Source organism: Sprattus sprattus (assembly GCF_963457725.1).
Source record: "Sprattus sprattus genome assembly, chromosome: 1".
NCBI classification, from domain to species: domain Eukaryota; kingdom Metazoa; phylum Chordata; class Actinopteri; order Clupeiformes; family Clupeidae; genus Sprattus; species Sprattus sprattus.
The window spans coordinates 50487624-50631802 of NC_137920.1; the positions used below are offsets into that span (position 1 = coordinate 50487624).

Sequence of the window (144179 nt, forward strand, 5' to 3'; positions counted from 1 at the left end):
GCTAGCAGGCTAGCTAGCGTTTGCTAACATAGAAATGTAGCAGCCAAATGGGGGTTTATGGCCAGCTTAAGCCTCATCAGTTAGGCTGATGATAGCTACATTTAGATTTCGGTTAAACCCCTACTTTACCAATCCCATGTATGACACATCTCAGTTTTATTAAGGCAAAAATAACAACTGGTAAATATAAGGTGGCAGACGGGCTCTGGTAGCATTCACAGTAACTAACAAGGAGCTGGAAACGTAACTCTGGATACCATGGTTACCATTAGCTGTTCATGTTAGCTGTGCTGTCAAACATACAGGCTATCTGTTGGCATGATGCAATACTAGATGAATGGGCAAGTGCAAAGGCACGGCGTGTTATTATTTAGTAGCAACTAAAGAGCACTCTAGAATATTTTTGTAGCAGCATTGTTACACATCATCACCTTTAAAGATCTTTATTTGCAGGCTTACTCTTGCGTTTTAAGGCATTATGTTGCAATGGTTATCATTATAATGTTAAAGTTTGCAACTGTTTATTATTTACTAATATATATATATTTTTGTGTGTGTGTACAGTATACTGTATACTGTATGCACCATAGCGTACCATTACCATTATGGTAGGCATGCAGTGACTGATATACTTTAAAATAAACCTTTATTATTTAAAGCCCATACATGATGATGTCTGGCACACTTATTTATTTGTTTAAGAAAAACGTGTGTGTGTGTGTGTGTGTGTGTGGGGGGGGGGGGGGGGGGGCGCCAAAATTGTTGCTGCATACCCCCCTGACACTGGGCAGTTGCACCCCTGGTACTTATGTAAGTAATGAATGGACCAGAGACCAAGGGATAACGTTGACCATTTACTAGGTATAACTTCAAGTCTGAACACTCACGCATGTGCACTCATTACATAGCAAAACCTGCTCATTACAGTCATGTTTAATGAAGAGGAAGAGGGAGAGAGGCAGGCAGGCAGAGAATGTAAAGGTAGTTTTACTGTTCTACAAGATAGACAAGTTCACTAGTTTTGTTTAATTTAAAATAATAATAATCGTTATTATTGAAATGTGAGGTAGTTCCTAAGTTGAGCTAGTCTGGTGAGGTATGTTGTGGTATAATATTAGTGTAATGGTATACTTATGCTTCAATTTTGTCAGAAAACAGTACAGAATAAGTACAGGGAACTGCAGCAAGCAGCTCAGGGTAGCAGCTCCCTTTTATCTTGGATCAGGCCATCAACTAGTAAAGCAAATGAGGGAGAAAATATCCTTTTGTGTTTTTTATATATTTATTTATTTATGTATTATTATTTAAATTTTTTTAAAATCATTTTGGCGATGGGTGCCCTTTTTTTTGGTCTGAGCACCTGCCCCCCAAAATGTCTGTGCACGCCACTGCGTAAGACCATGCTGAAAGATAAATAAAGGAGTCTTATTCCCCTCCTTGTGATGCAATATTGAAAATGGCGATTTCTACTAAGTATCTTTAGTGACTATTATTATTGTTGCCAATACAAAGTTGTTTCTCTGAATTCGTTTTTACAGGCAAGACAATTACAATCCAGTGCTGCAACTGTGATCAGAAAAATAAATGGATAGCATTTCAGTGTGTATAGTCTACTTTATTGATTGGTCTGAATTTTTGTAATTGACTAGAGAGACATTGTCCGATACAAACATCGAGTTTCAACAAAAGACACACACTGGTTTTCAAGTCTCACTTTTCAACTAATGGAAAAGCAACCACTGCAAGGTATTGCACAAGTGGCAGGGTTTAATTTATGTGATAATCATTTCAGAAGTTTGAGTAGTATCACCACCTGTTATTTGTTGCTACAGTACACACCTGCTGTCCCTATGGGGCAGGATGAATAACATTGCGGTTTCAAAGTGGATAATAAAATGCATGCTTAAAAGACATGACCAGGGATGAGCTTAAGGGTGGAATTTTTTTTTCTTTGTTTGTTTTCCAAATCTGTAGCAAAAAAAGTTGATAACAGACCAAGCTGTCTGTAGCAGAGCAAATACAAAGCAAGCAAGCAAGCACATGGTGGACCCTCACTACACATCAGGCACAGTTTCCTCACAGCAGTCGTCTTTGTTTCTCACAGACGCATAAGGATTGTTTAAGAGGTGGCGAATGAAGTAATTATTTTCCCCATCAAGTTCAGGAACAGAAAATAATATATTCCTGCATATAATACTATTGGCTGATTTCTGGCACACCAAAAATGTTTGCTGGGGCCCTTCAGTCTATTACTAGTGAAGATCAGTATTTGTCCACACTGTTGAAGGGGCTTGTCTGAATCAGCTCTCAATGACTGTCCACACTTCTGAGTAGGGAAGGCTAGCTAGATAAAAAGGATGAGCTGTTCCTGAACAAGATATGTGAAAGAAATACAAACCGAAATCATAATAATTACAGAGTTCTCAGTTGAGCCTATGCTGCTATGTATCTTACTAATCTTTAAGTGAACTGATAGCAAACATTCTTAATTGCATAACAAAGTAGGGGTGGGGGAAAAAAAAATCGATTATTCGATTTTTCTCGATTCTCTCTAAAACGATTCTCTCTCGATTCAGAAAATTTCATAATCGATTTTGTAATACAAAATAAAAAAACCTTTTTTTTTTTTTTTACACATCCATTTTATGTTGAAATGCAAGCTGCATCGATTATTGGATTGTTCATAGAAAGTCAAAATTGTGACAAGGAAAAGCTTTTTCTCTAATAAAAAATAGAGATGGTAATTCATCTGTTGATTTTCTTTAATTATCAAACACAAAGTAGGAAGTGTAGCAAAGACCCTGAGTAGCAAACTCGAATGTTTTAAAAGTCGAAATGGATTGATAAACGTTTTATCGGTTTAGAATTGATAATCGTTTTTTTTTACACATCCATTTTATGTTGAAATTCAATTATCGATTGATTATCGATTATCAATTAAAAACCGATAGAACGATTATCGATGCATTTCGACTATTGAATCATTTGAGTTTGCAACTCAGAGTCTAAAATCACTTCCTTCTTTGTGTTTGATAATTAAAGAAAATCAACAGATGAATTTCCTTCTCTATTTGCTTTATTAGAGGAAAAGTTTTTTCTTGTCACAATTTTGACTTTCTATGAGCAATGCAATAATCGATGCAGCTTGCATTTGAACATAAAATGGATGTGTAAAAAAAAAACGATTATGTTGAAATTCAATTATCGATTGATTATCGATTATCAATTCAAAACCGATAGAACGATTATCGATGCATTTCGACTATTGAATCATTTGAGTTTGCAACTCAGAGTCTAAAATCACTTCCTTCTTTGTGTTTGATAATTAAAGAAAATCAACAGATGAATTTCCTTCTCTATTTGCTTTATTAGAGGAAAAGTTTTTTCTTGTCACAATTTTGACTTTCTATGAGCAATGCAATAATCGATGCAGCTTGCATTTGAACATAAAATGGATGTGTAAAAAAAAAAAAAAAAATGTTTTTATTACAAAATCGATAATTGATTTAAAATCGAATCGTTGACCTCTGAATCGATTTCGAATCGTGAGGTGCCAAGAGATTCCCACCCCTATAACAAAGGGTAAACAATAACATATGATCAATTTAACCATGTGTGCATGATTTTAAGTATTGTTGGCAGCCTTGATTAATTCATACATATTGGTGGCTGTGGAACATTTGCGATCACTCTGGGAAAAATAAGAGCCATTTATTGCATCATTCACATTTATCATTCACACATCTTACTGAAAGTGTAAGGCTGTCATAGTGCACAAACATATTTAAAGCTACCTAATGGAAAGCCTGCCTATCTCATGAATTCATATTTTTGTGGTGATCCAACAGATTTTTAGCTAAGGTTAGTTACAGGCAGAGCCTCACTGAGACATAATGCTTGCCATCAAGACTGTTCAGTGACCCTAACTTGTACAAGGCTCTGAGGACATTTGCAAACATTATTATATGCTTCACTGTATGTATATTAAAAAAGAAAAAAACATCACCTTCTGCAGCTTTAAACTGTGACAGGTTATACACGTGGTAGTATCAAGCTAGTTAGAAATCTTTGATAAATTAAAAAATCATACTCATCGGGGGGTGGGTGGTTGTAGCAATAACCTAGTCAACTGCTGGATCATTCCTAATCCTCTATACATGATCGCAGTCAGAGTTGTACCCTGTGTATGAACCTTCATCATTCTGAAAACCTATTTTCAGACTGTCTGAAGAAATGAGAGCTTAACTTTTACCATGCCGGCTGGCTGCAACTGCAGAGGATGTCTAAAACCAGAGTTTAAGATTAAACATAATCCTCTTTGGAAAAAAAAAATGTCCCCACACAAGACGAAGAAACATCAGAATGTGGTTTTGATTTTTTAACTTCCCCTCAATAAGGCGAACAACAAACAATTATCCTTCACAAAACCAAATAAACAAATGATACACAGACCCAAGAGCGAGACAATAAGAGTTTTATTAACATAAACAACAAAAATCTGAATTAGCTTTCCTCTGGCCATGAAGAGACTGAAAAAAAAAAAAACAGAATGGTCTTTCAAGCCACTCGCATGAAAGAGCTGTACCATACTCAAAAGAAAATCAAATACGACCACATCAGCGACTGGAGAAGATAAACTGGAACTCAGGAAGTCCGAAGCGTGATGTTGACTGATGAAATCAAATGAAGGACCCCTTCAGGGGGTAGCTTGAATAACTTATAATAGGTAGTTTGCCTTTATGTCTGTCAAAGCTTACAAAGCAAAAAAGTGCAACAATGGTGCAGAGGTGCCATTAGTTTGGTTATTTCTGTCATTAATGGGACAGGCAATTTACAAAAATCGGTTTTTTGTTTGGAACAGCAGAGAGAGGGGAGCTGGGCAATATGAACTAAAAACTGAGAAAAGGAAGGAGAGGGAGAAAAATAAAAAACACTGACACATACCTCTGTCAACACAAGTCTAAGCTGCCTTCTTCCCCCCAGCCACGTGACGTGGTTAAGTTTCTCCACAACCAAAGAAAAAAAAAAGCTCCTAACATACTTGTCACCATGGCAACATCCAAGAGTCTGCGCCTCTTTTCCACTGGCTGTGTCACCAGGGGGCGCTGGTGCACCAAAAGTGCCACCCCAGCCATTCTCTGCATCATCTGCCTGAGAGTGAGGCCCTGAGCAAGGCGAGGTGGGGCGGGGCGGGGTTGACCCGCATTGGGGGGAGTGTGGGGAGGGGCCTATTCCCTCAGGGCCCCGAAGCGAGGCGATGTTTTTTTTTTTTCATCAGGGCGGGGGCGTGGTTGGTCTCGTGGCGGAGCTCAGTCGTCACTGTCCGACAGGGTCTCGTACTGCTCCTGCAGTAGCGGCTCGCGCTCCCAGACACGGCTGGGCGGTGCCACGGGGCCGGCTCCCCCCGACCCTGCTGACGAGGGTGGCGGCCCTGGTGGTGGAGGCTGCTGGGACTGCAGAGAGGGCGATGGGCAGGCCATGGAGCTGGGCGGCGTGCTGCTCAGCATGCGCATGGTCAGGGGGTTGTACGGGAACTGCATGGACCCTGCATGAGGGGGGGGGGGGGGGGGGGGGGTGGGGGAAGAAGACAAGACAAAGTGAGAAGGTGGAGTGAGGTGCTACTCCAAGCAGAGGCAACAGGAGGCACAGGTTTCTGCTCTCACCACTCATCAGGTGACCCTTCCTCTGGTCCAGCTCATCACTGAATAACAGAGCTGTTGACACTTCAACAGCCTAACGGTGCAAACCCATGACAGCGACACGATACGCTTCCATCGCTTTGAGTGGGTGTGATGTAGCGTGTGGAAATAGCATAACAGACTGGACTAGTGAGATAGTAAGCAGGCTAGCCAGTTAGTAGGCTATCTAGTCACTTTATATTCTTTATATTCTTCTTTATATCAAAACGGTCACTGTGTTCAAATAAGCCAAGGATTAAATATATAACATACACAACAAGCCCATACAAGGCCATCCAAGCCTTTCTTTTTAGCAAATTAAACTACCAAACGATGCCACAGTCCTGCAATTTTCAAACCGTCAGAGACAACACCAAACAATCCGATTGGCCGCTGCCGGGGAAAATCACTCCTCATTTGCATAGGATTCAACTTCTTCTAACTTTTAGCAGTCACGTCCCCCAAAACGGTGGTCTATGTCAAAATGGATTGGCTCCCGTTGAAATGCATGGGATTTAGAATATCGCATCGCTCGTAACAGTGTCATGGGTTTGCACCGTAAGACTAGAGCCACCAACCTCTAACCAGGAACAAAGTCACCAAGCAGGATTGCAAAACCGAAACAGATTATGATTTGTTTTCCTTTACATTACATTTACATTCCCTTACATGGTTTTAATGTTAAATACGCAACACTTTATGCAACTTTCATGCATTTATTTATCTGGTTTTGTCTATTAGTATTCTTACATTTAAACCAATGCGACTTAGAGTATTGTACAAATAGAGGCCTGCATATCTACTGAACTGAACTGAGGACAGTATATTCCTTCAGTGTGTGTGTGGAGGGTCTGACCTGTAGAAGAGGGCCTCTCCTCCCAGGCCCAGGTGGGCGCCTGCCAGTGGTAGTCTCCCTCAGAGTGGACGGAGGAAGCGGAGGATGGGCGCTCCCCAGGGAATGCCTGTCCAGGATTGGGAGACTTGGCCTTGCGGCTGTTGGGCTTTCCCTGCAGCTTTTGTTTCCCTGTTGGGACGCCCGGAGGAAGGCAGTGTTTCAGCAAATCACACGCCTTAACGAGTGCCATTACAGTCACACATGAAGCTGATTGAAACCTTACTGATTTGATGGCATGTGACACTGTGTGTGTATGTATATGTGTATGTATGTACAGTATGTGTGTGTGTGTGTGTCGATCAGTGTGTTTCCGTACCTGTGTTTGGGGAGGGGTTGGCCTCCTGCCGGACCTCGCTGACTGTTGCTATGCTGGTGGGGTTGTTGGTGCTGCCCGTGTGGGGACCCCCTGCCTGGGGCGACTCCTCTGGCCTGTCCTCCATGTTCCCCATCAGGGCTTTACGGATGATGTCCTCCAGGCCCAGATTACTGGCCGGGTCACTAAAGGAGTGGTTCCTGGGATTGACGGTACCTGAGGAAGCCACAAATGAACACAAACAGACAGACACAGACAGACACAGACAGACACAGACAGACAGACAGACAGACAGACAGACAGACAGACAGACAGACAGACAGACAGACAGACAGACAGACAGACGGACAGAGACACAGACAGACAGAGACACAGACAGACAGACAGAGACAGATTAGAAGACTGCGGCTGGAGGAAAAAAGGATGCATTATCTTTAAGGCCTGGGATGTGAGGGAACTTACTTGAGCTGGTTACTGCTGGCAAGTTAAAGATCTCTGTGCCTGGTTGTGCCGGGACTGGAATGAGAGGAATTTACAGACTCGTCAAAGAGTAATTGACAAAAAGCTTGAAAAGGAAGCTTTCCTGACTGTGGGAGTTAACAGACCGATAAATTCTAGGTACGGGTCAATAGATTTGAGAAAGTCGTGCTATAAAACAATGGTATTTGAATTTAAGTGTACTTCTTTGTACTTTTTTAGTGTTGACCCCACTATTAAGTATTATTGCATTTATTATTGAATTTTCATGTTTAAAAAAAACAAAAACAAAACCTTTTCATGTAACTTGAGTTTGGACTTGGAAAGTGAAAGACAAGACAGGATCCACATACCAACATCAGAATCACCGACACCTTTCTTACGAAAGATCTCCTGCTTCTTGGATTTCACCATGGGGGAAGTGTTCTCCAGCTTGGTGAAGAAGGCGGGCAGATAGCCGCTGCTGCCTGGCGAGCGTGTGTCCGTCCTGTAACCAGAGAAAGGCCACAGGATCAGGATCAGGGGAGGAGAGGTGACAGTGGGTCAAGCCGGGCCAGATCAAGGGGGAGGGGAGGGGAGCACCGCAACACCCTGGGCACATCGCCCATTTTCCACTCCACAGGGATGCCACATGGAGCGACACCACAGGCAGGATTAGGGGGGGGGGGGGGGGGGGGTCAGCATTCCCCTATGGGCATGCACAGCTCGTATGCCAGGCTACGGTATCTGTGTGTCTGTTACACACACACACACACACACACATCCACACAAACCCTCTCCCCTCTCAGTCTCCCTTACTCCCACAAAGAAACTCAATCTTAATTTATATTTTGCTGACAGATCCAGATAGGTCTCTCTCTCCATCTCCAACACACACACACACACGTACAAACATACATACACACACAATATAAAACACTAAGCAAACGGACAGACACACCAGGGTGTCTACAGGTATAAACAAATTAAATGTAAGACTTTTTAATACCACTTCTAAATGAAATTTAAGACCAAACTTACGATGGAAAAACAAATCAAAAGTTGAAAAATACAGTAATCTTTCCAAGTAAACACACTGATGTCTGATAATAACCGGTTTTGAGTTTAAGAACACCGGCTAAATGTGTGTAATGCGAAAAGATAACACAAAAATGTCATCAGTCCTCAATTTTCAGAGCAATAATAATATTATTTGCTCTGAGAGAGAATTATGACAATTATGACACCTTGATGGGCACAGGAGTTCTCTTGGCGGCAGATAGAGCACCAGTATTATGAACTGGTGCTTCCTACAGTAAGGCCATTTAGAGGTCCATTCACTATCAAAAGAGGTCTTGTAGGTGGCTGCTCCTGACCTTTTGTTCTAGCCATCTCCTTCACTGTTTCTTCGAAGTTAGGAGTCAAAGCTATAGTAAAAAGGCAGACTGTAGCCTAAAACTGTGTTGGCTACAAACACTCATTAAAAACTGTTGCTAATTATCTGGAAATATTCTCTAACTGCAGTCAAGTCATTCCATGATGCTTTATTTCCATTGGTTCCTGGATTAAATCTTACCCAGATACAAAAGATACATATTTTTTTGATTGGCTATTGTGCACCTTACGGCAGAAATCGAGGGGACTCGGGGAGACGTGCTTGATTCCTCCATGACCAGGTCATGTTTGCGCGCTACGGCACATTAAACAGCCTAGAGGTTTTTTTTTCAGCGTGAGAAATACGGTGTGTGGCGGGAGTGCGTGGCTAAAGACCGAAATGAGTGACTGTCACGCTCAATGCGTGACACTTGAGAGCCATGCTTATAAAATCAAGTAAATAAATTGAAAAACGCCAAAATCTATAAACGAACAGGCTGGAGCCCTGGCTACGATGATAAACCAATAAACAGGAGCCCTGGCTGTGGCGCAATCCGGGGGTACGAGATTCAGCCCTAAACAAAGCAAGAAGTTCCGATCATTTGAACGACAGCAAGAAAATAACATTTGCGAATAAAGTGCACAATGGAAACATAGGCAATTGTTCGTGTTTTACTACTCAAAGCATTCCAGGGATTGAGTTACAGTGGCAAGTTAGCGATCAAAGCAACAGGTAGACCACCTCCCAAAATCAGAGCAACTGCAGATTACAGCACAGCTGGCTAATAAGTGTTTTTTTGCCGTCTCACACTGTGATAAATATGTGACCTCCGTGTAAGGTAAATTAATACATTGCTAGCGGGCGTGGTGTAGTGTGTGGAAATAGCACTGACAGGACTAGAGAGCTAGTTAGCAAGCTAGCCAGCTAGTAGGCTATCTAGTCACTTGTATGTTTAGCTGCACGCAGTAGTCTACGCACTGACTTAACCATAGACAACGCAGCGCACCGGCTACCGGAAAAATAATGTTTGACCTGGCAGAACAGATTGCCTGCATTTTCGCACTGACATGGCACAAAAATATTTAAGACCAATGCAATCTGAATTTAAGACAATTTAATACTTCTTTTGATTAAAATTGATTTACGACTTTTTAAGACTTTTTAATGACCCGCGGCCACCCTGCACACATTCCAAATATAGATTTTGCTGACTGAAAGATCTAGGCAGGCCACAAACATGCCTACCTCTGCTCAGGCATGTCAGCCTCCCTCCTCTGGCTCTGCAGCACACCAGCAGGGGGCTCCGGCTTGTCCATGGCGGAGTAGCTCTGGGGTGGGGAGATGGGCTCATAGTTCTCCTGCGCTCGAACACCGCGCTCAGGAGATTTCCCCGGCCTGGAAAACAAAAGTTAAGACAACAAACCAAAACAATATGAATGAATAGAAATAGAATCAAACGTATTAATTAAGAAACATTTCTTTACATTTTTTTTTTTTTATTTAATACATAAATGGAACAGCATGTTTAGAGGCACATACAGCCGCGGAAAAAAATTAAGAGACCACTTCAAAATTATCAGTTTCTCTGGTTTTACTATTTATTGGTATGTGTTAAAGTAAAATGTACATTTTTGTTTTATTCTATAACCTACTGGCAACATTCCTACCAAATTTCAAATAAAAATATTGTCATTTAGATCATTTATTTGCAGAAAAATGACAATTGGTCAAAATAGCAAAAAAGATGCAGTGTCTTCAGATCTCGAATAATGCAAAGAAAACAAGCTCATATTCATTTTTAAACTACACAATACTAATGCTTTAACTTAGGAAGAGTTCAGAAATCAATATTTGATGGAATAACCTTGATTTAAAATCACAACTTTCATGTGTCTTGGCATACTCTCCACCAGTCTTTCACATTGCCGTTGGGTGACTTTATGCTACTCCTGGCGCAAGAATTCAAGCAGCTCGGCTTCTTTTCATGGCTTGTGACCATCCATCTTCCTCTTGATCACATTTCAGAGGTTTTTTATGGGATTCAGGTCTCGAAATTGGGCTGGCCATGACAGGGTCCTGATCTGGTGGCACTCCATCCACACCTTTACTGGCCTGGCTGGGTGGCATGGAGCATTGCCCTGCTGGAAAAAACACTTCTCAGAGTTGGGGAACATTGTCAGAGCAAAAGGAAGCAAGTTTTTCTTCCGGGACGACGTTGTACTTTGCCTGGCTGAGGTTTGTAAAAGACCATAAGGATTGAACCAAAGCGGACTGGAGGGTCTTCTAGTTCGTCTTCTCTGATGAGTCCAATTTTCAGCTTTGCCCAACACATGGTCGTCTGATGGTTAGACGGAGACCTGGAGAGGCCTACAAGCCACAGAGTCTTGCACCTACTGTGAAATTGGACTCATCAGAGAAGATGAACAAGACGACCCTCCAGTCCGCTTTGGTTCAATCCTTATGGTCTTTTACAAACCTTAGCCAGGCAAAATTCAACGTTGTCCCGGAAGAAAAACTTGCTTCCTTTTGCTCTGACAATGTTCCCCAACTCTGAGAAGTGTTTTTTCCAGCAGGGCAATGCTCCATGCCACACAGCCAGGCCAGTAAAGGTGTGGATGGAGTACCACCAGATCAGGACCCTGTCATGGCCAGCCAAATTTTGAGACCTGAATCCCATAAAAACCTCTGAAATGTGATCAAGAGGAAGATGGATGGTCACAAGCCATGAAAAGAAGCCGAGCTGCTTGAATTCTTGCGCCAGGAGTAGCATAAAGTCACCCAACGGCAATGTGAAAGACTGGTGGAGAGCATGTGAGCTCCTGTGTGTGTGTGGGTGTGATGCTCAGTGATCTACCTGGATCTGGGCTTCTCAGGGGCATTCTCTGGGGACATTCTGCTGAGAGTCCTCTGGTGGTGGGAGCTCAGGACTGGGTTCTCGGGGCTGTAGTTGCTGGGCCCCTTGGCCCGGCCGGACCCGGAACCAGAAACATGTGGGGCCGAGCTCTGGAATGTGGCTGACGCGGAGGAGGAGGAGGATGAAGAGGAGGGCATGGATGTAGGGGCTGGGTTAGGCTCCTGATTACGGGCAAAGTCCCGGGTTATGATATGCTGTATGGAAAGAAAAAATCCATCAAGCACACATTAATCAAATGGGAACTATATGTATTTATATATATTTATATATATAAAAAAGTCAACAGTTCAGTAAATGTTGTCCATGAAAACACTGCTTGCTAAAACACACATAAACAAGGTGGCCCTCCACTGGCATGACAGCCTTACACCCCCCCCCCCCTATTTAGCATCAGAATGTATCTGCTGTGACTAACAACACGTTAATGACGCCTGTCCGTCTAGCAATGCACCTCCTCACCGAGATGTGGTCTGCCAGGGTCATGACGCGGTGCGTCTGGGGGGTGGGCGGGTGCTGTGGAGCCGGAGGCCCTGGGTCCCGCTCCACCTGCTGACGGTAGCGGCTCATGTCATAGGCCCGCACGCTTCCTGCAAAGCACAGGAGAAGCTCGTTAGTGTGGGGGAGGTTCTATGCTGTGTCTGACCGATCAATTTTGTTCTGTTTACCTGACAGCATAACCTATGTTTGAGGGTAAACAATCAAGGGTTAACTTTGCTTCTGAGTTAAGGGAATCTGACAAGAAATTCCAGTTTTGTCCTTCACACAATTTGTACAGCTCATTCAAAACAAACAAGTTCTAATGTGTGTAAACTAAACCAAACACATTTCTTGCTTTAAGCTCATCCCACCCATTTTCACTGATAACATTTAAAATTTTTCTATTAGACTATGTCAATCGAAGTGGACACTGTTTCATACTGTTTCATACTTACCCATGGAAGAGTACATTAACATAAGTAATTTAATTAGACCTACATACAACAAAATGTCATGACATTTCTAAAACTTTCAATGAAATTACTGAATTTCATGAATTTTCAGGCCTGAAAATGGGATTTTTAAAATCCGATACTTTTCCAGGATTTCCATGAGCATGGGAACCCTGAAATCATCAGCATGTCTTTCAGGTCAAACTGTCCCCTCACCTGAGGGTGGCTGAGAGGCCTTCTCCTGGGGGAAGGAGCTCTCGGGCTTCTCCTGACTTTGGGCTGGGGAGCTGGCGGGGCTGATCACTTCGATGGCTCCTCCGGGGTGGGCCTCATACCGGCTGGACGACACTGAGTGAGGAGAACCAGAGCTTCAGGTAACCAAACTATCTCAACAATTCAGCAGGTCTGCTACCACAGAAAGATATTAGGCTATATACTTTATGTGGTGGGATAGGTTGCAAAATGTGTACCTCCATTGTAAGTTGGCTGACTAATGAATGTGGGGAACTCGGTACAGTACACAGATTCCATGCTGAAAATAGCAGGTAAACTTACAACTGCTGGAGGAGTCGGAACTTTGGGAGCTTCTTTCACGCGAGTCTTTGTCTGAGGCAATCTGGCGCGTGATGATGACATCGATGAAGTTGGCAGCGGTAATGGTGGTCTTCCCTCGAGTGCGGAGCTCTTCCTCGATGCGGGACTTGGTGGGCGCGTTCTTGTCCCTCCCCATTGCAGCCACACCCTCTGGGTAGCCGGAATGACCTTTGACCCCAGGCATGGCCATACTGCTGTAGGGAGACTGCATGGAGCGCTGCTCGGCCTCCTGCTGCTCGCTGAAGGCTGCGGCGGTGCGGCGGGCAGACGAGGAGGAGGAGGAGGAGCTCATGTCCTCGTCACGTGGGGCCTCGTGCTTGCTCTCCTTTGCCTTGGCCACGTCCATCTGAGGGGCGGAGGCGGCAGCGTCCACCAGGGCTGCCAGGGCGTCGGCGGCCGTGTTGTAGCGACCCTGGGATGCGGCTGCAGGCGATGACATGGGCCTAATGGGACACCAGAAGACGTTAGTAAAACCATCAGCCGCTGAAGAAGTAAAGGTCTACTACATTCAACCATTTCTTTTGATTTGATTTCTGTTAGTGAGGTAGCTCTCCACGTACATAATAGATCATCTGAATTGCATTTGTAGCTCAAACAGCAGTGTTTCCCCTGCTATGTAAGCTGAGTGACAAAAGTGGGGCACTCACATGAGGGGGGTGTTGTTCTTGCTGTTGGTGGCCTGAAAAATGCTGGGCCGCTGTTGGTTGGCTCCCTCTGGTGCCCTCACGGAGGGCGAGGGGGAGCGCATGTAACTGTTGCTACCAGGCCTGCCCGGGCGCTCAGGACCTGCACCATGAGAGAAAAACCCATTTAGTTACACAATGAATAGTTCTTTGAGGGCTTCCAGAGAAGAACCAGTAGTCTTCCTCAAGTAGCAGATTCAGATTTGTTCCAGTAGCCCACATAAGAGACATAAAATTCTCCCTGAGTGTTACCTCCACGCATGTAATCATTGGCTGCCACTGCCGCTGCACGCTCTCGTTCCCTCTGCTCCCTCTCGCGTTCTTTATCGCGCTCCTTCTCCCGCTGCTCACGGTCGCGGTCCCTCTCTCGCTCGACGCTGGCTGCAATAGCGGCAGGGTAGCAAAACAAATGTCCACACACACACACACACACACACACACACACACACACACACACACACACACACACACACACACACACACACACACACACACACACACACACACACACACACACACACACACACACACACACACACACACACACACACACACACACACAAAACAAAACAACAAGGTCAACAAATGATCTCCTTTAGGGAATGAATGGCCACAGCTCATCTGCAACGTTATTCCTTGCTTGTTTGTTTATGGGGGGAGGGGTTATTCTCTCTCTTGGTAAACTCTCTTGGATCAGCCCAAACAGTCCAGAGTAGTAGTAGTTAATCCTCAGGAACAAACATCCACGATGACTTCATTTAAAGGGTGACTCCCTGAGAAGTAATCCCCTAAGGTTAAGAAGTTGTCCTTGTGTTTGTAATATCAGCGTGGGTCTGACAGGGATACTGTCGTCAGGGGCTTTAGAGGGGGTGTGGGTGGTGAAACTGAATCACACCCCCTCTAAGCAGAGGGGGGGCCTTCATGTTTGCCCCCAAACCTTTCACACACTCACACACACAGCGCTGCACAACTGTGGTGCTTACACCACTGACTAGCTATTCTTTCCCTCTTGTGACCTGAAATAAACTGGATTTGATACCACTGTAGGGGGCAAAGCTGCTTATTGTGCTGCTAAACCAAATACATGACCTCTCATCACCTGTGTGTTAACATTTCTCAACAACAGTTCCTAGTGAATGTGTGTGTAGTGTGTGTGTGTGTGTGTGTGTGTGTGTGTTGAATCTGGTGCCATGACTTGAGTGAGTGAACATAGCAGACAAAGGGCATTCACCAGTGCTGAGCACTTTCCTACAAATAATAAAGTATTTATGAAAAGATATTTGCCAGGAGAACATGTGCACCTTCTCGCATGTTCTCGAGGTGGCATACGCATAATGTTTGTAATTTGCAGACTGGCGACACGAAGTGGAACTAATGATAGTGCACGTAGGTTGAATGGTACGTCCCTAAAAAACTCATTTTTGGCGACTCCACTATGATGACACTTACAAATGTTGTAGTGCAACTGCCTGGATGATTTATCCATTCTTTATTTAAAGGCACCCAGTGCAACTTTCGAGGTTTAAAAATAAACATTCAATTTCTAGTCTTTTTTACACGTAGTAAGTTTCAATAACTCCATACCATTACATATCGACATTCAAGGAGCAAAGATGAGACGTCGTCGTGTGGTGAGAACTGATAGAAAATCGATAACAACAACAATCGCCGCCATTTTCTTTATTTTTTGTAACCTACAATAAATACAGCAGGATTCCAGTCAATGGAAAAATGGCCTCTCCCCACCGGCGATTGTTGTTGTTTACGATTTTCTATCAGTTCTCAACACACAACGACGTCTCATCTTTGCTCCTTGAATGACGATATGTAATGGTATGGAGTTATTGAAACTTACTACGTGTAAAAAAGACTAGAAATTGAATGTTTATTTTTCATTGAATGTTTACATAAAGTTGCACTGGGTGCCTTTAAGCAGTATAGGGCACAAGTTGCAAAATGGAGAAGTGTGTGATTGATGTAAGAATGTATTGCTAACATATCCATGTATCTTTAACTTTTTCTGACACATTAGACTTAATTTAACTTTGATCACATACATGACCCACAAGGAAGCCTAGTCCCCTAATAAATCCTCAGGATGACCAGCAAGAGAAATTCAAGTTCATCCTTCTGTGTGCCTTCTGTCTGTGAGGTTTACCTGAAAGATGTAAATACTAATCCAATCAATTTAAGGTGTCTCTAAATCCAGTTAAAGATAACTGTGGGAGTGAATGTTAAGCCTGTTCATGTACACACGATTTTCCGCTGATCTGACACGCTTTAAGATTCATGAAGAGAACCGGCCGTATGTTATGCGTACGCTGTGTTTGATAACTTGGAAAATTAAAAACCTCTGTGCACAAATCGTGGGATTGTGCGTACACATGGATCCTGCAGCAAGTTGTACACAAAGATTGATACATTTGGCCCAAAGAGTCTTCAGTCTGCTCATGTCACCAGCGTGACATGAGCACCTCCCTATGGAACACTCCAGCACTCGGTCAAACTGCACGGCACAAGCGGTCTCCTTTAACTCGGGGACCTTAAGGAAGAAAACCCCCGGTGAGGTGCTCTTCAGTGGCTTGGTGGTGGTGATGGCCCATTAGAAAGAGGTGCTACCCAGCGATCCTGTCCGCAGGGCGGAGCTGGGTGTGAAGATTGGGAGTTGGGGTGATGGTGGGGGGGGGGGGGGGTGGGGGTTGGAGTGGGGGTATCCTCACCTGCAAGCATGGAGGCTTGGTTGAAAGCACTAGGAGAGAAAGGGGGATGAGCTCCGGAGAGGTAGGTGAGGCGGTCAGACAACAGGATAGGAGCTCGTGGCATCTGGGCTAGATCAATAATACCTTTTGCAGACAGAAGCAAAGGGCCACAGAGTGAACAAACCAGAGCGAACCCATGACTCAGAGCCATCCATACACATCTAAGAGCAGCTCTAGCTTCCAGCTGCATTAGCAGCAAGTAAGGCGCTGAATACTGCCGGCGGGTTAGGCTGTCAGCTAGTGATTCAATCTCATGTCTTTGGTTTCATTTCAAATTTGGACTAGTATTTGGATTAGTAGTTTATACTACACAGAGATGCAGTGTGGAATAGTGGATTGGTAGGCAACAGCAGCCAGGTGCCAGTGTGCAACCCTGGCTGAATCAGCAACTGCACCCATAGAAATCAAGCATTTCAGCTAAGAAAGCAGTGCTAGTATAACACTTATACAAGAGAAGACAATCTCCCACAATGTTTGAGCATTGTTTGAGCACAATTACAATTTAAATATGCTGTATGGAATAATTCCTTTGCAGCAGTAATCAGGTTATAATTAAAAAGGGAGGACAAATACAGGTAACAGCCCCAGCCTTTAATGTTTTATTTGTTGGTTTGAGTGTTTGGGCAGGCAATTTGCCAGGGTCATTTGCTTCTGTACGTCTGGAAAAGGTTGCCACTAGTTCACACGAGCACAAACTCTTCAAACTACAACTTACACAGACACATCTCTCAGTCCTTCCCACAACTGTCCATTCACATACACCCCCTACAATCCCCCATCACACACACACGTACACAAACACACAGACAGACACAGACACAAACCCCTTACCTCGTGGTCCAGGATGGTAAGGTATAGGAATCTGATGTTCCCGTGGTGACAGTACGCGGGCCACGTCAGCCCGAGGGATGACCTGCATCTGCTGCGAGGTGATGTAATCGTTGAGGATGGTCTGGCGCGTGTTCTCCATGGTGTACAGCTGGTACGTGTTGGGGTAGCCTGTCGGAGAAGGTTGCCGCGGAAATATGTATGCTGTTTTGGGGGTGGCAAGACAACAGAGATCCCAGAGGAAAAACATGAGCAGGAAGTTCACAGGCCCACGCTGAGCTCCAGCTGCCGCCAGCATGGACAAAGCCACGTAATGAGCTGCTATGCTCTTTGGTATATACATAGTACCAGTCAATACTGTACAGAAAATGAACTAATACTTAATATACACGATAATGAATAAATGCTTTATAGGTATCTCTGAGCCACCCCTAGGAGCCTTTTTATAGCAGGGTAGTAATGAAAGCAGACAGGGGAAAGACTCTACCTCTGGGGTCTCAAACTCAAATAACCCGGGGGCCGATGAGCGTCCAGTCTGGTCATTTGGGGGCCAGATTTTCCGGTAAATGTTGGGGTGGCCTATTTAAATGAATGTAACTTTTTTTTTTTCTTGGTCAATGTAACATTGCGGGCCGGAGAAAATGGCTTGGGGGGGGGGGGGGGGGGGGGGGGGGGGGGGGGCGGAATTGGCAGGCGGGCCTGAGTTTGAGACCCCTGCTCTATCTTCTTACAGCAGGGTAGTAATGAAAGCAGACAGGGGAAGACTCTACCTGGGTGGAAAACGAGGTTGGGATCCAGGTGGTGAGGCATGTGTGGAGGTCTGTACACTTCTCCAGGAATGACGGGACGGTGGTGCGGGTCGAAATGAGAGGCCATGGGGTCGGCGGATGGCACGGGAGACCTGGCTGGAACGCTCTCTCTGCCAGCCTGGGAGTTGACCAGCGCGCTCTTCCGCTCCTGAGACACCGGCTTCCCAGCTGAGAACACATCAGACAGAGGCTCTCATTGCAATCTGCAAAAGCCAGTACTGGTTCTCTCAAGCAGTCGACATAATCATTTAGACAGGCGGTAATGCATTTGGGGGTCTCCCAGTAAAGGCCCAAAAAGTAAGGAGTAAAATGTACTAGACCGCAGGAGGACATCAAAAGTTAAAAGAATACCAAGTGGATTCCATATAAGTTAGACATGTTTCGGTATAATCAAGACAACTTCAAAAAAGAAAAGAAAGATTATAAAGCCAGACGGTGACTACAATGATGGCATGTGCCAAACATACCCTCCGGTCCCCGCACCAGCAGTGGGGAGGCTCTCATCGAGCTGCTGCTGCTGCTGTAGTTGACAGGGGTCCTTCGGGCATTGGCGTCCTCGTACATCACTGGGCTGACCTGGGACCTGCCGCTGTCCTGGTGGGTGGAGCGCAGGACAGAGGTGGAGTTGACCACGGAGGTGTGGCGCACACGGTCGGAGGCCTTGCTCTCCTCGTACTTGGCCCTCTCCATGGCCTCCAACTGGGGCATGGCAGAGTGGGGCAGCTTGCCAGGGCTGGTGAGGAGCGACTTAACATTATGCTTGATGGCTGACTGCTGAGGGAGACAAAATGGGAGCCAGAGGGATAGAGAGTGAGCGCCAAGTACTGAATAAAAAGCTTCATTAACCCATTTAAGCCGGGAAAGCATTTCCGCTGTTCTACCATTAAAGCCGGGAGCGCTGTTGCGTCATTCTACCTTTAAGGCCGGGAAAGCGTTTGTGTCGTTTTCTCTGTATAAGGGTTTTTTTTGCCCAAAGTGTCGGCCTCTGGGCCAATGAAATGCATCAGAATAGACATGTGATAGTGCCTCAAATGTTTTGCCATTAGTAGTTTAAAAAAAAAATCGTTGGCTTTCTCGCTTTGCTAAGTAACGTCTCCTCCGCGACAGCCAGGATTATAGCTCAAAGTAAATTAGGCAAGGAGTGAGTTGTGAGTACTGGTAGTTACAGAATATGGTTATCTGTAGTTGTTAACGATTGTTACTTGCTTAAATGTAGGTTTACTCGAGGTAAATGAAAGGGAATATGGTATCATAGAGGGCTATATTAACACTAAGCTAGCTTGCTATGTTGTTAAAACTTTCTCCAGTGAGCGAGTGTGAACGAGCGAATTATATCGACAACTCTCTATTCTTTGCATTACTATATATTCTAGTATTTCAAAACAATAATCAGTCCCTATAAAATGTTGTTTATAATCAGTTAATGCTACTGAATCCTCGTTTGACTTTATTATAGTGAATGCTTTGGTTGCCTTCCATTTCAGCCCAGCATACAGTATTTATCAGTTGATAAATAAGATGTACTTGAAATTTGTTTTGTTTTTTATTTGAATTATTCCTGTTTTTTCCCTTTTAATGGAATATTTGACACTAAACTAGTTCATCTGTATCTCAGTGATAGTATCCAAATGAGCATAAAAATATCACTGGTATGTAAAAACTACATGGACAACAAAATAGTTATAATTGTTGATCAAAATCTTATTCCCTTCTGCTCATAATACAACAAGTAAACAACTCAGAGGTTGACACTGTCAGGTCCATTCTCCATCCATAGTGTCAAAATGAGCATTACATATCCCTGGTATGTAAAAACTACACGGACAACAAAATAGATGTTAATCGTATTCCCTTCTGCTCATAATAAAACAAGTAAACAACTCAAAAGTTAAAACTTTCCCTATAAGAATTATATTTTTATAATTATATAGTTATATACTTTATTTCACTTTGTTATATACTTTGTCATATAGCTTATTACATTTTTTCCTACTGTTTTGTGCTGATCCTGCACTTTTACATATTTTGTTTACTTTTGAGAAGGTGTAGGTAAATATTGTAAATATTTGTAAATACAAATTCAAATTCTCATGAAAGCCACAGGTGTAAGCTCTCAAATACTTTTTGAATTGTGTTCCTATCTGTTACAGGGGCTGAGAAATCAGTAATGTAGTAGGCGTTGACACAATTGCTGAATTTCTAGAAAAACTTCAGGTTTTGGGGGCTTTTCTGAAATCGCCTATAGGTTTTACAGGCATTTTTTCCAGGCGCTTTAGGCCTAAATGGGTTAACAAAAAGGCAATGTTACATTGCATTTATATTTACATGTAGTCATTTAGCAGACTAATTGATGTCAACACCAAGTCACAGACAACATTTATTGGCAGTACAGTTCTGTACTAAGTATAAATGGTTTTATAGTATGCTGCGTAACATGTTGATATTAGAGATGGGCGGATGGGCTTTTATTTCATCCGCAACTGCATCACAAAACGCATGATCCGTCCGCCAACCAATTTTTTTTGACCAATTTTCAAAACTGCATCCATCCGCCTGTTGTTTTTAGCTATAGGCGCTGCTGATGCAAGGCTGACGCGAGGCTAGAAAGTTCTTGCCTGTTCTTGAAAGGAGACTGATCCAATGCCGCAAAGATATTTAAAGGATAAAGTCCCTAGTATGATAGCCTATTGGCTATGTTGTTGTAACCTATCCCCAGAATATTATCAGTGAAGTGACCTCTGTCTCCGATCAATGCACAGGGAGAAAAATAAATAAATAGCCAAGCACATCGGCAAACCTGACCTTACCATAGGCTAGTAGGCCTATAATTTTTTATCATTGTAATAAAACGCAATTTGGTACACCATTTTAATATGGTAATATAACCTACTGGTTTTTTTTTTGCAAAATGAAAGAAAGCCTATCAAGGAAACGCCGTCACGAGCCTATTAATTCCGAAATTTCACCGCATTGTAGGCTATATAGTATACTGTAACAACCCCAACACTTGCCTGCTTGCCTTGCAAATCAAAGTTTTCTGTCTATTTTTCTTACCTTCTTTCTTAGCTGTTGATGTTACTGAGCTAGAAGTTTAACTTCTTCTGAACATCTCGCGCTGCCAATGCCCAATGTCACTTCTGAGTCAAATCACTCCATCATCTCTTTGAAATTCCTTATTCCACGAGTGGTAGGCTACAATGACAGGCTGTTTTAAATATAATTTATAGCCTAAAGAAACAAAATAACCCAGGCAGTTTCATCTACGACACGTTAAGGCTTCTTCCAATACTGACAGTTGATGCGACATTGGATGGATCGTCACTTAATTTAAACTTTTTTACTTCCTTTGCTTGCTTTGTATGCATACACGGAACTAGGCCAATTTACTGCCTGATGAAAATTGGATTATTTCAAAATGTGCTTGGATGTAGGTAACGACATTTAACAATGTGTATATATTTTGAATTTCGTTGGGTAAACCGCCACCCGCCCGAATTTAATTAAAATACTATTTTTTGTCACGTCGTCCGCCCGATCTGCGGTTTAACCGCGGAGTCCGCGGCTGTGACCGCCAACCGCGCCTCTCTAGTTGATATACATATAAGTTGCAGCAATAAACAGAATAGTGACAAACACTTCCAAACCGCTAGACCAAAAGCAAGCTTTCCCACTAGCATTATATGAAGTAGAACTTTGTGAACGTGATAATTGACTATTTCTTTAATCGCTCGGAACTCTAACCTGGCCGATGGGGCCCTCCAGTCCGGGGGTCTTCCTCTCTCTCTCCTGACCTCTCTCCAGATCTTGGCGGGGGATCTCGTGGATGGAGCGCCCCATCTCCTTGATTGTGTTCACACCACCCTCATAGGGCTTGCCCTTGGTGATGCCCCCCTCAAAGGAGCGAATAGGTGGGCTTTCAGTCTTGATCTGCTTGCCATACTTCATGCCCTCCTCGTAGGCTTCCACAGATGTCCTAGGAGTCCCTGCAAACATTAGAAGAAATGCTACGGACATTAACGGCATAAGGACATAAATGTCTGGAAACCGCAGCCAACGTCAATTCAAGGATCGCTCGAGATTTCTGCACTTAAATCAAGTTTTTTTTAATAGTGTCAAAAATACAATAAAAATAATAACAAATAAAACAAAAATAGTGTAAAAATCCCCATAAAAACCATGAAACAAAAATAGCTGTAAAAATCCCAGAGGATTCCACAGTTTGGATGTGTTTACTTACCCTGCATGATGGACCCTGTGACAACAGTCCGATCCTTAGAGTCGGGGTGAGAACCATCTCTGGGCAAGGCCCTGCTTATCAACCCTGGAAGAGATGAACAAGTGTTAATATCTATGCAGAGGTTACCCAGGTAACACATCCTTAGAAGGCCCACAAACTCCAGCCTTACCTTCATATGGTACAGCTTCCCTTGCAGGATGACCCCTGCTTCCCTCCATCATGTCGTAATTACGCTTCAGCTCATGCCCAGTCCTGGGGCTTCTTGTACCTTCTCTGGGATTCTTGACGGCTAGAGGTGATCAAATCCAAATCCATATTACGTTACGGTACGTTTCTGTGGAATGTGTGAATGCGGTAAAAAATACTCTCCACAGAAGTACATAGTGGATGGCCTGCTAGTGGGAATGATGTATAGGTAAAGCTCTCTTTACATGACTATATACCATCAAAATGAGCTTCGGGTTGTGATACAAACTCGTCACCTTAAAAAAATATATCTCAAAAATGGTAAAAACCTACATTAATGTTACTTTAATATGCACTGAAGTTCAACGTGTTTTGAGAAGTAAACCTGGAACTTCCTAAATATTCACACTGATTTTAACAGCACAGCTGTCAACTTCCAATACTGCACAAGTCGACTTTTTCAAATCAAATGCAGAAGTGAATGAACCCTGTAGCAACAGGGGCCGTTGATGTCCAATAGGCACTCACCGTCGTAAGAGTAGATGTGACTATGCTTGCCCTCATAGATGACGTGGCCCTTAGCCATGGCCTCTGCCCTGCTCTTGTCTGGGTTGCTCAGGTCCTCTGTAGCCAGTTTGGTGATGGTGCTCTTCAGAAGGTCGGCTGCTATACTGGACTGCGGCAGAGCTGGCGTGCCCTGGGGTGAAAGAGGGAAGGAGGGAAAGAGATATAAAGTGATTTTGAAGTCACAAGTATAAGTAATTTCTGACAACAAAAATATATATACAGCAGCTAGAGGTTTTTGTATAACAGGGTGCTGCTCTTACCTGTGTGATTGAACCTCCTTTGAAAGGTGAGCCCTCTGGTGGTTTGGCAGAAGAGCCCCTCACCATGCCCACTTCCTGGATGGCAGACATTGGACCACCTACAAGAACGCAGAGGCATTTTCATACACTGGGTTTTACTGACTTACTCTGCGTGCCCTGATTTATGCGGGAGTAAGTATGTGCGTCCAGAAAGGACTCCAGACACCGTTACACAAAACACGGGAGAGTAGTTGCCATTGTGCATGCACTAAGGCAGGGGTCCCCAACTTTTTTGCACCACGGACCGGTTTAATAGGCAATTATTTTCACGGACCGGCTTCAAAGTGTCATTTTACACCTCTTATTAGTCACGTCATCCATTCATATTGATGTGAATCAATCAATTGCACCCGTGAAGCAAGCGCGAGATGGATAAAATGAAGCCCGGTCTGCTCATACACAAAAGCTAACATTAACGTTATGAAGTTAACTTGCGGCCAACACCATTGTATTACGAACGTTAAGTGCATGAAAAATAAAACTCACCATAACTCTGAATCAACGCTTGGTCTCCATGTGCCGAAGCAGTTTTGAAGGCTTCATTGGCTCGTTTGCTAGCTTGTCGCCACATATTAAACAGAGTGGACTTGGTGCGTGAGAATAACCTGTTGCGATAAACCCGTATTTTAAGTATGACTCCTGGTATTGTCTGTTAAAATAAGCTTTCTTTTTTTGAGGTCGTAGGCTCCTCTTCTGGCTCCTTAGTTGGCCTTTTCACCTTAGCAAAGAAGCTCTCCAAAGATGTTTGTTTTATTACTCATTTTCGCTAGTTTGAGGGCTTATTTTTTGAGTGACGCATCACTTGAACGAGACAAGCGTCTTGACGTGACAAGAGGCACAGGCGAATGTGACGTCCGGGAAAATCCGGTTCGTTTTTCAAAATAAAACACCTTTCAGACGCTTATAATTAATACAGCGGAATTGATATAAATGAATTATTCTTTCTGTGTGGCCCGGTAACAAATGCCCCACGGACCGGTACCGGGCCGCGGCCCGGTGGTTGGGGACCACTGCACTAAGGGGGTTTAGGCTCTGGGCTCTGTTAAGCGCCTAGAGGCAATCAGTCGTGGACCCTATTCTCAGAAGCTCTGGACGCTACTTCCTGCTTGCTAGGCTTGCTACTGAGTCGTGCTGTCTAGCCCCGGAACGCTTATCTGCTTTGTACTGCTAAGTATCCCAGTGACTGCGCTCACTTTCACTACCTTTCACATTACATCGAATCTGGGAATTCTCTCTCTCCCCCCCCTATTTCCTGTCCCTCTCTGCTAACGCTTAGCTGGCCATGGCGTCTTGTTCGACCCCTGTCCGCTGCCCAACGTGTAATATGTTTAGCGACTCTCTAACAACTTTCAATGGCCACAATACTTGCACCAAGTGTAGGCTCCTGGCAAGCTTCAATGAGAGGATATCTCTACTTGAGTCGCGTCTCCTCAACATAGACTTTATTACTTCGTTAACCCAACCTAGCGAAATTCAGCATGCAGATCCAACATTAACCGACGCTACTCTGCCTTCTAGCTCGCTCGTGTTAACATCGCAACCTAAACCCCACGATAAATGGGTGACTGTAAAACGAGGAAGTAGTAGAAGACACTAAAAGCCCGTATCACACTCGTATCCCATCCTAACTTCAAACCGTTTCTCTCCCTTTAATACCACCGATACTGATGATAAAGTTCTCGTTATTGGTGACTCCACCCTGAGGCATATTCAACTCGCAACCCCGTTACAAACAGTGAACTGTATACCGTGAGCTAGAGCAAATGACATCGAATCCCACTTAAAACTAATCGCTGATCAGAGATTCTCTAAAATAATTATTCACACGTAAACGATGTCCGCCTACGGCAATCGGAAACCACCGAGCTAAATTTGATATCGTTATTCACTCCCGCAACACAAATGGCAGATTCTGTAGTGTGTTCTGGCCCTATGCCCATCAACCGCGGCGACGAAATGTACAGTGGACTATCGGCACTTAATAACTGGCTAGCAGTATGGTGCTCACACAATAACGTAGATTTTATAAATAACTGGCCAACTTTTTGGAGGAAGCCTGGGCTACTACAGAAGGATGGCATCCACCCCTCCAAAGAGGGTGCTAGCCTCCTTTCTCAAAACTTAAAACACCACCTAGCCCAAACGTACTACTGATAACCAATAACTAGAACTGGAAGGCAGACCTATTACCCCACACTAACTCCTGCTGCACCAGTACACTCTCTGCCCATATTAAACCACATACAAACGGTATCTATACCCAGAATACATAAGCCCAACGCAATTCACACTAGAAGAAGCATTAATCAGGAAAACCTAATAAAGATACAAACCTTATAAGCACAAAATGAAACTTGCACAATACTAAAACTGGGCCTTATTAACATTCAGTCCCTAACATCAAAAGGTGCACTTATAAATGAGCTGATAACAGACAACAACATCCAAATACTTTTCCTAACTGAAACCTGGCTAAAACCAGATGAATTCATAGCCTTAAATGAATCTACCCCTCCAAGCCATGTTAACTGCCACATCCCCCGCAGCACTGGACGTGGAGGTGGAGTTGCTACAATTTCCCTCGCTGATCTAGGGTTGGGCGATGTCTCCTTATTTGGCAGAAGACGATGTTTACATTGAAACATCGTGATGGACGATGATATCGCCTCGTCGGGGGGGTTATAATACTATTAATAACCAACATTGTGACAAGCTTTAGCTGTAAGGGGAAAAAAAGATGAATTCTGGTTGCGCTCTGTCAAAATGTTTTAGTACGACTTAGGTAAACTACAAAGCCGCGCCGTTTGCAGCATTACGGCTACCGTATTTTATATAAAACCTCGAACAGTACATTGTTTCTGACCACTGCTGTTCTATTTGCTGGTGACACAGTGTTGGAAGTTAGAACTCCGTCCAACATCGGAAATAACCCACTTCTACAGCCGTTGTCTATGGACTTCCGGCGCTGCACTGCGGCAACGAGTGCCAGTCAGTGCGTCTGATAATTTAGTTTGTTTTGTTAAAATGTGTGTTTATTTTCGTATTTTGTAACACAAACCACCTACATACGCTTTTGGATATTGTGGTCCTTGCTAAGACCGAAACAAACATCTAGCAAAATGCGTCTAGGACTAAAGGTGTTCTTGCTCATTATCTTGGCAATCCACCTGTTTCTGCCGGCGGCCATTCACTCATTGAATACTGGCCAAACACCCGAGAAGTCCGCTGTTACGGATGCGATTCTTCGCTACAGCCGAGACCAACTACTGCAATTGCGGGATTTACAGACCAACTTTCCAGTCACCCTGCCAGATGAGTGTACAAGGCGACCTGAAACAACGAGGAGGAAAAGAGGCCGACACGGTGGAGTACGCTGCAGGGTACGCGCAAGGGGGGAGAAAGCCTCCTCTGCCTACGATCATCTTGGCGAACACCCGCTCCCTGCTGAAACAACTGAAAGAGCTTCGAACGGCAGTCAGGTACCTCTCAGAATATCGAGAAAGTTGTTTGCTATGTTTTACGGAGACGTGGCTTAAAGAGACGATTGACAGTTTGTCAATGGAAATTCCAGGATTTTGCGACCCAATTAGACTCGACTGAGATGCGCAAGTAACCGGCAAGAAGCTCGGTGGTGGAGTGTGTGTTTATATTAACGAGGCATGGTGCAACAACTACACACTCAGAGACTCTCACTGTTCGGAGGACATTGAGCTGTTATCCCTGTCGCTCAGGCCATACTACTTGCCTAGGGAATTTGGACAAGTGTTTGTCACTGTTGTGTATATACTTCCACGCGCTAACATAAGGACTGCTGCAAATAGGATATACGACACAGTGGCCAAATTAGAAAACATTGCTCCTGACGCTCCAAAGTTAATTCTCGGAGATTTTAATGCGTGTTCCATCAAAAGTGTGTTGCCTAATTACTTTCAGTATGTCAAGTGCCCGACAAGGAGAGAGAAAACACTTGACCTGTGCTTTGGGAATATAAAAAACGCTTACAAAGGTACGGCCAATAGTTTTCCGCGTCAAAAAAAAGCGAATTCCGTGTCACGTTTTTGATGATTCCGTGTTTCCGCGTCAGAAAACAAAACCAGCCGTAAAATGCCTTTCTGCACGTTAACTGTATGAAAAACTCTGTTGATAGTGATGTTGCCTAGCAACGCTGTTTGCGTGCCTGCAGCTCTCTCAGTTAAGATAGTGAGAGTTCAGTTTGTCGCCAAGTAGTTGACCGTACTGTGCCTTATACATTTCCAATGCTTAAATCATCATTGTTCGACCTGTATGTGAGGCATTATGTGCATACCCAATGAAAGTTAGGGTTTTCATGAAGTTGCTACTGTGATAGATCGTGTATTAAATACCAAATTTTGGGCTACCTGCTAGTGTTAGCATGCATGCTAAGCGGGGATTTAGCTAACGTTCTGTTCTTATGTTGATACGCTGTAATAAAGATGGGTTCAATCCTGTTAAGATTTCGACTGGGTGAGATATGAACGAGATCCATGTTGCCGTAGTGTAATGTCCACTTTTATATGTATCTAGTAATATTAGTTGTGTAATTGTTATTGTGTAGCAATAACTCATGTTAAAGGGATAGTTCGGTTTTTAAGACATGAAGTTGTATGGCATCTACATCACCAGTGTAATGCAATCCACGCTGGATTGCCTGAGAGAAACGTCCATCACAGGAAAACGATGAAAACTGAGACAACATTTGATAAAATTGACATAAAGCATCGTTTTCCTGTGATGGACGTTTCTCTCAGGCAACTTTGGTGAATCAAACTTTCGCGAATCAACTTTCGCGAATCAAAGAGGTAGACTCTAGCTGTGAGATTGCATTATCGAGCGTATTGAAAATAGGGCCAAGTGATAATGAGGTGTGACTTTTTCCACTACAACGGTTTTGGGATGCAAATATATCACTCTTTTGAACACATAATGTTTTGGGAAGAGAAACGTTTTATTTTCCTGGGTCTAGAAACCTGCCGGACTACTTTCGGTTTGACCAAAACTGGACGAGAACTCTGCTCACAGGACGCTGTCGGAGGTAAGTCAGCGTGGATTGCATTACACTGGTGATGTAGATGCCATACAACTTCATGTCTTAAAAATCGAACTATCCCTTTAATGAGATGACCTAACTTTTGCAAAGGAATTGAATGTTTTTTATGCTAGATTTGAAACATCTGATTTCTTCTCAGAACGGGATGCCATCAGACAACGTCTAGAACACAATACCCCCCCAATCAGGGTAACTGCTGATGAGGTGCGTAGAATTTTTAACAAAATTGACCCCAAAAAATCAGCTGGCCCTGACCATGTAAGGGGAAGGATTCTGAAGGAGTGCAGTGAACAACTAAGCCCTATATTTGCTCAGGCTTTTCAAATGTCCCTGGACACACACTACATTCCCAAGGCCTGGAAATCCTCGCTTATAGTACCAGTTCCAAAGGTGTCAAAACCATGTGTTTTAAATGATTATCGTCCTGTTGCCCTTACGTCCATCATAATGAAGAGTCTAGAGAGGATTGTCCTGAAAAATGTTCTTGATGAAGTGCAGCACAGTACTGATCCCTTACAATTTGCCTTTAGGGCTATGAGGAGCACAGACGATGCTCTACTGTACATGCTCCACAACATTTATTGTCTAGGGTTCTTTTAATAGACTTTTCGTCGGCGTTCAACACAATCAGGCCCCACTTTATGATGGAGAGGCTACTGCACTTGGGTGTGAATGCAAATATAATTAGATGGGTTGAGTCCTTTCTGACGGAGAGGACACAGTGTGTTAGAGTAAACGAGGCTGTGTCCACCCCCATTTTAACAAACACGGGGGCTCCACAAGGGAGCGTAATTTCACCTGTATTGTTTACTCTCTATACAAATGCATGCCAAAGTAACACAGCCGATCATATTACAATTAAATTTGCTGATGATACAGCTATTGTAGGGTTAATACAGAACAAGGATGAAACACAATATAGAGACTGGGTGGACCAGTTTGCAGACTGGTGTAAGTCCAGCTGTCTTATTCTCAATGCAAGGAAGACAAAAGAGTTGATTATTGATTTCAGGACGGGGAGTCACATCCACCAGAGTATGGTCATAAATGGGGAGGGGATTGATGTTGTGGGGAGTTACAAATACCTGGAAACAATAATAGATGATAAATTAACATGGGGTTGTAATACAGATGCTATCTATAAAAAGGGGCTGCAATGGCTCTATTTTATGCGGAAGTTAAGGCAATTCAGAGTTGACAGAGACATGATGCGTATTTTTTACCACTCTTTTGTTGAGAGCATTTTATGTTTTTGTTCTGTGGCCTGGTACTTTTCACTGTCAGTAGCAAACAAAAATAAGCTTCACAAGATAATTAACATGGCCAGCAAGATTGCCTGCCAGCCATTAAATAGCTTGGCCATGACTGTTGAAGCAAGGGTAGTAAGAAAGGCACGTAGTATTTGTAATGATGTGTCACACCCTTTACATCAGGTGTACGAGTTGTTGCCTTCAGGCAGGAGGTTCAGGCTGTCTTCATTACAGACAAATAGAGCCCGTAAGTCTTTTATACACATCAGTACATCCCTGTTAAATAAGAATCCAAATGTAATGTAACTACACTCATCACCACACTTTTCCATTGTATTGTATTTTGAGGGGGTTGTGTATTGTAATACGAGAGGGTATTGTCCTGTCCTATGTCACGTTGTGTTCTGTCTGTATTTGTCTTTGTGTCTTTTTCTGTTTTTGTAACTATCAGATGCACTGTCAATGGCACAGAACAAGTTTCTGCAAAGACAAATCAATAATCTATCTATATGCACTTCCCCACCTTATATCGACCTACTAACTGAAGAAGTCATACAAGCGTTGCACTCAACCCTTGACGCTGTTGCACCACTAAAAAAGAGAATAAGAAAACTGAAAAAACTAGCCCCATGGTACACTGATCAGACTCGTGCACTTAAACAAACCACACGAAAACTAGAAAAAAAATGGTACTCCACCAAACTTGAGGTATTCCTCCTGACGTGGAAGGATAGTCTTCTAAGATATAAACGAGTACTCTCTGAGGCGAAATCAGCTCACTATTCTTCATTGATTGATAGTAATAAAAACAACCCAAAGTTCCTATTTAACACTATTTCTAGGCTAACAAAAAAACACAACACAATCGAACATTCGGTTCCCATAATCTTTAGTGGAAATGATTTCATGACCTTTTTCAATAATAAAATCCTCAAAATAAGAGAACAAATTCAAAGTTTCCTCCCCCTCTGTGACCCTACACCCCTTCCAAAATGCGCCATGGCAACACCCCTTCAACTGGGTGCTATCCTTGAATTCTTTGCACCCACCGACCTCCCTGAACTAAACTCCTTGATCCTCTCATCTAAATCATCGACGTGCCTACTAGACCCTATCCACACAAAATTACTTAAACATGCACTTCCCTTATTAAGTGAGACATTACTCAATGTAATGAATAATTCACTAATCTCAGGCTGCGTCCCACAATCTTTCAAAATAGCAGTGATAAAACCATCTCTGAAAAAACCTAACCTTGATCCCGATAATCTCGCTAACTATAGACCCATATCTAACCTCCCTTTCTTGTCAAAAATACTTGAAAAACTAGTTGCTAAGCAACTTCTTTTCTACAACAAAACTAAATTGAAGAAACCCTCCAATCCGGTTTTAGGGCCCACCACAGCACTGAAACGGCCTAAGTCAAAGTCTTAAATGACCTACTAATCGCATCTGATCATGGGTGCACCTCAATACTAGTTCTCCTAGACCTTAGTGCTGCTTTCGACACTATAGATCATTAGTTCCTGTTACAGTCAGTGTGGACACATGTGTCCAATTTCCGATTTCAGTCCGATTTAAATTGGAGATTGGACACATGTGTCTCCCCAAATCTAGATTCATTGTGTCCGACTTGAGTCCGACTGGACTCCGATGTAAACCCCTGGATACACGATTCGATTCCGCTGGGAATTGGACTGGGCGCGCATGTGTCTCTCGAATCTAGATTCAAATTGGACAACAACAACTTTTGCACGTGCTTGAGATCGTGCCCACACAGACATATACATGCATCATATATGTCTATGATATGATAATCGCTGCTAGACGCTCAGTTCTTGTGCTCCCTCTCATTCACGTTGAAATACTGAAACCGAAACTGAAACTTTGAAACTGGAACGCAACTGTTTGGGACAGAATGCGCTAATTCAGTGAACAAATATATTCATATTACTTTTCCACCAGTTGTTAGTCATGTAATCCATTCATATCGATGTGAATCAATCAATACTAATACAACTTTAACTGTGGTGTGTTTTTGTTTCATTTCACAACGTATTTACTGTATAATCAACGGTAGCAGATGTAAACATTCCGCATTTGATTTGAAATGACGCGGCCAAGATCTAGATTTGTCACTGCCATGTGCGTTGAGATAGAGCAGTTAACCCCCCATGGAGGCCCCATGGAGAGAATCGGATGGGATCGGAGTGCTGCCATCATGTGCCCGCACTGAGAGACTTGAACATCACATTGGCATCAAAGGCTGTGCCCTATCTTGGTTTAGATCTTACCTCTCTGATCGCCATCAATTTGTTCATGTCCATGAGAAGTCGTCAAATCACACCAGAGTAAGCTACGGTGTCCCACAAGGCTCTGTCCTTGGACCACTGCTTTTTTCCCTTTATATGCTACCCTTAGGTGCTGTCATAAGGAAACATGGCATTAACTTCCATTGCTATGCTGACGACACCCAACTCTACCTATCAATGAAACCTGATGAAATTATACATCTACCCAAGATAGAAGCTTGCTTCCATGATGTAAAATCTTGGATGACTAACAACTTTCTGCTCCTCAACTCTGATAAAACTGAGGTTATGCTTGTAGGCCCCGATCAACTGAGAACTACACTATCTACCCATCTACCACACTCTATGGCTTCCCAACACCCAACACTATCATCAAAAACCTTGGCGTAACTATCAACCAAGACCTCCTACTTGACACACACATAAAACAGATCTCAAAGACATCACTTTTTCATGTACGCAATATTGCCAAAATTAGAAAGGTCCTATCCCTCCAAGATGAAGAAAAACTAATCCATGCATTTATTACTTCCCGCCTCGATTACTGTAATGCTCTCCTGTCCGGATGCAGCATTCACACAATAAAGAGCCTTCAACTTATACAGAACGCTGCTGCTCGTACACTCATCAGAACAAAAAAATATGAACACATCTCACCAGTACTCGCCTCGATGCATTGGCTCCCCGTCAAAAGTAGAATCGATTTCAAAGTACTCCTGCTAACATATAAAGCCCTAAACGACCTGGCTCCAAACTACCTCAAGGAATTAGTCGTCCCCCATTGCCCTACAAGGCTGCTCTGTTCCCAGAGTGCAGGCCTCCTGGTAATTCCAAGATTATCAAAAACCACAATAGGAGGCAGAGCCTTTAGCTACCGAGCACCCCTCCTCTGGAATAACCTCCCTGCCTCCATCCAAGATGCAGACACCGTACCTATATTCAAATCAAAGCTTAAGACATTCCTCTTTAGTGCATCCTATAGCCAAAAGTAATTGCGTCAACAAACCCATCACCTGCTGCGCTAGCCAAAAGTGTATCCTGTTTGCTGAGTGGATGCATGTACGGCCCCGGCATAACAGCTTATACTTCAATGTAACGACCAATACAGCCAAAAGTAATTGCGTCAACAAACTCATCACCTGCTGCGCTAGCCAAAAGTGTATCCTGTTTGCTGAGTGGATGCATGTACGGCCCCGGCATAACAGCTTATACTTCAATGTAACCAACAATACAGCCAAGACATTCCTCTTTAGTGCATCCTATAGTCAAAAGTAATTGCGTCAACAAACCCATCACCTGCTGCGCTAGCCTAAAGTGTATCCTGTTTGCTGAGTGGATGCATGTACGGCCCCAGCATAACAGCTTATACTTCAATGTAACGAACAATACAGCCTCTCGGTTTGTCCACACCATCATCTCACCGTCTCAAACATTGCCGAGTGGATGCATGTACGGCCCCGGCATTAATAAATAAAACTTAAGAAGAACTATAGTATGCTTGTAAGCACACTAATAACAAATGCCAGCATTACTAAATATATTTCTCCCTTTCTCTCTCTCTCTCTCCTTCCATATCATATTGCTTTTGCTTATAATAACACTGATAAAATAGCCATATTGCCTACTGTTAAATCTACTACCCAAATGCATCTCCCTATCTGTTTCTGAAATTGATATCTACTAACATAAATGTTCTCTCTCCCCTATAGCATGTTCCTATCGCTGATGGAAGTGGAACTATCGCTCCTCACCCCCACCACTCCGCATCTACGCACATGGACAGCTGAACTCTACCCATTCACTTTCTTCCTTCTCTCCCTTTTCTTTCCCTACTAATCAAGACTATCCCCGCTATGGGACGCTGCCGTAGTCTCTCCACCTGGTCAACCTGGAGAAACCCTCGGCCAATCGCACGCACCGCCACTGCATTGCCGTACATTTACTCTACCCAATACCCTATGCTAGCATTTATATACAATATACATTATTGCCACTACTGAAATGTTTCTTTGTCCCTACATCCCTTACCCCTGTAACAGTAACCCTATTGGCACAGTAATCTGGTCTTGCCTGTATCATGTATTTACCACCAGATGTCTGTATAAATATGTGACCCGGCACGCGAAAAGGGGGAACAAGTCGGCCGAGACGATTTCGAGTAAAACACAATTGAAGTTTTTTTTTTCAAAATTAGTGATTTTTTTTCAAAATTAGTTTCAGATAACAGTATTGGTTACCTTAAAAGCATACATTTTGTCGTTGAAGTTGGTACAGTTTGGTTAAATTCAGCGTCGCTCTCGTCGCGCTTGGGGGGTGTTACCTAATTTCCATATGAACTGCTGAATCTTGTTATTTTTTTCCGACCAATCAGCTGTACATTACAAGCGATACACATGGCTACTTATACAGCATCATACGCCACTATTATCCGAAGTTAAAAACATGTAATCTACTTCGGGAGCATTTTACTCCCCTGCAATCTCTACGTTCAGAGACAAACGGAATGGTTAACAAACGGAATGAAATAGCTACACATTACACACGCTATGCTTTAATAAAACTCACGTTTTATGAGACACAAACAGAGGCTCACCATTGAAGATCTTTTTGCACACAGACGTTCGTTCTGAAAACTATCTACATCCACCCAGCGAGGTTTATCCATGTTGTTGTGGAGAGTTGCATCATCAGAGTTGCATCATATTTCATTAAAACGTCACACTTCTTACATTGGACATATCCACCAGCCTAATTACAATCTGCATTGTCTACTTAGCAGAAATATCTCCATACAGTAGATCTCCCTTCGTTTAGTATCATTTTAAACTTTCCAGATGACTGCCCCCGCTCGTCAAGTGAAACGTGTCCAGAAACAAGGCTCCTTTGTCTGGATAGCCATAGCTAGCATAACTACCATTCAAATCCAATGGTAATGCTACCTAGCTAGGTTTGCTAACTGTCGGTATCCATCGTTAACTCATTAATCGTTAACCAACATGTCACTGGCTTTAATTTGAGAATGGCATGCTAGTAGTACATTTAGTAGTACATTTAATATCAGTACACTTGATTCATTACTGCTGATGTGTTACTTATATGTTACTTATTAGCAGCTAGCTACCTAGCCACTATGTGTTCCAACGTGTTTTCAGTTAGTGTTAGCGGCAAGCTAGCTGGTTGAGTTGCGCTTCAGTTAAGACGCTGCGTAGGCTAACGTACTTCATTATCACATTCGATTATTTATTACAAACAAAAACAACATATTTCAGAAGTGACAGGTGTGTAGACAATGTATGAAGTCTTGTTTGACTCTCAGCAGGAACATTTCTTACAGTATTTTCCAATTAGTTTTGTACAGTCGCAAAATGGCAACAAAGTTGACGACGACCTATTATCCCGCATTGATTTAAAATGCCGTTGGAAATAAAGCTCAACAAGAAAAAGAATTTACACCGAACGTCGCAAAATCAAAATTCTACTATTTGTATCAGGCTGGTTTGTACACGCAGTATTACAACACTACCTTATACACTTCAATACGCTGTATATGTGCCATTTTTGCTACAAAGCTAATTTAAATACCCCTTTTGGGCAGGGACTTAAGTTTTCCGAAATCCGGGATCCTGGATGACACCGAAATCAATATTAAGTAACGTGTACCAGCGCTTGCGGGATAATAGGTCGGGCTACGATAAAATTATTGAGTCTTCAGTGACACCTAGGGGGAAGGGCTACAGATACCAGATGTCAGTGTGACATCTGTGAGGAGGGCTAATCCCAATGAGATGCAAATGAGCACAACTGTCTTCCCTTTGTCCCAGGTGAGGTGATTCAGACAATCTTAGAGGTGCCTTTTCTCAACAAAAGCTTTTCAGAGGTGTATACATTCAAATGATCACAACTTATAGAAATATTACCAGATTTACATGAGTGAGACATCATTGGATAGCTTTACACTTACACTTTCAGAATCTGTGAATAACTCAAAATGTCTCAAAACGACTTGTGGCTGGTTTAGCCATGCCTGGTCACATATTATGTCCAGTGACCAAATGTTGGCTGTGTATAACCCCTGTTGCTTCCTTTCCCCTTCTGCCACACAACCCTTCCCCTTCCCCCTTTCCCCCCGTCCCACCTTCCTGTCTCCACCCGGCCGACCTCAAGCAGATGGGTCCCCCCTTATGTGCCGTGGGGTTCTGCTTAGGGCTGGGCGATATGGGAAAAAGTTATATTTCGATTTTTTCCCCCAAAAATTTTCGATTTCGATTTTATATCACGATATGAACAAAATCACCCCAAATTTTTTTGAAAAACGTACATGCAAATACCCGCATTCTGGTGCATTTTACCATGTTTTTCTCTGAGATGTAAATCATGTTATCAGCATATCAAATTCACAATTGATATAGGTTTGGTGGCCTGATAATTATGTTGGCTACATTCAAACTGACCACCTCATTAAAGTATGACTGTTCAGGTCAGAAATGGCCAAATGTGTATTGAAACCCAAAGTCTTTAAGGATGGAAGCTGCCAGAAGTAAACGGTTCACGTAGGGGAAATAGTTTTCATACATGGCAAAGCTTGACAGCATGCCCAGCACACCAATGTTCATTTTATTTGTGGCATTGACATCATCTTTCGTGTGTGAGTCAAAGAGAGGTATACAAGTGAGTGACACATTAAAAAAAAAAAAATCTTCTTTGGTGAGTGTGTGTTTAGTCGCTGCTGTCGTTAGAAAAACTGCCATTAGCTAGCTAACGTTAACGCCAGATTAGCTCACGGTTGTTATGGCAATAACAATACGATTATAGCCAGATAATGTCCATTGGGTGGTCCTTAATTGTCCACTACAGGTAAAACTTGGGCAACTCTGACTTACTTTCCTCTTCTTCGAAAAAAAAATCCGTATGTCCATTTCTGTGGTCTGCTTCTAGAGGTGGTCGCTCCGATCAAATCAGAGAATGAATGAACACTAATGACAGTTGAATCTGCGTGCGTGATGAGGCTGCGTAGTACACCAGGAAAACGCGGAGTGGATTTATATTGCTGTGGGTATTCCCCACTGATAAAGTTGAACGGATTTAATTGTGAAGCAATGGAAAGAATAATGGACTAGTAGACCAGCAGTCACGCACGCACTATTTTGACTGCAAAAGTGGGGGGGGGGGTCGAAACGACTTGTTTTGAAAAGTGAGGGGGTCTTGTCCCCCCCCAATTACATTGTCGCGACGCCCATGGGCTACGTGCGGCGCTGTATTCGCGGGTCTGTGAAAACATTGATTTTTTTTTTTTTTTTTTGAAGTCGCCGTCTAATCGAACGTCTCATTTAAAACCGTAGAAAAAAATTACATCGCGATTAAAATCGAAATCGAAAAATCGCCCAGCCCTAGTTCTGCTTAAGGTTTCTTCCTGCCCAACAGGGAGTTTTTCCTTGCCCCTGTTGCCGTTGTGCATGCACTAAGGGGGTTTAGGCTCTGGGCTCTGTTAAGCGCCTAGAGGCAATTGTATTGTTATGGCGCTATACAAATCAAATTGAATTGAATTGTTATGGCGCTATAACAATAAAATTGAATATTGAATATGAATATAGTAGAGCTGTAGAGGTACCTCTAACCACTCCCTCGTACTGCGCTCTGGAGTGAAGACCCTCGGCTTGTGAACTCTGACCTCGTGGAGAACACTCTTCCTGCTTTATGTAGGACACTGCGGAGAAAAGAACAGAAAAAGAGTGTATATGAAAGACACCCAGAGATATCAATACTGCACTGGAATTAAGCACCCATAGAGGGGGAAAGAGAAGAAAGTTGAATGTTGAAAAAGGAATGACAAAACATAAAATCACTTGACATGTGTCCCATCAACAGCAGGGACTCTCTATTACCAGGCTTGGTGGGGTCCTGTTGTCTTGGTAGCCCCAAGGATATGCAACCCACGGAGCTCTTGGTTGCCTCGGGCCCGTAGACAGCGTGGCTGTGGGAGGGGAGGTATGTCACCGGCGTTCCCTGCAAGGGAGAGAGGGAGGAGATGTCACAATCCACTGACGAGTTCTAGTAGTAGTGATAATATGTCAAAAGGAGAGCAGTCACACCCTGACGATTAAACAGTCAACACAGCCCAGGTAGTACTGTGATTGCAGCACCATAAGAGGTTCCCTAAGTACACTTAGCCATTGAGATGGACCATTTCTGACTGTTCTTCAGCTCAGGCTGTTAGCTACCTACTGGCAGGGGAATAGAAATAAGCACATGCACCTACCTGGGATATGGAGCCCCCATGAATGAAAGCGGGTTTGTCCGTGGGCTTGGAGGTGGGAATGAGCGGAGGAGGAGACGGAATGTTGGGCGGTCTGTGCCGGGGGAACGCCATGCGGACCCCGTCTGTGAGGTTCTGGACCATCTGATTGGGTGATGGATGGAGAACTGGAGGAGGGGGCAGTGGTAGACTTTGTTTAGACATATTTCTTTTATTCCTTTCTTATCTGCCTTGCTCTCTACAACTCAGATGCCAACATGGAAATCCACTCATGCCCCTGCTCGGATGCACTCAGCAGGGCAACACACACACACCACTCATGCCCCTGCTCGGATGCACTCAGCAGGGCAACACACACACACACACACACACACACACACACTTCGCAATGTTTAGTTAAAATATGACTAGGGCTGTGCACAAAACGTTGAAATTACATTACATTGTTTCATTAAAGGCCATACACATAGTGATAGTGAGGTCTGTATGAATTTCTATCAATATGATTTGGCATCACATACTTGTATTAGGCAAACAGTCATTGTTTTCATTTTCTTTACTTCGTTGAAGTGCAGACACAAACTTAAGTATTCTAATGCTATACATACTCTGAAGTATTTTACTTAATGCAATATGATTTGTTGTTGTTCTCCCTATGGATGCTAGCCTTAACCTTGTCGGCCTGAGGATTTTCTCCTTCACTGCCAAGCAGTGACGCTCACAATAGCACACCGTAAGTCACTTATAATGTGCCACAAAAACAAACGTCAGTCAGCTGAATGGAGTAGATCACGACTACATACTTTGGGTCAGGACATGGCCAGGGAAGTGGAGGGAGGAGCAGAGAGAGATTGTTGTCAGTTAAATCTGGTCGAAAAATGAATTACTTTTTGACTGGACATGATGCATTCTATGTCAGTGGGGATATCCTGGCTCCTTTATTTTTTACTTTTCTTCCTCTACAGATGATGTATTACTTTAAATTTATCTTGTCATAAACAAAAGACAACTGAGTTTTGCTATTGTTGGATTTCGATAAGGGTCCCCGTTTCATGAAACAGAAAAACAGATATCTCTATATCTAGAAAAACAATGTGTTTTCACATTGGTCACGTTAGGAACAAAGACCCCCCCCCCCCCCCCCCCCCCCCCACATGCACACGCACGAACACCACCTTTCCTCTGACTGCACTTCAGTGTCATCCCTGTTCCAAAGTCACTTGTCCAAATATGTGTAATGGCTGATAAAATATTGACAGACGGCCTTCAGTGACAGACACACATATGGCCTGTTGTCTGGAACAACAGCGTTGTTGCATTAGACTTGGGGACTGGGTCAAGCCGAGCACACACGACGCCACCAGAAAGTGCAAAAAGCTGCTGCAGTTACGTCATTCACAACAGCCAGCCTGTGGTGCCAATGCCATAGCCACTAGCCGCACCACTGACCAATCGCAGGCCGAAACTCTTAATGCCAGTGACCTCCGTAGAGGAAGCAACTCTGTGACCTCTAATTAAAAGTACATGTAACATGCAAATCTGACTGCCAGTTCCTACTAGGGGACGTCAGTGCTTTCATGGGTCACTGGCACAGAGATAGGGAAGCTAACTCTTCCATGACGAAACCGTTATAAAACTGCTCTGCCTGCTTGAAATATTGATCATCTTGTGAAGATATGGGCTCACTTGTGAAGGAATTGACAATGTTACATTAACCATTAAGGGTGATATATGCTCCGTTTTAGACGCAACGCGTAAGCACGTAAGATACACAAGAGCCCCTTGCGCAGTAAAATACCCCCCCTTACGTGCTTAAGTGCGTCGCCCAAAATGTCTGACTATCCGACAAAGACACTCCGGCCTCACGCAGCTCGCAAAGACGGTGATTGTGAAAGGCTGTGGTTAGCCGGCCAGAGTCTCACGTTTCCGGTTTCATAGCATACTACAGGCTTTTTTAGACCCAGAATTTGTTTTAATCATGAATACCCTGCAGACCGTCTCACAAGCCTTTTCTTGTGGATTATGAACAAACATAACAGAAGAGGTCCGAAGACATGAACTCCTTTACAAACCCTTATAATGACGCTCAAATGACCGCGAATGTATGGAGAGAATATCCCATTCTCACCCGCGTTTGTTTGGAGAGAATGCTAATTCACCGAACAAATACTTTCATATTCATTTTCCACCACTTGTGAGCCATGGTGATATCATTCATTGAGTTCATATTGACGTGAATCAATCAATTGCACCCGCGAGTTTGATAGAATGAGTGCTGCGGCTGTCATTAAAGATGCGTCAATAAACGAACTTTTGCATCATGTGATCTGTCTTTTTCGCCACTGGTACGGAATTGCCAACCTTTGTATTTTGTGTAACACATGTATTCAAAACATCAAACCTTTCGCCCACTACACTTTCATGCTCCGGTAAGTTTTTTTCCTTTATCCTGCTGCAATAAATACGCTTACTTCACTCAAAATAAAAGCTACAGTTCTGGCGTTGCTTTGCTTTGCAACACGCACAATCCATAGGGAACCTAATGGAACCTTAAGGAACCGTAAATCAAAACTTGTCTAAAACAAGTTCCTTGGGTAAATTACGTGCTTACGGTTCTGCGTCTAAAAACGACCCTAAATCGGCCTTTAATGTGTATTGAGCTAGACACCAAAAGCTCTGAAAGTTGCCCACATCCAGAACAGTTAATTAAACCTCAATATTCAGGCTAGAAAGTTACAAATTGACCTATAAAAGAAGACTATTCTATACTGTGGTTTAAACTTGTTTCATTGCATACAGTGTATGTAATGCAAATACCATACCACACCACAAAGATGTGGTCGGTGGAATATCCAGTTGGTGTCTGTGTACGTGCCCTGCTTACCAGGTGGCACACTGTAGCGGGCAGAGTCTGGCTGTGGCGAGGCTCTGCTGGGCTCCCTGGGAGAGAGGCGGTAAGGAGTGCCTGGTCGAACCACACCTCCATGGGCATCCTGCTCCATGGACAACTTCACTTCGTAAGGCATGTAGGAGAATGGCTTGCCTGCGAATGAAACACACACAGACACATATATAAAGCTTACTTCAGAATAAGAAGCTATAGATATATATAAAAAACAATAAAGCATACATATAATACAAAAACATTTATTACAAATTGTGAGGGTTACATAGAGCAACCAATATTTATGCTATATGCAAACAGTGTGATTGGCTGCTTCCCTGTCTATACCACACCCACATAGTGCACATCAACAAAAGCTCTCCAGGGAAAGTTGAGAAGGTCACTTGAGTCATCGTTTCCTGACAAACTTTGCCAAGGGTGATACAAGCATTGGGTTCATGATCAAGAGCTGCCTCAAATGGACATCATTCAGTCTGACCTATTGCCTTCTTCAAGCCTGAATGAGTTCATCCCTTTAAAGAGCCACATCACTTCAAATGCTTGAGTCTATGAATGATGTTTCGCTCCGAGGAGGGTCATGTGCAGAACTCACAACACCCTTGAAGAGTCACAAACCACTGGGGAAACACCCACCTGAGCCTGAACCAGGCCTGCGCTCCAGGTCGGCCTGGTCCTGCCGCTGCTTCTCCTCCTGGTGGGCTGACTCGTGCACGGCCTTGATCTGGTGCTGGAACATGGTGTAGCCACTCATAACTCCACCAGGGCCGTACGCACCGGGGACCTGCGGGTCAGATCCATAACCCCACATCTGAATGGTTGTCAGAAGGCCACCATCAACAGAGTGATATGCATTCATAAATGGTGAACAAACACACTAAAAATACTAAGTATGGTATGAAAGGATTGAACACAGTACATGTAGAATGTCTGGATGTGACATTCCAGTCTAAGAATGCTTTTTGTCATCCCAACACAAGTCTGGCCCAGCACTGGACAATACTGACTGCACCTCAACAATGCCAAATAGCATGTTTGGCCCACCACCATAGAGGTCTTTCTCCAGTAACACCATGGTTTAAGACAATGGGACGAATCGCAAGATTAACACCCACAGTACAACGCTACATATACAAATTGTACGATCCCCGTTTAGGCAATGGTTTCTGTATCCCAAGCCCCTGCAGGCATGTTCGTTAGCCTTTGCATTACCACATACCACCAGCTCAGCCCATACCTAGGTTTTTAATTAAGTGAGATCGGACAAAATCAGCACACAAATAATACACCATTGCTGAGGATGATCACAAATGTTGAAAGGGTGACGGGAGAGGTTATAATCAGCGACTGCTGTGTCTGATTGGCAAAGGGTGGTGGTGGTGGTGCGGTCTAGACTCACTTGGTGGGGGTGGTGGTCTACATACGACATGCTCTGACCCCTGAGCCCGCCTCCCAGCCGCTCCGCATATCTGATTGAGCAGTGGGGGTTGTTGCTATGGGAACTGACCATGGATGGGATGGTGGCGGCGCGTAGCTGGAGCTGATGCATGTTCATGGGGGCCAGCTTGGCGGAGGACACCAGCACCGAGCCGGCAGGGTTGAGCATCGACGGCTTCTCGTACATCCTAGAGAAAGGAGGAAGAAGACAGATGGAATGAGGGAGACGGGCCCAGACACACTGCCAAAATAGCATCTGCTTGGATCTTGCAGTAGGTATTTAGTAAGTACTTAATTACTGAGTAACTCAGTTAGTATGTGTAGCCCAGCTAAATAATAGTCATGTGCACTGCACATGCGCAGGGAATCCTTTTCATTTAGGAGATCCGTTGAATCTAGCCACGCAAACGAGTAGGCACGAACTTGATAAAAGAAAAGTTAAACTAGAATTGAATTTAGTAAGATATTGATACATTTTCCTTTTTATTTGATAAGTAATTCTTTCTTCCCTGCTTTTTATGAGAAGAGAGTTAAGTTTGATTCGTTTTTGATGAAGGAAGAGCTTCGGTGAGTTTAAATATTTCATACTGCAGTTATTTCATACTGTACAGACAAGTTCAAACTCATTGAGCATATAAAAAACCAGTCGAAGCATTTATTTTACACTACAACCTTTTATTCCTCAAATGTATATAGTATTTTCATGTTTGGTATTTGTAAAGAGGTATAACTTGTTTGAAACCGTGCATTGAAATGGTATAGCTAACGTGGTTATGGTTAAATGTTAGCTATTCATGACATTTCGTTAGGTAAGATAAAACATTCAACAGATATTCGACAGATATTCAACAGTATTGTGTATTGTATGTGTTGTTATGCATTTAACATGATTGAAAATGGGTTTATTACCGAATTATATGTATATACTGTCCATAGGGGTAAGGTTGGCCATGCAGGCTAATTGCACGTTTTTGGTTTAATTTAACGGCTGCGTGGCAGCAGAAAAGATAACCACCTTTAAGGGCAGTTCGGTTTTCTACCTGTAGATTTAGATGATATAAGAGTAAAGCTTTACGTAGATTTGATATATGGAATACTAATTTGAATGTATTACACTGTTGTGTAGATTGGTTTTAAGTTTGGATTGAAGAAGACTCGGAAAAGATGGCGAGCTACCCAAGAGCTTCATATCACGCACATGCAGCATGTAACCTGTGGTAGCCTGGCCAGCTACCATATGGTTTCTTCAACGTCAGTTTGAACACGAACTTTGCAACATCGCGTGGACAGATAAGTTCAACCTTTCACACTGAAAAGGCGAATCCTTTTGCATACACACACACGGACTGTTGATTGTGACTGATAATACAGTTTTTCCATACTGAATTGATACTGTTTTTCCACTCTGATTTGTTAAATTGTATTTGATTGAGCATACTGAAGGGTTACACTGTTTTTTAAAGTGTATACTGAATTTTATATAGAGTGCATTTACTTTTATTGCTTTGTTTCAATTGAATGTACATTTTGGTGCATATTTACATGGTTTTGTTATTTTCTTTTCTTTAATATACATATACTACACATTTACACACACCCATTCATACACTGACTGCAACGTATTCACATCTTTTCAATTTTACATCAAGGAAACTGTACAAAATAAAGTGTTAACTATTTACAACTCTAGTTTTCTAGAATCTTCGTGAGTGTAGCTTCTTTTCACTAGTCCAGATAACACAGGTGCTACATATGCAATTCACCTTCTAAATCTAATCTCAGCAGACTGGTTATAGTAATGATAAACAGCTGAAAAGCATCATTCAGTTCACAGCAGTTCTAAAAAAAAGAACATGCACCATCAAATGCATCTGCACTGGTGTGACTTCAGCAAACTCAACAGTTTACCTGTGACTGAACCAGTCTACACTTGCCAACTAGGTTAATGAGCCTTGGCCTTCCCTGATCCCCCGGTGAGCACCCACCTGGGCTCTGTTTCCACGTCCTCATCGGCGCTGCATGTGGCGCTGGAGTCGTTGTCTGAGTGCTGTTGGTCGCGCTGCCCACCCGGCTCCCCATGCTTCTCCATCCTCTCCTTGGCTTCAGGCTCCACCTTCACCTGCACGTCACCGGCCCCGCCGCTCATCTCCATGTCCAGGGGCTCGGCCTTGGTGTGCACCTGGGCCTCGTAGCCTCCGCGGCCGCGCTCCTCCTGGGAGCCCGCATCCCCGGCAGCCTCCTCCGGACTCTTCTCCAGCTTCACCCGCAGCTCCTCCATCGGTGCATCCTGGCCCTTGCCGTCCGAGCCGGTGTCCTGCTCGGAGGAGGCGGCTGCCATGCCGGCAGAGTCCTCGTCCCGCTGGGACGCCATACCACCAGCTTTGGAGGGGTCCGCCTGGGATGGGGAGGGAGCGCTCTCCGTGTCAGAGCTGTTGTCTGGACCTGGCATGGGGAGGAGGAAGGACAGAGAGTGAGACATACAATAACACGGGAGAACATACACATGCCCAGTGGCAGTTAAGCCATGGCTGCCCTTCCCCTGAACTCTAGAGGAGTGTGTCAAGTGGAAGAGCAGTGGAGTTGAATCCAAAATCCAATACAGTTACAGACCCAAACCAAAGAACAAAGTTCAACAGTTCACCAGCAGGCCATGAACTTGGGCATCAATCCAGCTACTGACCAGTCAAGTGAGGGGGGGGGAAAGATTGAAGTACAAGCTATGGGACTGTCTGTGCTATGCCTGGAGAAGTGCTGAAGATTCCAAGTCACCACATTTGCAAAGGAACAAAATCCCCACCTAATAAGATCAATGGTATAAGGTTAAAAGTGCTGCTAGTAATGTAAGTGAATAAGACTCCACTATCTGCTCCATTTCTGTATGACCTTTCTACAGTATGACTGCTTTCACATCAGCACAAAGGAGTTTGGGATAATGCTCTCCTAAAGGACAGAAAAGGAGACGAAAAGTAAGAAAAGTAAAACAAACAAAAAGTGGACAAAACTGGAGAGTGACCTGGCCGCAGATGATCCACAACAAGCAATTCAAGAATAGTCACTGTGACCGCAAACTGGGCATTTACATTAAACACATCACCAGATTTACCGTATATCCCTCCTGACACAAACACAAACACACACACACACACACACACACACACACACACACACACACACACAGAAAAAGCCTGCCACCTGCCTTAGGTCATGTTGCAGAGTCAAGCCATCCTCAAAACAGAGTATCAGCGGTCTGCTAGGACTAGGGAAAAGCCTCTGCTCTCTGCCCCTCCTCCCTTGTGTCTGTCCCTCACTCACTTGCTCCCTACCTCTCCCTCCTTCCCTTCTTCCCACCCTCTCTTCCTCCCTCTTGTGTTCTGAAGAGCCAATTCTGCTATAAGAGGAAGAGCTAACCTCCCAGTTTACTTCGAGAGCTGGTAGCATTCAAAACACGCAGGGTCAGGGATGTTATAACAATGGAGCATATGTCAATATGAACCCAAATAAAAAGAAAAGAAGGGGGTGGGTGTCATTGTCCTTTTTTAGACATTTTCTCGGAGGCTTCTCCTACCTCTAGGACAGAATGGTTTCGTAGACATACTCCAGACCAGGACAGCCAGCCAACCATTAGCCTATTCACACACACACACACACACACACACACACACACACACACACACACACAGAGGGAGCTCTGGCAAGCCCCTATTTGAATATTTAAAACCAGATCCAAACAGCCAGCTTACGTCAGTCCATACAGGGGCATTTTAGGACTTGGGGAAGGAAAAAAATGAAATGTGATGGTGCTGTGTGTGTGTGTATGTGCATGTGCATGTGCATGTGTATGTGTGTGTGTGTGTGTGTGTGTGTGTGGGGGGAGGGGGGGGGGGGGAAGAGACACAAAGACAGATGAACAGATAGAATGGACTGGAGAAGCCAACTTAAAAAATGGCAAGAAAGAAAAATGGTCAAAGAGATGGGGAAGAGAGAGAGAGAGAGATGGGGAAGAGAGAGAGATAGAGAGATGGGGGAGAGAGAGAGATGGGGAAGAGAGAGCAAAAGAGAGAGAGAGAGATGTGGGAGAGACAGAGTGTGATGGGGAAGAGAGAGAGAGATGGGAAGAGAGAGCAAAAGAGAGAGAGAGAGAGAGATGGGGGAGAGAAAGAGAGAGATGGGGAAGGGACCCTTTGAGAGGTATAGGGGCAGAAGCAGTTGCCAGATCAAACGAGTGATGCAGCAGCACAGTGTTCCTTGCAGCACCATTTCTTGACTCTTCAAAGCTATGGAGTAAGGAAGCTGTCAGAATGTTCGTGTGTATAAAATAGATATACGTGCATATTTTTTGAAGTTGAGCAGAAAATACATATTTGTAAACTCTTACAAACACAAAATGCATCTTCACGATTACGATTTCTTCATTACGAATACGAATTCACGAATTACAAACACGAAATACAACTTCACGATTACGGTTTCACAAATTACAAACACGAAATGCAACTCCACAAGTTACGGTTCACAAACGTGACTAAACTGTCAAAAATACGTCACCACTTTCATACGTCACCACAGACATTATTATTGAGCAGAGGATACATCAATCCCACAGACTGCGCATGCGTTCAAGTTCCCGACCAAAAGAGAAACTGATAGTGGCTTAATAACGCGATCGTGACCGGGGTGATAAAAGAATGAAATTTGGCACACATTTAGCTTTTACCCTTCCAAATGATATTAGAAGGGGTGCCCAAGTGAAACTGCTTGTTTTTTTGTTTTAAGGAAATTTTAGTTTTGACCGATCCATCCCGAACGGGTATGCAGACAGGCTAATCCCCAACATGTAGGCCTATTATACAGTGCAGATAAAAATGATTCAGACTACAGCGTTTATATGTTCAACAATATGAAACTTATAAGGTGATTTTACATGACACCAAATTCATTTCGGATTATTCCAACGGCAGAATAATCGAAATTAATTTGGTGTCATTTTAAATCACCTTAGACTAAGTTTCATTCATTGCATTAAGGCAGGGACACACGCTTTTAATAACGTGCTTTCAAACACGATGATGCCGGTAACAAGCCAGCCTTCCCGGTTCCATCTATATAGGCCTAACAAAACGTAAATTCTTTCAGCAAATGAAGATGCATGAGTAATTATTCTCACGCATCTCAATGCATATTAGGCTCATTCATTGAAAATTGCAGATGAGGCACAGCTCGTCGCTGCCTCTCACTGTTTAAACAGGAAAATTAAAATGATTGTAATCGTGCAGAACATACATTAATAGCACAGATCAGTAGAAAAATGTTAATTGTGACTGGCCTTGCTAAGTTTGACTTGGCTATCCAGCAAGTTAACAACTCAAAACTAAGAATGTCGATGTAAGCAATGAATGTGTCTTCCTTTCTTAATCTCTTATGCTTTAATTTCAAGCTGTAAAAGAGCATTGCCCTCGTGGGAGTAAGATATGATTAAAATGCAGGTGGAAATCTTAGAAACAGTAACTAGCGTTCTCCGTAATAATCAATCACACCAATTCTCTCAACACGGAGCGGGAAGCGTTGCTATGGATTCTAAATTATTTATAGATACCAACTAAGGTCACAAGAGGGCGCTCTAACACAAGAAATTAAACACTTTACAAATATTTAACCTGTGGTCTACTGCCATTGATATTTATTTTAATTTTATCGTTATTTGTTTTTTACTTTCATGATGATAGATGGGGTGCTCTCACATAGAACCGTGAGCGGGGAGCCAAGCTGCTGCTTCACTGAATAGGCCTATATGCTTAATCAATACGTTATTTGAAGTCATGAAAGGTGTAGAGTAGCCTGTAAGCGAAATACACTGGAAACATAGATTATTTGAAAATAAGTCAGTTCACAATGTCGAAAAAAACATGCTGTGAAGGCTATTCATGTTGTTATTGTACCAGGACGTCGTTCCGCAATCTAGGATGAGCTCAGAGCAAAATTTATTGTCAGAGCAAAAGGAAGCAAGTTTTTCTTCCGGGACAACGTTGTACTTTGCCTGGCTGAGGTTTGTAAAAGACCATAAGGATTGAACTAAAGCGGACTGGAGGGTCTCCTAGTTTGTCTTCTCTGATGAGTCCAATTTCACAGTAGGTGCAAGACTCTGTGGCTTGTAGGCCTCTCCAGGTCTCCGTCTAACCATCAGACGACCATGTGTTTGGCAAAGCTGAAAATTGGACTCATCAGAGAAGACGAACTAGGAGACCCTCCAGTCCGCTTTGGTTCAATCCTTATGGTCTTTTACAAACCTCAGCCAGGCAAAGTACAACGTTGTCCCGGAAGAAAAACTTGCTTCCTTTTGCTCTGACCATGTTCCCCAACTCTGAGAAGTGTTTTTTCCAGCAGGGCAATGCTCCATGCCACACAGCCAGGCCAGTAAAGGTGTGGATGGAGTATCACCAGATCAGGGCCCTGTCATGGCCTGCCCAATTTCGAGACCTGAATCCCATAAAAAAACCTCTGAAATGTGATCAAGAGGAAGATGGATGGTCACAAGCCATGAAAAGAAGCCGAGCTGCTTAAATTCTTGCGCCAGGAGTAGCATAAAGTCACCCAATGGCAATGTGAAAGACTGGTGGAGAGCATGCCAAGACACATGAAAGTTGTGATTTTAAATCAAGGTTAATCCACCAAATATTGATTTCTGAACTCTTCCTAAGTTAAAGCATTAGTATTGTGTAGTTTAAAAATGAATATGAGCTTGTTTTCTTTGCATTATTCGAGATCTGAAGACACTGCATCTTTTTTGCTATTTTGACCAATTGTCATTTTTCTGCAAATAAATGATCTAAATGACAATATTTTTATTTGAAATTTGGTAGGAATGTTGCCAGTAGGTTATAGAATAAAACAAAAATGTACATTTTACTTTAACACATACCAATAAATAGTAAAACCAGAGAAACTGATAATTTTGAAGTGGTCTCTTAATTTTTTCCGCGGCTGTATATCTATTTTATACACACGAACATTCTGACAGCTTCCTTACTCCATACAAAGCCAGGGAGCACTTACATAAAAAAATGCCCCAGCAGTCAGAATTAGTCAAGATCTTTCATCCTGACCCAGCCCCCCCTCCCCTCCCCTCCCCTCATGACCGCAGCTGATCCCTTGTCGTACTCATTAAAAGTACAGACAGAAGCAGAAAAGAAGGTTTTTGACCTCCCTGGCTCCATTATGTGTTATTAAACAGAATAGGCTGAAAAGAGGTAAAAAGGGGCACACACAAAAATCAATGGGCAACACGCCGGCTAACACCCTTACAAATATTAACTGAAGCCAATTTTCTCAGATACATATTTTGCACTCTAATTAACAATCGCATTATTAAATAATGCATTTACTAATTTTTCTTCAAATCAAAGACCTTACATCACAAGCCTCTCGGGCTGTGGTGCATTTAAATCAATTGAACACGTGCAGCAAATTCAAACATCAACAACACTGAGCAGTTTAAATTCTGCTAAGAACTTGTCAAACAGCTTTCGTCCACTGTTGATACAAAAAACGGAGTCTAAAAATGAGAGCATCAGAAAGGCTTGCAGAAATGCTTTAGCCCACTACTGCATGCTAAATAACATCCCATTTACAGGCTGACATGATTCAGGCGTGAATGGCCCCTTTAGACAGTTCTTTCAGAAACGAGTCCTGTTGAAGCTTAAGGTGTTTTTAGACTACTCCGTACAACACGTTTTTGGGCACATAGGAACGCCTTCAGGTAAGTGAAACGCCTTCTCAGGTAGCTGAAACGCCCTCTCCGTGCTCTCCAGAGCCCTCGGACAGCTCTCCATGTCCCCGCAAAAATTTCTGTCGGTCCGTTCATGGCGACGGATACTCCTTGGCCTTGATTGGCCCACTACGACATAATTTCCATACGACATCAATTCCGGAAACTCACATTTCTGGAACTCGCGTTTCCTGTTTCATTACCTTTATATCCATATAGCCTATATGAACAACAGCCACTGTCAAAGGCGCAGATCCTTTCCTTGAAAACTGTTCCCTATATAGGCCTATCACAATACATGAGCCGGCCCAAGTCTGTTCATACTTCTGACACATTTACTTACGTATTTTATGAATAGCCAGCCTTCATTAAACTCCGGCATCAACATATACTACATGCACTCGCTCACACAAACAAGCACCGTTAAAAGTACAACCGCGCACAAGAGGGAGATAGCATATTGAAATTAAATTATTCACATTGCAAGAACAGAATGAAATAGCCTACACATTACACATGATAGGCATCTGCTGTGCCCAAATAAAACTCACATTGTATGCTACACCAGAAGAGGCACAACAAAAGGGTCTTACCATTGAAGATATTTTTTTTCTTGTAAACTTGAAGTCCACGTACAATGTTTGTTAATACAATATCTACAAGTCCAGCGAGGTTTAATCCATGTTGTTATGGAGAAAGCAGATGGCATCAATTCTATTTCATAAAAAGTTCACACTTCTTTCATTGGACATATCTATCATTGCACATTTATTGCAGAACTTGTCACTCCATTGTTTATAACCGACGGTTTCCACTGTATTTAAAATCCAGCATGCGTGTTGATTACTACATTTCAAACGGCAGAATAGTCTGTTCCGTTAAAGCAAAAATAAGGGCAGTAGGCTACATGTTTGCCTAATAGGTTATTCTCGAATTCCGATTGTCTTTGGGATATTTTAAAGCACCGGATTTTTCAATGTTGCGATCATTTTTCAAAATCTCCATTAAAAAACACTTGTTAGGCATGTCATCCATTCATATCGATGTGAATCAATCAATACTCATACAACCCTCGTAAACATTGCTACACATTTTATTTGCTTAAAACACACAAGTAGCCTATATCCTATACTGTCAAATCAGAAAGAAAACAGGTGTCACTCGGCTACTACCTAACCAAAAGGCTACCTTTCAAACACGGTGATAGAATGAAGGACAAATGAGTTGGGAATACTATCAAATATGATTAAATAATGGTATTGCACCGGTGAGGCAAGCGCGAATAAAGTTTGTGCGTTATCTGCGCTGCCCTCTCTATAGGGCTACTGATTACTTCCACATTTGAATGATGTAACTTATAAACACGTCGTTTTAATGCGCTCTGGCCGTCTTTAAAAGATGTGTCAAAAAACGAACGTCTCCATCAAGCAGACAGGTTGACTTCACTAGCCTACTTATTAAGATATTTCAAATATGGAATGTTCATTCCTTAATCCGCCAGCCGCAGTATCTCAATTTGCCAAGATGATGAATATGGATTATCCGTGTGCTCTGCCCTGCTATTGTTCTAACAATACAATATTCCTTTGTTTGAGTGTGGTTGTTTAGTGCGATGGGGGTATATTCTCGTTAGGCTACTGTATATAAAGGAAGGCATTGCAACGGGAAAATCTCCTGAATCTCTTCTCATTTGTGCTCCACCTGTCACGTCTCTGCGACCCACCATTTGGGCTTCCACCAAACTTCGAGACACACTGCCGTTGGGGGTAATTATTATTTTAGGAATTGATACACATGACAGTGCAGTTTAAGGATAGGTAGGGTAGTGGTAGCTGGTAGTGATGGATAAAGTTTTCTATAAAAAACAAGTGAAGTCTTTCATTCTCACTTTCCACCCTTAAACTATGGACTGAACTATGAATTAAAATGGTTAACTATGATCGTGAACTATTCATGTTTGCTCGTGAACTGTTCATGTTTACTTGTATGAACTTTTAACTATTTAAATTTCATGAAAGGTGTGGACTTGTACAACACTGTCAGTCGTTCAGATGTTGTGCCGATATCGTATCGTCTCGTCACATGATCATATAGAGATTACAAAAATTACCCAGAAATCATTGGAAATCTGAATATGACGAAAATACCAAAGAAAATAAGAACGTATTGATTTAATTGAATTGTTTTTTTAATCGTTTCTATAGTGTAAGTTAAGCATATCATTTTGTTGTAGATTGCTACTATTTCTCCCACAAAAAAATACCTACCATGATAAAGATAAGTTTGCCTTATCAGGTGTATATATAGCATTAGACACAGTTGCAGTATGGTGTATCTGCCGACACCTGTTGCATTTGAGTAGTGGCAGTTGGTGGGAGAGTAGAAATTGACAGTTGTGGAGGAGAGGTAAAACCAACTAACGATTTGCATCGCACAAAGACGTCATGGGGTAGCTTGTCTTTCGGCACTTAGACCGTTACTCCCCCTACTGTTCTGGAAGAGAATTGTTTTCAGCACCCACAGCCGTTGGAGTACTATAAAGGGACACAAATGCTAACTAGTACGTACTATCCGGCCGCCCGCCCACTGCCCGACTATCCGACACGACCGTTTTTAGTACTCTATAAGGGCCTTTAGATCAGGACTTGGGCCTCACACCTAGCTAATGGGGATGCACCACAAGTCCTCTATCTGATGTTGGAGATCCCAGAAGGTCGCACAAATCCTACAGTCTGTTGTATGCACAGGTCCCATCGCTTGAGGACAAGCAGACATCTGACAGTGTTCAGATGAAAGTTTGTCTAATTATGAATTTACATGTCTGTGCAAACCTGTTCTACGTGTAAGGCCATCTATCTGCATGAAGTCAGCAGCATGTTGGTGTACTGATGGGTAGATAACGTGATGGCATTTGGATATCTGACTGCATGGTCATCATGTGTGAGCATGTCCTTGGCCTCTCACCTTCACTGTCTTCAGGGTTGTCTTCATCCTCGTCATCATCTCCAGCGGAGACTGTGGAGGCCATGCTCTCGCTCTGAGACACGTCCCGATCCCCCCTGGGACGACGGTTTTTCTGCACACAACACAGCCAGGGCCACAGAGTCAGAACACCGAGAGAACAGGGGCAAAGCAGGCACAGGAATACAGTAAGGCTACCATACAAATTCATCGACCTGCCACATCCACACAAGTGGCCCAAGGGTCCAACTGTTTTCCCTTACCGGGTAAGGCAGAGTCGAACTGAGGCAGAAACAGAACTGGGTTATGAAGGAACAGCGAATGTAAAAGGTGCAAAATTCTGAATACTGAAATCTGAACTCCTGTGTACCTGGTATCTTCTCAGCTACCAACACCGATGTTGGCATTAGGCGACCAAAACATGGTCACCATATAATGAGCCTCAATGTCAAGATGGCTGCAGAGCAAGCCCACAGATGAACTCACACAACTGGTGCATGGCAGTGTTTACAAGTTGGCAAGCTAATGTCTCTGATGTAAGAACACGTAATGGAAATAGAGCTGAGGCTTTTCTCAGGTGATTTAGCCAGAGGAGAAGCTGTGGGCTGGCCTCAGTCCCAATCCCATAGCAGATAGATCTTAATGAAACCAACCATAACAGTAAGTATCTATCAAAGGTGGGAGATAATCATCATACGGTGAAGTATAGCGATATTTATTTATTATGATTTTTGCTTTATTTTGGTACAAAAGTCTACTCTGATAACATTACTTCTGAAGTCCACAAGATGGTACAAGACTTTGTTCTTCTCTTGTGTCAAAAGGAAATTTGAAAGGAAGTCAGTCTCAAGAACAAATGTATCATGCCAAAAACAGATGCAAAGACTCCTAGTATACGAAACATAATATAAGGGAGAAATAAATTGCAATGTATTGCAATTCCCACTCGTGGTGTCTACACACCACCTCAGTGTCCCTGTGCTTGTTTTACACTACTTGTAAAACAAGCACAGGGACACTGAGGTGGTTTGGCTACCTGTTTGTGCTGCTGGAGCAGGTCCTCCAGGTTGTGCCGTCTCTTGTAGTTGAAATAGAAGTTCTTGCACTGAGCCTCACTCTTGGTGCCCACCATTTTGGCAATAGCTGACCAGTTACGGCCGTGCTCAACCAAACCTGTAGGGGGAGACAGAGTGGGGGAGGGAGAGGGTAGGAAAAAGAGAGAATGGTTACTATACTGTTACGAAACTGGGAGAAAGGAAGGAAGAGCTCAACAGGGAACGCAAATAAATAAACAAATATAGAAATGAAACGAGGTGCGGGAGGAAAAAAAACATTCCTTGGCCATTACCAAGTTTTGCCACACAGCCAATTTCTTTGGAGCAACTGGAAAAATAATCCTCCAGTCTTCCAGACACATGACCTTAGACACCCAGCCCATCTCCTTCACCCCACAACCTCTCAGATCATAATCTCACAATCAGCTTGGACAGGGCTTAGCCTGCACAGAGGGAAACAGTGGCCCATTAGCCTGGCTCTGACATAAGGGTGTCTCGCCTCAAGAGTCCCGCTGACTGCAGATGCTCATTGCCTTCCACTCCATCACACTCCCCTGCACACTCGGGCAACAGTAAGGGGCACACTGGCTAGGCTAGTCTGTACTAACAGGTGTGGATGATTTTTCAGTGGCGGGTAATGAGGCTCTCTGTGATGATTACAATGGATATGGTTGAGTTGGTTTTGGGGATCACACAGGAGAAACTGTTGTTGTCTGCTGAAGTCTTCTATATAGCCTCTGATTGGCCCATTAAACTACCACAGGGGTTTCCTTAGCAGCAGTGAAGGAGGAGGGGGACTCTTACAGCAACAAGTGTAGCCCTGCTATTTTATAATGCAAACACAGCATATAGCAGAAACATAAAACTCTTACTCTTTATTGTTTTGGCGGTATAGAAATACAATTGAAGAAACATAAAACTCTTACACGTTTTCAGGATGCTACTTTAAAATGGCCCCTACTGTTGGGGGCAATCCCAAAGGCTGCTTCCTCAACAGTAAAAAATACACGTTTTTAAAATGGAGACTCTTGGCAATTTATCCTGTACTTACTCTCAGAGTTGTAGTATCTCAAAGTTAAAAGTATTAATTATCATGTAATCAGGTCTTCAATATACCATAACGGGTCCTCTGAAGCGTTAGATACTAGAAAATTACATTGATGATGAAATCTAAATCCCAAAAGAAAACCTTTTAAGCTTCTACTCCTAAGAAGAGGTGTTGTGTGTGTGTGTGTGTGTGTGTGTGAGAGAGAGAGTGTGTGTGTGTGTGAGTGAGCATGTGCACATACTTCAGGTCTGGGAATTAGCTGTGCAGCCATCACATGAGTGGGTCGCTGTGTCAGTATGTGAAAGTGCATGCACAAGAGTTCATGTCTGAGAGCCTGCATGCCATTCCACACCCTTCTGATGTAGCCCAGAGATGCCCAGTTGTTGCTTGTGACTCCAAGGTAGATGCCTCCACTTCAGTAACATTATGGCCGACATTCTTATGGCTTACGGCCAATTTAAAGCACTTACATCCTTCAACCAAAGCCAATTTTTGTCAAACAAAGACAAGTAGAAAAGGACATTATGTTGGGGGACAAAAAAACAATCATGACACCTGTAAACAACAGGACTGGGGAGGTGAACAGCAGCTTTGGTGTCCCATATGAAATCACCACAGCCACTCTACAGCCAGACATTGGGAAGGTATCTTCAGCAGCAAGGTCTTGTGGTTTCAGAGGAAACTTTGTGAAGTTGGGACAAGAGAACACCTCTAGGAACACCTTGCTAAAGTAACGGAAGTGGATATTGGCTAAATCTGCCACAGACATGCTAACGCCCACAGGATTTCCCCAACTCCAAGCCAAAAGCACAACTGGACTTTGAACCTTCTTTAACATCCTGACTCACACGGCCTCGGATTGGTTTAGAAATGTCAAACTCGGTTAACAGCCAAATCATTCCTGCATGACATTCGTGCCAAGTTCCCCTATGGTTGTCTGCAGACATACATCAGAATAAACATCTGGCCTCGCAAGAATAGCAGCAGCCAGAACAACCATAATAATCACGCTGACCATCCTGTGGGAGGACAGACTGGATTCAGCCCAGGAGCAGAAGCAGTGGAAACACTCAGGCCTGGCTGCTGGATGAAAGGAAGCACAGCAGAGGGCAGTCACCTATCTGACAAGTCTCCTTTCAAACACCTCTTCAGCATCTTTGCCAATGCTTTATCACTGGGGGGTGTCCTTTAATTTACGAAGAGAAATATTAGTGAAGGATGGATGCCTGCTGATGACCATTCGGCTAGCCGACAGCCACTGGCAAAAGGGAAGAAAGGATGGCTCATTAGGAAATGCTTCCCTACAATCCAGCTATATATAAAGTTGGGTTAACCCCCACTATATGTCTGTCAGAGCCATTGGTGTCCAAGATCAAAGAGCCAGGGGCAGGTTCCCAGAAATGCAGTGAATCGAAGTCCACAAGAGGGTGAAGACCTTCAGTTCTTATGTTATTAAACAAAGACTTCAAAAAAGAAAGGCAAACTCTTGCGTCCAGCAAGGTCCACAACTCCTGAGAAAATGTTGGTATGAATAATAGAGGTCACGTCTTTAAGGGAGACCTAACCGGTCATGGTCAGTTAGTTCAACTGTGGCCTTTGAGGTTCCCTTCCGGAAGGCACGAAGAGTATGTTAGTAGAGGGAAGAGAGGAGAGGAGAGGGGGAGGGAAGAGAGAGGGGGGGGGGGGTGAGTGGGAAGCTATAAAAGCATGCCAGCACAAGACCGATCGTGATCGACAGACAGACAGCAAGCGGGACGGAGTGAAACTAAAGAGGCCTACCTTTTTTGGCTATTTCCATCTCCTCCTCGGTCCAGCGAGACGTCTCCCCGCTCTCAACACCTCCTGCAGAATCACAGAGAGCAGGAGCAGGAGCAGTCAGTGTCAGTCAGAGACAGCCAGAAAGAGACTGCCTACACAAGAGACTGGGCTGCACTGCGCGTGCGCTCTCCTCCGCCTCACAAACCCTAATCTAATAATCTGTTTACATTCAGGGGCTGCTGGGACCTGCCTCTTTCCCTCTCTCTCTCTTTTCTCTCCCTTTCTCTCTCTCGCTCACTCATTCCCTCTCTCGTTTCGTTGCAGCACCAACCAGACGCCTGACCCCCCCCCCCCCCCCCTTTCCAACAAGGGGAGGGCCAGTCAGCTGATCTGGGCTGAGACACTGGAGAGCGCCTCCCTCTTTGGGAAAGGCCTTGAACAAACAGAGAAGCAGCAGACGCACGCACACGCTCACACACACAGATATACATACATACACATATATACCTGGAGACCTCTGCATGTTCTTGTGACATCCCTCAACTTGCCTGTTAGAGTTGCCTGTCCCCCTCTGCAGAGCAGCCAGAAGAGGGACTTCGGCTACTTTTCTCTCTCCCTTTGAATGAACTCCTTGAGTAAGCATCTGGACAAATATAGCTCCCTGTGAACCTTTGACATTTATGCCAATTTGTTCCCTGCAATGAGCTGATCCATCCACAATGTTTAGACGTCTTGTACAGAATGTCTTTGGCCAAGCAGAGTCTGCTTAACCCACTGAAATAAATATTACAGTGCTGGGCTGGCTCATCCGGGCTTGTTTGCTTTACCTGCTAACTAACCCCTGATCCCAGGGCACATGAGCCACTTAGCTCACGTAACAGGGCTGTGCACTGGCAGCAACGCTGCTATATGATACTGATCCTGGCACGGCACCGGGACCATGCAATGACACATACTGAGAAAAACTAGCGCTTAAAGACTGTTATACAAGAAATCAACCACTAAGAATTTTAACAATATTTTCGATGTATTTTTTTTATGTCACACTGACACAAAGGAGTTTTACAGCTTAAATGTTTCTATTTTCACTGGTAGAACACCACATGTATCTGTATATTTTCAAAAACACTGCACATTTGCATATTAGCACATCCTTCATGCCTTTTATTGGTGCATACATATAGATACAGATGTCTGTATAAATATGTATTATCTGCAATGATAAAACATGCTCACATCAACGATCTGAGCCTAGTCGAACACAATGGTCCTCATGTCTCAAATAATGACTTTTCTTCATGTAAAGCTGGCCGGCATCTGAGGTTTTAGGCAGAAGTTGCTCATGATGACTCCACATCCCTGTCCTCACTTAATATCAACTCCTCATTAAAAAGACCTGAGCAAACCCCTCACCCCAATCTTCAGCTCTTATTACACACAACCACACACACACACACACACACACACACACACACACACACACACACACACACACAAACAAACACACACAATCCTTGTCACTGGCTATGATCCAAATGGACAAGATGTGCCGATGGTCCCCTTCAAGTCCGGCCCCAGTTCCGAGAGGCATCTCAGTCCAGCAGGCTGCTACCAGATCGGACACTGACCGGGGAGGGTGGGGTGGGTGGCGGTGGCATGGGTTTAATCATATTAGTGGGGAAGCCTGACATGGCATGTGGACACCATGGCGAGTACAGGGCAGCGGGTGCAGTGGGGCAGGGTGGCACACTCATCAGACGTGCACAACAGGGACAGAAGAGAGTCAGACTGATTCCCTTGACAGAAAACTGGGTCCTCAAAAAATGTAACATGAAATATTATGAAACTAGACATGGAAAAACAAACTCCTCCATAGTACTCTTGTTTCTATGACAAAAAATTAAAACAGACGATTGCGTTTCTAGGAAGCTTAATTGGTCTTATTACCTCCACTGAGGAGGATATTTTTTTCAGTGTGGTTTGTTTGTCTGTTTGTCAGCCAGATTAAGCAAAAAACTACCAGGCCCATTTTCATGAAGCTTCATAGAGGGCTGTAGCATGGGCCAAAGAAAAGCCCATTCAATTTGGGAGTGGATGCACAAATAATTGTTTGCTTTTGTTAACATTGTGAGATAGGGTATTTGGCCTTGGCAGAGTTCTGTGCTCTCCTAGCGCCCTTCTAATTAAATAAGTTAATACATTGGGTCATGTCTCTGGTTAACAATTCAGTCTTTTCCACACAAAAACAACAAGCCAAGATGTAAGAGTAAACAAAAAAAAACATTTAAAAAAAATCTAATTCACACTTTAATTCGTCTGAAAAGCAGTTTTTAGAAGTTGACAAGTCAAGGAGTTTACCTTCCACCATTTTTACAGTAAGTAGACATGGCAACAAGCCTACCTAAAAGACAGAAGATTACCATGGAGACCTGCAAACCGTGAGCACTTTGTGACAGTAAAAGAGGCCAGAGGAGGGGCCGTGGTGGTGGTGGTGGAGGAGTGGCTGCCTGGCAACTGCTCTCTCAAAGCCGAACCCATTGGGGGCTACAAGAAGAGCAACTATCCAACACTGCACATTGCCAAATGTATAAAGGGCAATGGCTCTAACAAACTCAAACAAGTGGAACAACAAATGGATGACAGTCATCCAAATAAGTTCCCTTATTCTAAATCATCAATGGCACAATGTTGACCTCTTGAAACAACCAGCTCACAAACCTCATTTCAGAATTTTCAGAGCGAACGGTAATTAAAACAGCATTATTAAGCATAGGAAGCTAACATGGCCAAATGTTTCAGAGCTGAAGGTCGCAAGCAGAAACATGAAGAAGCCTGTATACCTCTGTCCATGGTCAATGGAGCAGTCTTGGAAGGCTCTCGAACAGTCTTAGGAACTGGCTCAGGTTTGGGCTGCTGGACAGGCTCAGGCAAACCTGGGAATGGGTAAGATCATGAAGCAAGGAGCAATCAATACAAACACAATTCAGATCAAGCAAGGACAACAACTGGCCTAAATGATGAGCATCTCTGTCAATTATTTTATATTTATACAAACGTCCTTTTGTTTTCAGACACCTGGATTAAAATGCTCCTTGCATTCTTTAAGATGCATGACCTGATGGACTTGATCTTGATGTTGCTTACAACACTGAGAGATCCTGCTCTCGCTGGTATTGTTGGCAGGTTCAACTGATGCCCACAATAACGAGAAGTCAGGTGTGGTGGGGTGTGGGGGTGGTTGTCTTACTTGGCTCAGGCAGGGGTGCAGGCGCGTCCTCGGCCCCCACGGAGGCAGCCTCATTGGCCATGGAGCGCGTGGTGATCCTGCCCTTGCGGCGCCCTTGGCTGTTGGCCGTCTTGCGTCCACGCGGTGTGTTCTGCTCCTTTCCGTCCTCGTCCTCCCCGCCGTCACACTTGTCTTTGTCTCTGCCAAGGTCCCTTAAGGGAGAGAGCCAGAGGCAAATTGCTTATTTTTACCGCACAACTTTCGAAAAGTGGTTCAGAGCCCCTGTACCCCCACGTACTGGGTGGTTATATGGAAGTCCTTAATCTTTGACATAGGCAGTGCAGCCGATCAACCCATCGAGTGTAGCCCCCGGCTGCTGCACTTCAGACTCCCTTTCTCCACATTACACTGCCCAAGTATAAGCAAATGTCCTTGACTACAAGGAAGCTACTCTTATCTAATTAAATAGAAAAAGAAAGGGCACTGTTTTTGGCAAACGAAGTTTTTAACTAAATACGGCATGCTCCAACAGCTGACTGGACACTTACACAATATCACCTGGATGACTGAGGACATATATGCCATTAGAGGAGGCAGAGAGTAGGCTGCTCTCTGTGACCAGGCAGAAAGAGTGTGTGTGTCTGTGTGTCTGTGTGTCTGTGTGTCTGTAACTCTGGTAAGGGCCCTTAAAAACCATCAGTGTCTGGGTAAAAGCAGATATGAGCAGAGTAGAGTGGAGCAGGCAGTTACTGTGGCTGGCATAATTAAAAACGTCTCAGGGTGAGATGATTCCACAAGATAAGACTTTGAAGTTGTTTGACGTAGGCCCTGAATGCCTTAATTTACTGTCGGCATTTATGACTGGCTTTTTAGTGTCCGAGGCCGAGGCGGACTTCCGCCAGGTCCACCAGGGCCTGTGGGAGAGCCTGTGCTTCTCTTCCTGCCAGCTAGTGCATCAGGCATGATATGCTGTGGCTCAAAATAAGGGAAGCACTCACTTGAGTTCTTCTTTTTCCTCTTTCTCCTCCTCTTCCTTCTTCTCCTCATCCTCCCTTTTCTCGGATCTTTCCGCTTTTTCCTCTTCGTTTTTATCGTCTGACTTCTCTTCTTGCGAGGGCCGTGTTATCTGCTATGGAATACCAAAGGAAGAGTTTTTTAGTTATTCATATAAATGAAAACCAGACTCACTGTGGTTTTGTAAATAAGTAAGTTAAATACATAAACAATAATAAATAATAATAGCATTTCCCAGCGGAGGTTTATGATCTTGAACTGTAACAAAAAAAGGAGTGTGTTGAGTTTTGGCTCTGATTACACTTGTTTGCCTTGGCAGTGCCCCCTGAGAGTGGGACTACAAGAGTTTTACACAGACTCTTAAGCCCCATTTACATGAAGCCTAGATTCACCGAATAGGGTTCATTTTCCACACAAATCGAATCTTTTAATTTCGTAAAGACGGAGCCTGGTAACGAGGGATTTGCGTAAAAACAGAGCCACCAGATTGTGTTGAACGGGCTGAAGTACATACCCCACGCCTGTGGGTGGCGCTTTAGCAACTGAAAAAACGTGAAAAACCTAGAAGAAAAGACTAAACAGCACACGGTTAAACACATAACACAAGACATTCAAGCTCCAATTAGCAACATTACATTATGGTGGTTAATAAAATCAGTGGTCAGACTAAGGGTTATGCGAAAATGAATTATATTTTCTATTGATAACAAAGAGTTTGGAACAGTACAATATGACATGGCTGTCATCCCATTTCCCATGAGGCTTTGCTCCGACCATTCTACATTAATATACGAAGAAAAAAGATAATTAAATCGCTGGCCAATTTATATTTGTGGTCATGAAAGTTATGTAACGTCTGAATAAAAATTATTAGATCAAGATAGGAGGCTAAACAAAAATCAGTAGGCTGGATTTATGAGAGTGAATTCGAGACCCACCACGAGTGAGATGTAAACGGAGAACAAGTGATATACATATATATTGGTTGGAGATCGCAAAGCGATCACGTGGGGCAATGACGTCATCAGGTTGCGTGAATCCGTGCAGACGAACACCAGCCCCCGTACCGATTGAAATCTACTCACTTTCTACCCCCGATTTGGATTGTTGCGGATACCGAGTGCGGATAGAGAGTGCTCTTCTAAATGATAGGGCTATCTGTATTCTGAACTATGCGGACGAAGACAAACTAGACTTCGTCTGAATTGGGCTTTAACCAGTACGGAACCTTTTGTACCAAATTCCGTAACAGTCCTCAAAGATGCAAATCTGAATACTTAAGTACTTGTGAGATCTCTCTACCTTACCACAAGGGGGGATGGGTGTGTACTGATCATGTTGTTTGTCTACCCTTTAATGCTCAGACCCCTCAGTGCCAAAATATTGTTTTGAAAAGATGATCTTATCTGACACACTGATTATCGAAAAAGCCATCGTTGGTCACTTTCAACCAAAGATAAATCTGTGAAGAAATTAATCATTCTTCCTTCGAATGCACGGGGAGGCAATCAAAGCCTCAGACAATTACCCAGTTCCTAGGAGAGGCCGGCTTCTTCCAATAGTCAAATGAGACAATTTATCTTTTATACATACGCAATTTCTCAATTTGAAAGGATATAAAACAACAAGAGATGCGCCTCATCACCTCCAGTTTTTGTGATATTAGCTTCAGCCTCAAAACCTGGTCTGATACCTGAGGAACAAGACTGGCTTGGTAGAGGAGGACACACACAGGTCTTCTGTTTTAATGACATACAAGGACAACGTTAATTAATGTGTTTTGGTGGCCAGCTAGAGGCAAACACCGGTCAGAATGTGTTAAAGGTTTAATACCAGAAATGAGTATAGATGGCCAACTGAACTTCATTTAGATGCTGACCAGACTGACACACAATGGTCTCATTACAGGGTAATGAGGGGAGATAGGTTGCCCTCAGGTTATTCCATTCTGAGGCCATACAATTTCCGTTGGGTTAATAGGATCAGAGGAAGAAAAAAAGGAGATTGGGAATGGAGAAGGTAGTGAGGTGGCCTGGTCATGCACCACATGGAGATTAGATTAGGAATATGAGAAGCTTTGATGATCTTCACATGGAAAGGGTGTCTGGAGAGACGGATCACACACCCAGCGGTGCAATCACAATAGGGCCTTTAATGACTGCAGAGTTCAAAGGGTGTTGAAAAGCAAACCGCTTACGACAAATGGTGAGGACTGCTGGAGGCACTGGAGGGTGAGTGAGCACCTTATTTATAAACCGTCGAGTCGACAACGAGATGCACGTGAGCAATGGGCATACACAACACTGAACAATCACAATGCTTGGCTGTAGAACTGGGCCCAAATGTGTTGCATATTGCTGGACACTGCAGGAGAAAAACCCTGCTCAGGTTCCCAGAGAGAATTCAGATCCAACCAACCTTGGTCATACATCACATGGCCTCTCAGTGACAAAGTGACAAAACGGGATTCAGAGGAACTTCTGTTGAAGCCAGTGCAATTATGTCATTCATGGCTCATTGGTGATTTATCCAAAGCAAATGACTGCAGTACCGCTTATCATACCAAAGTGGCACTGTATCATAAACAGAACCAAAATGGTACAGTATCCATAAATATGCTGTGGAAGACCATCTCCATCCAGTGCTTCTTAACATTCTTGGTCATTTAACCTAACCACACACACGCTCAGATACACAGGAAGAATACTTGGATGATGAAGATGGATTTGTTCAGAGCTTAAGACATTTAAGCTTTGAACAGTATTTGAGTATTTTAGTTAACATTTTCTACAAATAATTTTCTTCAATAGGTCCTGAGTTTACAACATTATATTTCATAATAAAAATAATAATAATAATTTAGAAGCGTCTAAAACCGAGGCAAAAAGATTGGCACAGGGACTAAAACTAATTCTGTGGTTAGTTGGGCAGCAGTTATGAAAAAGCAGTTGACCCTATTCTTATTTCCTAATACTATCCAGTAATACAAAAAAGTTAGATGATTCAATTTATCAAAGTATTCATCATTCTGGTTACTGGCAAGAAAGGGTTCACAGCCCCTCTCCTACATGTTGCATGAAAGAACAGTGTTGGAACATGCTTGGCTAAGCCAATGCAATCATCCCATGCTGGTACCAGATGGAGCCAAGGAATGCTGCTCTCCAAGATGTTCATCATACAAATAAGGCAATAAAAAGAAGACAAGGTAAAAAAAAACAGAGAAAGAGACACAAATGGAAAACAGGACTAAGACTTATAGACAGTTAAACTGACTAACTTTGTGAGAGTAGCTGTCGAAGGAAAATGACACTATGACAGACACACAGAACTGCAGAGCCAGCACCTATAGTTGTTTTTTCACTGCAGGAACTTTTTCAGTGCTGTTTCCAGGGGCAAAATAATACCAACACCGTGCCTGAAACTGCTAGCTGGAGCTTGCAGTGACGGCTGATGTTTATCGGTTAAAAGCAATGTGAGAGAAAGACAACCAGGATTATTATAGCTTACATAGTTGGATTGTTGAGGTAAGTCACTAAATGAACACAAGCAAAATGTTTGCTGAAATGCAGGCTTTAATTAATCATTCTGGTGCTGGTATATTAAATTATCAAGAAATTACAGTTGCCATGAAGCCATTTAATCGAGCATTAGCAACTTTATTGCAAAATTGAACTGTTGACTCCTCCTGTAGGCAATCCTATCAATCTCGGAATTGACGTCATGATGAAAAGGCAAAATAATAGCCTACGGCACTTGCACGTCCACAGGTCCTGCACCGCAATGGAAACCAAAAGGCTGGAAGGGACAATTATAGGGGCTGTTTCTATCCAGCGCCACCTGGGAAATGCCCCGAGTTCCTGCAGTGGAAAAGCACTGAGATACAGAATCAGAGCTAAATGTATCAATGTCTCAGTTGAATAAACCTCTATTAAACCGTGAGAGGAAACTCTAGGCCTCACTACTATCCAGCCCTCCACCACAGTCCCAATCTGAGCTTGGACGTTCTTCCTCATTAGGCGGTGGAGAGCCTTGTGATTGCCCATATTTGCTTTGGAGCCGGCTTCAGCTCCGTGGCACCGCGGCCATATCCTCTCTGCCTGCCAAAGAGCGTCCAGCGCCCAGCGCAGCAAGGAATCTCTGCGGTCCGCAAATTTTCCCTCCATTCTCAGAGAAAAAATAAAGGCCTGGTCGAGTCTCTGTGCTGAATCATGGCTCGGGAGTCAGAGCGGGGGCGTTTCTGCTTGGGTTTAAAGAAAAGAAAATGCCTCAGGTGTGCAACACGTCTTTGGTTGATTTGAAGAGCAAGGCTGTATTGAGTTAGTTTCTACTTTTTGAAGGTGCAGAGCAGGAAGGCATTTGAATATTGAGGAATACTTCTTCCTGGCTAAATAAAGACCTGACAGTTTGGGAATTCAGGTCAATGTCCAAATGTGGTGTCAAAATTTGCTTGCTTAACATCTCAAGGGCAGCACTAGAAAAATCTATATAGCATGACAGCTTAACATTTCAAAAGAGAAAGCAACATCAGCCTGGAGACTTGAGATGTGTTGATGAGACTGTGCATTCCAGTAATTTGTGACCGTGGAAAAACATGACGGTCTTAAGAACAATGTCTCAGATTATGAGAATATATGCAAGCATATGAACATATCCCTCTGTTGAGCACTTGTAATCCTCCCACACCAGTGTGCCTTGTCTGGCATCAACACAGTCCTCAGTGAGGCCCTGCCCTGCCAGTGCTGAACATGCATAGTGCATGACATTTCTACCGTAACCAGAGACTGCACTTGGAACAGCATGACTGCTGGCTAACCCTGTGCCAAAACGCACCACTTGACAGAGGCTGAAAATATCACTACATTAGAAAGAAATTAAAAGGGGTAGATCACAATTGTTTAGGGGGAAAAAGGAACAAATTGGTATAATGTCCAACAAAAACTGGCATAGAAAAACCCAAACGGTGAAACAAAGGAAAAGGAAGAAAAAAAAAAAGCCAAGAGCAGAAATAAGACAGATAAATAAATGAATAATTGTGCTGAAGGCTAAGGCTGTGGCTGTATATCCCCACAGTTCAGCCCTTGTTCTTTTCAGTGTACTGAGTGGGACCACAATGCAAGATATTAAATATAAAAAATGCCTCGTTTATGCCCATAAAAGCTGAAGAGTGAAAAGGCCAGTTTATGTACCACAGGGAAGGGAACGGACAGGGAATAACAGGAAGGAATGGGGGGGGGGGGGGACACAAAAACACAGTAAGGAGGCTGGACGCAAACAGTGGTGCACAAAGAGAGAGAGAGAGAGAGAGAGAGAAAGAGAGAAAGAGAGAAAGGAAGAGAGAGAAGCATATAAAAAAAAAACTGATAGGGAGGGAGGAGCATAGGGACGAGCAACGCAGGCTCGCTCTCAAGCTCACTTTAAAACCCGGCAGCCACACATACCTGCAGGCTCATCTATCCCGGATCGACACTTGTGGGTCAGAACAGGGCCAGCTGGTCCACTAGCGTGGCCTGAACTGGAGTGGCTCCTCTGTGTTTACGGCAGCAGCAGCAGTGGCAGGAGCGGCGGTGGAGGCTGGAGAGGCAGCACTGCCCAGCCAGCATCACTGAACACACACGAGCTGCACACATTCCAGGAAAGCGTGTCATCGGGCCGCTTAAGCTGCCTAAAGAGTCGCCCATCTCAGATGCACGCTCTCATCTATGCGGGGTCACCCAAGGTAATCCCTGCCGAGTGCTCCCCTGTGATTGGCACTCGCGGTAGCACTGCAAGTTTTCTGGTCCTGTCAGGAACGTCGGAGTGTACCAATGGATGATGTAGAGATAGGGGTGTCTTTCTCTTTGTGTATTTGGCCCTCCCTCCCTGCCTCGCTCACTGTCTCTCTCTCTCTCTCTCTCTCTTTGCTTCTCACGCCAAGTGGGAGGGGGAGGGGGGGCAGTGTGGGTGGGGGGGGGGGTTTAGGAAAATGAGTACAGCTTGTTCAGGCTGTCAGTGTGGACTCTGCCCGTCTTTTTTCTCTGTCACTCTTTTCCCGTTTCTGCATATTCAGAGTTGGCTCGCTCTAGCGCTTCCTCCCACTCCCTCTCCCTCTTGTCTACACACTCAAGCGGTCTCCAGGGAATTTCAGCCAGTACAAAAAGCTCCAGCCAGAAGCCTGTTTGGAACAGAACAATGCCAATGCTGAGCTGGACTCCTGTTTAACCACAGTGACAAGGCCCTGTTTATGTAACCCTTTATGATTACTGCCCAAGCAAACTCATCCAAGCAACCACCCGCAGCATGTATCTGCATGCATCTGCCTGTGCACATAAACTTCATCTTAAACAAAATTAGAGTAAAAACTGTTTCACATGGTTTAAAAAGAACCCCCTTTTCATTTGGTTGACTTTCTTTCTCTCTCCCAATCACACACACACACACACACACACACACACACACACACACACACAAACAGAATCTAATAATGTGGTTTAATGTGCAATGCTGCCACAAGGTCACCATGTCTGTCCTCGCAGGCAGAGGATAATCTTTTTCATCACTGATATCGAACTCCTGACAGCCGGACACATGCAACCACTGACCTCCGAGCCAAACTTGTGATCTCTTCTGATGGATGCCAGACGGACGGCTCTCTGTTGCCAACACAGAGCCACATAATCCAGGACAAGTGAGTATGATATACAGCCGCGGAAAAAATTAAGAGACCACTTCAAAATTATCAGTTTCTCTGGTTTTACTATTTATTGGTATGTGTTAAAGTAAAATGTACATTTTTGTTTTATTCTATAACCTACTGGCAACATTCCTACCAAATTTCAAATAAAAATATTATCATTTAGATCATTTATTTGCAGAAAAATGACAATTGGTCAAAATAGCAAAAAAGATGCAGTGTCTTCAGATCTCGAATAATGCAAAGAAAACAAGCTCATATTTATTTTTAAACTACACAATACTAATGCTTTAACTTAGGAAGAGTTCAGAAATCAATATTTGGTGGAATAACCTTGATTTAGAATCACAACTTTCATGTGTCTTGGCATGCTCTCCACCAGTCTTTCACATTGCCGTTGGGTGACTTTATGCTACTCCTGGTGCAAGAATTCAAGCAGCTCGGCTTCTTTTCATGGCTTGTGACCATCCATCTTCCTCTTGATCACATTTCAGAGGTTTTTTATGGGATTCAGGTCTCGAAATTGGGCTGGCCATGACAGGGTCCTGATCTGGTGATACTCCATCCACACCTTGGAGTGGACTGGAGGGTCTGGAGTGGACTGGAGGGTCTCCTAGTTCGTCTTCTCTGATGAGTCCAATTTCCAGCTTTGCCCAACACATGGTCGTCTGATGGTTAGACGGAGACCTGGAGAGGCCTACAAGCCACAGAGTCTTGCACCTACTGTGAAATTGGACTCATCAGAGAAGACGAACTAGGAGACCCTCCAGTCCGCTTTGGTTCAATCCTTATGGTCTTTTACAAACCTCAGCCAGGCAAAGTACAACGTTGTCCCGGAAGAAAAACTTGCTTCCTTTTGCTCTGACAATGTTCCCCAACTCTGAGAAGTGTTTTTTCCAGCAGGGCAATGCTCCATGCCACACAGCCAGGCCAGTAAAGGTGTGGATGGAGTATCACCAGATCAGGACCCTGTCATGGCCAGCCCAATTTCGAGACCTGAATCCCATAAAAAACCTCTGAAATGTGATCAAGAGGAAGATGGATGGTCACTTGGAAAAAGACGTGGATTGAAAAATGAAGCAACTAGAGGATTTAACTGTGTCTCGGCGTGCAAAACTGAGTATATGCACAAGAAGAATGAATGAAACAAAGGTTCTTTTTGATGGACATTCAAGTGTTGAAGTAATAAGTGAGAGCATTGCTGCGTTTAAATGTGCAATGAGTGGATTTAAGGAGGCACACGCATCCGTTCAAGCTTTGATGTCTGAGGAAGAGAAGGACGAATGGTATGAACCGAAAAGGAATGAGTTTGAAAGTTACGTAAATCATATGGATGAGTGGACACAATCTAAAGTAGGACCACCACGATTGGACTTACAAACAGAAACTGCTCTACAAAGTGAAATTACTCCCGAAGACAGTGCTTCTAAGACTGGATCAAAGGCCTCCTCCTCCTCTCTCTCATCCATGCGCACACAAGCAGCTGCGGAGAAAGCAGCCCTTGCGGCCAGTGCAGCAGGTCTGCAGCAAAAGCACGCTCTCGAACTTCAGCAAGCACAACTATATTCAAACTAAAATGGCTGCAGCTGATGCAAAATTGAAAGTTTAAGAAAGTTATGATTCAAGTGATGTTCCCCTTCAATCCACTAGTGACTTTACTTCACACATTCAAGGTGAGGGAATGAATGCATATTTGGAAAGCTATGTTGAGAACAGAGGTTCCGCTAGAGAAAAATGTTGCCGGTCAAAATGACCGGTAGAGTTTTCATTTGCCGGACATTTTAATAATAAGCCAGCCAAATATCTATTTCTGCTTCTAAATTAGCCTAATGAAGAAAACTGATGGCATGCGTAGCTTAAATAATAACATAATCAGGTAGTTTAGAATGCAACATGTTTATTTGCCTTAGTTTACAATGGAAAAAAACATTAATGTCAGATGCGCGTCAATATGTGGCCTTTAATTGCAACCTGCTGTGGCGTTAAATTGAGCACCGCAACATGGTCATTGCTCTGACTATGTTCAATGAGAGCAGTGATTCTAAAATGATTCGACCCTCTTGTGAATCCGTTGCGTCGTCCTGCCTTTTCGCAGTGCTAACAGAACATTTTACTGTGACATCAATTACCTCGCACCGGAACTTGTCACTCCATAACGACATTAACGCCCGACATTTCGGCTTTTTCTCTGGTGAAGCTGTTCGAACATCTAGGGCTTTAGGTATTCAGTGTTTGGAAAGTTCACGTTCTACATGAACTAGTTCAGTTCATAGTTCATAATTCAAAGTTCACAGCTCCAAAAAAATAACTTGTTCAGACAGTTTGTTTTTTCAATATGCTGCGAGGTATCATTTTTCAAAATCTCTATCTGTCTGCAATACCGCTATCGGCTCCTACGCAACTTCAGCGCGCTCACGCGTGTTGTTTAATAACTTTCTAACGGCAGATTAGCCTGTTCCTTTAAAACATAATAAGGGCAGTGCACGTTTGCTTTACAGGCCTAAATATTAGGATTGTTGTCAAATTCAGATTGTTTTTGCGAGACAGGATTTTTAAGAGATCCGACAATTTGACCAGTGAGCTGTAATCTTTTCGGACATTTCAATTTTTTTCCGGACAAAGACCGGCAATTACCGGACAACGGAAACGCTGGTTGAGAAATCTCCAGCTGAATTCACACGGCTGGGTGCTGTTCCTAAAACACCTTTCCAGAGAATTATTGAAGAGGCACCAAAAACAATTTATCTCAATACTGGATTAACCTTTCAAACACAAGCACAAGCACAGACTTCAACAACTGTTAATGTGGACCAGCCAGCAAGGATTCGTAATTGGATAGAACATGAACATGTGACCCCCCCCCTCTCGATCTGCAACCTGGACTGCCGCACAGTCCACTGAACACGCAAAATGATCTTGCTAATTTAATCATTCAACAACATAGACAAGCCTCTCTGCCAATCAGAGAAATACCTGTTTTTAATGGTGATCTTTTAAGCTACCGTCCATTCATTCAGGCTTTTGAACACTGTGTGGAAAGAAAAACAGACAGTAACCTTGACCATCTTTTGGATGTAAATTATGGAACATAGAAGCTAAGCGTCTGCTGAATGCTCACTTTGGAGATCCGTATCGCCTCACAAATGCATACATGGAAAAGGCCCTGACATGGAATGTCATAAAATCTGAGGACGGAAAAGAGCTGCACAGCTATGCCCTGTATTTAAGAAGCTGTTGTAATGTAGTAAAGAGACTTGTCCGATATGTCTGAGCTTGACACCCCATCCAACTTAAAGCTGATCCTGTCAAAATTACCATTCAAGCTACAGGAAAGATGGAGCGTCAAAGCATGGAACATACAGGAAGACACACAGAGAAGAGCAAGATTTTATCATGTTGTGGAATTCGTTGAAAGGCAGTCAAGAATGTTGTTAGACCCAGTGTTCGCTTTCTCCAACAGTCACCTGCTAGAAGCATAAAAACACCTGAACAGAAGAGCATGGTGAGCAGGAAAAGCTTTGCTACCACAATTACTCCAGTAGTAACTCATGCACCGCTGAGTGAGGAAAGAACAAGACAACCAGAGAACCTCTCAAGAGTGGCGTTCACAAAGCCATGCATCTTCTGTAAAGGAAACCACTTCATGGAATCCTGCCACCAGATTGCAGCAAAGCAACACACCGAAAAAGTTCAGTTCTTAAAAGAAAATGGAATGTGCCTTGCTTGTCTTATCAAAGGTAACACAAGTAGCGCATACAAGAAACGTCTGACCTGCCAAACATGTCAGAAAAAACACTCGACAATTCTGCATATCCATCAGCAACAAACCTCAATCCAAAGGCCTTTTGCATATCAGGAGCAGGCTGGCCATAGTGGCCATAGGGAGCAGTCCACCATCCCCGAAGCTATAAGCAGTAATTCAGTTGCTGTTGCAATGAATACGAAGCATACTGGGGCCGGTGTGTCTGACTGTAAGCTTGCCATTGTGCCTGTGAAGGTAAAGAGTGTGAAAAGCAACCAATTCATACAAACCTACTAGGGATGCAAATTATCGATTAATTCATTAATCATTAGTTGATAATCTTATCGATCGACTTTCGATTAATTGATAAGCGCCGTTTTTCACCTAAGTTTCAGTGCTTCAATAGGGCCTTTAAAAATATCAGCTAAATAGTTGAGTTATTATTATATTACATTACATTATGATAATTCTATTCTATTATACATTCCTCAAGTAATTATGCATTAGGAAACGAAAGCAGAAAAGTTTTTTATGGTATAACAAAATCCATTCATTAATTTAAAAAAAAATAAAAAATTATGGACTGGCTCAGTTCTTGCATTTGAAACAGACATAAAAAAAAAGAATAGAAGAAATGAAATAGAGCCAAACAGAATATTATTGAGCCTATAGATTATGAAGAAACTGCATCTAGGCTATTACAAGCTAAATAGCTAACACAACTCTCTGAAGTTTAACTCGCGCTCACGGTAGTGAGGGATAGAGTAGTTACATTCTTAATGACAAGCCATCAGGCAAAGGTAAGCTAGCCCGCTAACGAGCTAGGTATCTAATCATTAAGCCTGAGTAAGCTAGTCCGATATCAAGCTAAATAACCAACTCAACTCTTACTTACTTACTTACTAACTCTCATGAGCCAAACTCGCGGGCACACGTTAGCGCGGGAGTAAACAGAGATATTCACATTCATAGCAAGGTGAGCTAGCCCGCTAACGAGCTAGGTAGCTAACTCTATGAAGTCTCAGTGAGCTAGCCCGCTAACGAGCAAATAGCTAACCTGAGTTTTAAGACTATAAGCCTAACTCGCGGCAGTAAGCGAGAGAAGGTATAATACAGTGTAGCTGTGATTTTAGGTTGACCAGGTGAACTGGTGGTGCCATGCAGGACAGCAGCATGCACGGTGTTCAAAATCAAATGATAACTGAGTGAGCTAGTGGAACTATTGTATTTCAATACCGCATTACACAGAGACCATTTGTTTTCAACCGGTCTCTCGCGCTAGCGCCCTCTAGCGATTAATCGTGATTAATACATTTTGATCGAGCAACCTCTTGATCGACAATTAATCTAAAGTCGATTAATCATTTGCATCCCTAAAACCTACGCATTCCTCGATCCTGGAAGCAATGCATGCTTTTGCACAGAGAAGCTGATGGAAGATCTGCATGTTGAGGGCAGAAGAACTGAAATCCTGTTACGAACAATGGGACAAGAAAGAGTTGTGAATACTTACTATGTGAACGGATTAGAGGTGAGCAGCATTGATGGAACAGACTTTATGCACTTACCTGAAGTCTTCACGCAATCCAGAATCCCAGTGAGCCATGAGAACATTGTTGCACAGAAGGATTTACAGAAGTGGCCGTACTTAAAAGACGTTCAACTTGCAGCCATTAAATCAGATATAGGTCTGCTTATTGGAGCCAATGCCCCATGGGCACTTCACAGTCATTCACAGCCAAGGAGGCGGGCCTTATGCTGTCAAAACCCACTTAGGATGGATCATCAACGGACCATTGAGTGGTGGTGCACTTAATGATGAACGTGGCCGACCGTGTGTCTCTTCCAACAGAATTAATATCTGTGGCAAGATTAAAGGAACTGCGGGTCAAGCAGTACAACCCGGACTTCCCGGAAAAGGCTTGTGAGGAGCAACCCGAACTGTCCTTTGAAGACAGAGCCTTAAAAGAAATTGCAGACGTCAACCCGGAGAAGAGTGATCTGCCATTAGAGCGCGCTCTTGGTGTGCAGTTGAACGTTGCGTCAGACACCTTTTGTTTTAATCTCTCTCTTAAACAACAGCCTTCCACACGGCGGGGCATACTCTCAGTCACCAACTCTGTTTTCGATCCTCTTGGATTTCTTGCACCTATGGTCCTTCCAGCAAAGAGGATAATGCAAGAACTCTGCAGAGGAAGCTATGGATGGGACTCTGGGATTCTGCCCGCCGTTGCCAAGAGATGGGAGACATGGATCACTGGTCTGAACCAGTTGACAAGCCTAAACATCAGAAGATGTCTGCATCAGAAGTAGGGATGGGTATCGTTTGGGTTTTTTCCGATACCGGTACATAACCGATACTTTTAAAACGATACCGGTGCCTAAACGGTGCCAGAACCGATACTTTTTTTTTTTTTTTAATTAAAGACATTAGGCTTATTTATTGCCAAGGCAAATATTTTCTTCAAATTTAACAATATATTAACTGTTTAAGGTATACTATAAATAAAAATAAATACAAAACACTTGGCTTCAAACCTTTTAACTTCAACTATGAACATTATATTAACTTATAACAACTGTTTACAGTACACTTAAATAAATATAAATAAATACATAACACACTCTGTACACACACTTCACACTTCAGTAATACTTTTGCAGAAATATGAGCATGTTTGCCTTCAGAGTAAAAAAAATATTAATTAGTTTGCATTTATTTAAACCCACTGGTTTCGTGAATGTGTACTGCCCCTTTAAGAGTTTAGCTTCAGAGCCTCTTGAGTTTGTTGTTGCATATGCTGCACGTCGCGTTGTTTGAATCTTTTTGTGCGAAATACAGCCACACTTTTGATCGTTTACCTTTCGACATTGATGGCTAGCTCTGTTTGTGCTTGCTCTGTGCAAGGCTGCCTGCTCTTCGCTGTCAGACTGTTGCAATGTTATTGTAGCGTCCGAGTGCTCTCTTAAGAACTCACATTGAGAAGGAATATCTTTGGATGAGACGGTAGCTCTCCGTTTAATAAAGCGTATCCAACTTCTGCTTAGAACAACCACACTTATCTTGAAACCGAAACCACACGCAAGTCAACCCATTACCATGGCAACTACTCAACACAAATCTCGTTTCCACTAGTCCCATACGGAATGCAGCGTGAGCGACACAGAAGAGAGTCTACATTGGGAGATGGAGCAGTTTTATATGTGCCCCACGAAATCTGTTAGCAACACAAAAAAGTATACAGATCGTACTCAGAAAGATCTACGCCACTAACGTTACATCTCGTTAGCTATCGCTAGTTTTGTTAAATTATAAAAATTTAAATTAAAAAAAAAAAAAAAAAAAAAAAAATCTGCTCAGGCACCGAAAGGAAGCACCGAAATCTGCGTTGCATTTCGGTCCGGGTAGGTATCGGTTGTATGGAACCGGTGCCGTATTGGTACCGGTTCTCGGTACCCAACCCTAATCAGAAGGCTGCAGCACTCGCTCACCAACAGTCTGAGGTATCTGGAAAAGACCCAAAAGGTACAGACCCAGAGCGCACTTGTCGGGTATTTTCTGGTTCTGAAGTTGGACTGCTTTTTCTACCCATCTATACACGTCTTCTTGACCTTGATGTCGAAATGTAAGATTGTATTGCTAAGCTGAAGCAGTTCTCAAAACTGGACTTTCAGTCCAAACGTGAAATGATTAATAATGGGAGACCAATACCGGACCTAAAAGGTTTGTTTCAAACGACGGGACAGAAGGTATTGACATTTGCATTGGAGTGTTTCACGTTTCCCATCGGTACTACATATTCATGCGAAACACGAACTTCGCTAAAGGCTGCTGGCGCAGGAAAAATGCCTTGAAGTTGTGAGCAGACTAGGTGCTATTCCTGAGCTAAACCACTGACTGCATTCACTCAAGAAGAGGAGGGAAATCGCGGGTGAAGACAACTGATTTCCACTGAACTATACAGATAGTCGTGAGTGGATTACGTTTGTTTCACCTCTAATTGACGGTTACGAGCTCCAACGAAAGTGCACCAACTTTAAATTATACTGTTCAGTAGAACATTTTGGTATTCTGTGCTATGTCTGCGGTGTCTAACTGTTTGCTTGTTAATATGTTGTGTAAATAAATATGTAATTGTTTTTGTCTAAACTGCGAATTCAAAACTCAGTCCGAGTCATTTAAATTAACATCCCACAACCGTAGTTATATTGTCCCTAGACAAAATGAAATGAGCCACATCATTGGTGGGAGGGCTACATACGCTCGCTTGATACTATTAATATCTTATTTGACAGGGTGTAAAAGTTCAATAAGCACACCGGTTGTACGTTTAGCTGTAGGCCTATAGCCTTGTAAAAGTTAGGTTAACAAGTCAGTTGAGTGTTGAGCCGCATAACTTCTTATAATAAAAAAAAACGATCGTTTAAAAGTAATAGACAATAAAACATAACGTTTTTTCAGTCCTGGTCAGATGACAAATTTTAAACCATATGCATTTATACATGTATGATGTATACATTTCAATTTTTTTTAAACAACTAGAGATCAGAATGACGTAATCACTTCCGGTTTCTGTGCCTCATCAGCTAGGAACCTCACCGCACGTCACTGGTCTCTAACATTTCAAAATTACGAAATGCTCCATGTTTATTATTGTATAATTGTCAATTGGATAAAATGGACAATTAGGGGCCGGGATGTTGGAGCCATTTCTGCTGCTTATGATTTATTTGTGATATTTATAATGGTCATTTGTGTTATTTTTGAATATTGTTAGTATCGCAATCTAGGCTCTGCTGCGATGTTTGGTGTAGCCCGTGCCACAGGGTGCTTGGTGTTGGGCACGAGTACAGGTGGTGGGTTGTTTGAATGAGTTAGCAGGTGTAAAAGGACACATTTTTTGACCGTGGTCGTGATCGTGTTTATTGTGTAAACCCTAAGTATAATAAAATCTGAAACTCGAAAGTCACGCGTTCTGAACAGCTATCTACCCTCGCCAAAGTGGATCCGTGCGAAATCGCAATAATGACTATGCCATGAATTAATGCTGTTTAAGTCACTATACTGGAAATATTTGTTGACTTTGCTGGGATTGTCTGTTAAGTAGGACTGGGAATTCTTTACCCATTTGGGATTGTTTTAATCTGGTATGTTATGGAGTTCGTATGTGAAAGGGGCTTCAGAGAGTGTGGCTGGTTTGCTGTCGGTAGGACAGACCCTGAGTTACTTTGACATACTGACTGCACAGTGCTAGAAGGAAAAATATGCGTAAAACAGGATAATATTTTTACCATGAGGCATTTTGCTAAAAGGCCAATCTATCAACATGAACATCAGTGAGCGAGCTAGGACAGAGCACTGACGCAAAGAAAGCATCCGCTTAACTCATAAATCCTGTATCTCAGAACAAATGAGCCCTTTGTGCCATCTTTCCCTTTCCAATGATTGCTTTCTGAAGCCATAAAGGTATGATGCAGGTACACACACACACACACACACACACACACACACACACACACACACACACACACACACACACACACACACACACACACACACACACACACACACACACACACACACACACACACACACACACACACACACACACACACACACACACACACACACACACACACAGACTAGTGAAACGAGACTTGCATGTAATCAAGCAAGCACAAGCTTCAACAGGGGGTGGCGGAAGTGAAGGCAGAGTGCCGGCGACGTCTCTGCGAACAGGAAGGCCTGCGGGGAGGTACGCGGCAGGGCCACGTCAGGCCACACGGCAGCCCACTCACGCCCACAGGCAGGCCAGCCCGAAGAGGGAGAGAGAGAAAGAGAGAGACAGAGAGACCTGCACGCTCTCAATAATTCACTCCACAGCACAGGGGGAGGAACTAAACCCCTGCACACATACACAAACAACAGCTCTCATCTGCCTACCAGCCTTTCAAGACACACGGCACGGCACAACAGCCATTACAGTGCACCAGTGGGGTCCTCCCATTGCCCACTAAGGGCTCCAATGCGTTTTCCTAATGGCGCAGATGTTGCTGTTTGTGTTGGCTCCCAGTGCCTGAGGAAGGAGTGGATACAGAGGACACTAGGACCACGGGTCACAGCTAAAGCCCAACCCATGCTAGCAATGCTGAAAGAGGTGGAAGGCAGGATAGCATGCACACTCATTAAGACACGCACTAGACTACATCAGAGGCCACATCCCTTCAGTCTGTCAAAACAAGATGGGAAAGTTTTGTCCACAGACATATATTTCAATTAGAAAAACCAACATCCAAACAAGCCTGTGGTCATCAAACTATATTCACATTGGATTGTGCAAAGAAAAAAACTATGCACCCACCCCCCTTCACACCACGGCTTTCGTTTGGGCAATCAATAATCCCAAATGTCAAACCCAAGTGAGTGTGGGGACAACAAAAATGAAACAATTGGCAATAAAGCCCCACTAAATCCCTTAGTCATGCCAAATGGCACAGAACATTTTTCACGTCACCATCAGATAAGCATGCCCAATCAGGGCACCATAGCAACAGTTCAGCACCCCAGGCACTTTGGTGAGGGGCAAGAGCATTCTGCACACAGAAACACAAAAGACAAGCCTTTCAGAACAGCACTCACAAGCAGTGTTCACGTTAGCCGGCTATGGCCGGACATTGGCCGATTGAACGCATGAATGGCCGGTATAATAAGATGTAAACGGCCCAAATGTCCGATAGAAAATATGTATGTAGGCTATGATTTAATCAGTAACATATGAAAACAACAAAACAACTGTAACATAAACCTGAATATAATCAGCCTGCTATGTCATTAAAAAAAAGTTCTAAAGCAGATTTGGATTGCATTCGGAACATGCGCTGGTCGAGGTTCCGCAACACACGCAGGCTGGTTTCCCCGCTAAAAACTGTTCACTAAAATAAACAATAACAAAATTTTAAAAAGGCTAAGCAGACGTCTCTCGGTCAGTTCTTCAAAAAGACAACTAATAGCCTTGATAGGCCTAATGATTCGTCAAGAAATTATTCGACTCCAAGTACATCATCCGAGGCCCCGACGGATTTAGGAAATGCGCCTGCCAAAAAACTTAAAAGGAGTTTTAAAGGTGAATGGCTCGAGCAATTCCGTTGGCTAAGGTCGGAAAAGGTGGATGGTCGAGACACAATGTTCTGTAGCATTTGTGAGAGAGCAGGCAAGTTAAACGGCTTTACGAAAGGCTCCATGAATTTAAAAAGATCTGCCTTAGTTGACCATAGCGAGTCGTCTGACCACAGAGCCGCTATGTCCCTAACACCGCAGCAAAGTGCAATGAGAGTGCACTGCGATAACGCCACTACTACTCGTGGCAAAAATGAAAGTGGTGTATCACATGGCTAAACGTGACATCCCAAGTAATCAGTTTTGCAGATTGACAGAATTACTTGAGTGTTTGGAAGCTCCTGATTTTTTTAAAATTTGTGTCGTTTCTCATTTGGAGTTTTGGTGGTTATTTAATTAGGCTATTAGTGAATAATGTCCGGTAGACATTCCAAGTGGCCGATATTCTGGAATAGCGTCGGACATTTGTCCGGCCAAGAAAAAGTCTAGCGTGAACCCTGCTCACAAGCCTCCAGACCACTTTATACTGACAGCCAGTGGAGAAACTCACAGGGGAAAAGACCAAAAGGCAAACTTAGTGCAAACAGCTTTGCAACAAACATGGCACTGACACATGCAAGCTCCACAAAAGATGGGGTGTTATGAGAGAGCAGGCTAAGTGGAACTGTTTGGTTTTCTGCCCACCCAACACCCCACCACCCCTACCCAAACCCATCTTCTATCCCTCCCCCTCTCTGGTCCCTGGAAAGCAGCACGGAGCCCCCCGTCTATGGCAGGCAGATAAAACAGAATCCTGGGAAGCTGTGCAGCGCACCATAAATCACGCCGCACCACTAAGCCCAACCGCTCTGCCTGTTTCTCATTTAACCTCAACGCAAAAAAACTTTGCTCTGGGTCTCTCAAAGCACACACACACACAGACACACACACACACACACACGAACACAGACAAGAGACACAAACAGGCAACTGCTTTGGTACAAGTGGTCACTAGGGGGCCTCCTAAATTGAACATTAATACCCAGAAAAGTAGGAAATCAATCTACAAACACACACACATAATGCAACCAAATAACAAAAACGAATATGCAAGAGCAAATAAAAAGGATAGAGTACAATGAAAAGTCATTGTGTCGCAATGTGTGGCAAATCGTGTTTGCTTTGGCTTGTATATGCCCCATGCTGAAAATGTCTCGTTCCTGAAAATCTGCCAGACTGTTGGGTTTGTACACAAGAGCAAGTTTGATTGCTTGAGCATTCATGACAATCCTTACAGAAAAATCATAATCCTGATTATTTTGGTCAATATTAACATTGCGATTATTTAACGATTATTCTTTCAGTGTTTCCCCAATGATTTTTTCCCTCATACAAAACACACCGACGGATAAGATGCTAACGCTAGGTCTGGGATTTACTTTTAAGTCGAGCCTTTAAACTGGTAACGCTAAAAGAGTGGATTACTCTTCCATGTACAAGCATTGCGTTTTGTCAGATTTGGGCATTGGAACATACACGAGAACCGTTTAGCCTCAACTAACTGGCGTTAGTTATTTCTACCATTGATATAAGCTCTTCCGATTGCCAATGAATGCAACCGTACATTTTGTCATGAATAATAAACCGTGAAGTTTCAGCAGTGGCTCTTTTCGTCGTCTTTGCTCAAGCTGAACTAAACATACCACAGGCTGACAGAGTGTGTTTGGGCTTTTAGGGAGGAGCGAAAGCGCATCCACACTTTGAAAGGGGTGAGCTGGATTTACAACACAAGACAAAACGATGGTATCACTGGTAAACAAAATGCGGCACAAAAATCTTTTATTCTATTATCTTTTTTTAATAATCATCGGAAGTCAAAAATTATAATTGAAAATAAAATGTGATTAAACACACAGACCTATGTCTGACCTAAACAAGGTGAAACAATACAGAGAGGCTTCTGCTCAAATCAAACACACAGCCCAAAATACACAGCGGGAATGCAGTGTGCAGTAGACTCAGTGGAACAGCAGCTGTGCACGTGTTCCTGTATCTCCTTTTCCTATGATAAGATCTGGCATTTGAAATGTACTGCTCGACCTGTAATAAATGTGGAATACCAGGAAAAGTGCTCCCTCTACTTTTCGGAGGACTGAAGGAAGACATCTGTTGTGTTACTTTGCACATCAACAGACACTGGTCTGTTGCAAACTTAACGTTTTCAGCCAAATGCGCCGCCACAGTAGTACACAACTCGCATGGAAAAGGAAATTGAATATTCAGTATCATGCCAAGGGGATCCTAGGTGCATTTTGTTGGGAGGTGCCAGCTGGAAAAGAAGCATTTACTACTTCAAAAGGTGAGGGCCTGGGCCAAAAAGTGCGTACATTTTTATAACATGAATGGCCAGAAAAACCCTGACGCTAGCAGACAAAACAAGCAGACGATCTACCGAAGAACTATCTCTCACCTGATTTCTCCCACGCCGCCTGTAGTTACGCCTCACCAATGTTTTGTAGTTCTGGTTCTTCTTGGTCAAGTAATAGTAATGTACAGAGTCTGCCACACACTGTAAGGAAAGGAGCACATAGAACTTGTGATGACACTAATATTATTAAACGCACTGGAGAACTGTGTATTCAAACTTCATCCCTACACTATTTGCATGATAACTAAAAAGGAACCATGGAACCACAAACAAACCTGTCTATAAACCTTGAAGGTTGAACCTATCAAGGTTGAACTATCAATCGATTCTTAATTAAAGCCTTAAGAAAACATATTGAAGGAAAGGAAAACTCCTAATTTGCAATGGTGCCGAGTTTACATAACAGCACCACAGTTGTGCAAAATTCAAAAGTTAAACTGCAACTTAAGCAATGCAGAACACTGGAGCCAAACCACTCACCTTTCTTTCCAAATAGGAAGCTATGAGGCCAAAATTCTTTGGATGCTGTACAAATCTGAAAGAAAAGAAGCATGGGAACTAATTAAACAGGCTAAAATTATAACTGATTATTCCCAAATCCGGGTGGGAAATGTTACCTCCTGCTCCCACCTGGCCTTAAGTAACAACAAGCTGCCTGCAAACGTGTCCCATGACTGGGTATAAATAAAAACATGGGATTGAGCCTTGAGCCTCGGAGAAGAAGGGGGGGGGGGCAAGAACAGGAAGCCCAAAAGCATGCCGGTCGAGACGAGAGGAAGACAAAGGAATGGCTAGCATGCTCTCCTTCCTGATTTCTGGCCATGTTGGGATTCTCTTAAGCTCCACAGGCAGAGTGTGGAATTCATACATGTGCTTTCCAGAGTCAATTTGATTTGTAGGGGGAAAATTAAAATGATTATGAGGGGGTAATTTGTCTGAGATTTCCCCCCTTTTTCTTACTCCAGAAGGCAGGAACAAACATTCAGGCGGTGAAGAACTGTGAAATTGCAGATTCTGTAGCTCCTCTTTGCTTTAAGCTATGCCTTACATTATAGAAGAGCACCAAAACCACACTCTGACAGAGAACTTACGGACCTGCTCACTCACACACACACACACACACACACACTTCCACACTCACACACACACACACACACACTGTGTGTACACGGACGCACGCACAGACAGAGACAAACACACACCCCCACGCACAAACAGACACGTACTTATCCCTGAATATCTCCTTCTCATGTTCAGTCCACACATTCATGAACTGGCGGGACTTGTAGACCTTCATGGGGTCTTCCATCAGGCCGTTCATGTTGATGAACTTTACACGCCGCTGCTCAGTGTCATACATCATGGGCGGGATGACGGACAGCTGCCTCATCTGCTTCTCGTTGTTCTGATGGAGGGAGGAGGTTGAAAGAAAAGAAAGAAAGACAGACAGACAGAGAAGTGAGCCAAAACAAGAAATGTAGAGGAAAGTTCAAGGGTGGAAACTTTAACCCAAACCACCCCACACAGACTGACTCCAACAGATGGTTTGCTGAAAAGGCCGTCTGTGTGTGGTGTGCAGTGGTTTCAAACAGGACACTGTCTGATTTCTTTGGCTGGCATTTATCTGGCTAGATAGGGGATTTTAAAAAAGCTACTTATTTTGGGAGCATATCATTTCTCCTCATACCTGGTTATAACTGAACAACAGCTTTCGCTGGTCTCAAGGCTTCAGGCACAGTCACCTATCTGCAATGCCAACTGTATGTAAGCAAGCACACCAACCTCCTGTTCAGATAGGCCATCGATGATCTCAGAGATCTCATGCTCACTTCTTGCAATGGTTGCCGAAAGACCAGTCCCTCGCTGGCCCACCCTTGAGGAAAAATAGAGAGTTCAAAACACGCTAACTAGAAGTTAATGCATTAAACTAGTGTGTAATGCTTTAAAAAATGATATATAAATAAATCCAGACCACATTGAAGAAATAAATGGAAAGGGCACTTTCTGTGCTGTATCATAACAGTGCTGTATAAACACCCCACTCATCCTATTTTAAGCCAGGCTTTGCCTGCCCCACATCTTACATTCGCTCTTTGCCAGCGTCCATCAGAGGACTTTGGGATGTATTTGGAGGGCAGTAATCACAAACCAACATGTCTAAAAAGCAGAGGCACAATCTTTTCGACTAGAATATATCAGTTTTTCCAGAAGCTAAAGCGAACAGCTAGCTAGCTAGCGCACTCTTAAATACTTTCACACACTCACAGCCACCCAGGTTCTTGCCATTATTATCATGTTGCACTGCCTTCAAAATGTGTCCAGCGATTATTGAACTGGATCAGCTAAAAGTAAATAATCGTGTTTACATAACAAGGAGGTTGAACTAGGGATGAGAATCGATTTTAACGATTCCGGTTCCTTATCGATTCCTGCTTAACGATTCGATTCCTTATCAATTCTCTTATCGATTCTTATTGGGCAAGGAAAAAAATTACTATAAACGAGTTTATTTACATGCATTGCCTTTTATATAATATTCTATGAATAGATGATGCACATCATATACAGTATGTATGTATACATTTACATGTTTTAAATAACCAAAAACAAACCTAAGAATAGGTCAACAAACTCTCAAAGTGGGGTCCAGAGACCCAAAACCTAGGGATCCTTTTCCTTTATTGGGTGCCAGGGGGTCCCAACAAAGAAAAAAAGTATTTGTTTTGATTAGAATTCCAACCATAAGTAACAGAATGTATGACTGATTTTGTAATGGGTTTCATAATTTTTTTGTAATAAAACATCTAAACTCAAAAATCTAAAATAGATGGGGGAGCCTGGAAAATAATCCCTCCCTGGTCTAATTTGTGGCAGTTTAGGGGTCCTTGATATACCAGAGTTTGAGAACCGCTGTGCTAAATACTATTTGAACATGCCAATTACAGTCCTGTTTAAAAAAAAAAAAGTGTATTCACCTTGAACTAAAAATAAAACTGACATAAACAAATAGTGAAAGCTGGTTAACACAACGAAACAAATGGCACTAGATTTGAGTTTGTGAAAAAAGAGGACACTTAGACGCGGGACCCCGCCCCCTCTCCCGCGACGGAGTTCTTGGACATCTTTTTCACACGCAGATGACCCTGCCCCCTCTCAGCCAAGAAGTTTTCTTTTTTTTTTTAAACAGATTTCATGTACTATTGTAAACAATGCAACTAGTGGAGGCTGCAAGATGCTCAGTGTTGCCAGATTGGAAATCCCGTATCGTTTCAGAGGCTCAAAATGATCGTATTTGGAGGATAATTATCCAATCTGGGAACACTGGGAAGGCGTTCGACCTCGCGCAGAAAGGGAGATACCCTTTCCCAAACTTGTAAGGACGTAATGACTAGTTTGTGAAAGACCCAGAGGAACACTAATATCCGGCAAAATCCCAGACGTTTTTTGGTCTCTAAAAGAGGAAATGTTTGGGTAAAGGTGGACGTCTGGTCACCCTAACTAACACAATAGACTGTAAGAGTTTACCTGCGATATTAACAGATGAAGCTCTAACGTTAGCCGCGCAGCTGTTGCTTGGTTGAGATTCATTAACGTTATCTTCACTCCATAGCGCTCAAAAACGCGACATTTCTGCAAAGTTACTGCATGCAGTATGGACAAATGTTTTGGAGTAATGGTAGGTTTTCCCCCCTTTGACGAAAGAGATGTTTTGCAAGCATTGCAAGTGGCCCTGTGGTCATCTTTTTGCGTGAAATATAACCAGCCTTGTGAATGGCTTTGCCTAGGCAGTCTAAAGCTGCCATGTTGGCTGCAGTCTAAAACAAAACAAAGCTGCATGCACGTGACATACCTAAATGGCACTTACATCGATACCAGAATTTAAAAAAATCTAAGAATGAATAACTTTTTAAGGTATATATAGCGGGATCGGGAAATTTTTTATTTTTTTTTTATTTTTTTTTAAGAAATTGATAGTGGAATCGAAAAGAGATTTGGCTAACGATTCCAAGGTTACCATCCCTACGTTGAACCTTTAAATAACTAATTTCTACACAAATCAGAGGGCAAGCCGAGGTAAATCTATTTAAATGTTTCCAACCTGAACCGTTAAAACGCTCAAAATGCAAGTTTTCTTTGGAGAAAACAATATGGTGATCTGCGGTTACGGAAGCCAGCAAATATCTGCATCTTTCCCTTAGGGCTATTCTAGTCCTGAGAGACTTTTAGAGACTTCTAGGGGCAGCTCATTTAGTATCGTGAGAATTTCCTCACAAACAAGCTCAGGTAACAATCTATAGGAGGTAAAAGATAGGGTAAAACTTGAATAGGAGGAAATAAGCCTTAAAATATTTCCATAAAAAAAGGTTAACATTTTTCCCCTTTGTAATGTCAAAGCTAGTCTGATTGATGCCTGAAGAAAAACAAATATATATATATATATATATATATACACATACATACATACATACATACATCAGGCATGAAAACAGGTCAGGGGTGAAAAAGGTGAGGAAGATATTACCCCCCGGGGCATGCTCCCCCGTAAGTAAAATTTTAATAATCCATATTTTAAAGCATCAATCGGATGCATTTTGAGATGCTATTTTTCCAACCTGGGGAGAGCTTGAGAAACTTAAATTCAGCCATGAGTCAAAAATTATTATGGCCTCCTTACTTAGTATTATGCAAGCCATTTCATGCCAGCCTGTCACTGGGTCTAACATTTACAGTATATGAGGCACAATGTGGTGAGGGCACCACAAATGGCTTAATGCATAACCCCCACAAGAGATGGTGGAAATGCTGTAACTTAACTTGTCTACTCTTCCATCATGATTGACAGCCAATACAATGTTATGTAATTCAGATTTCAATACGTTTTATTGGCAAGGCCCTTCGTGTTAATATTTCCATGCACTCGCGCTCCCTTCTGGCACGCGCACCTGTTCCAGACCTGCCAACCTTGAAGAAAGGTTTTGAGTACCAGCTTTTTTTTTTTTTAAGCTCCTATTTAAGTATCCATCTATCTACTTCCAGTGGCACTTGCTCTTGACTGCTTTGCCTCATAGCTTGGCAACTTGGCCTTTTTGAGCAGAGCATCACTGAAGCCTTCCATGTGACGAGTCCCTTTTGCAGCCATGCTCACCTTTTTTGTCACCAAAGTGCTTACAGGGCTCTCAAGTTTTGAAGCCAGTCAAGAGTGACATATCCCCGACCACGCCCCATCCCGCCCCCATTCCACTCGCCCCGCCCCTGCCGTATGCCCACAGACCAGCCCGCCCCCCCCGAGTAACAATAAAAGTACATTACTGAGCAGTATTTTGCCCATTACATGGATGAATGTCTTATATATGCCATAGTCATAGAATTGGATGTATTCATTGGGAAAATGGTATTCTTGAACATTTTAGTCAACCTTATGCATTTAAATGTACCTTGACCTCTTGTACACTCATCTCTGCAGTCAATGGCAAGTCAAAGTTTTTGACTGTGCTGGTTGACTTCAGTGCCTGCTGTTTGGCCTGATGCCCCTTACTGCCTATGTGCCTTGTCACATCCTGCACACCTTGATGGGCACAGGAGTTCTCTTGGCTGCATATAGAGCACCAGTATACTAATTTGTTTTTTATCTGACATCATTGAGACATATGCAATGATTAATGCATCCATGGCCAGGATATTTATAACATGATAGTATGCCTAATGAGTTCACGATTCACAACTTCACCAGGCGTGAAGAAGCCCCGGAATCTGAATATAATGTTCAAGCAAACACATTTACAAAACATAATGCCGATAACATCATTGAATATTAAGTTCTGCCTAATAGTCGTTCGAATTATACGCTATATATATTTTTAATAGGCCTAATTGAATTTATTATAGCCTATAAACGAAGTTCGGAGTCAAAGCTATAGTGAAAAGGCAGGCTGTAGCCTAAAACTGTGTTGGCTACAAACACTCATTAAAAACTGATGCTAATTATCTGCGAAAAATTATCTAACTGCAGTCAAGTTGTCATTGCTTGTATCAAACCATTGTGAATTTGTCGTAACATTAAAACAGGAGACGACTTACTACTTGTAGAAGACTGATACTCAGAGCTCCAGTGGTCTCCTCAGGTGAACAAAACTTTCAGAAGATCAGGTGCGCGCAATGCCAGGATGCTTTATTTTCATTGGTTGCTGGATTAAATCTTACCCAGATACAATAGATACGTTTTTTTCTGATTGGCTATTGTGTAGCCCATTTCTTTTTTTGGATTGGCTGATAAGTGGCACCTCACGTCAGAACTCCAGGGGATTCGGGGAGCCGTGCTTGATTCATCCATGGTGAGGGCAGAGCGGCCAGGTCATGTTTGCGCGCTGCGGCACATTAAATAGCCTAGAGTTTTTTTTCAGCGTGAGAAATACGATGTGTGGCGGGAGTGCGTGATTAAAGACCAAAATGAGTGACTGTCACACTCAATGCGTGACACTTGAGAGCCCTGTGCTTATCATGTCAGTGCTCAGGGTTGCTCTGTATTGGGTCTTGTTTATGGTAACAAGACTGAAAATCGTCATCTGACGTCATGATTTGTTTTATACCTGCAAGGCTTGTAGGTTGACTGGCTGCAATAGTAGGAATTATTTGCTACGTTAGCAGTCTTTAGTCAACCACCTTTGCAATGGTCACTTTGCACCAACAGAGCGATTCAAAGTTAGAACAGGGAATCTCCGTGGCGTTTGAGTTAACGTAACTGCAGCTAAATTAGCTTACCCCATCAGTTATTCACACCGTAGCCGTCTCATAACCAGGCTAATCACATCATATGCTTGCTACTACGGCTACCTTTTTTTATACAAATGTCTCTGAAGGTTATACCCCTTGAAATGCATCATCTCGTTAAGTTTGTTTTAACGTTTTATATGCTAACATTACGGTCAAATGTATGTGCTTGATTATTACTCCCCCACTTCCCATTGTACCTCAGCAAGGGTATCTTACGTTCCACCTTCTTGCGCGAGCTCTGACTCTAGACAGAACTGTCAATGGTCAACCGCTTTCACAGTGTTGACAGATATAATTAATTATCCTCCAAATACGATAATTTTGAGCCTTTGATATGATACGCCATATACAATCTGGCAACACGGAGCACCTTGCCGCCGCCACCACTAGTTGAATATGAAAAAGATGTCCAAAAACTCTGTCGCGGGGGAGGGGGCGTGTACACAAAATGTGTGCAGGTTGGCAGTTCTGCTGTTTGCAGTTCACTGAATATGATCTCCTCCTCCCCCCCCCCAAAAAAAACCGTAGGTCACCTATTTTGTTTTCAAAACGGCAAATATAGCCGAAAGGTGAGTGATTCTCATGCCTGATACATAGGTGGAAATAATACAAATTTGCAATACATATTCTGACAGAGCCCCAAATCCTGTCAAAATAAGTTTTACTAGCAATTTTGTCAGCTTCCCAAATTTCACCCTAGTGAAACGTGATGAAGTGGGAAATATGCTGTAGTGAAGGTCCTAAAGAAGCAGAACCACGAGTTCACCAGTTCAACTTTCAGGCTCTTTCATTTCTGAAAGCAGCCAAACACCAGACATTTTATATAACTTGCTATTGTGTTGTTTTCAATGGTTTCAGAAACTGACGAAAACGAACCTAGTCTGTAACTCAGGAGGGATGGTTTTGCTTCTGTTGACGCCCACAACAGTACTGAGGATTTGACAAGTTATAGAAATTACTGAAGGAACAACATTTGTAGCACAAACATAACACCTAAAAGAGTGTAACTTTCCAAGCAGCTTACACAGTTACATGGTTTAAAAAAAACATAAAGGAATACCTATAATGGCCTGTCCTGGACCGAGGCCTAGTCTGAAACAGTGTGGTGTCCTAGCTATTTCTCAGTCAAAGCTCACATTACAAACTTTGAGGCCTTCTCCTATAGAGATAGGAAAACATTCACCTCCACTACGACCAAGAAGACAGGCCGCCTGTCACCAAGCCACTCACCTTTGGAAGCGTTCCTGCTGCTCACGCTGCTTGCGGATCTCGGGGAACTGCCGTTCGTAGTACTCTCGCGTACGGCCGTCCTTGGCTTTGCGGCGTGGGTTGTTTTCCATGCGTTCCACCTTCTTTTCCCAAGCCTCCATCAGCTGGTCATACCGCTGGCAGATGTTCTGTTCCTGCTCAGCACGACAAGCACACGTCACTAGACACATGCCCTTCCACTAGATCTCCCCACTGTCAGAGCTCCCTGCAGGCACTTCCTCATTGTCCTACACTGCATAGCCCAAAGGGCCTGATGTAAATTGACCTACTGTATACTATTGGAGTGGTGTTCATGAAATATGCATAAACAATCACATTAAATGCTGGCAGAGATTGAGAGGGAAGGAGAGAGTGAGAAAGCTAGAGAGAGAGAGAGAGAGAGAGAGAGAGAGAAAGAGAAGACAATGCAGCCTTGTTTTCATGCTCTACAGTGAGCTTCCAACACTTCACCTTCCTCTTGGCAGGTGGCCATGCTAACCCTTCTTGTTGTTCAAAGTCCAAAGGGTCTGTCTAACTTGGCTTGGGAGCAGCGGGGAAAAGGTTGACCTCACTAAACTACACCTTGCTTAAAAAACAAACACCCCTTTGTAAATAAATAAATACATAAATAAAACACAGAACGCTTCCACATGTGGCCACTGAAACTGAGGTATATTTAGACAAGGGTTTACAGATCAGGGCTTCGTTCCCATTCCGACAAGGAAACTGTGAGGGTCTGAAAAAATTGTGCACTTTAGGTGGAGGATGTGCATATTGGTTCTGCTTGTTCTTTGATCTTATTTTCTAAAGGAAGAGAAGTTGCCACTAAATTGTGCATTTAGGAACACCAAACATGTAATCAAAAATGGTTAGTGTAAAATGGTTGTGTGTGTGTGTGTATATGTGTGTGTGTGTGTGTGTGTGTGTGTGTGTGTGTGTGTGTGTTTTGTGTGTTTTGTGTGTGTGCCTGTGAGGTTGTCCTAAACTAAGTGTGGCCCTTTTGTCTTTCAAACATGCTGCAATTCCCTGAAAGTTCGTGTCCCCTCCAACATCTTCTGATGCACTAAAAGTGAACATACTCACCCTTTGTTTGCGTGCATGGTTTCTCCTCTTGAAAAACAATATGAGCTTCTTCCTCATTACTTGGTTTCTGTAAAATAAATGGGCAGGTATTGGCTTCATGACAAACACTCCATGTCTGAGAATTTCGTAACGTCTGCTAAACTGACATGATTTTCTGCACTAGACATTCATAGATAAATATGTTTTACATGTAGCCACAGCAGCTACAGTGTTACACTGTCAGGAACTTCTGCAACGCTCTAGTGTACAACTTATGACTGACTAGCCTACTACATAATTTCCTGTCTAATATATTTGCACTCACTTCTTTTAGCAAATATTTGAGGACAACTTAGATGCACATAATGTAATAGTAGGTCAATGCCAGGCATATGAAGGCAGAAAATACTACCAAATACAAACTACGTGTGTCTAATAGTACTCAAAACAGAATAGTAGCATCTTATTGATTAGTTTCACTCGAGAAAGTGCTAATCTCTCTTTCAGAAGCTACCAGGCAGCAGAGGGCCCTCACAATCGAGCCAACCTGTCAAGCCGTTTTCTCAAGATACAGATTGATAAGGACTTTAGCCCAGACAACCCGTCCTTCACCCTAAGACAAGCATAAACCACTCACGCTCACACACAGACACACACAGTCCTTTCACTTTCTCCCCCACCCTCTCTCTCTACTGTCACTGAGACACAAGATCAGGTGACCCAGCAAAAGCCAGTGCAGCTAAACAGAGCCCGAAACAGAGGGCTGAAGTTCGGTAAAAGACGCGACACCCTAGGAGGATTCAGGAGCATATTTTAAATGGCCTGGTTAGGTTTAGGCATGATGAGTGCAACCGGTTAGGGTTAAAAGAACATCAGGGTAAGCCAATCAGAAGGAGTAGGGCGGTCATGCATTTGCCAACCTAGGAAAATAATATTGCCACAGGGCAAGGCTGGACTGGCACAAAAAACTGGCCCTGGCATTTTTGTCCCAGACGGCCAAACACAATCTGTCAGACACCACCCACCATAAGCGTACCTATAGTACTATTCCCCATAACCACTACACAACTGAGTATTAAGTGCCGTGGACAGGTGTACCAGTGCAAGTGGACTAGTATACTTATTCACTCTTGACTGACTCCCTAGTGATCAGAGATGGCAAGTTTGACCTACAGTTTACGTGCCTACCGCGTGAAAGTGCATGCTCAATGGACAGCAACTCCAGAAATATGAATTTCCTGTAGACGGAAAGCTACCCCAGAGAGGGTAATAACACTTATCTATTCCATATATATCCTTAAGTTACCGCCATACCAGGCTGAAAATACAATAAAGAGAATCTTGTTGCGTGTGGAAAAGAGGACAGTCCAGTGTCAGTATAGAAAATAAAATAGTGGGCTGCTGCCCCTGTTTATGGGTAGGTTGATGGCCTTCTTTTTAGTTTTTTATTAGGAGTTACAAATTAAATTATATCCACTCCAAGGTGCGTAGGGATAATGCCAGGTATGCCAGATTACCAGTCCACCTCTGCTACAGGGTGATGGGTTATGCCTCCTCACAGATGACTTGGATGAGACCCCCCAAAATATTAGAGGTAAAAACTGTGAATTTCGCAGAAAGGTGACAAGTTCACACCCCTGGTAACTGTTATCTAACTGTGTGCAGTGGTTATCAAACCACCCAACAGCCTTGGGCTATACCCTCATCTGGCACAGACTCACCGAAAGCACAAACAAAGGACAATAAACTAAATAAAAGGAAAATACTCACGTCTTTATGTTGTCATGGTACACTTTAGTATCTGATGGCTGGTTATATAGGGGCTGAGGAGAAAAAAATATATAACTAGAATCAGTTTTCCTCAGAGGAAAGGCTAATGATTAACAATCGGCTGGGCAAGACAGTAAATCTGGTTTACACCAGCAGCTCTGTAGCTGGACAGTCAGACAGTATGTTGCATAAATCCTCCATAACAAATGCTAAACACTTACTAGCTCCAGAATGGGACCAAGACCTTCAAATATCTTATGGGCCTCCTCTGCTTTTTTCTATGAGAGAAAGAGAGAGAGAGTAAGAAAGAAAGAAAGAAAGATCAAAATTTGGAAACACATATTTTTTATTAAAAAGTGTTGACACCACCCACTTCAAGAACAGACACACAGTGTTAAGCTTGCATTATTTTCCTGCCCTGCTGTCATAGAGTTAATGGTATGGATACTTTGCAAACAAACACTCTAAAGCAAATTGTGCATCCAAAACCTTCCCTACTTGAAGAGGACGTGGGTCTTCTTGCACTTAATTTTTATTTTTAATGACACTTCATGTTAATATCTACCTACACCCACACTTGCTTGCACAAACACAGACTTGCAGGACCAACAAAGGGGTGTAAAAAAGAATCGTTTTGCATCGATGCATTGATCCAACAGCCGACGATACGATGCATCGACACGTCCGCAAGAGTATCGATTTAAAAAAAAAAAAAAAAAAAATGTTTTACTTTTTGTTGCTAGTGCACTTTGATGAGTATTTTTATTTTATAGTGAATGAAGTAGGCCTACAGGGGTATTTTTTGTCACCATTTGCTGCTACTAGTGCACATTTGCACTCATTGCACTGATTTTGTGGAGCATTGTCATTTTAAATTGAATTAACTACAGGCCTATTTTTTGTTACCGTTTGCTGCTAGTGCACTTTTGCACTGATTTTGTTGAGTATTGTTCTATAGTGAATGTGGTATAGGCCTATTTTTGTTACTTAACACTTTGTACTTTGTACAGTACTTTTTGATGCAAGGCCTTTCAGAATCTATAACAGGGGCATTATTATTTTTCAGTGAATGAGGTTGTCATAGGCCTAGGTGGAGTAGAACTTTTCTACTTCTGTTATTGGCTGTTGTTTCTCAAATAAAATGCATAACGATATAACAGCTTATTTCAAATCTGAAACATTGTCTAGCCTGTAAGGTAAAAAAAAGAACAAATTAATCGAATCGAAATCGAATCGTATCGTGGTGTATTCATGAGTATCGAAAATAATCGAATCGTTGGGTCAGGAAATCGATACTGAATCGAATCGCCATGATGGGTGTGATTTACACCCCTGATGCTGCGGCACTTGGCCCCCTTTCTTTGCACTGTAAAAAAAAAAACATAATAATGTTCTGAAAGTGCCTGACGTGCAGGAATACAACCGCTTGTTCCCAAGCACTGAGCGCAGACTTCCAAACCAGCAAAGGCAGAGCCAACCTCTTTAGCAGGGGAGGTAATAAGAGACATCAAGCTTAAGACAGTACACGTCAAACGGGAGCAAAGCTGTTTGCCTCAGTGTGGATATATGGGAGAGAGAGAGAGAGTGTGTGTGTGTGTGTGTGTGTTTGTGTGTGTGTGTGTGTGTGTGTGTGTGTGTGTGTGTTTCTAAGTTTGCGTTCATCTGCCAAAGGTGCAATTAATAACATTGCTTAAAAAGTATTCTGTACAATTAAAGAGGAAATACTGGAATATTCTATGATAACGCTGTCTGCTCACTCAACAGTGATGAATCAAAGGCTGAGAGCATGCAGCTGTTCAAATAGAAAAAGAACAAAATGGCGTTTTGGACAATGGACAATGTCAGTGGAGGGGGGAGGGAACGGGGGGGAAAAAAATAGCAATTTAATTTGTAATGCGCTCTGAACTGTTCTGCCTGCCTCTCACAAACAAAACATAATATTAAAATTGATAGTCAAGCTCCCCAAAAAAGGCAGTCTCCTGAAGAGACATACCAAAAAACTCTACTAACCACTAAAAACTTCACGTAACTATATTCTAGATGCAGCCATCACAGAATTTAGTTTTTATTTCAGGTTTCCTCCAATGAGCCAACCTCACCACTTTTCAAAACAAGTTCGGCAGCTAATGACAGGTGGAAATAAGAAGGGAAAGGAGCTTGCAGCATTGGACAGCCACAGATGATCTCCTACACATGACCATGAAAACAATTCCAATGGACACACAGATTTGTGATAAGTGATTGAACTGTTGAAGCAACAATCTTAACATTCAAATCGTATTTAATGAATAAGTGCCAAACAATTAAAACTGTAAAACTGCAGTGGCTTGGAACGAGAGTGGGGGAGAAAGGGAGAGAGAGATGTGAGTGCCCGTGTGGCAGTCAGTCCTCTGCTCTTTCCTGCTGAAGGAGTTAAAGACTGCCGGAGCTCCAAGCCAAGCCCCAGTGACGTCTTGCCAGCACACAGACCAGACGAACACCACTGAACTACAGTAACCCTGGAGCCACTGGCCCCTCCCACCGTCCCTCACTGTCACTCTCACCCTTTCCTCCCGCTGAGCTGTAGCACAGATACAAGGACTAGATCTCCCTCTCTCCACCTCTCACTTTTTTTCCTATATGCTATATTTCTCCCTCCGCCTGGCTAGCTTTCAACATATGTTAAACACATGCACACAGTTCCTGGAAACTCCAAAGCTACAAAACCAGCCACTAGCACACACAACAATGCACGCACTGTCTACACATGCACATAATTACATTTTGAAAAATTAGGTATTATCAAACTAACCATGTTTTATGTCTGACAAATTCACGGTTACTATCCAACTCCACACAACACAAGGCTAGATACGGGTTGCAACAGACTATTGGGAGTGCGAGCGGATTCAGTCAGATCATCCTGCACATTCCCTCCCTATCCAGGTTATGCTGTTATATTTTGTGTGTTCTAGCTGTGGGAAACCTGTCTGCCAGAGTTGATGTGGCTACCCTCGGAACATAAGAAAGATTTTGAGCATAGGTTTGTTTCTGCCTAGTAGGGTGGGCAAGTGCTATATGGAGACTGGGGCCCCAGGGCACCAACCCGGTTCTCGTCGTAGATGATCTGGACGATGCTGCGGTGCTTGCGCTCCACTGGTGGGGGGGTCACTGGCTTTTCCGGCTCCACTGGCTTGGCTGCTTCCACCTCCAGTTGTTGCTAGGACACAGAATGTATGCAAAACATATGTATGAAAGTCTAAACAGTAATAATGATCAAATGTACGTTGCTTTATAAAATAATTATTACACAGAAATAGTAACAGACACACAGTTTATTTTCTACAATTGCCACCGTCATTTGGCACTCATTTGTCCAAATAAAGAAATAGAATATAGCTGCAAGCAGCGATGGCGGTTTCCTCCTCCAGACATTGCGAACCAGGGAAAAATGTATTTTTGTGACAATTTGTCACTGTATAGAGAAATCCATGCTGCAGACTTGCCAATGGGATATTACATTTCAAATGCATTACTTTGAAGATCCTCAAGGGCCATGGCTTCAAGCTAAGAGTGAGAAGGGGTGTGGTCATGCCTAAATTTCCTTAAATGATGTGTGTGTGTGCTTGCGCGTGTCAAAGGAGCCTGTCCCTGTCCCTGTCCCTGTCCCTGTCCCTGTGTGTGTGTGTGTGTGTGTGTGTGTGTGTGTGTGTGTGTGTGTGTGTGTGTGTGTGTGTGTGTGTGTGTGTGTGTGTGTGTGTGTCTGAGAGAATCTGGAGCGCACACACGCGCAAGACCAGAGGGGCAGGGGCAGAGAGGCAGACTTGAGAAACACCCTAGCAATTAGCCAAGCATGCGTATTTCAAATATTCACCAAAAATCTACTTTTCATCTTACAGTCAAATTTTTTTCAGATTTGTGTTCTAAACATTCTCAAGTGTCTTCACATGAACTTGTGATTCAATCAGAGTATCACTTTTTGACCTGTTGATGTGTAAAGCATTGTTTTAGCGTTAACAATCTATCCAATTTGCTTTATATCAATCATTTTCAAGATATGAAGTTGCCTTTGCAAATGGCAACATGTTGTAGTGTCTTCCAGTGACATATCAAGTTTGGTGTTGATTTGTCAAAGATTTGCCAAGATATGACCTCACTTCCTGTTTGGCGACTTTTCTGCTGAATTTGAGTGGCTGTACCGGACAAACGGTTGTGAGGATCAAAATTCTAAATCTTAACTTTTGTGAGGCTAGGTCTGAAGATCATCTCTGGTGATTTTGAAGAAGATTTGCCAAAATTGTAAGAGGAGTAGGCTTTCAAAGGTTTTTGATAAAACCGGAAATAGCGGAAAATCTATATAACCGGAAATTGACGCCAAGGGGTGGGTTTAATTCGTCTTGATCCAGGGAATCCAATGGTACCTCATTTTTGAAAATCGGTCATACGGTTCAAAAGTTGCGTGTGTTACAAAAGTCCAACTTTGCCCTGTTGGTGGCGCTAGAGTGGTGTAATGAGAGCCATGAAACTTGGTGTGAATAAAGAAGGGACTGTCCTTAATGAGTGTGCCAAATTTCACAAAAAGTTACCATATGGTTCTAGGGGCTGCCATTGACTCCCATTGCAGCAACATAATAATAATAGGAAAGCCTACAATAACAATAGGTTACCTCCTACCGGAGGAAACCTAAAAATATGCAGACGAAGGAATTGAGGAAGGATGAAGTTTAAGGAAACTTTCATGTCACCTGTATTTTGTAACTGTTTTTTTATGTGTGCAAAAGGGAAGTATTAGAGTGGGCAGTTTGAACAAGCTGGATGAGAAGTCTGTTTAGACATTGCAAGTCTTGTAAATAAACAGTCTATAGGATAAAGATAAGGGGCTCCAAGCTTACTTGGAATAAGCAAATAATCCTGGGAAAGCTTTCAGGAAGACAGATATAAAACACATCAAAATCAAAAAGTCCTGCCTCTCGTCCACCCAGGCAGAGTTAGCATTCCTCTCTAATGAGTCTGGAATTCCATCAAACCAGAGACAGTGAATGGGGTGGGGAAAAAATCTATCCTTCTCTCTATCACAACAAGAGGTATGAACAGGAAGGAAGGAAGGCCCACTTAACCAGTTAACCTCCAAGTGCAGAGTCACCCTTTGCTCCAGAGAGTAATTAAAGAGAAAGTGCAGAGAAGGGGCAGACTGAGCATGCGTCTGCTTGCCCTCTTCACCCGCATTAGAAACTCCCAGAACAAGGGATTTGGCATTAGACGAGGCATAGAGCACTTGTGGAGGGCAGGGAGCAACCCTCGTTAGCAGGGGACTGGTGAAGATTATCTGGCCTTGGATGAGATACTGCCTAGGCCTTCAAACTCGTTTGGTCGTTACATAAATAAGTGACAAATTATGACTTGGTCGGTTACTGGATATCCGGACAAAACAACATAACAGGATGACTTTAAACCAAGTTCAGCACCCCAAATTGCGATGACTTAAATAAAAACGATAGTCGTGGATTATTCAAGGGTAATTAGAGAGAATTACAGTGTGCAATGATCAGGAACATACTGTGAAGCATGCTGGACAACATCACTATGTAACACGACCGCCACTTTTCCTATTGTGAAGCAACACTATAGCAGACCATTCACTAACATCGAACACAACTCAGAGATCCAACCCGAGAAGATCTCCCTTACCTGTTTCTTCTTGAGCTTAAAGATCTGCTGCTCCACCTTGGCAATCTCTCTGTCCACCCTGTCCATGCTCTGGATGAGCTCCTCCTTGGAGAGTTTGGAGGGGGAAGCATCCTGGTCCATATGCTGAAGTAACCCCGCAGAGGACGCCTCCACCTTCACACTGAACTGCGTGTCCTGTAGGATGGAAAGGTATAAGGATGCAACTGGGGCTCCAAGCCACAGGGACCAACAGAGTGCTCTAAAGTCTATAATGATACATTTAAATTGTTGATACTTGTTTTATGTTATATGTTATAAGTTATTATTAGGGCTGTGAAACGATTAAAATTTTTAATCAAATTAATCACAGGTTTCTGTGGATTAATCATGATTAATCACATATTTTTCTCTGTACATTTTTGTGAAAAAAAAAAGATGTATGACAAAAGAGGGATATATACATTTAAAATGTTTTCTTTTTTTATTCTTAAAAAACTAAAATAATAGTACTGCAAATGCTGCAAAGCAATAATCTTTGCTATTCCATATTGGACATTAATACATCTTAAATGATGATCCTTATGTAATGATATGGCTTTGTATCAAATCACCTGTTATTGCTCTCAGGTTGTGCCTTATGCATACTGTTGTGTTCTGTAATACTGTTCTATATTTTGCTACCACTAGGAGGCACTGTTCCGCAATCAATCCTAGCTAACTTACGTACATAGAGCAGAAGAAGAGTGAACCAGTCACGTTCTTTCATGCTGCTGACAGTTCTCAGTAAAGAGTGTTAATATCATCCTGCTTGTCGTTATCCTAAAGCTTCACTACACCACACATACCTGGGGATACCCAGGAGCAGGTTGCCCGTTCACAAAATGCTACAAAGATTTAAATTAAAAAAAGTTCATAACGGCCTTTTGGGACGTTTTGTTCAAGATTGATACAGTAAGCCAGCTCGTTTGCTATCGCTATTAAGCGTGCAACCTTACAGACGGTAACATTAAAGGGATAGGTTGGGATTTTTGACATGAATCTGTATGGCATCCCCAGTGTCCAGTGTCATGCAATCACGCTGACTTACCCCCGAAAGTTGATTCGCCAAAGTTGCCTGAGAGAAACGTCCGTCACAGTAAAACGATGAAAACTGAGACAACATTTGATAAAATTGACATAAAGCTGAGTGTAAAAAAATGGTGAAGGCTTGCGACTATCCAGGTTGTGGCAACAAAGATGATGGTGAATCGACTCTCAGTTTTCATCGTTTTCCTGTGACGGACGTTTCTCTCAGGCAACTTTGGCGAATCAACTTTCGCGAATCAAACAGGTAGGCCCTAGCTGTGAGGTTGCAGTATCGCGCGTACTGAAAATAGGGCCAAGTGATAACGAGGTGTGACTTTTTCCACTACCACGTTTTTGGGATGCAAATATATCACTCTTTTGAACACATAATGTTTTGGGAAGAGAAACGTTTTATTTTGCTGGGTCTAGCAAACCATCCGGACTACTTTCGGCATGACCAAAACTGGACGAGAACTCTGCTCACAGGACGCTGCCGGGGGTAAGTCAGCGTGATTGCATGACACTGGACACTGGGGATGCCATACAGATTCATGTCCAAAATCCCGAACTATCCCTTTAACATTTTGACAGTAACATTAACATTTTATTTTAACATTAACACATTTGTTGGAGAGACTAGTTATGTACTTGTAGTCGTTATTAAAATACTAGTTGACATGAACTATTACTGTTTGGGGGTGTTCTCTCAACTAGATAGTTAGCTAGATAGCATAGCTAGTTCGCTAGCTGGCAAGCTCAAGAAGCTTAATTTACTTTGGAGCAGACATGTGTGTTTGTTGATCTTTGATCATTGAGTTGGGAGTGGGGTCTCCCACACTGTTAAATCCACAGCGGGCTCCTTTCCTCCTTTGTTTTGGGCTTTAGAAAGGCGGAAAAAAACGACGTGTTGCTCTATAATCTAAGGGTACCTTGTGTCAGACCTACAAGTCCCGTATGAACACCGTTTCACCATTTCTGACCCTCTTCTTTTATATTAGTAGAGGTTGCTCAGGTAGGATTGGACGAGGGCCGTTCTAGGGAGGAGTTTTGCGAACGGTCAATTGTGGTTTTATTGGAAGCTCATTCGGCACATGCGTTAAATGAGTTAAATAAAAATAACGGATTAATCCTGTAAATGAATCATAACGCGTTAACGCGTTATTTTTCACAGCTCTAGTTATTATTATCATGGCTCACCTTCTTGACCTCTCCAGATGCAGACATCAGGCCATCCTGCATGACGTGGGGCAGGACGAGGGATCCCGGTAGGGCTCGACTGAAGTGAGTCTCAGGCGCCCCGTCCACCCGTGGCCGTTTGGCCTCCAGGGACTCATGCTCGGCCTGGGTGGTGACGGACGTGATGAACTGCTGCTCATAGCCATGCCTCCTCTCTGGGGGCCTGCAAGCATAAGAGAGAGGGAAGGGAAGGGTGGGGAAACCCCCAAAAAAACCTTAGCTACACCATCCAGACAGCTGAATTGCATGGTGGGTTGGTAAAGAGCTTCTGAATGAGAGTTCACAGTTATTCTGGGAAACGTTTTCATCCCATTCTCTTGGACAATCAGTATGTGATTTCCCCTTGCAGTACCCCTAACTTACTTGATTAAAATTCTACGTTTATAGCATCACTATAACCCACATCTGCTTCTGTCACCTGAAGGGGACTGGGCAAATGTGGGAGGTTATACAGGGAGGGAATGTGTGAATCTACCTCTCAGTCCCAGGGTGGAATTCCGAGAGCAGAGAGGGTCTGCGTCGACCTTGCTGGTCCTGAATGTGTCCCCGATAGTCTGGGACGGTGAATTCCTATGCAGGGGAGACAGACAGAGAGAGAGAGAGACAGACAGACAGAGAGAGAGAGAGATTCATATTGTTGACACACACCGCAGCACGTATTCTCAAAAATTAAGATCGTAATTTCCTGACTATTAACAGTGGTTTAAACATTGATTTAGTAAAATTTCTGCAGCCATGCAATTCATACTCGGGCACGTCCTATACATGGGAATGGTCCCCCCCCCCCCCCCACACTGTAGTTTGTAAGCACACACAGTAACTCTGCCAGATAAAAAACGTACAAAAAACACGCTTTCATTCACACTCAGTCTTCCATAATGATAAAGTAAGGTCACTTAAAACAATCCTGAGAGAAATAATGGGGCATCAACAGAGCAAGGGCTTGCCCTGATATCAGTGTAATGTTAGAGAATGGGGGGAAAGGTCCCCCCAACCCCTTGGCCTTCTCAAACACGTTATTGTTTAATGGTACTAGGTACTAAAAACATATAAGGGTAGTTTATCCCAATTGTCTGACAACATGTTTGACCCAATATGTTTTGATGTACCCAGGGCAACATTGCTGTGGAAGCAACATTCTGAAAACTGAACTATGACAATTTAGTAAATGTAATTATTTAATTCACCCCTGGGTTCCGTTTCTGTCAATTTCTTTGGGAAAGGAACTCAATACAAAGGTATTACCATCGTCTCTTAGTAATCTTAAGACCATACCAACATCACATTCTATCATTTCATCATAAGTACAAACTAACAAATGAAGTAATGAGCCATAACGGATGTCATCACACAGACATGGGAGCTGAACTGAGGCCGTCTCTGTGGACTAAAAAGTAAAAACCATAAACACAGCAGAATGCAACATTCTTCAAGATCTGTCTTAACTGAAGCCCACAACCACTCCCACCCCTTCATTATGAGCTTCTCAGAGTGCTACAGCATGCAACTACTCCTGGGAAATATGCCCAAAAATCTTATCAAAACGGATTTGCTCATAGCATTCACTGGGAATGTATCATTATTATATACATTTCCTGACGCACAATTATAATTGTACATTGAACAGTCAACAGTAACTTTCCCAAAACTCTGAGAAGAACAGTCATTTATGTCCACATTGGCAGCTTATAGACAGGAGGTGGGCTGATTACCTGACCTAGCCGACTCAACTTGGCATAATGACACAAAATCATGTAATAACATGGAGTATCCTGCCTTTTGTGACAACAATGTCTTTTCGAGGCAGTGCACACCACTGCATCCCACCTACCTGCTGCACAACACTCATCACAGTTATGCTGCAAGCAGGCCAAATAGAATGTTTTCCTGCTAATGTAAGCAGATACATGACGGAAAAAAGCCCTGACACAATCTACAACTTAATGAAAACACTAGTTGACATCCGGATAAGGAACTTCATCTGGATAAGACAGAGGCCCACTCTTTGTGTACATTCAAACAACCACACATCCACAGGCATGTTAAAACTTGTGTTTCTTTTACCAAAGTGTGAGCACAATGCTAGATCCTAATACATTCAACATTGTTCTATGCATAATTTCCTTAATCCACACAGCTGCCAAATATAACCACATTCACGGCTCTGCTGGCCTTTGCATATAATTCACACGCTTAACAGCTCAAGCACACACTACACACAAAAACACCAAGGTTTTTTAGGACCTCCCAACATACACTGCATCAGAATTCATGCATCATGATTCATAATCTAATCACAAAGTATCCTGCAAAATTAAGTCACAAATACAATCATTGCCAGCCCTTTGTTCAAGCTTAACATAACTAATGCGAGTCACATTAAATGCAACGAAGATTACAACATGTGGAGTGTTGTGTTTTCGAACACATTCCTCGAAAATGTACTAATTGACATTGAAATCATTCAGCCTCCATTATTTCTGGCAGCTAGCTCATCTAATGGACAAGGGACGTGTACTTCAAAATCTGCCATTATATTGCACAATGTATGAGATCAGAAATGGATTTTATTGTCACACATTAGCGATGCTCTAAGCTATTCACAATCTGAATTATTAACAAGCCAAAAGTTTCATACGCTACACAGGAGTTGGAAACTCATCATAATTGGAATCAATTCACCTCTGCTGTTTGAAGCACCTAAAACTAAATTACAAGCTATTGCCACAGGATGTCAACTGTGGATTTACTGTAGCCTTTCAAATAGGATTGTAGTCTGCAAGGCAGCATGTAAGCCTAGTCAGGGCTTGACACTAACTTTTTGGCTTAGGAGCACTGTGCTCCTAACCCAGAAAAATTGGGAGCACCAGCAAATATCTAGGCGCACCACTATAAAAAGTTGGCCAAACCAAGTAATACTACTATTGATCAATGATAACAACCTGGAATAACATGTTTGAACAGATTATAAAAGGAAAGGCATGACCTTGCTAAGGCCTACATTGATAGGTGGAAAAGAATTGCATGGTATTTTAGGTGATTTAGATCAGGGGTTCCCAACCTTTTCGACTTTTTGTATTTGTAACAGGTCAGGGCCCAACAGACACTCCGCTTATTTTAGTTTATCTATATTCCATTAGGTTAATTTAATCTATAATCCATTAATTCTAATTTATAAGAGAACATCAGCACCTGCTACAGGTGGAAGCCTAGAAATTAATAAAAGAAAATCTAACTCTAGATATTGCATCAAAATTGTATTGTGCACCAAAAAACAACATAAAATCAAACACAGAACTTGATGATTCAAATAATTGGAAACATTATTTAAATCTGTGGCTGCAATCTATTATCAACATAAATAGCACTTCCTGGGCAGTAGTTCGAATTGGTAGCTCTCCACAGAAAGAGAATAACACTCCAATAATAACGCACAAAAAACAGCACTAATGCAGCTTAACTGACGTCCGTCGACTCGTCTAACTTGTTTTAAAAGGAGCGGACTGCCTTTCATCTGTACGTGAGTGCTGGATGTCACGTCTCCAAATGTCGATTCAGATTTCAGCGCCTCATTAGACAGCTTTAAAACCAGGGACGTGCAGTCATAGGAGGCAGGGGAGGCAGAGCCTCACCTGTCATTTTGAAAAGTAAAAGAAAATTATAATAATCATAAATATTTATGTATTATAAAATACATATTCATATTTCTCTAGTTATCTGTGTTACGAGTGTCATTTCTGCATGATTCCGATCATTTTGAGCATTTTTATTATCAAAATCGCTGAATTTGAGCATTTCCGGTTCCCAGTGACAGTGATCAGCCAATGAACATGGACGTGCCGTCAAGGGAGGCAGATGCATTGGAGTCTATGGGCAGGGGAGGCAGTGCCGCACTAAAGATTGCGCAATCACTCCAAACTGGGTTTTACGCATGCGTGCGCAAGCGTAGAACCTTTTGAGTTGAGCTGAAAACGCATTGAAAAATATTGTTAGTGAGGCACGCAGTACCACTAATTCAAGAAGGGAGGCGAGCGAGAGCGCAATTGTCGAGTATATTTTGGTTCTAAAAGTAGGTCTTCTTAGAAGAAGAAGAAGAAGAAGAAGAAGGTCCTCTTGTAGAACTACACTTGCTTGACGGCGAAATTACTTTGGTTTCACCTCAAATTGACGGTTAAGAGCTCCAACGAAATGCATCAACTTTAAATTATACCGGTCAGTAGAACATTTTGGTATTGTGTGCTATGTCTGGTGTTTAACTGTTTGCTTGTTAATACGTTGTGTAAATAAATATGTAATGGTTTTTTTTTCTAAACTGCGAATTCAAGTGCCCGAATTGTGTAAAAGGTAATTTAAATTAGCATCCCACCAAGTTATATTTTCCCTAGACAAAATTAAATGAGCCATATCATTGGTGGGAGGGCTACATACAAGTTCAAGTTCAAGTTTATTTATATAGCACATTTCATATGAAATACATAGACACAATGTGCTTTAAACGCTACCTTGCAACTATTAATATCTTATTTGACACGGTGTAAAAGTTCAATTACCACACCGATTGTACGTTTAGCTTTAGGCCTCGTAAAAGTCAGTTGACTATTGAGCCGCATAACTACTTATAATAATAATAAAAAAAACGATTGTTTAAAACTAATAGTATTAGACAATAAAACATAAAGTTTTTTCAGTTCTGGTGAGATGACAATTTTTAACCCATTTAGGCCTAAAGCGCCTGGAAAAAATGCTTGTAAAACCTATAGGCGATTTCAGAAAAGCCCCCAAAACCTGAAGTTTTTCTAGAAATTCAGCAATTGTGTACTACATTACTGATTTCTCAGCCCCTGTAACAGATAGGAACACAATTCAAAAAGTATTTGAGAGCTTACACCTGTGGCTTTCATGGGAATTTGTATTTACAAATATTTACAATATTTACATACACCTTCTCAAATGTAAACTAAATATGTAAAAGTGCAGGATCAGCACAAAACAGTAGAAAAAAATTAAATAAGCTATATGACAAAGTATATAACAAAGTGAAATAAAGTATATAACTATATAATTATAAATATATAATTCTTATAGGGAAAGTTTTAACTTTTGAGTTGTTTACTTGTTTTATTATGAGCAGAAGGGAATACGATTAACATCTATTTTGTTGTCCGTGTAGTTTTTACATACCAGGGATATTTAATGCTCATTTGGACACTATGGATGGAGAATGGACCTGACAGTGTCAACCTCTGAGTTGTTTACTTGTTGTATTATGAGCAGAAGGGAATAAGATTTTGATCAACAAGTATAACTATTTTGTTGTCCATGTAGTTTTTACATACCAGTGATATTTTTATGCTCATTTGGATACTATCACTGAGATACAGATGAACTAGTTTAGTGTCAAATATTCCATTCAAAGGGAAAAAACAGGAATAATTCAAATAAAAAACAAAACAAATTTCAAGTACATCTTATTTATCAACTGATAAATACTGTATGCTGGGCTGAAATGGAAGGCAACCAAAGCATTCACTATAATAAAGTCAAACGAGGATTCAGTAGCATTAACTGATTATAAACAACATTCTATAGGGACTGATTATTGTTTTGAAATACTAGAATATATAGTAATGCAAAGAATAGAGAGATGTCGATATAATTCGCTCGTTCACACTCTTGCTCACTGGAGAAAGTTTTAACAACATAGCAAGCTAGCTTAGTGTTAATATAGCCCTCTATGATACCATATTCCCTTTCATTTACCTCGAGTAAACCTACATTTAAGCAAGTAACAATCGTTAACAACTACAGATAACCATATTCTGTAACTACCAGTACTCACAACTCACTGCTTGCCTAATTTACTTTGAGCTATAATCCTGGCTGTCGCGGAGGAGACGTTACTTAGCAAAGCGAGAAAGCCAACGATTTTTTTTTAAAGCTACTAATGGCAAAACATTTGAGGCACTATCACATGTCTATTCTGATGCATTTCATTGGCCCAGAGGCCAACAATTTGGGCAAAACCCCCCCTTATACCGGAAAACGACGCATATGCTTTCCCGGCCTTAAAGGTAGAATGACGCAACAGCGCTCCCGGCTTTAATGGTAGAACAGCGGTAATGCTTTCCCGGCTTAAATGGGTTAAACCATAAGCATATACATGTATGATGTATACATTTCTATTTTTTTTAAACAACTAGCAATCGGAATGACGTAATCACTCCCGGTTTCTGTGCCGCACCAGCTGCGAACCTCACGGCACGTCACTGTTTAAAACGCACTCAACACACTGCGCTTGGGCTCAACCTCCATTCACAAAACCAAATATAATTGAATCAGGGTTGTATTTACGCTGAATATTAATTGTTTTGGTAGTAGTTCTTTCGCTTAAGATACTTCTCAATTTCTCCGCTAATATCGCCACAAACTGGTCTTGTTAGTCGTGGAGTGTGGGTTGGCGACCATCTAACCTGGGACTGCTTTCTGTCAGGTGCTTTGAGCTGCTTCTGTGCTAGCTAAATTTAGCTTTCAAATGCTCCATACAACTTTAGTTTGGTCGATTGTTCCGTCATTTTGCCTCTTAAATAGAAACTTTCCGCTCAGCTCTCCCCATCTTCCACTACCGCTTCGTTATCTCCTGTCTAAATGACTGCAGGCACGTTTCGTGTCGTGTGAACGCAAACCGAAAGTAAACAAAGTTGCGTTACCTGCGTTAAAATATTGTATCGCATTAAACCCGTCTACAATGATATCATAGATTAACGCATTAACGTTGATAGTCCAAATTAATATTGTTGTCAAGTAAAAATCAGTTCTTCTTGGAAAATTAGTGGGGGGAAAAAACACCCTGAAACCCGCAATTTTTGCCTATTTCTATAGGCGCACGCGTGCGACTGTGATTTCAAATCAAGTCGCACGGCCAAAATTCCAGTCGCATGTGCGACCAGATCAGTCGCACTGGCAAGCCCTGCTAGTGTTTGCTTTTAAGCCGTTAACAAATGAAGACTATGCTTGTAAAAGTCTACTGGGCTAGGCTATGCTGTTTGATTTGACCCCCTTAATTGTATTAACATGTTGGCTGGGTTCAGGGATAAGAATGAATTTGAGTGGTAAATAGAAATAATGCAAGTTGTAATGCCACTGCTTCCTGATTTGGCAGTGTTGCCAACTTTTTACACTTCTGAAAGACAGCTGAATTGGTTTCTAAGGACTTCATATTTGTGCGTAGAAGGCATCCCCTTGTTAACAAGTAAGCAAGTCAGCCATAAATACCAGCTACACATCCTAACACAAGTGCCTCTTCATTATCTCCCATGATCTCATTAAAGTTTAAAACCAACCGTGTGGGTGACATTGACCTGAACATCTGGAGCAAGCTTACCGGCTGATGACGTGCTGTGCTAAAGGTGTACTGGACAGAGTGTGGAGGGTAACGATTCTGTTCACTGCTGAAGGCCCCCTGAGTGGGGGGGTAGCCTGAGCTGGACATGCTGGCTCAGGCTGCGCCAAAACCAGGACTGGGCAGAGTGCTGAGGCACTGATCAGGGTCTCTGCTGGGGCATGACTGACAACCCAAACCACCTATGGAAAGACAGACGAAAGAGATAAACAAGATGCTTATTAAAAAAAAAAAAAACATGACCAGCTACTCCAAACCTGTGCTTCTCATAAATCTACCAATCCTTCCGTTTACAAAGGGGTTCTCTTCTATAATACGTCAATAACTGAGCTGCAACCTTATCCTGTCTTAAATAACCAAATTATGTATAAGACAACCTTCAAAATGTTATAGATATGATGATATTTGTCATGTTTACTCAAGTGGAGCAGCAATCTACAACCCTCAACTCAAGATATTTTCAAATGAAAAAGTCATGTATGCTCTATTCTTCTGAGTGAATAAATAACTTGGCTAATATGTCATTAAGTTGAGCAATGTGTTCAAAAGGCATTTGTCCATACACTAAATTCAAAGTTTTCGTATTGCTTTCTGTAATCTACCTTTCTACGCAGAAAAATGTTCTTTATCTGGGCTAGTCCAACTAATTTCGGGCAACCAACATCTGAAGAATGTCTGGCCGAAGGGCTACCAGGGATTAATACATTTTGTGAGCTCGGACTTTGTAATGCAGGCAGAATAACAAAAACAATACCAATCTAGACATGAAAACCTAGCATAGTACGTTTATGTAACTTGACGTATGTGCATTCTGAGAGACTGTACAGATATTTTTGTGTAGTGTGCGGCTAAATTAGGCTACATAAGGCTTTAAGTTATTCATTTTAAGTCTTTAATAAATAAGTTAAATAAATTGTAGGCCAAGACCTTGAAATCCGAACGGCATAACTTAAAAGTACATTTAAAGTAATACGTTGTGATATTTACTTACATTGATTGTGAATCAAATGTGTACCTTTTCCCAGATATTGGCAAGAACACATTTCCTGCCTTAGACAAGTTTGTTAACTGAAAGTGTAATGCCCGCACTCGTTACGTTACTTGGGAGAACAAACAGCATATAACGTTACTTTTATGTAGGTAATGATCATCTATCCAACTAAATGATTGCTTTTCAACGCAGATGCTCTGGCTATGTGTTCTTTTTATGAACACTTTAAGGTCGTAAACATTAACTTGTTTCAAAGCACTGTACACATATGTAGCCATTTCCCAAATAAACCTTAACATTACCTTTTGAAATATCTTTAGGAATATCTTCGACAGCAACCAACCACGCCTCAGTGACGTTCGAATAACTAAATTGTCAAGCTATTGCAAGCAAATAACGTAAGGAATCACTATGTCAATGGCCTAACTAAATTAGCTAACGCTGCGCAATACTATGTGGCTAGCTAGTTTGAACTCCCTCTAATACCTGCAATAAAAAGCTGGGCAGGTACATTACTTCCATATCTTAGGTCCTGTGAGTAAAATAAGGGAGGGTATATTCCTGAAGGCTGTAATTCCTATAATAATGTGATTTCTACGAAACAATTTAGCTAAGGAGCTAGGCAGCTAACACAGCCAGAAAGCCAAATGGTTAGTTAGCTTATCACTGCTAGCTAACGTTGTCTTAACAGCTAGAACAAGGAAATGTGTGTTTCTTTTCTAATTTTCCTAATTAACTTTTATGATTTTCCTCAAAACGATTCTTGCACGAGTATGTATTACTTTCAATGTTACAGTCATAATACACAGCAGAGCAATTACAGTAAAGTATTTATAGATAACGTTAGGTTTAATTTCACCTCTGCATTCTCAATAAAGCCGCCATCTTGCAAGGAGTTGCTTACACACAGACACAAACGTAAACGTCCAAACAACAATATATTTTAAATACATGCAATTACAGTAGTATGTGGGATAAAAGAGAAAGTTACCACATATTTGGAAAATAAGCCTCCAAGACAAAACAAGATGTACACTTCTTAATAAAGTGCGAGAGATGACTGTTATTCCGCGGATGACGGACTGAACGAATGTTGCAGGCTAAAGGCACCAGCACACTTCAACATTGTATTTGTCCTAGAAGTACTACGTCTAAGGCTCTTGCCTATTTTAGATATACTGTGTATTATTCAAATTAATTAATTATACTAAGAGTCGTCTTTATTAGTGTATTTTTCAAACGACTTATACTAGCACAGATTTTCAAAAACTAAACGAAGCACAGGCGATGTTTTATTTTCAAACATTTATCATGCAGGATAATACGGTGTGACGTGAAATAGCTCCCCGCAGGCGGCCTGAAGTTCGGACATGCCTCAATGCACTCCACCCAAACCTTTTTATAGAAGAAAATGTGTCTGCGGGTCTGTTTAGTTAGGTAGGTTTTCTACTATAAGATAATAAGATGATCTTATTGGTAGCTATTTGTCTCTATATGGATGGTATTATATAGCGGTAAACATGATAGTGTTAACGAACAGGGTTTTCTCTTGAAGAAAATGAAGTATCGAAATGTGATGTTTAAAATTTCAGATATAATGAAACATTTTCCAAAAATCATACACTTCCCTGAAACTTCACGTGGGGAAATTTCTTATAACGATAAAAAGTCGTGAATAGTATAAAAACTTGCGCAGATGGAAACAATCTGTCAGGTGGAACGTTATAGGAAGTGTACATAGTTTTAGACGGAATGTTTAAGGCAACGCTCGTGAGAAGAAAGTGTGAAGAAAAGTGAGCTCTCTTGGTATTATTACCCATAACGTTCAAGGCTTTCGAGTAAATTGATATATCTTTGATATTATCCGATTGCATTATAATTACTGAAATGCATAAAGACAATATTTTCGAGATTGACCCCATTATTGGATGTTAGTAGTGTTTAGTGAGGACACGCAATGAAGAACCTATCTTACAAGTTACTGTACAGAATGCTCCTTCCAGCAAACAAACCTCTGCTGTTAAATACGTTAGTTTTCCTATTTTTTAAAAGGTAATTTTACATTCAAGAAGTATTCATGCAACAATCAAGACTACTTGTCACAGTTCTAGTTAAGGATTATAAATAAGAGGAGGCAACATTTGATGTGCCCATGCACGAGATTAACTTGTACTGCCAAATATAAGGTTCCGTTTTACAATGCAATGCAAGGAATTGTGTGAAGCCAGACGTCCAATATAACCGTAGAATTGCAGAAGAGACTTTCTTAAATATAACTTCTGTGCATAATTTTTTTTAAATAACATTTAAAGTCTTAATATTGCTAACTTACATGATTATTGTGAGTAATGTTGAGATCATTAAAAATGCAATGTGTAGTTTTGTTATCAAAAAAATAATGCTGGCATAGCTTTCTCTCCAAACCCCTGTGCATTCAGTTGATGCTGTTGCATCTACTGGATTCTTCTAAAGTGATGGATTGGAGGTGTTGCTTTCGATTTGGCAGTAAACCTTTTATTATGACATACACTAATCCGGAATATATACCATACATATACCCCCATGGCACAACAGGAGGGTAGGTCACCATTCACAGTGACATACTAACATTCAACAGCACAACACACAGACAAAATGATAACCAATCACACACACTTTGACTAGACACAAAAGGTAAGTAAGTAAGTAAGACTTTATTTATATAGCACATTTCGTACAAGAGTTGCAATTCAAAGTGCTTTACATAAAATCAATAAAAGCAAGCAGCAGGAGCAATAAAATAATGGTCAACATCGTATCAGAACCTGATGTTTTCCGATAGGCTTAAAATATTAAAATAATAATAAAAGTAATAAAACCCTTCTGCCTGGTATTTAGCGCAGTCGAAACCATAGTGCTGCTTCATAGATTCCGCCCTACCCTGTTAAATATTTTCCCTAGCTATGTTTCCCCGCCCAAAGGCCACCCTTCCTTCTATACCCTTCCTTCAGAGGCCTCTTTGTCTTCTTCCACCGAACGCACTTCAGGGCTTCGGGAGAGACACTAGCTCTCTTTTACAGGCTTAAGGAAGGTGACTGCACCTAGGGGACTAGAACATTTGTTATGGAAATATCTCTGAGAATAATATGTGATATATTGAGCCACAATATGGTTTCCGACAGTGCCATGGTACCCTCAAAACAGTTATACAGAGAAATAGTAAAAGTAATAAAAGTCATAAAACCCTTAAAACAGTTTCAAAGAGAACTAGTAAAAATAGTGCAAGTTACAGAGCAAAAAAAAGTGCCAGATAAAATTAATAAAATGCTTTGGTAAAAAGATAGGTTTTAAGCTGCCTTTTAAAGGTGTCTAGCGTGTTTGCTTCCCTAATATTAACGGGTAATGTGTTCCATAATTTTGGGGCGTAGTTGACAAAGGCTGCATCACCAATCTTCTTATGACTGCTTCTGGTGACCTGTAACAGACCTGTATCTGATGATCGCAGTGTTCTAGCTGGTGTGTAGTTAGTAAGAGAGTTAGCAATGTAGCTAGGTCCTTGTCCATTTAGAGCTTTGTATGTGAGGAGGAGGACCTTAAAGTCAATTCTAAAGGTAACAGGAAGCCAGTGTAAAGTAGCTAGGACAGGACTAATGTGTTCTCTTTTTTTAGTTTTGGTTAATAGTCTAGCTGCAGAATTTTGAATAAGCTGGAGTCTTACAGTTGTTTTCTTGGGAAGACCAGTAAAAAGTGAATTACAGTAGTCTAGCCGGTATGAAAGCATGAATAAGCTTCTCGGCATCATTTTGGTTTAAGAATGATCTTACCTTTGCTATGTTCCTGAGGTGAAAGAAAGCTGTTTTGGTGACTTTGTTAATGTGGGAGTTGAAATTCAAATCTGAGTCCAGGGTGACACCAAGACTTATCACCTCAGGTTTAATCCACCGGGATAAACCTCCTAGATTCTTGGTGAGCATCTCTCTTTTTAATTTGGGGCCGATAAGTAGGACTTGAGTTGAGTTTTAGAAAGTTATTGTTCATCCATTTGTTTATTGCCAATAAACAGTTGGTAATGGAGTTTATTGCTGTTGCATCATTTGGTTCAGCGGAAATATACAATTGTGTGTCATCTGCATAGCTATGAAAATCTATACTATATTCTCTGATGATGTCACTGAGTGGTAACATATAAAGAGAAAAGAGTAATGGACCTAAACAGCTCCCTTGTGCAACCCCGTAGCAGCTTTCATGTTTCTCGGACATATGGTCTCCTAGACTGACATAAAACTTCCTTCCTCTAATATATGTTTTGATCCAGTTCAATACACACTCAGAGAACCCAATAAGATTTTCAAGTCTATTGATTAGGATGTCGTGATCAATGGTATCAAATGCTGCACTAAGATCTAACAGGATAAGGATAGAAACTTTATTTGCATCAGAGTTTTGTCTGAGGTCGCTAATTATTTTGGTGAGAGCGGTTTCAGTACTGTGATATTTTCTGAAACCTGACTGAAAGACTTCCAAGATGTTATTTTCTTCCAGATAGGAATTTATTTGGACTAATACTATCTTTTCCAGGACTTTACTAATAAATGGAAGATTGGATATCGGTCTATAGCTTGCTAGTGTACTGGTATCCAATTTGGGTTTCTTTAATAGGGGCCTTACAACAGCTGTTTTGAAGGCATCTGGGAAAACGCCAGTTCTAAGGGATGTTTTTATGATGTCAAGGACCGGACCTGAGACACTATCAAACACTCGCTTAAAGAATGCGGTGGGAATGGGATCAATATCTGAGGTTGTAGATTTACATTCGACTAGTGCAGTGCCCATAGGGGGTAACATCTATGACGACGACTGTTCTATGACTATGACATCATTCACAAAAAAGTGTCCCGACTCCCGATGTATCTGTTGTAATTCGTTTGTACTTTGTTTTCTCATTATTGCAATATTATAAACCTCAGTCTGCATTTACCCTGGCTGGGAGAGGCTGTCATTCGGAAGATACTGTGTTCATTAAACCTGTCAGAGTGTATGAATAAAAGGCTGGGTGCCAATCAAAATCACAACGCAAGAGTGGAGTAGACTACATCGCTACAACGGTGACATGGGTTTGCACCGTAGGCTACGGCAAACGGTAAAATACAAATATCTCTACTATGAATTCAAAAATCTTCAAAATCAAGGATGCACAGGTTCATGACATGCATAAGCTACATTACTTTGAAACTTAATATAAAGAAGCTTAAAAATAAACGAATAGATTCAATCAATCACTGTCTTAAGATTACCTGAGCAAAAGTCTATACATGTTCACCAAGAAGAATTTGAATGCGGAACTCGTATCCAACGGTATTCTGAACTTTGAGTGAAGGCAGGATAGTTACTACGCGTATATTGTTTGATTGTGACGTCACTACCCATAGTGCCGACGGGACGGGAAACGATAACCCATTGTTTCCTACGGGAAACGGTAAAATACAAATATCTCGCGAACTATAAATTCAAAAATCTTCAAAATCAAGGATGCACAGGTTCATGACATGCGTAAGCTACATGCGAAATCTCATAACTAACGGAACTACCGTCAGGGAGATACGCCCTAGACAGACAGACAGACACACAGAGATTCCTGGATTTATAGATAGATGATGATTTTGGAGAGTTCACTTAGTGTGATACATGTAAAAGTGCTCATAGTTGAGTTGCAAGATCTACTGATATCAATTTCACCTCCAGTAGTAGTGATACTAGCTCTGATCGATGTTATTTTGTTCTTGAAGAACTGAGCGAACTCTTCGCATTTAGCTGCTGAGGATAGTGGGGGGGCAGGGACAGTGTTTAGCAGCCGGTCAATGGTTGAGAACAGAACTCTGGAATTTCCGGCATTTTCTGTTATAATGTTGGAAAAATAATCTTTCCTTGCTAGACGGATGGTTTTGTTATAGGTAGTTAGTGCATCTTTGTAGATACCGTGGTGGATAGTGGTCTTTGTTTTTCTCCATTTTCTCTCTGCTACGCGACATTTTCTTTTTATTTCACTAACATTTTTATTTCTCAGCCATGGGGAGGTCCTACTTGTAAACTTCTTTTTTGTTTTAATTGGGGCTACAGAGTCTAACACAGATGATAATGCTTCATTGAGGTTCTCTACCATTTCATTCAGAGAGCAGTCATGACTAGTTGGCTCATATAGAGCAAGGATACACGACTTGACCACTACAGCACAAACAACACAACCCCTGATGCATGCTGGGAGGCCACCCAACAGTCTCTCCCCCACGTTACACAACACAGGGACAGCACCTGGGTGAGCTACAGAGAAGTCTGTGTCTGATCGCAAAGTCCCCAGCACGGCTGGATCCGCTGGCAGCTCCTGGTGGACCAGACTTGCCACAGGAACCAGCACCAGAACCCGACATTTTATTGTTGTTCATTATGTCATCAAGTAGGCCTGTCTTAGGTAATGTGAGCTACTACATGTGATGGTGTCCAATATAACCAAATGGTAGAAAAGCTCAGCACCATGCTCCATTTGCTATTTCACCAAAGAATAGGACTGTTGCTTGAACAAATCCTGGATGACAGTTCCAAGTGTCTTAATGTTGGAAAACAATCGGCAAAGGGCAGTGACCCACATTAGTATCTTTATCCCAGCATGCATCTCCTTCTAAGGGTGTACCATGCTGTGTTTCCACCAACCTCCCTCAGCAACCATGTATGCAAACAGTGGTCTGTCTACAAATAAAATGCTCTAATTCTTAACACAACAGAGCTATAGTCGGTCTGACTTGATGTATAGGTCCTCTCTGTCACCGCAGGTCATAAACGATTAGGCCCACAAAGCTTTACAAAAACAGGCCGCCCTCACCTTCCTCAGAAGCACAGCTGGCCTTGGGACAGACCCCCTGACCATTAAAGGGATAGTTCGGTTTTTAACCCATGAAGTTGTATGGCATCTACATCACCAGTGTAATGCAATCCACGCTGACTTACCTCCGACAGCGTCCTGTGAGCAGAGTTCTCGTCCAGTTTTGGTCAAACCGAAAGTAGTCCGGCAGGTTTCTAGACCCAGGAAAATAAAACGTTTCTCTTCCCAAAACATTATGTGTTCAAAAGAGTGATATATTTGCATCCCAAAACCGTTGTAGTGGAAAAAGTCACACCTCGTTATCACTTGGCCCTATTTTCAATACGCTCGATAATGCAATCTCACAGCCAGAGTCTACCTCTTTGATTCGCGAAAGTTGATTCGCGAAAGTTTTATTCACCAAAGTTGCCTGAGAGAAACGTCCATCACAGGAAAACGATGAAAACTGAGACAACATTTGATAAAATTGACATAAAGCATCCTTTTCCTGTGATGGACGTTTCTCTCAGGCAACTTTGGTGAATCAAACTTTCGCGAATCAACTTTCGCGAATCAAAGAGGTAGACTCTGGCTGTGAGATTGCATTATCGAGCGTATTGAAAATAGGGCCAAGTGATAACAAGGTGTGACTTTTTCCACTACAACGGTTTTGGGATGCAAATATATCACTCTTTTGAACACATAATGTTTTGGGAAGGGAAACGTTTTATTTTCCTGGGTCTAGAAACCTGCCGGACTACTTTCGGTTTGACCAAAACTGGACGAGAACTCGGCTCACAGGACGCTGTCGGAGGTAAGTCAGCGTGGATTGCATTACACTGGTGATGTAGATGCCATACAACTTCATGTCTTAAAAACCGAACTATCCCTTTAACACTAAGGCCTAGGCCAGACTAACCCGAGATACACACTAACCGGAACGGATTCGGGTTTAGTCAATCGCGGCCAGACAAAGCTGCGCTGTGCTGCGGCCACACACACCCAGTGAAACTGGTGAATCTGCTGTAGTACATATGCAAGGCCTGTTGGTGGCGCTGTAAAGGGTGCTACCGGAAACGGAGAAGAAGACTCGGAGTTCGCGTATTCATAGATCCCAAGTGACGTCACTGTGTCTAAGCGCCGCCATCTTTGTGACCGAAAGTCTAGCTGAGCGCCATTCACAACATAGACACAGTCGGTCCAAACCCACAGAAAGTTAAAAATGCCGGCATTTGTTGTGCTGATGGATGCGACACCAGTCGCGGAAATAACCCAAATAAACAATATAATTGTATACCAAAAGATTTAGATCGGCGGAATAAATGGTTAGCTATAAATGGTTGGCTGCAAATTAGAAGAGACAAGTAGCAACAGCTAACTCCCGATTGTACAATCAACACTTTGTATTTTCCTGCACCACTATCCATGGAGATGTTGATTTTGTGTTCAGAGCCTGGGAGTGACTGACATGTTAAGTGAAATGCAGCACGTTACTACAATCGTGAACAATTGCTGTGCCTTATCAGAGCTAAACTCTCCTGACTAAGCTAGTGTGCTAATAGTTAGCATGCTGCTAGCGAACTTTACTAAAGACTTTAGCTACACCTAGTTAGCCCACATTGACACTCTTACCCACCACTAAAATAAATCGGTTGATAACCGCTGTTTGAGTAACGTACATGTCCTGTGATGACATACATGTGTTTTATCTCCATATGCCATTTATTGCCACACTCGCTGTGCCTTATCAGAGCTAAACTCTCCTGACTAAGCTAGAGCACTTATAGTTAGCGAACTGCTAACGAACTTTACTAAAGGCTGTAGCTACACCCACATTTGGCACTCTTAACAACCACTAAAATAAATCGGTTGATAATCGCTGTTTGAGTAACTTACACACATACATGTGTTTTGCCCCCAGATGCCATTTATTGGTGTCGTTCACCCATCCTGCAACTGCATATTGATATGCATCTGTACTCTTGAAAGCCTTCAGGCTATCTCCGGTGTATGGGGATGGCTTGTGTACAAGATGCATGTATAAGTCGGGAACAGTGTTGCCAACTTTTCTGTGAGGAAAGTAGCTGTAAGCTCTCTGAAAAGTCGCCAGAAGTCGCTAGATGACGTAATCAACTAATTTGCATAATATGTAAATAAGCTGCGGATGCGCACAATATGCAATTCTGACGGGGTAACACTAATATTTTTCCCGCGAATACAAAGTTCTAATATGTTGCTGTTATTTCGTCAGACTGCGCTATGTGAGTGGAGAGGAGACCATGACAGCCCTCGATGTTCTCAGCTCTCGTGAGATCAGTTGTAACATGAACTGCAGAACAGGATATGTGAGATGCTTTTTCAGTGCTTTGTCAACACAAAAATCCACCAAATGACAAACAAAAAAAGTCGCTAGATTTGTCGCTAGTCGCTTTTTGCTAAAAAAGTCGCCAAGGGGGTCTGAAAAGTCGCCAGATATAGAGACAAAGTCGCTAAGTTGGCAACACTGGTCGGGAACAGACAGTTGTGGCAGACGTTTTGCAGACTTTAAGGGGCAAAATAAAGTTGACGGTAGTCAATATGGATCGCAGCCAATAATCAATGTTTTTTCTCGGGCGTGGGGCTTCGAGCGTTCACGTGGGATAATTACGTCATCAGATTCGCAGATTCAAACCCGATTTGCGGTCAGACAGGCTCTGACAGCAGGGTAGGTTGCAACCTACCCACTCTGGAGAGCGGATTCTAACCGCGACGGTAAGAGACGCTCCAAATGGCAGATTTGTCTGGCCGGGAGGCCAGTTTGTCATGGTTCCGTCACGGTTAGTGTGTATCTCGGGTAAGTCTGGCCTAGGCCTAACACTTCACCAGTCCAGACGTAAACAAAAGAGTGGGTGAGGGAGAAAGGAGTGGCCATTAGTTTTGACTGCAGTGCTGTCCCAGAAGGACAGTCATGGTTCAATGTCGTACACTACTTGTTAAAGTTGAATATAGTATTGTACACATGTTTGCATTATATGACAAACTAGCTGCTGTAAATGTTTGAGTTATCAATACTGTATATGACAGAGATTACTAACTCCTTTGGCAAGTTTTTTCAGGCCACCATGCCATGCCCACACCCAAAAGGGGTAGTGCGACTCACATAAGATTTTGGTTAGGGGCTCTGCCTCAAGCTGAGCCAGCCTTTAAAGTTGACATTGTTAAATTTGCTTTTAATTTTTTGATAACAAAACTACACATTGCATTTTTAATGATCTCAACATTACTCACAACTAGACGTAACGCAAAGCGTTACAAAATATGACCGCCGAACTGTTCAGTAGGTTTTAACACAGAATGAGTCATGGGGCCCTATCTTGCACCCAGCGCAATTGACATTGTCACCGACGCATGTATCATTCCTATCTTGCACCCGGCGCACAGCGCGATTTTCCCTCCAGAGGCGCGCTTCGAAATGAACTTGCGTCGACATGGGCGGGGGCGGAACAGAGAAGGCGTTTCTCTGGCGCAAGTGATATTTTGCAGTTTCAAAACAACGCCGTGCGCCGTGCGCCATTGACCAAAAAAAAGCTGGTCTAATGTGAGGCGCAATGTCTAAAGTCTGTAACGCGTATTCAGAACGCTATTTTAAGGGCGCATGTGCTTGCCCGCACAGTATAGGACCTGTAGGCTACACTTTACTTCTGTCGTCTTCACGAGAGATTTACACCAATTGTTTGGCAAGCCATATATAATTACAAGGAAAATAAAGTATTTACCACATGAGGAAATCATTTTGATATCCGTATCCAAGACATTTAAAAACTAGGCATACATCTAGCGTACACAATTGACCCAAATGATTCAGGTTAATTGAAGCTGCGTGACATTTGATTTATTGTATGGCTTTGTTGCATTTATTTAATGCCAGTATTATTATAAATCTTGTAAACTCATCTCTGTGTATGTGGACTTTATTTATGTACCTTGGGTTTGGTCAGCTGGTGCACTGGCTTGGGTGCCGATTTCCATGCCCCCAAATCCCTGCACGCTTTCAGGCGTGAGGGTAGACGTGGCGATGTCCTCTGCTGCCGTCAGATCCTGGGTCGAGGCAGATCCACCTCCCGTGAAGGCACAAGAACGTGTGTTACCTTCCAGCTTGGATGTCCCACGTCTCCGGACGTCATTATAGCGTTTTCGGCAACGTTTTCGGGTGCCCCGTTGCAGAAACAATCACGGCAATATCTTGACATGCTTGCTTGACTTTGCTTACTTTTGGAGGGTTTCTCGCATCCCCATATATATCTATCTCCCGGCTTTTTACAAAGCCATACAATACATCAAAATTGTCACGCAGCTTCAATTAACCTGAATCATTTGGGTCAATGTGTAGGCTACATGTATGCTTATTTTTAAAATATCTTGGATATGGATTTCACAATGATTTCCTCAAGTGGTAAATACTTTATTTTCCTTGTAATTATATATGGCTTGCCAAAAAATTGGTGTAAATCTCACGTCGGTCTCCTCGGCTGTGAACTTCTCCGGTCTTCCACCAGGTAATTCCGCCATCAAAATAACAAGCCGCTATGGACTATGCGCTTCTCGCTCTTAAAGGGAATGTGAAATGACGCTCCGATTGGTTTATTGCATATTACGCCCAAACCACACCTATGGCTGAGTAACCTCCTTTGGACCAACCCTTTTGACACTTGCGCTGGACGCAAGTGTGTTTTTTCCGCCGTTAAAATAGCAACTGCGCCATAGAGCCGCCCACACAGCTACTTGCGCTTGGCGCCGTCCTACTTGCGTTTCTGATCGGCAAGATAGGGCCCATTGTTGTCAGTGTGTTTGTGTGTTTTTATGTGTTTTGTGTGTGTAAATTGGTTTGTGTTTCATTTTTATGTATTAAAGGAATTATTTGTGATAGATTTTGATGATTTGGTAATGTAATGTTTTGTGTACTACTTTTTTGTGGATTGTTTTGGTATATTTTTCTTTTGCAATGTAGTTTGTTAAATAAGGTCACATAAAGAGGTGTGGAAACAAAGTGAAGTTTCCAACCACCAACAGGTGGTGCTATAGGTGATATCAGTCAGGCATATGTACGGGTTTGGGCCAGCGTCCACCCTAAGACATTTTCTCTGGATCAAACAATGTTCGCAAGAGTTATAAGAGACTTTGTGTTTTGTGGCAAGCACTGGCAAGTTGGCAAAGTTTGAGGGTCTGCCACGCCCACACCTTCCGACTAATGAGAAAATCCAATATAACTTTTAGTCGCCCATGGCTGAAGAGTAACCTGACCACATTTAAAGGCGTTAACATAAAATTTGTCGGAGGAGTTCGATCAGATGCGAGGTGTGCAAACGTCGTAAAAAAGGCATCTTCCCCTCAAAATGGCCGACTTCCTGTGGACCTGTCACCATGGCGTCAAGAGACTTTTTGGTGCGTCCAAGCATGATGAAGATGTGTACCGAATTCCGTCAAGCTACGCCAAAATAACCCCAATGCACAGGGTTTTTAGCAATGTTCTAGGGGGCGCTACAGAGCCATTTTACTCCATCCATGCACAAAAACTCTACCGAAGATGGTTACAGGCTTGATGTCCCTGGCAAATTTGGTAATTTTTCGAGCACTTTGACATACAGTATATGCGATTGAGTTATAAGAGACTTTGGGCCTGATTTACTAACAGGATTGCGCCCATTTCAGGCGTAAAATAGCGGTCGTAAACATAAAACGGTATTTATTAAGGGGGCGCATTTGAGTAGAGGCGCATATTAACGCTTTGAGGGTGTGTACCTGCAAATTGGTGGGATGGCACGGAAACGTGGGTGGTAACCAGGGCGTGAAGCTCAATTTAATGGGAGGAGTGCGCCTAATGATGTATTGCGTGGTATTTACTAAAACTGCCTGGCGAGCGCACGTCTCTGATTTGCGGGCTAATTCTCCGCCTCATAAAAGCACGTCTTAACCAGGAAGCGCATTTCCATTGAGTCTGAAAACATTGATATGGCAGCAGTTATAAGAGCAAGGCGAAGAAAGAAGACAGACACAGCGCACAGAAATAATTTTTTCAACTCGTATAACACATTTTCAGTTAAGCGAACCATAAATCATTAGACGGTGCAGGTTAACCAGCCACGCAATACTTTAATTACTGGTCCAGATCAGAGACGACATCGAACCCTCCACCCGGCGATCACATTCCATCCCATCAGTTGTTAAACTCCTGGCAACATTTGCAAATATTGGCCTCCGGATAATTTCAAACAGTTATAGCATCTGCAGTTGGTATATCTCAGCCTTCACTCAGCCAAATATTCACCCAGGTGCTCGACGCATTGCTACGGCGCACTGGTCAATATACATTTCCCCACTACAATAGCTGAAATTAAACTTTCCGAACGTAATTGGAGCCATTGATCGCACCCACATGCAAACCGTCCCACCTTCAATCCACGAACACGTTTACCGTAACAGAAAGTACACATATTCAATGAATGTCCAGGTCATATGTGATGCCAACATGACCATTACTTGCGTGGTAGTGGTCTGTCCATGACAGTTTTATCTTCCGGAATAGTGTTATCTATCCATGATTGAGCAACGGTGATTTTGGAGAGGCCTGGCTACTTGGTAAATGTATTTGTTTCAGTGGGGATCTATAGTGAACCCATGTCCCTTGTAGAACGTATTAATCTCGCCATGTACACATCTATATTGTTATAATAGACAGTTTATGCATTAATGCCACCAATAGCATATTATTTATTTAAACATCTTGCTGTAGGTGATGGCGGACAAAACAACAATATAACCCATTGAATCAGGTTCAGTGATTGAGCGAACGTGAACCAATATATCTATCTTCTCTTCGCTGAACCTTAGTTTTTTCTTCCTCGAATCTCCATGGTGGCAGTAACTTGCGGGCAATTTCTCCAGTCTTTTAACGGTGCGCTAAATAATGATTGCCCAGCGCGGATCTGGCTTGATAAATATCACGGAAAATGCAGGGAAACACTGTGCGTTAATGTGCGCCTGGCAAAGGCTCAGATTAAGCTGCGGTCGCAAATCAATGTTAGTAAATCAGGCTCTTTAAAGGGCGGAGTAAGCACAGAGTGCTCAGCGTGGATCTGGTTTGATAAATACCACAGAAAATGCGCAAAAACACTGTGCGTTAATGTGCGACCGCAGATTAAGCTGCGGTCGCAATCTTTGTAAATCAGGCCCTTTGTGTTGCGTGGCAAGCACTAACAAGTTGGCAAAGTTTGAGGGTCTGCCATGCCCACACCTTCCGACTAATGAGAAAATCCCATATAACTTTTAGTCGCCCATGGCTGAAGAGTAGCCTGACCACATTTCAAGGCGTTACCATAAAATCTGTCGGAGGAGTTCAATCAGATGCGAGGTGTGCAAACGCCGTCAAAACGCATTTTCCTCTCAAAATGGCCTACTTCCTGTGGACCTGCCACCATGGCGTCAAGAGACTTTTTGGTGTGTCCAAGCATGATGAAGACGTGAACCGAATTCCGTCAAGCTACGCAAAAATAACCCCAATGCGCAGGGATTTTTGCAATGTTCTAGGGGGCGCTACAGAGCCATTTTGCTCCATTCATGGACAAAAACTCTACCGAAGATGGACGGTTACATGCTTGATGTCCCTGGCAAATTTGGTAATTTTTCGAGCACTTTAACATATATTCGATTAAAACACCTAATTTTTGCTTTTTAATTTTTAACTAGGTGGCGCTATACATGTAATGACTGATTATGGTATGGGTTGACATGGCCCCTTAACACAAACATACAAGAACAATTTGGCCCTCCAAGGCCCTACGGTTCTCGGGATATTCGAAGAAGACTGTGTCGCGCCACCTACAGGCCAGTTGGTGTACAACCATATAAATCAATTTATTGCATGCCCCCCCGTAAACGGAAGTCCACGAAACTTAACGTGCAGTCAGAAGGTGTCATAATGATCCCACACCTCCGATTTCGTGCAGTTCTGACCTTGTCAACTTACAATTAAAATGTTTTACAACACTCCATTTTTGCTTTTTCATTTGTAACTAGGTGGCGCTATACATGAAATAAGTGGTAGTGGAATGGTTGACGTGGCCTCTTAAGACCAACATACAAAAAAAATGTGGTCCTCCTAAGCCCTACGGTTTTCGACTTCTTCACAGAAAACTGAATCGCCCCACCCTCTTTAAAAGGGCTCCAGTCCGACGGGGGTGCAACGGATCAAAACGAAAATCAGTGGTTCCACGCTAATCTAGTAAGGCTACATGCCCACCCAATTTCGTGCACCCCGGTGTGTCAGTGTCCTGGAAATCGTTGACAGAAAATCTGCAAACAGAAAAAAAAAAATAAATAAATAACCAGAAAAAAAACTAAACCTATATGACTGCCGCAGCGCTGTCACGTGGCGGTCATAATAACCATGTTAGTTAGCAATATTAAGACTTTAAATGTTATATTTTTTTTAAATGATGCACAGAAGTTATATTTAAGAAAGTCTCTTCTGCAATTGTACGGTTATATTGGACGTCTGGCCTCACACAATTCCTTAATGCATTGTAAAACGGAACCTTATATTTGGCAGTACAAGTTTATCTCGTGCATAGGCACATAAAATGTTGCCTCCTCTTATTTATAATCCTTAACTAGAACTGTGACAAGTAGTCTTGATTGTTGCATGAATACTTCATGAATGTAAAATTACCTTTTAAAAAATAGGAAAACTAACGTATTTAACAGCAGAGGTTTGTTTGCTGGAAGGAGCATTCTGTACAGTAACTTGTAAGATAGGTTCTTCACATGTTAATGTCCCTTGTGCCTCTATGTGTAAAGTAGGCAATTTATTTTACTACAAGGTATTTAAAGCCAGTCCAACCATATAAACAACTGAGGTAGAATGTTAAGCAGCTGAACTGATCCTTGCACTCTTTGTGGTTTTTGAATGCCACATGTTCTATCCTCAGCATCCAAGTGGTTTAAAATTATTTTTGTTTATTGTAAAGACTCCATGGTGTAGCTGTAGCTACTACTACCACAATGACATTAAGCCCATGCCAAAATTCAATGCTAAATATGGTCTATGAATACTTTTAAAATTACATTTTAAGGTGGCTGGTCTCAGAGGTACTAGTAAACCAAGAAAAACGATATAGGTTGTCCATCTATTTTAACTGTTCAGAGGTGATTCACAAGTGAGATTCAAACTCTGTGTGCATACAGAACCATACATTTGTCCTTGTGAGAAAGGCCCGAGCCGGCCACCTCACCATGTGGGATGTAGCCTAGTAGAATGGGGTTGCAGGCACGAACACACAACGCAGGAGACAGTGGCTTCCATAAAAATAGCTACATTTATTTACAACAGGGTTTTTAAAAACCCCAAAACATACAAACACAAACTGAACATGCTAAAGCCTATACTAGACAAGGTACCCCTCTGAGCATTCAGGTTTGGTCTAGTACCTTGTCCAAGCTCCATCCAGCATGTTCAGTCTGTCCTTCCCTCTCAAACAATGAGGTGCACCTCAAGTAGGGCCACCTTGGTCCAATTAAGAGGTAATTGGACCCCTCCACAGGGGTGGGGGAATCCGGACCCAACCATTTAGGTAGGGGAGTCCAGTCCTTCTTCCCTCATGGACCACAGTGAGAAGGGGGAGGGACTTCACCTTTTCACATTTCCCTCCCCTTCTGGAGTCTCGCCACACAGTGGTGGGACAAGCCAGCCACCTCGTTCTGGCTCCACCTCCTGCTGCTGCTCCAGCTCCTTCTGCAGCTCCCGCTCCACCTGCTGCTCCAGCTCTTTCTGCAGCTCCAGCTCTTTCTGCAGCTTCTGCTCCTTCTGCTGCTCCTGCTCCTGCTGGTAGGCCCTCTCCTGCCAGTGTTGGTCGCCATTTCCTTGCCTTGCTTCCCCCCAGTATCTCCGTCAGCGTACCATCCCACCGCTGCCACCAAATGTGAGAAAGGCCCGAGCCGGCCACCTCACCATGTGGGATGTAGCCTAGTAGAATGGGGTTGCAGGCACGAACACACAACGCAGGAGACAGTGGCTTCCATAAAAATAGCTACATTTATTTACAACAGGGTTTTTAAAAACCCCAAAACATACAAACACAAACTGAACATGCTAAAGCCTATACTAGACAAGGTACCCCTCTGAGCATTCAGGTTTGGTCTAGTACCTTGTCCAAGCTCCATCCAGCATGTTCAGTCTGTCCTTCCCTCTCAAACAATGAGGTGCACCTCAAGTAGGGCCACCTTGGTCCAATTAAGAGGTAATTGGACCCCTCCACAGGGGTGGGGGAATCCGGACCCAACCATTTAGGTAGGGGAGTCCAGTCCTTCTTCCCTCATGGACCACAGTGAGAAGGGGGAGGGACTTCACCTTTTCACATTTCCCTCCCCTTCTGGAGTCTCGCCACACAGTGGTGGGACAAGCCAGCCACCTCGTTCTGGCTCCACCTCCTGCTGCTGCTCCAGCTCCTTCTGCAGCTCCCGCTCCACCTGCTGCTCCAGCTCTTTCTGCAGCTCCAGCTCTTTCTGCAGCTTCTGCTCCTTCTGCTGCTCCTGCTCCTGCTGGTAGGCCCTCTCCTGCCAGTGTTGGTCGCCATTTCCTTGCCTTGCTTCCCCCCAGTATCTCCGTCAGCGTACCATCCCACCGCTGCCACCAAATGTGAGAAAGGCCCGAGCCGGCCACCTCACCATGTGGGATGTAGCCTAGTAGAATGGGGTTGCAGGCACGAACACACAACGCAGGAGACAGTGGCTTCCATAAAAATAGCTACATTTATTTACAACAGGGTTTTTAAAAACCCCAAAACATACAAACACAAACTGAACATGCTAAAGCCTATACTAGACAAGGTACCCCTCTGAGCATTCAGGTTTGGTCTAGTACCTTGTCCAAGCTCCATCCAGCATGTTCAGTCTGTCCTTCCCTCTCAAACAATGAGGTGCACCTCAAGTAGGGCCACCTTGGTCCAATTAAGAGGTAATTGGACCCCTCCACAGGGGTGGGGGAATCCGGACCCAACCATTTAGGTAGGGGAGTCCAGTCCTTCTTCCCTCATGGACCACAGTGAGAAGGGGGAGGGACTTCACCTTTTCACAGTCCTCTTGTATCTTAGGAACTGATGATATTTATTGATCTTCTGTCCTTTACCAAAAGGATGGGAAAAGTGGATCATCTGTGAAGGCAAATACAAAAGTCGTTAAACTGATCTATATAGCTGGCACGAGAGAAACTGAATGAAATTATAAACATCAATGTGTTTTACTATCTGTTTAAACTGTGGTTTTTTTATAGCTTTTAAGCATAACACAGCTATTGACCACTTACCTGGACAACTGAAATAAGGTAGCATGAGAAGCTTATGACTTAGGCACGTCATTATGATTGCCAATTACATTTTCAGGCGGACATGTGATTATTGTGTTAATGTCAGTTCAAGTCATATAAAGAATCCCTCCCTGCATCTTAAGCCGAGACAGCCCTGTAAATTTGGCAAGAGTGATGAAGCTAAAGTGTGTTGTTTTGCATAGTTTACCAATTATTTGACTCTGTGATAACACACATCGTCTGTGCACCTGACACTTAGGATTTTTAAATGGGATGTGAGGGAGAAATATATTAAAAGCTGAGGTTAGGCCTATACAAGCTTAGTTGATTCTATGGGGACAGAGAATACATAGAAAACTAACATGAAAAAGTTAATGAAGACTGTTTATGGTACAGGAAACCACAAAAACATTATAGGAGGACTTCAGGGAACAAACTAAATTCCAGGAGACGTTTATGACATGGCCCCCTTGAGGGAGGTCAACATATACGGTCAAGTTTTTGGTATAGGCTCTCTTTTCTTATTGATTGTGATTTTACCTGCCCCTTCTGTTTTTCCTGCCAAATGGTCATACCAAGAACATCTCCAAGTTCTGAGAACAACAGGACATTTCTGTTTCTGCACTAGACACATGTAAATTCAAACAGCCAAACTCTCAAAGTCTGCTGGCAACTTGCCTAGACTGTTCTGTCATACATTGTGTGTGTGTGTGTGTGTGTGTGTGTGTGTGTGTGTGTGTGTCTGCTCTCAGTTGCTTTTTTCAACCCTATCATGTTATCATTCTGTGCACACGTATGCGTAATTGAACTTTGATCCTAGTTTGTTCTGTCTGCTTGGACTATTTACTTTAATCCTCTAAACACCAGTACTCTCCATTTCACCTGTGTTCTCAATATTTACTTAAAGGCAAAGCCCTCCAATTTCTCTCTCTTTGTCCCCCTCCACCCATTACGACACACACACACACAATATCAAATTCCCTTTTACTGTAGTCAAGGTTTTGGCCCTCTAAAGACATCTTCAAATGTGTGATATTCTAATGTAGGTCAATGTTTGTGTGGGCATGTAATAGGTAGAAATGGATATACTACATTCACTGGTTACATCAGGCAATGTTAGGTAGAGTAAGGTAGGTAAAGGGTCCGCAATATGGTTTTACAAAAGCATGTTGATCCTTGAGTTCAACATCCAATCAAATAACACTCCTCTCTTCAGTGCTCCTGAAGGTCTGTGTTGATTGGCTGGGATTGTTTATGGCTCGGTCTGAGCCACTATGTTTGTTTCCATTTACAGAATCAGGACTGTGTACAAACATTGGAGTTTTTTTTAGCACAAACACTGAACAGACAGCTAGAGGACTGTGAGGACCCATTCGCTGAATTTGACAAAAAGTGAATGGGATTAAAATCGCGGACTGTACCTTTAAGTTACAATTTTGAAACAGGTCTTGTTTTTTTTAGCTTAAAATTTGATTAAAAGATTTATAATGTTTCTTATCCAGCAGCACATAATCTGTCGAGGCATGGTCTGATTGCCTGAAGAATTTAAACTTTTGAATGCATGCAACATTAATGTTCTCACAGTTGTATTTAAATGTGAATCCATACATCCAAAGAAAAGCAAAGTGGTCTCCCCCCTCTGAGTTAGTGCCATTGTTATCAGAGCACATGCCTCTGTGCCGGACTCATCAGAGCTTAATGCTTACTGAATACGACAGCTGTGTTGACAGTCTCCAGGGCCCTAGTGCGTTATGGGGCCCTTTGTGATCAACACACATCTGAACACGCCTCACTGCCCCTTCACTTGTACTGAGCTGACCTGTGACCTTACCACTTTCAGTGCACTCACTGAAACTAGCTCAGTCTAGAGCCTACTGTATCTCACTGCATTATGCATGCCGCTATAGAATAGAATATTTCATTCTTTAGGATTCCTCAAAAACACACACGGCAAACCTTTCCCAGCTGTGGAGCGGAAAAGGATGCATGCAAAGAAATCCTCCTATATTTCATTAACTGTTCAAAATATAATTGTATGTATTTTTATATATTTTTATAGTTTTGAACTAGTGTCAAACTCCAATAGGCAAAGACAATTTTTTCATCTTTTGCGCTTCCACAAAGAAAAACACATCACAAGCAGATATTGACAGAGTGACTTGTTTACGTTTTCTCTGGCTCCACTACATGAACATCGGGAGAAAATACTAGAGAATAGAAGACTAAAATAGCTGGTTTATGTACCATCCCATGTTCAATTAAAAATCGATTCTGGGGAATAAATACCCCTCACTGAGTTATTGGCTGAAGGCAGAAGGCAGCAAATAGCACTAGTCTGTGGCAGTGCAGAGTAAAGCATCTGTTGATGTAATCAACAGAGGCAACTAAAAACAAAATCAGGGATTAGGACATGTAAAACCATCATTCTCTGTTTATTGTTAATCATCTCAAAAGGAAAGGTTTGAAATGAAGCCCTCAGCTGTAGAAAAGTAACATAGTACCAACATAAAAAAATCAATTACAATTCGATATCTTTCCTACTGTAGTACACAATAGAGGACGGGTGAAAGAGCACTGCAGGACATTTGGAAACTGGGGCGAGTGTTTATCTCTGGATAAAACCATGGTACAATAATAATGATATGGATTGTTTCAAATGAAACCTCTAATTTGACTCTAGTGATAATAAAGCCTTGCGTGGACTTTGAACAGTGTCTGGGTAAACAGTGCTGTTATGCATCCTGAAAGGGCAAGTGAAAGAGTTAACGGTGGCTCAGCTCTCAGCCTCTTCCGATGTGCAGTAGACAAATTAGTGGGACAGGAATCTGGCAGCTTCCTAGGCCTTTGCCCCATGTGACCAGACTAAACAAGCACTGTCAGTCAGTCCCACAGCCTCTGCAGTAGGCCAAAGTTCAACAACTGCACTCGGATGCCTGCAAGCAATTAGACAATGACATCCTGAGCTTTAGAGCGAGAGAAGAGTGGTGTGAGGGGGGTTACCCTAGGTCATTTGGTGCTGTTGCCATAGCAAAGCGAACACTTTCCTTTCATTCAGCTTGAAAAAGGTCAGGTAGATCATGTGTCTTTGGTTCATTTTAATCTTTTCTCTGTTTCTTTCTATCTTTCTCTCACTCTCATGGTCTTTCCTAATATCCCCTTGCTAGGACAGAGTCCGTGTTTGTGTTTCTTTTAATATAGTAATATAGTAAAACATTAGAAAGAGCTAAGTAATTATTATTATATTATATTATGCTTTGTTAGAAATTGTTTTGAATACAGATTGTGATGCATACACATTGTATAATTAACATGTTGTGTTTTATTAGTAGTTCTCACCTGCTGCATGGGACTAGGGTGTCCGATTGGTGAGTTAGTATACTCCCATGAACATGCGCAATCAATGTTTACAATATTATCTTTACTTTGTGTGAATCTACATCACTTCACTGCTACACCCCTTCATCATATAACACAGTTGCTGGTAATATAATAAATGAAGCTCTCATTTTATCAGCTCATTTTATTTTCAGGGAGAAAACAATGAAATTGTTAAACACTAATGAAAATGTGCATCTGAACTGCAAGTCGGAAGGCTTTTGCTAAAACAATGAAGTTGCATGAATAGATCTTTTCTCTTGACCCTGAGAAAGGGCTTGAAAACTTGCATGCACATATGCAGTCAACATGCACAGGTCTGCATGAACATTGAATTGTGGTGCTTCATAGGCAGTCGGCCAGACTGTGCGGATGACAAAACTTGCATCATTTTGCATCATCGGTGATGGTCTCCATTCATCCTCTGATCATTTCTCTTCACTCTTTCCTCCCCCTTTCTGTCTATCCATTTCTCCACTGGTCCTCTCTCTTTCCCGGATTGTCTGTCTCTCTTAAACTCTCACTCTCTATGTCTGTTCCCACTGCCTGCTTCCTCTGTGACTTTGAGTTAGGATGTTGCCACTGGCCTTTTTAACTCATTCAGTGCCAAGGCCTGGGAAATACCCATCATCCTTAACTACAGCTGCTGCAAACCATGGCCCCATATCTTTCTTTCATATGATAAAATCCTGCATGAAATGAAAATGATCGATTTATCCTCTGTGTGGATTGTTTCTGGATGGGTTGGGAGTTAAGCATATTTGCATGTGATGTAAATGGTTAAACCTGCTGCCTCCATTTGTAATGAAGCCCGAAGGACTTTGTTTTCAACTGAACTGCCATGACCCGAGCATGTCTGAATCATTCGGAGTCTGCTTGATTCCCTCTCTCTCTCTTTCCTGTTTGATGTCTGTGTAGAGAGAGAGATGGCAAGAGATAGAGAGACGCAGGATAGAAAAAAAGCACACAGCACACACCATATTCAACTTTATGCAACTTAAAAAAAAAAAAAAAACAGCCTTTGTGCTCCATCCTTCAGCGTTTAGTGTTCAGAGCTAGTTGGGTGAGTTCACATGGCGTGGATGCAGGGTACCTACAAAGGAACAAAGTAGGGTAACAGAGGCGTCCAGGGGGCCTTTGTGCTCCCTGAGCTGTAACTGCAGAAGAATGTGATGCAAAGGCACTGCTGACCTTTGATCCCACACATCACGGCACCCCGCTCCTGACCTGCATTCCAGCTGAGCACGCACCTAAATGCTCCTCTGCATGAAGTTAAAAGGAGAGTTTTCATTCCGTGCTTAATGTGAAACACTCCCACAACAATACAGTTTCCCAGTGCCTTTTGCTCTAGTGGTTCTCATCAATGGCCCTTCTACTGAAACAGATAACACAGTATGACTGGTGGTTTCCTTATCTATATACATGTTTATGTATAGTCTCCATCTCAAGGTTTATAACACTATTTATTGCACTATTTATCCAACCTAATGGTTGTTTCTGAAGTGTATAAAAAAACACTCTTTTTTCCCAACATGTTTTTCAGGAGATAGTATTCTAGAATAACCTGCCATCCTAAAGAGCCATCTTACACTTCAATGGATAAATGTACTTTCATAATTACTACAACAACAAATACAACAATATAGCTGCAAGCAGCGATGGCGGTTTCCTCCTCCAGACATTGCGAACCAGGGAAAAATGTATTTTTGTGACAATTTGTCACTGTATAGAAAGATCCATGCTGCAGACTTGCCAATGGGATATTACATTTCAAATGCATTACTTTGAAGATCCTCAAGGGCCATGGCTTCAAGCTAAGAGTGAGAAGGGGTGTAGTCATCCCTACATTTCCTTAAATGTTGTGTGTGTGTGTGCTTGCGCGTGTCAAAGGAGCCTCTCCCTGTGTGTGTGTGTGTGTGTGTGAGAGAGAGAGAGAATCTGGAGCACACACACACAGAGGAGCAACGGAGCAGAGAGAGAGAGACCTTCTACTGAAAATCACCCTAGAAATTAGCCAAGCATGCATGTTTCAAATATTCACCAAAAATCTACTTTTCATCTTACAGTCAAATTTTTTTCAGATTTGTGTTCTAAACATTCTCAAGTGTCTTCACATGAACTTGTGATTCAATCAGAGTATCACTTTTTGACCTGTTGATGTGTAAAGCATTGTTTTAGCGTTAACAATCTATCCAATTTGCTTTATATCAATCATTTTTCAAGATATGAAGTTGCCTTTGCACATGGCAACCTGTTGTAGTGTCTTCCAGTGACATATCAAGTTTGGTGTTGATTTGTCAAAGATTTGCCAAGATATGACCTCACTTCCTGTTTGGCGACTTTTCTGCTGAATTTGAGTGGCTGTACCGGACAAACGGTTGTGAAGATCAAAATTCTAAAAAGTAACTTTTGTGAGGCTAGGTCTGAAGATCATCTCTGGTGATTTTGAAGAAGATTTGCCAAAAATTGTAGGAGGAGTTTTTGATAAAACCGGAAATAGCGGAAAATCTATATAACCGGAAATTGACGCCATAGGGTGTGTTGAATTCGTCTTGATCTAGGGAATCCAATGGTACCTAATTTTTGAAAATCGGTCATACGGTTCAAAAGTTGTGAGTGTTACAAAAGTCCAACTTTGACCTGTTGGTGGCGCTAGAGCGGTGTAATGAGAGCCATGAAACTTGGTGTGAATGAAGAACGGGCTGTCCTTAATGAGTGTGCCAAATTTCACAAAAAGTTACCATATGGTTCTAGGGGCTGCCATTGACTTCCATTGCAGCAACGTAATAATAACTAGAAAATGCATTTCCTGAAGGAAATACCAGTGCATGAAATGCAAAAGTTAGGAAAGGAAGAAGAAAAGAAAGAAGAGTGAAAGAAGGAAAGAAGAAAGGAAAGAAGAGTGGAAGAAGGAAAGAAGAAAGGATAGAAGAGTGAAGAAAGGAGAGAAGAGAGGATGAAGGAAAGAAGAGTGAAAGAAGGAAAGAAGAAAAGAAAGAAGAGTGAAGAAAGGAAAGAGGAGTGGAAGAAGAAAAGAAAGAAGAGTGAAGAAAGGAAAGAAGAGTGAAAGAAGGAAATAATAGTTGAAGGAAAGAAGAAAAGGAAAGAAGAGTGAAAGAAGGAAAGAAGAAAGGAGAGTGAAGGAAAGAAAAGTGAAAGAAGGAAAGAAGAGTGGAAGAAGGAAAGAAGAGTGAAAGAGAAAGAGTGAAAATATTGAAAAAAGGAGATAAAAATGGAGTGAAGAAGAGAGATTGAGTGTGAGAGAAAGTAGACTGAGAGGGATAGAGAGAAAGATGGAGAGATGGAGAGAAAAAAAGTAGAGAATGGAAGGTGTCTTAATGTTCCTACACTGTAAAAAAAAAAAAAAAAAAGTTGGGTGAACTCAAAATTTTAAGGCAACAAACTTCAGTAAAATTTTAAGGCAACAAACTTCAGTAAAATTTTAAGTTTTGCTTTTGAGTTTGCTCAACTCTGAATTCTGATTTTGGTCAACTCAAGAGTAAGTTCTACTAACTCATAATTTTACATTGTAATAACATTTAATCCTTACTTGTGCCAACTCTCCCCTAAGTTGTACTTACTTATTATTTAACATTGTAATAACATTTAATCCTTACTTGTGCTAACTCTCCCCTAAATTGTACTTACTTATTATTTAACATTGTAATAACTTTTAATCCTTACTTCTGCTAACTCTCCCCTAAATTGTACTAACTTATTATTTAACATTGTAATAACTTTTAATCCTCACTTCAGCTAACTGTCCTGTAAACTGTAGTAATTTATAATTTTACATTGTAATGAGTTCTTATACAGAATTCACTTTAAATGGGTTTAGTTAGTATAGCAGAATAATTTAAGAGGAATTTAAAATCGCACACTGCAATAGTTTATAATGTAACTCAACTTTATAATTTATAACCAGGAACTTCTAATCAAATGTATAGATAATTACAGACGCAACATATACATTCAAAACATTTGTTTTATTTATACTGTATCAAATCCCTTCCAAAAGGGGCAAGTAAATGCAAACTATCGAGACCATGTAACATGTTTCAGAAAAACCAACCAAAAAAAAAATGTTTCAGAAAAAACTAAACAAAATAAGATGCAAAATAAATGTAAAGTGGGAGATCGAGATACACAACAGTTGATTAATTAACATGGAGTTGGATGGACAGAAGGGAACAATTCCAGATCCAACACTTTACTTCACTGAAGAAGTTTGTTTTTTAGGGATCTGACCGTTGCAGAGAGGTCCGACCCCAGTTCCATTATGACCTTTTGGACAGTTTCAAAGGTGTATTTCAAATCCTTTGGGTAACTAAGGTTTAATGTATAGATCAGTCCAACAAGGTAGGCAAATGCAGTTGGCAGGTAAGGGAGATCTTGGAGGACAATCTCTTCTTCCAACACAAGAGCAACATTCCTGACACTTTTAGAGACTGCTCTGCTATCATCCTCCAACACAGTGAGGATACCCACAATGAGGCCTTTCGTCTGTCCCTCTTCTGGGTCAGTGTCCTTGTGTTGACAGACAGAAAACACCAAAACATGAATTGCAAGACATTAGTAATTAAAATACTGTGAATCAGAATAAGCTCTTAATCTAAAATAACTCAAAATACTGTATAAACATTTTTTTTCCAAATAGAATTAATTATGAGTTTGACATATTAACTATTTCCATCCCATACACCACAATCAAAAATGTAACCCTCATACACACATCATATGACATCAATTAGGCTACATCAAGTCAAGGGCAGGACAGTGAAACTACAGAAGACACTCTGGACATGGTTAGGGAACCAGGAGGACAGAGAGGTTATGGTTGAAGACAACGTTAAATACAGCACTATATATACAGTATAATAACATATTTACCATTTCTATTCATAGCCACTCACAGTTCCTGAAGAGCTTCTCCTGACTCTCACGGAGATACAAGGGAAGGCCCTTTAAAGCTGCAGTTTGTCTATGTGCAGTGATGTCAGATGTCTGAAACAAGAGTTGCATGAAACATTACAAGATGTAATTGACATATAAGAAGTAGAGTAAACATGCAGGCAGCTGTCCTTTTCAATATCCAAAATGATTGCTACGATTACGATTGCTCACTGTGAAGGTATATCCACTGGAGGTGCTTTTTGTGTCACTGACAGGCTCATATCATTATCAGTGTCTGACAACATTATGAAAAGGCTCCCCACAGAGCAACGTCTTTTTGTTTTTAAGATTACAATACCCTTTGTTTAACAAGAAAAAGCCGCTATCACCTCGATTTGAAAACTGAATCAAAAACGTCTAAAAATGACCCATATATTCCACAATTCACACTACATGGACAAAGATGTAAACAGTGTTGTTGGACTGATCATTAACTTCACTGGAGCAATTCCAAGAACGCGATTGGATAACAACGACAAAACGTCACGATTATCGGACCCAAAGTGTAGCTGCCCTCTCCATTTGCCTCGGGAATAAAGTTATCGATAACGACTTAATAAGCAATAACTGCAAGTGGCAACAATTTTTGTCTAAACGTGAATACAAACGTAGAACATATTTACAAAAACATGGCTTCTCCATATCCAGGGAACGTTAAAATGCACGAAATCGCACCTCGGCCCACCACCTATTAGGGGAAGCCAAGCTTTAAAGAAATCGCCACTGGTCGTAAGTGTGAACTAGCCAGGTAACAAACTACACACGATGGCAGACAATGCTAATATTTGTATGATGTACGCAAAAAATGAGCTCCCCCTCTTTGAAAGATCAGCAGCTGCCACTGGTGGGGCAGGCAGAACCGAGCAGCAACCTGTCGCTGGCCCCGCTCTCTCTCTGTCCCTACTAAACCAGCCTGCTCACCTGCTACCTGGAGCAGAGACGGAGCATGACTACCACTGTGTAGTAACACTACACTTCTGAAAGATGGCATAAAATGTCAGCTAATGTTGCAACCACAATTTTGAGTTAGCATTAATACCATAATGTCTTTTTTGTATCTGTAACAAGCTGGCAAACACGAATTAAAGCAGCACAACGGATCAATAGCTATACGCTAGCTATATGCTATCAGCTAAAACTGACGAAATCTCTTGAAATGTGCTGACTTTGACATTATTACAAACTAGTTATTCAACAACTGTCCTTACACAGTCAAGCAAGTGCAACACAAGACAAAGCAAGATGGCAAATAAGCTTACTAGTTCAGCAGACAGTGGAAAGTTGGGCGGCAAAACTACAAAACAAAGTTATGTGCCTATAGACCCTGCATAGCAATGGCGCGGATGCAATTCTCCATATTAAGAGTCATTGTAGCGCCCCAATTTTTTTCAAGCTGTTATTTTTAGGTTAAACTGATTATCCTAACCCTAATCATGACGTATAATTGTTGCATTGTGTTACTTTAACACAATACCAACAGTCAGAAGATAACATGCCTGTCCTGTTTGAATAGGTTGCCTGACTGATGCTAGCTTTCTCTAATGACTGAAAAGCTTTGTGTAAATGTCTAGGTCGCTTTCTCCATTAAACGACGTACAACATAGGCCTACTGCACAACACAACTCAGAATAAAATTCGCGCATCATTTTAATTTAATTAAAGGTTGATTTAAAACGTACCTGTTTGGACTCCAGCAAGAGGCAGCAGCACAGCCAGAATGAGACTTCAATTGTAAAGTGCCAACGGACAGTTGGCTATTTGGCGCAGCTGTCAGTAAAGCACAGGTGCAAGCCAGTTTAAAGACCCTATTATGACGTCATAATGGCCCAATGTAAGTCAATGGGAAAATTTCGATTCGTTTTTATTTAATATCTTAAAAAGTATAAAGTTTAGAAAAGTGAAAAATACATAGCATAAGTGTCGTTTACAAGACCTATGCGACAAAGTTTGAATGAAGTTTCTACGTTAAGCGGTTCGGGCTGAATTAATCGCAGAAAAAGGTAACAAGAACTAGAAAATGCATTTCCTGAAGGAAATACCAGTGCATGAAATGCAAAGGTTAAGAAAGGAAGAAGAAAAGAAAGAAGAGTGAAAGAAGGAAAGAAGAAAGGAAAGAAGAGTGTAAGAAGGAAAGAAGAGTGAAGAAAGGAAAGAAAAGTGGAAGAAGGAAAGAAGAGTGGATGAAGGAAAAAAGAAAGGCAAGAAGAGTGGAAGAAGGAAAGACAAAAGGAAAGAAGAGTGAAGAAAGGAGAGAAGAGTGGAAGAGGGAAAGAAGAAAGGAAAGAAGAGTGAAAGAAGGAAAGAAGAAAAGAAAGAAGAGTGAAGAAAGGAAAGAAGAGTGGAAGAAGGAAAGAAGAAAAGAAAGAAGAGTGAAATAATGAAAGAAGAAAGGAAAGAAGAGTGAAGGAAGGAAAGAAGAGTGGAAGAAGGAAATAAGGAAAGAAAGAAGAGTGAAAGAAGGAAATAAGAAAGGAAAGAAGAGTGTAAGAAGGAAAGAAGAGTGAAGAAAGGAAAGAAAAGTGGAAGAAGGAAAGAAGAGTGGATGAAGGAAAAAAGAAAGGCAAGAAGAGTGGAAGAAGGAAAGAAAAATGGAAGAAGAAAATAAGAAAGGAAAGAAGAGTGAACAAGAGTGGCTCTGGATGAAGAGATAAAGAGAGAGTGAAAATATTGAAAAAAGGAGATAAAAATGGAGTGAAGAAGAGAGATTGAGTGTGAGAGAAAGTTGACAGAGAGAAAGATGGAGAGATGGAGAGAAAAAAAATAGAGAATGGATGGTGTCTTAATGTTCCTAGTTACAGTTAAATTGAGAGGGACAGGGAGAGAAGAGGTTCTTTGGATTTGGCACAGGTGTCAGTGAAGCATACTAAGGCAGAAGGCAGTAACTTCTATGTTAAAGCTCAGTGGTATGATAACAATGGAATAATGACCCTATTAATTAATCAGTAGTAATACTATTTCATTTATCACAATTACCAATACAATGATTATCACACACACACACACACACACACACACACACACACACACACACACCATTGAATTATCACATTAAGCACATAAAACAATGAACTTGAATTGTCACATGAAACACATAAAACATCTATGTCAGTCCATTGGGGTGTGTGTGTGTGTGTGTGTGTGTGTGAGAGAGAGAGAGAGAGAGAGAGAGAGAGAGAGAGAGAACGATAGAGAATGAGGCCCATTTTCCCCCTCCACATGCCCCCGCTCGCCAAGCGAAGTTACCCGATTTAGATGCACCTTTTTCGGACTAGCCACAGGCACTGGGTGGGGGAATAGCCCGATAGCTTAGCATATCTGCCATGCAATTCTAATGGTAATGCTACCTAGCTTGGTATGCTAACTGTCGGTAGCCTATACATCGTGAAATCAACCAAAATACTGATGTCACTGGCTTTAATTTGATAATGGCATGTTAGTAGTACATTTAATATCAGTACATTTGTTTAATTACTGCTGATATTTTACAAATACGTCAAAAACTCATTTTTGACCAAACTTGAAGTTACGGTCTTTTGCCTTAGCACGGCAGAGTAAAGCACAGGTGCAAGCCAGTTTAAAGACCCTATTATGATGTCATAATGGCCCAATGTAAGTCAATGGGAGAAATTTATATTCGTTTTTCTTTAATATCTTAAAAAGTATAAAGTTTAGAAAAGTGAAAAATACATAGCATAAGTGTCGTTTACAAGACCTACGCGACAAAGTTTGAATGAAGTTTCTACGTTAAGTGGTTCGGGCTGAATTAATCGCAGAAAAAGGTAACAAGAATAAGAAGAAGAAGAAGAAGAAGAAGAAGAAGAAGAAGAAGAAGCCTAGGAATAACAATACAGGGCATTTCATGCACTGTAATAAGAAGAAGAAGAAGAAGCCTAGGAACTAGAAAATGCATTTCCTGAAGGAAATACCAGTGCATGAAATGCAAAAGTTAGGAAAGGAAGAAGAAAAGAAAGAAGAGTGAAAGAAGGAAAGAAGAAAGGAAAGAAGAGTGGAAGAAGGAAAGAAGAAAGGATAGAAGAGTGAAGAAAGGAGAGAAGAGAGGATGAAGGAAAGAAGAGTGAAAGAAGGAAAGAAGAAAAGAAAGAAGAGTGAAGAAAGGAAAGAGGAGTGGAAGAAGAAAAGAAAGAAGAGTGAAGAAAGGAAAGAAGAGTGAAAGAAGGAAATAATAGTTGAAGGAAAGAAGAAAAGGAAAGAAGAGTGAAAGAAGGAAAGAAGAAAGGAGAGTGAAGGAAAGAAAAGTGAAAGAAGGAAAGAAGAGTGGAAGAAGGAAAGAAGAGTGAAAGAGAAAGAGTGAAAATATTGAAAAAAGGAGATAAAAATGGAGTGAAGAAGAGAGATTGAGTGTGAGAGAAAGTAGACTGAGAGGGATAGAGAGAAAGATGGAGAGATGGAGAGAAAAAAAGTAGAGAATGGAAGGTGTCTTAATGTTCCTACACTGTAAAAAAAAAAAAAAAAAGTTGGGTGAACTCAAAATTTTAAGGCAACAAACTTCAGTAAAATTTTAAGGCAACAAACTTCAGTAAAATTTTAAGTTTTGCTTTTGAGTTTGCTCAACTCTGAATTCTGATTTTGGTCAACTCAAGAGTAAGTTCTACTAACTCATAATTTTACATTGTAATAACATTTAATCCTTACTTGTGCCAACTCTCCCCTAAGTTGTACTTACTTATTATTTAACATTGTAATAACATTTAATCCTTACTTGTGCTAACTCTCCCCTAAATTGTACTTACTTATTATTTAACATTGTAATAACTTTTAATCCTTACTTCTGCTAACTCTCCCCTAAATTGTACTAACTTATTATTTAACATTGTAATAACTTTTAATCCTCACTTCAGCTAACTGTCCTGTAAACTGTAGTAATTTATAATTTTACATTGTAATGAGTTCTTATACAGAATTCACTTTAAATGGGTTTAGTTAGTATAGCAGAATAATTTAAGAGGAATTTAAAATCGCACACTGCAATAGTTTATAATGTAACTCAACTTTATAATTTATAACCAGGAACTTCTAATCAAATGTATAGATAATTACAGACGCAACATATACATTCAAAACATTTGTTTTATTTATACTGTATCAAATCCCTTCCAAAAGGGGCAAGTAAATGCAAACTATCGAGACCATGTAACATGTTTCAGAAAAACCAACCAAAAAAAAAATGTTTCAGAAAAAACTAAACAAAATAAGATGCAAAATAAATGTAAAGTGGGAGATCGAGATACACAACAGTTGATTAATTAACATGGAGTTGGATGGACAGAAGGGAACAATTCCAGATCCAACACTTTACTTCACTGAAGAAGTTTGTTTTTTAGGGATCTGACCGTTGCAGAGAGGTCCGACCCCAGTTCCATTATGACCTTTTGGACAGTTTCAAAGGTGTATTTCAAATCCTTTGGGTAACTAAGGTTTAATGTATAGATCAGTCCAACAAGGTAGGCAAATGCAGTTGGCAGGTAAGGGAGATCTTGGAGGACAATCTCTTCTTCCAACACAAGAGCAACATTCCTGACACTTTTAGAGACTGCTCTGCTATCATCCTCCAACACAGTGAGGATACCCACAATGAGGCCTTTCGTCTGTCCCTCTTCTGGGTCAGTGTCCTTGTGTTGACAGACAGAAAACACCAAAACATGAATTGCAAGACATTAGTAATTAAAATACTGTGAATCAGAATAAGCTCTTAATCTAAAATAACTCAAAATACTGTATAAACATTTTTTTTCCAAATAGAATTAATTATGAGTTTGACATATTAACTATTTCCATCCCATACACCACAATCAAAAATGTAACCCTCATACACACATCATATGACATCAATTAGGCTACATCAAGTCAAGGGCAGGACAGTGAAACTACAGAAGACACTCTGGACATGGTTAGGGAACCAGGAGGACAGAGAGGTTATGGTTGAAGACAACGTTAAATACAGCACTATATATACAGTATAATAACATATTTACCATTTCTATTCATAGCCACTCACAGTTCCTGAAGAGCTTCTCCTGACTCTCACGGAGATACAAGGGAAGGCCCTTTAAAGCTGCAGTTTGTCTATGTGCAGTGATGTCAGATGTCTGAAACAAGAGTTGCATGAAACATTACAAGATGTAATTGACATATAAGAAGTAGAGTAAACATGCAGGCAGCTGTCCTTTTCAATATCCAAAATGATTGCTACGATTACGATTGCTCACTGTGAAGGTATATCCACTGGAGGTGCTTTTTGTGTCACTGACAGGCTCATATCATTATCAGTGTCTGACAACATTATGAAAAGGCTCCCCACAGAGCAACGTCTTTTTGTTTTTAAGATTACAATACCCTTTGTTTAACAAGAAAAAGCCGCTATCACCTCGATTTGAAAACTGAATCAAAAACGTCTAAAAATGACCCATATATTCCACAATTCACACTACATGGACAAAGATGTAAACAGTGTTGTTGGACTGATCATTAACTTCACTGGAGCAATTCCAAGAACGCGATTGGATAACAACGACAAAACGTCACGATTATCGGACCCAAAGTGTAGCTGCCCTCTCCATTTGCCTCGGGAATAAAGTTATCGATAACGACTTAATAAGCAATAACTGCAAGTGGCAACAATTTTTGTCTAAACGTGAATACAAACGTAGAACATATTTACAAAAACATGGCTTCTCCATATCCAGGGAACGTTAAAATGCACGAAATCGCACCTCGGCCCACCACCTATTAGGGGAAGCCAAGCTTTAAAGAAATCGCCACTGGTCGTAAGTGTGAACTAGCCAGGTAACAAACTACACACGATGGCAGACAATGCTAATATTTGTATGATGTACGCAGGGCCGGATTAACAATTTTCTGTGCCCTGGGCAACAAGGCTCAAGGGCCCCCCCCCCGGCCGCCACCAAACAATCGTAAAGTCGCTATCATCACAACTTGGTGGCTTGATGAGTACTTATTGAATGTTTCAATTGTCTTGACAGCAAACAGCTAGGTAGGCCTTAACTTAAAACCATAGAACATTTTAAAAATAAATGCAAAAATGTGAAATTATCACCAGCCATGAAGCAGAAGAGACTGTAGAAGGTCAAAAAAAAGAGATGACATCTGCACTACAGTCTTCAATGGTATTTACACCAACAAGGTTTAATGAGTGGGCGGCACACGGTGTATAGTGGATGAGTGGGTTCACTTTTTTTAACTGAGCCTGGAGTCCGTTATACTTGCCAGACATGTTGCTAGCATTATCATAACTTTGACCACGACAGTTCGCCATGTCCAGGCCAAGGTTTCGCACCATGCTAATGACGGTCTCCGCTAAACTAAGGCCTGTGTGGCTGTGGATGGGCTCAAATCCAATGAACCTTTCCACTACTTTCCCACTTGCGTTAACGAATCGGAACACAAAGGTCAGCTGATCAACATGCGAAAGATCTGGGGTGGAATCGACGATAACAGAGAAATATTTCGCCTGCTTTATTTCATCTGCAATGACTTGCTTTGCTTTGTCACCCATTAACGCAATAAATTCATCACACACAGTGGAAGAAATGTATGATGGCTTACCTTTCCCCTTGTTGCCATGTTTTGCAAGGTGTTCTTTTAAAAATGGGTCGAAATGTGCAATGACTTCCAATGTCCCAAGATAATTCCCATTATGCACTGAGCCCAACAGTTCGTTGTCGCCTCTGAATGCTAACCCCCTAGCTGCCAAAAACTTGATGACAGTAACCACACGCCTGAGTACCTCGGTCCAGTACCGATGTTCTGCCTCACATTGTCGGACAAGTGCAGCATCCACTCGGCAACCGACTTGGGATCTCTGTATTAGAGACAACATATTCCGTCTGTGTTCAAAACTTCTTTCATGGTCCCCGATCCTCTCAGAGTGTTTCCAATCGCTAAATCCACTGATGAAGGCGTGTTTTTGGGTTTGGGGTGACAGGAGTTTGCAGGCATGACAATAGACAGAGCCAGTAGATGGCGAATAAAGTAGCCATTCCCTCGGGACGTCTTCATTGTTCTGGAGACGGCAATTAAATAAGTCATTCGTGAGAGAGCGGGTTCGACACCCAAGCCCAGACTCCCTCACTGATGCTGGGTAACTCCTAGCCCGGTTGTGGAAGGCAGCGGGTCCTCTGTGGATGGCTTCCTCCCTCAGCGTCTCTGTCAGGGGTCCCCAAAGTGCCGGATCTGACGGTAGTGTGAAGGTGGTGCAGGGGCTGGAGCTACCTGCTGTCTCAGCTCCTTCAGTTGGACTTTCATCATGTTTGTTGTGATGTGGAGGCTGTTCATCCTCTTGTTCTTTGCTCAGCTGGCTGTCGTCCCATTGCTCGGTGCTAGCTTCCACACTGGTGGGAGCCTGACGGCTAGTGCTAGCACCACTAACGTTAACGGTAGGCGTTTCCACAGCCACCACAGGTGAAAGAGGGATTTTATCGTTTTCATCGCCTTTTCTCACAGGGCACTGATTTGGAGAGAAAAATGTGGCTATCTTTGGTATGTGTTTCAAATTGTCGGCTAACTTCAATTCTTTTTTCCTTTTCAATTTTCTTTTAGCACTCCCGCTCAACTGCTTCTCCATCTTGCTACACTCCTTCTCCCCATACAACGCTCATCTCCAGCCTCAGCGGCATTTGTGCAGGCAGACTAGACTACACAAACAATGTTTTCAGACTACACAAACACTGTTTTTGCCGCTTTTAGAATACACAAACACAGTTTTTTTTATATTTTGATCGAACGAGTTGCAATTAAGTGCTCACATCAAGGAAAGTAAGGACTGCGTTCATAACGTGATATTTGTCAACAACGTTGTCAAGTGCCCCTTTGATGTCACGGGCCCTGGGCAAGTGCCCAGTTGCCCTAATGGTTAATCCGGCCTTGGATGTACGCAAAAAATGAGCTCCCCCTCTTTGAAAGATCAGCAGCTGCCACTGGTGGGGCAGGCAGAACCGAGCAGCAACCTGTCGCT

At 42.3% G+C, this 144179-nt stretch overlaps 1 protein-coding gene across 11 annotated transcripts; it reads right to left on the reverse strand.

Moving 5' to 3' along the window:
* Positions 1 to 4460: 4460 nt before the first annotated feature.
* Positions 4461 to 109775, reverse strand: ncor1 (nuclear receptor corepressor 1; the record flags this gene model as incomplete). Of its 11 annotated transcripts, none has more annotated exons than XM_080837730.1 (49): positions 109684 to 109775; positions 107684 to 107883; positions 100778 to 100872; positions 100264 to 100465; positions 98023 to 98196; positions 95441 to 95554; positions 92577 to 92633; positions 92356 to 92408; positions 90607 to 90673; positions 89506 to 89678; positions 89152 to 89205; positions 83287 to 83377; positions 82731 to 82909; positions 81985 to 82039; positions 81547 to 81645; positions 61553 to 61680; positions 60576 to 60766; positions 60169 to 60261; positions 57350 to 57412; positions 54504 to 54640; positions 53471 to 53582; positions 44730 to 45186; positions 42707 to 42932; positions 41944 to 42118; positions 41290 to 41448; positions 38409 to 38572; positions 38035 to 38155; positions 37761 to 37856; positions 23484 to 23581; positions 23185 to 23353; positions 22640 to 22759; positions 22471 to 22554; positions 21975 to 22216; positions 18701 to 19007; positions 18195 to 18401; positions 17428 to 17628; positions 16558 to 16680; positions 14090 to 14218; positions 13802 to 13940; positions 13116 to 13597; positions 12777 to 12908; positions 12091 to 12218; positions 11572 to 11825; positions 9963 to 10112; positions 7717 to 7850; positions 7349 to 7402; positions 6890 to 7102; positions 6535 to 6702; positions 4461 to 5545 (listed from the first exon to the last, which is right to left on the reverse strand). In XM_080837730.1, the coding sequence occupies exons 2-49, from the start codon at positions 107789 to 107791 to the stop codon at positions 5310 to 5312; spliced, it is 7413 nt and encodes a 2470-aa protein (XP_080693856.1). In that variant the 5' UTR covers positions 107792 to 107883; positions 109684 to 109775. The 11 variants fall into 11 exon arrangements, with proteins under 11 accessions (XP_080693856.1, XP_080693854.1, XP_080693862.1 ...); XM_080837728.1 differs by having other exon boundaries at positions 41944 to 42091; positions 42815 to 42932; positions 61553 to 61683; XM_080837736.1 differs by having other exon boundaries at positions 42815 to 42932; positions 61553 to 61683.
* Between the last annotated feature and the right edge of the window lie 34404 nt (positions 109776 to 144179).